We start from the raw sequence: 144,179 nt of genomic DNA on the forward strand, positions 1-144,179 counted from the left end.
CATTTTGCTAATGTCTGTTGAAATTTCTCTAAGATTGAATCTAGATAGAAGTTTGCTTCACAGTTAAGCGAAGAGGTATTCCCAGGTATTTAAGTGGGAGTTTATCTACCTTGCAACGTATTATCTGTGCAGTGTGTTCTACCTTGTGATCTTCACCTCTACTGATTACATTACTTTTTTCAAGATTGACCCTCAGCCCTGTGATTGCTTCATACACTTGAAGTATTAGAATTAGGCTTTCTGCCATTTCCTCCTTTGCATCTACAAAAATCAGTGTGTCATCAGCAAATTACAGATGAGTCACATTGATTTGATTGTGAATATTAAGTCCAGAAATCATATTAAGTTCTTCTCCTTTTCTTAGCAATTTTTGATGGGTATATTTCAGCTACAAGGATGAACAGAAATGGGGAGAGTGCATCTCCTTGTCTTAGCTCTTTTTGATGTTTGAACTTTGAAGTAGCACTTCCATTTATCAGAATAGATGATTGAGCATAGGAAAGGCACCGATAAATCCACCCTCAAAGCCAGCTCCCTTCAGAATAGAATCCAGAAAATGCCAATTTACATTGTCAAATGCCTTTTCAATGTCCAATTTGCACAAAATCCCTAGATTTTTAGACTTGAGTCTAGCATCTAATAACTCACTTGCTACTAAAATCCCATCATGTATTTGTTGGCCTTTTATGAATGCACCTTGATGCTCAGAAATCAACTTAGGAATCACTATCTTTAAAACCGGCCATTCTACCTTAAAGAACTCCATAGGGTATCCATCTGGCCCTGGAGATTTTTTTTTCCCACAACTTTTTATGTTGAACCAAACTTCTTCCTCATGTATATGTCTTTCCAGCCACTCCTTTTCCTCTTCTGAAATATTAGGGAAATCAGATGAGTCATGTATACGTTGAAGTTGTCCTTCCCATTGATCACCAGTTTATGTACTGTATTTCTTCTCTTTTTACCATTAGCAAGCTGGTGCAGGTACTTTGTGTTGTATTCCCTTCCTGTAGACATTTAATTTTAGCTCTGCTTTGTCATTTTCTGAATTCATCTAGTCTGATTTGTTTGAGCTCAGCCTTCCATTGAGCTCTATTTACAAATTCTTCAGATGGTAACTTGACTCCTTCCTCCTTTAGATTTAATGCATGAATCTTTTACCTCAATTCAACTTTCGTCCTTGCAATTTGTCCATATTGTTCCTTACTCCATCTTTTTAGAAAAAATTTAGATTTTGTAGCTTCTTTGGAAGTATGTAACTTGGAGAGCCTGTATATTGCATTATCCTCCACCAGATGGATAAATTGCTCAAGAAGGTCTGGTTAGTAAGCCAATAAAGTTATATCCTAAAGGGAGGATTAGAACTAGAAACATTACATGTTGTTAAGATTAGTGGTGAGTGGTTTGATGTTTCTCTAAACAATAATGTCTGAGCAATTGCAGGGAATTTGTGCTCCATAGCTGGTGAAATTAGGATTCTGTCTAATCTGCATAAAATTGGGTCCTTTTTCATATTGGTCCAAGTGTATAGACCTCCACTGGCTGGTAAGTCAATCAAATCAGATTGATCCATAAAATTATTGAAAAGAGTCCTACCAAGTTTTGAGCCTCCTCTTTTGTTCCTCTCCCGTCTTCTCCTCACCGCATTGAAGTCACCCGCTATACTTCATGCATCTGGTTCCCATCCAGTTGTATATTCTATCTCAACCCTAAAGTCCTTCCTGTTAGAGCATAGCTCGGTCAACCTCGCATGTGTTGCTATATCAAGCATGTTTGTCAATCTTAGTGATCAAAACTGTGAGTCTTGATTTCCAGCCTACATAGCTAAGTCTCGGACTAGGATAGAAAAGTGTCGTTGAGCTCAAATAATTCATGGCGATTCATCATACAATGAATAAGATTTATACAAGGAACTATGGAACTTCATCAACAAAAATGTATGTGGAGACTTGAACTTATCTATCACTCAAAAGTCTATCTATTCTATCTCCTACTTCTTATGAGACAAAAGTCGTATGCTATATAGACTAGATCATATACACTTGACATTTCGAGATGAGCATTAATTGCTTATCTTTTATCTCGAAATCGTGTGTTGGTAAAGCGTTTCGCTTTGATCAAGTTTATCTTCACCTAGTGACGAAAGTCAAGTTTCAATCACTTTGAGAATTGCTCTGACGTGAATCGGTCTGTGAATAACGGCTACATAGCGTCCTCTGAGAATGTCTCAATGATTCAAATGAGAGTTTAGATTACATAACCATGTATTCCTTGAACCGAAGTTTTCGAACTTTGTTGATCAAGAGAAATCGGGAGGATTATGGAATTGGCTTTCCAAGTCCGCGAACCCAGTCCGTAGACTCAGTCCGCGAACTTTCGGAAGTTCTCGACTGAGAATTTCTGCTGGATTTTCCAAAACTCATTTGCAAACTCAGTCCGCGAACTCAGTCCGCGAACCCAGTCCGCGAACTGGCGGAAGTTCTCTTTCTGAGAATTTCTGTTGAGTTTGGAAAACTCAACCGATTAACATAAGTCCGCGAACTTGATTGTGAACTTAAGAGGTTATGATCTAATTATGTGCTCTGAACAAGAAACATTAATTACTAAGGAATGCTTTATGCAAACCGTGGCTATATTGTTCATGAGCCGATTCAATCGAATCGAATCATCTTTGTTTCAATTGTGTCTTGTGTAGTTACATAAGATCTCATAGCAATTGAACAACTCTTTAACTAGTTCATTTGAGTCAATTGAACTAGTTATGGTGAAGAAGAACAAGGTTAATATGAAATGCTCATATGGTTAACCTTTTGGGTTACTATGTTGAACCAACATACACGTACACGTTTGGGCATGGTTTTCACGAACCCAGTAAACGTTTACTCAAGTGTGTGTGACAAGCTAAGTTTTCGATCTAACGGTTGAGAAATTTTAGCTTGAATCTAAATCAGGTTTTCATCTAACGGTGAATAAGGATTGCTTTGTAACTAAGGAAAAACCCTGATTTGAAGGCTATATAAAGGAGACATCTAGCATTGAGAAAAACTAATCCCCACACGTTTGTGTCTACTAGTGCGCTCGCTAGAGTCGATCTCCATTAACCTTTGATTTTCTTCTCTAAAATCAGGTTAACGACTTAAAGACTTCATTGGGATTGTGGAGCCAGGCTGATGAGTGCTAAAAAGTGCATATTTCTATATATTTTTCTTGGCATTTAACTCATCTTTTGTGCATTAATTCTACATTTTATCCCATATTCTGTATTTTCTTTGTTTTCAAGAATAAATACTTTTCTTAATTAATTTTGCATTTTTAGGTACTAAATAAAGCCTGGTTAACTCACGGAGTGAAAAGAGCAAAGAAACGACAAAGACTCCCGCAGAAAGGCAGCGAAGAACGATGTTTGCAAGATCCGGACCAACTAGAAGTGGGCTTGGAAGGAAGAATTTGTTCTTAAAGAAGAAGTGGGCTCAGAATTGTCTAAGCCCAAACTCTAACCTAAGTCCAAGACCAAGCCCAAAGCCTGCCTAAGCTCGTAGCCGTCAGATTGGATCCACAGATGCATCCTACGGTCGCTTCATCGTCGTGCATCGAAGTCTGAAGCTCCTGTCAAACACTACAGCACCTAACCCCATCTTGAGCCGTCAGTTTCGTTGTACTTCCGCATCCAACGGTCGCTCCTCGCTTCCTTATGTCTCGCCGTTAGATCGACCCATCATCTTCGCATCCAACTTCGCATCCTCGTTGTTCATCAACAATTTCTAAACCCACTCAACACCCGAGTACCAAATACCCTATACCCAAAACAAACGCACCCCAATCCATTTTCCATCGACTTCTTCTCTTTCTCCCTCACCCTCTGCAACACCACCATACCCTGCCGCACCACCATTCCCACCACCTTCTCATGCTGCCTCCACCAACTCGAGCAAAGCTCGAGTAAACAAACCCTCACACATCACCATCACTCTTCTATCCACCTATTATCAGCCTACATCTTCACCTTCTCCTCTCAGTGAAGAATTAGGTTAATATTAGTTGGAGTAGGGGTAAGGATTAGGGCACCAACTCGCACCAAAGAAGCATGGGAGGAAGCAGAAGAATGGGTCGAAGGCTATGAAGCAAATCAGAGAAGTATGGGTAAGATTCAACAAACCATAATTTCAACTGTATTCGAGTATTTTTGGGAATTGGGTGTATGAACCCTAATTATGTAAATTGGGTATAAATAGAAGGTGTTTGGTGTTGTTGTGGGTATGCCTGGATTAGCCAGAGCATCAGTAGAATAGTTTAGTTTTGTTATTTCCATGAACTGTTAGCTTTGAGGGTTATCAATCTTTTCAATTCCATGATTCTCAATTCAAATGCATTGTTAATTTTAGATGTTCAGAACTCCAACATGTATTGAATTTGATTGTGTGATTGTTACAATTTACATCAAGCTCATGTTCATGTTTATGTTATGTTTTGTTGTTATGATTTGTTCTTAGGATAGTCTCATTTTCCCTAGCCATGCTGTGTAATAATTTGACAAAAGACTTAGAATGTTAAACAAGTTTAGGAACACTTGAACTTAGTTTAAGCTGCAACTTCATGCTGAATTCACATACCTTTGACTAGTTGTACCTTAAAAAGACAACTAGTACTTTGGAAAGAACTATAGTTGTGCTTAACATTTCAATAAGAAAATGCATAGCATGAACTAGGGTGAAATCAAACCCCTTATTTCACTGATCTTCTTAATCCACAACTTCTTTCATCTTCATTTAGTTTGCTGTTTCATGTCCTGTTAGTGTCTTGTTTAATTCTGTTAGTTCAATTCACTGTTAGTTTTCATATCCTTGTTTAGTTAGTTCACAGCATAGAAAACAGTTTAGGAAATTTCAACTCACACACACCTTGTCTCTGTGGATTCGACCCGTATTTGCACAAGCTACAACCGACACCGTGCACTTGCGGTTATAACATGTAGGCTTCCTCTTTCTCTTATTTTCTGTCCCCTTTCAAAGACTATCAAGTTTTTGGCACCGTTGCCGGGGATTTGGCTGCTGTGTGGTTGAAGTTGTTACTGCCCTGTAACTTAGTTTTTCAGCATCTTAGTGTAACTTAACTGTTTTGCATTGCATCTTAGGTTAACTGCATCTTAGTGTAACTTGCATTAGCATCTTGCATATTAGTTTGCATCTTAGTTTGCATATCACTGCATTCCTGCAAATCATCACTGCATCTGTAGCATTGCCCTGTTGCTTTGCTCATTGTCTGTGATTTTCTCAGTTTGACATTGGCTTTGCTCATTGTCTGCATATTTGTTCACTGCATTTGTAGCTTTGCTTAGCCCTGTATCTGCAAACTACTAATGTGGCTTTGCTCATTGCTCTGTAGCCTTCCTCTGAAATATACCTACAAAGCATCACTACATCTGAAGCATTGGTGTGCATCTTAGCAATATCACCTGTACTTAAGCATTGAGTCTTATCATTGCAACTACCATTGAGTCTATGTTAGCTGCAGTTGTCTCCCTGTAGTCAGCTGCACCTTCCCTTTGTTAGTATATCCATCTTGATGTGCTATGCTTCGCTTCAAAGAGACTGATCTTCTCTTTTGAGCCAACAGGTGCTGCTACAGCCAGCCTCTGGTGTTGCTGCTGTTTTCTGTGTTGCTGCTGCTGCTGTCTTGCTGCCTCCTACTGCTGCTGCTTCTTCTTGTTACTGTTGCTGTGAACCAAGCCCAACTGGGCTGTGCAACTAAAACAGAATAGCTGGGCTGTGCTACAAGAGTAAGCCTAAACTGTGGGCTTGTGTAAAATTTTCTGGGTTTGTAAATTAGATTGAACTGAACTGTGGGCTTGACCCAAACAAAAGTTGACAACCATTTTCAAACCCAGTTGCACTTCTTTTTGGGCTGTGTAAATTCTAAAAGTGATTATGGGCTTGTGAATTGGACTGTGGACTTAGTTACATTTTGGGCCTCAAACTGAAATTTGTTTAAACTGTGGGCTCCAACCATTCGTGGGTTTAGACTCAACTGAACTTTAAACCCCTACATTGTGAGCTTAGACCCAGACCAAAAATTTGAAAAACGTTTTAAAGTTTTAAAACCCAACTGAGCTCCCCTAATCAAATCGTAAGCCTAAACTAAAATCCCAACTGGGCTGTGTAATTGTGTTTAATTTGTGGGCTTGCAATAATTTTCTGTTTCAGAACTCTGGGTTGTAACCCAAGCTAAAATTTTCAAAACATCTTCAACCCAAGTGGGATTAGTTTTTCAGCGAACTTTGGGCCTTACCAACTGGGCCAGAACGAATTCAAACCTTCAAACACAACTGGGCTCCTGAACCCAGTTTGTGGGCTTGATTAATTTGTTTTTGAGTTTGTTTAAAACTGTTTTGGGCTTGTTTGAATTTACTGTGGGCCTGTAATTGTAACTCTTAAAACCAAAATCTAGGCCAACTTTTTAAACTGAACTTTGGGCCTCAAACAAACTGCAAACCCGCCTTTTTTCCCTAAAAGGCTTATTTTGTTTCTGAGCTTCTGGGCCTGTTTCTACTGTGGGCTTGACCCAAAACAAAATTTGTAAAAGTTTTCAAAGCCCAACTGGGCCTCGAATTTTGGCTATTCTGTTAGCCCAAAACCCAACTGAAACAGAACTTCTGGGCCCCTGAACCCAAACTGTGGGCTTGCTCCCAATTTTAAAACCAAAATTTTTCTTTTTCCCGTAAAAACCAAATGTCTCCCGACAAAACCAAATTTTACTTTCACCAAAAAGTCCAATCCCATCAAAACCAAATGTACGGAAGAATTTTCTTGCATATAATCCAGTAGATAATTTCTTAGTTAAATCAATTGTTTCTTTTGTACATATTTTGCTAATCCAATATGATCTCGGCTGACATATGTTGGATTTTTGCCTTGAATAACGGAGTTCTAATATTGCTTTCGCCGAAATCGGGTATTCTCTATACTTTTTCTCTACTCAACATGATCCTTTTCATATGTTGGATTATAATTTTGTTCATATTTTGAAACATTGAGGACAATGTTTAGTTTAGGTTTGGGGGTATAGAGTAGATACCACGATAATATGCCATAATTGAAAACAAGAACTCCTTCTTTTTGAATCTTTTTGAAAAATTTAAAAATTCCAAAAAAAAAAATTAAAAAATGATAAAAAAAACATAAAAATGGAGCTCATTTACCTTGAAATGTTGACTCTTGTGCAAATATGTAATTTTTAGGAGTCTTAGTCTAGATATTTAGGCACCCTGATTATAGCACAATTCACATAGTGATAAGAAACTTGCACGCGCACGATCTACCAATACATGTATAGCCTCGATCTTCAAGGTGTTTGATAGGAAGTTAGATTGCCAATCACTTTAGAATACTGAACGAAACTTGACTAGCTTGTTCTTTGGTTGGTTGGGATAGAAGGTGGAGGTTACATTAAGAAAGTCAACCATCGAATTTAACTGGGTGCATCAAAAAGGGCTACCTCTTGCTAAGAGTCATGTAATTTTTTGTTTCCTTTTGAATATGTATCAAATGTGTTACCTTGTTAAAAAAAAAAAATGATGTATATTCAGAAAAAAAAAAAAAAAATCAAAAAAAAAAAAATCAAGTATTTATCAATTCCATCCTCTCTTGTTCCAAAAATAAAAGAGAGTAGTCAATGTAAATAAGAGTCATGTAAAGAGTCGTTTTGTTGTTTCATTGTAATAAGCAAGGAGGGTGTATGCCATTGATGTACAACGCGAGTAATTGTGAAATACCTCCAACTCATTCACAATTCTCGTAAAGTCCGGACAGCTAGCTAGATTTCGACCTTGGTTCTTAGCCTGAGAAACTATCTCTTGGTGATTAGTAGTCATAACATCCGATCTTTCTTTACACATGTGTAGATACACTTTACACTCTTATCACATGTCTTTATTTGTTATCAGTGCTAGGATTGTGCCTTTGATAGCTAGATTGACATCTCCATTTTGCTGTGAGCTTCTACTGTCTTGCACATGTCACATTTCATGAAATCTGAGCTTATATTTTGACCTAGAACTTTGTAGGTACGTTCTAAGCAAACCTTCACGAGACTTCACTCGTCCACTAGGGACACTTAGTGGTTTAAAAGGCTTAGTGCATACGCTAAATGCATTCGAGAGACCAGCGACAGTGGTATAGGTAGGATTTCCTTAGTTTTGTTTTACTTGAGGACAAGTAAAATTCAGGTTTGGGGGTATTTGATGAGTGCTAAAAAGTGCATATTTCTATATATTTTTCTTGGCATTTAACTCATCTTTTGTGCATTAATTCTACATTTTATCCCATATTCTGTATTTTCTTTGTTTTCAAGAATAAATACTTTTCTTAATTAATTTTGCATTTTTAGGTACTAAATAAAGCCTGGTTAACTCACGGAGTGAAAAGAGCAAAGAAACGACAAAGACTCCCGCAGAAAGGCAGCGAAGAACGATGTTTGCAAGAGCCGGACCAACTAGAAGTGGGCTTGGAAGGAAGAATTTGTTCTTAAAGAAGAAGTGGGCTCAGAATTGTCTAAGCCCAAACTCTAACCTAAGTCCAAGACCAAGCCCAAAGCCTGCCTAAGCTCGTAGCCGTCAGATTGGATCCACAGATGCATCCTACGGTCGCTTCATCGTCGTGCATCGAAGTCTGAAGCTCCTGTCAAACACTACAGCACCTAACTCCATCTTGAGCCGTCAGTTTCGTTGTACTTCCGCATCCAACGGTCGCTCCTCGCTTCCTTCTGTCTCGCCGTTAGATCGACCCATCATCTTCACATCCAACGTCGCATCCTCGCTGTTCATCAACAATTGCTAAACCCACTCAACACCCGAGTACCAAATACCCTATACCCAAAACAAACGCACCCCAATCCATTTTCCATCGACTTCTTCTCTTTCTCCCTCACCCTCTGCAACACCACCATACCCTGCCGCACCACCATTCCCACCACCTTCTCCTGCTGCCTCCACCAACTCGAGCAAAGCTCGAGTAAACAAACCCTCACACATCACCATCACTCCTCTATCCACCTATTATCAGCCTACATATTCACCTTCTCCTCTCAGTGAAGAATTAGGTTAATATTAGTTGGAGTAGGGGTAAGGATTAGGGCACCAACTCGCACCAAAGAAGCATGGGAGGAAGCAGAAGAATGGGTCGAAGGCTATGAAGCAAATCAGAGAAGTATGGGTAAGATTCAACAAACCCTAATTTCAACTGTATTCGGGTATTTTTGGGAATTGGGTGTATGAACCCTAATTATGTAAATTGGGTATAAATAGAAGGTGTTTGGTGTTGTTGTGGGTATGCCTGGATTAGCCAGAGCATCAGTAGAATAGTTTAGTTTTGTTATTTCCATGAACTGTTAGCTTTGAGGGTTATCACTCTTTTCAATTCCATGATTCTCAATTCAAATGCATTGTTAATTTTAGCTGTTCAGAACTCCAACATGTATTGAATTTGATTGTGTGATTGTTACAATTTACATCAAGCTCATGTTCATGTTTATGTTATGTTTTGTTGTTATGATTTGTTCTTAGGATAGTCTCATTTTCCCTAGCCCTGCTGTGTAATAATTTGACAAAAGCCTTAGAATGTTAAACAAGTTTAGGAACACTTGAACTTAGTTTAAGCTGCAACTTCATGCTGAATTCACATACCTTTGACTAGTTGTACCTTAAAAAGACAACTAGTACTTTGGAAAGAACTATAGTTGTGCTTAACATTTCAATAAGAAAATGCATAGCATGAACTAGGGTGAAATCAAACCCCTTATTTCACTGATCTTCTTAATCCACAACTTCTTTCATCTTCATTTAGTTTGCTGTTTCATGTCCTATTAGTGTCTTGTTTAATTCTGTTAGTTCAATTCACTGTTAGTTTTCATATCCTTGTTTAGTTAGTTCACAGCTTAGAAAACAGTTTAGGAAATTTCAACTCACACACACCTTGTCTCTGTGGATTCGACCCGTATTTGCACAAGCTACAACCGACACCGTGCACTTGCGGTTATAACATGTAGGCTTCCTCTTGCTCTTATTTTTTGTCCCCTTTCAAAGCCTACCAAGTTTTTGGCGCCGTTGCCGAGTCCCCGCGTGACAGGCAGCGGGGACTAACCGCAAGATAAGAGCAAAAACCGCAAGTAGATTAGGTTAGCATAACCAATTAAGGAATTGATCACTCCTCGGATATGTTACCCAAAGTTGGACCAACAGAGTGCAATCAAAACTCTTTCATAAGCCAAAGCATGATAAAGCATCATACAAAAAAGAAAATGGCAGTCGCCAGACAGCAATGTTAAATACCAATTAGCAGCAAAGTTAAAGCGCCTCCCACATACGAGGACTTAACACAAAAATAAGTTATGCCTCCCACAACGGAGGACTTTCCAACAAAAGAGGAAACTGTTTCCAAAAAGGACCAAGTAAACCAACCAATTTATGTCCAAACATAAGAACCCAAAAGGATGAAAGGAGAAAATTCAGGCATGTCCATCGCCTAGAGCCTCTTGCTCAACTTATGCCTCGCTCTCGATGATAACAGCATCCTGTACGGGCTCGGGCACGGGCTCGGCAACTGAAGGAGGGACAGCGATGTTCGTAGCAGCAACTCGTTGACGTTCTCGAAGGACAGCAACCTTGCATGCCTTCGTGATCGTAACCTTGTACTGCGCATGAAGATTGGCCAGGCTCTCATCTCTCTCGGCACGAACGGCAGCCAATTCTTCTTCATGGATATTCACCAATTCATCAAGCTCCTGATCAAAACTACACCTATCCGATCTCTCCTCCTCCAATTGCTTCTCCACCTCAGTCTTTTGTTTGCAAACCTCTGCAACACAAAAACAAAGACGATTATCCCACAACGCACATTTAGCATAACACAATGCACAACTTAACATGCAATTAACCTTCGTTTTCATGAAAAACGGTGGCTAAGTTCTGTTCTAAACGGGTCTTCTCGGTATCTAGAGCAATAAGCCTTGCTTCTGAAGGAGTCACAACCACCTCGCTTTGAGGACAAGACAACATATGACTATCGCGCTCCTTCTCCAAAGCGATATAATCTCACTTGAGACGTCTCAGTGTCTCCTTCTCTTCATCCTCCTGTAATATGGTAGGCATGTGATCGCATTGCCAGTTAATAAGCTCATCGTTCTGAGCTTGAAGTATCTTGTTCTCATCTGAACGCTTCACGGTTATCTTGTTTGCCTTGTCCAGCAAATGGCGTATCTCCACAATACGATTCCGATGAAAATCAACATCTTTTTGCAACAACACCTTTTCTTGCTCTAAGGAGTCAATCTTACACTGATGCGAACTCACATCAAGTCTAAGCTCACTACGCTCTCTACCATGCTTATGGAGAGCATCTTCTAACTGCTCCTCCAATCTCTTGACCATCACTTCCAATACAGGGACTCATTCCTAAGTCTAAACCCTACCATGGAGATGCAATACTAAGCAGAAAAGAGGTAGATAAATACCTTCCAAATCCTTCTTATCTTGGAGAAATTCCAATGCTTCATCCCTAGCCAGTTGCAGTCTAGTACGAAGCAATTGAGCCTCCTGTTCAGCAGCTTTGGCTCTCCTTCCAGCAGCACGAGCTTTGGTGAGAAGGCAATTCTAAGATTGTTGCTCTATACAGAACATCCAACACTACTAGTCAAGACTGGGGCAAAACGAAAAAATAATAAAAGTACGCCAAGGAGCAAAAGCTTTTAATCATATACCGATAATACAAGCTGCTTCTGTGAATCCCTATCCAAGGAATTCAGGATGCGATCCCGCTCCTCTTCGCTCAGTAGAGCATACTTCTCCGAACATATCATAGCCATGGACTTGGAGACGCCACTAAACAGACGCACAAAAGGAATGTTGGACGGACCCGCAAAGGTAGAAGGAAACCCACTAGCAAAGTTACTTGGTACGCTCGGAGCACCAAAACTGCTCGAAACCAAACTTTTACCACCCCCGGCTCTCTCTCCACCAACTACAGCACTCGCCTGGGGCAGACTCATCTCCGATCCAAAAGCAGCGTCAGGATCGATCGGATCAGCCAACCGATCTTGGTCAAGATCATCTAAGAACGCATCATTAACATCTAACACTTCATCCTCACCAAACAAGACATCAATATCCACTTCCATTGCATTCTCAAGTGCACTAGCATTTGATGTCCTGGCACCATCGGTCAACCTCCTCCTCTGCCAAAAACACAACAAACCTCGGCCGCTAAGGCAAAAAAACAGGGGCAAGGTATATACATATACGTCAAAATACAATACATATACGTCAAAATAAAAGACAAGTATTTTCTACCTTAGCATCCTCGCCAGCCCGAGCATACTGAGACAACCGCCTACGAGGGACGTTCCACTTGATCTCTCAGGGCATATAAGCAGGCAGATGAGCATGCATCTCAGGAATGCAAGGAAGAACGATACCAAGCTCATCCCAACCATAAATATAAGGACCCTTAACTCGGATAGGAGAAAGAGGCCACTTAGGGTCGTGGGTCTTACGAAGCGTGCGGTTGGTAGCAAACTTTGGATCCAAATCGGACAAGTACGTAAGATCTCGAGCGCTCTTCCGAGATCTAGAGATCCTAAACCCAAAACCATCATAGGTGTCGGACTGATGACACCAATAGTTCTCCACAAAGGTTTCAGGAGTGTATAAACACTTTTGGCTAGGATCGAACCTGTTCAACTCGTGCCGAGTAACTTTGCCTTGGCTTCGGCGATTACACTCTCGGGCGATCCTGTAGAAGTTACCATTGGGCTGATTGATGGCTCGTTGAGGATCAATAAGGCACAATACCTCGTACTGAAAAGTATTCAATGGACAGTATATGGGAAGACGAAGACCGGCGTCAAGTTGGCCCACTGAGACAATGATCTCATCGGGCCCACAGGAGTTCGCCGCCATAAGATCCTTTCAAAGAACCCAATGTTGTTTCTCTTTAGTGGCGTAGGAAATCTCGAATCGTTGAAGATGGTTTCTAACCATGGTCGATTCAAGAAACTCATCATCAGACTGGCCGGCGAAACGCTCACAACTAGGAGTTCTCATCGAAGCTTTTCCAGGACTAATGAAAACAAACAAAACCAGAAGGAAATAAGTTTAAATGGATAACAAAGAAAAGAAAAACCGAAACTAAAAGACGTATACCGGCAAGAACTGCCGGATAAAATGGCGGAAAAGCCTCACAGCCGGAGCAAAAGCAGGAGTTATCAATCAAAAATGACAAAATCGCATGATTATAGAAGAATCGATGACAACCATCGGAGAAAGCAAAAAGAGAAATAAAAGCGGAGGGACCATACCGTCTTGAATTTCGAGATGGAGAGTTCCTTCCAGAAATCGTGAGTCTCTTTATGGGATACAAGAAGTTAAGGAGAAACATCAACACACAAAGGAGAGAAAGAATGAAAAAATTCTGAACTCTGAAAAGAGATATTAAAGAAGACATTCTCTCCTCCCAATATATTTTATAAGAAACCAAAGGACCACCATCCGGCGCCTCAAGTCCAGTGGCTAAAAGCGCATTAAAGATGCAGACGTGGCGGAAAAGGCGCGACGATTACCAAGTTTTCTTCCCATCATGCCCTCAGCAAGTTGCAAAGAAAATGAGCAAAATGTGTAGGTAAAATACCCGATGGACACGTGTCAGCATCTTAAGGGATGAACACCTGATGAGGTGATAAGGTAGGAGCACCGAATTATCCTCCAAAAGATAGTTATGTCTCATTCGAGGCAACTGCATTAACGCCACATGAATGACGCGTGTAGATAAAGGTCTAATTTGCTCAGATGGTCAAGTCTAAAAAGAAAGACCGTATTTAATGAAGGATAAGAACAAGACGTGGGTAGTTCCGCATCGTGATGAGAGACTCGGAGATCCATACTACGACCAAGATCACCAGGTTCTCCACAGAAGGCCGGAACGATCCAGGGGAAGGCGAGACAACTCGGAGGGAGAACCCAGCGAGCCATCGTAAGAAGTAGTATGGATGTCAGCCCGAGAAATCCAGAGCGAGGGAAGACAGCCCATCGAGTTTGGACGACCACACCACCACGAGTTTAGTTAGCCTATAAATACCAGTCCATGTACCAGGAGATGGAAAACTTATGTAACATTTTAAATGGTCTTTCTACAGATAATTCCTGAGAGAGATCTAAACAGAGAGAAAGTGAAAAATCTAGAAGAGATCTGTAACACTTTCAAGGGTAACACCTTATAATCAATAAGAAAACATCTTCTTATCCGTGGACGTAGGTCTTCATGGACGAACCACGTTATATGCTTGTGTTCATCTTTACTTTTCATGCTATTTACATCTTGTTCATCTTTGATCTTGTATGTTTAAGTAGTTTTTAGTCTTTAATTTCACTTGGGTATAGTAGTCAGAAAATATGAAACTACATAATTAATTAATTAGTCTTTAATAACTAACATCTTCATCTTCATTATCTTCTTGATTCCTTCCCACATAAGTACCAGAGTTAACTGAAAATAAGATTTCAAAATAATCCCCTTCCCTCAATCTAATGATGTATATATAATGACGCAAGCTTAATTCTCTAGCACTTTTATGTTTGGGGTCATACAAAATTAGATTACCAGCAGTTCCAAGTAGAATCTTACCGTTTTTGAAGGACCATAGAGGCTTACAATAGGAATAGTTGTACGGCATAATAAGAGAAGGGGTAATAATATAAAGTCTAGTACAAGTTTCTGGATCACCATAATCCTGCATCACCCAAATTTCACATTGGAGTTTACCAACTTTGACATGTACACAAAGAAATCCATCCCAAGTCCCCACAGTCATCGACGTGCTCCGATTCTCTACATGTTCTTTTGGTGGTTCAAACGCTTTGAATTTCTCGTTGCTGATATCTGAAGAGATGATTAACTTGGAGTCTTTGCCACGCCTTCTTCCCCACCAGTGCAAGAATCCATTTACAGGCAGGCCAATTTCTCGCGTTAATGGAGCCATATCAAGCTTAATGCGACTGTTTTTCCATGAATTTCTTCCTAGAGTATAAACATCGACGAAATATTCGTCCTTAGTTCCATCTAACCTCACAACATTTATGAACTTGTAATCATCAATTTTGCAATCATAACCAAAACCACATATGTCGATAGACATATTGCTCTACTTAACTGGTGATTCAGGTATTTTCTTGTACTCTTTGGTGGCTGGATTTAAAAGACAAAAGCGTCTCGCACTCCTGCTCTTACTCAAAACTTATACCAAACCATTACAAATACCAAACAATTCAATTTCAGATTTGAATGGGTAGTCTATTCTAACAGCATCATTATCATGATATTCATGATTTAAATTTAATGGCGAATCTATTGAACCATAGCCAATGGTATAAATTTCGTGACAACGCCTTGCCTCGAACCATTTAATAAACATGAGACTAAGGTTGTTTCATCGTTTATCATAATTAAGATGCAGCTTAACAAAACTAGGGTTAGAAATTAATTGTAACCACAACTTGCAAACACACTTATATTTAAGTAATGATTTCACCGGTAGCCTTGTGTAGGTGTAGATAATCCACAGGTCCAGGTGGAAGAATCCTAAGCTATGATACGCCAAAGAGCAAAGAACGGCGAAGCACGGGATAGAACCAAACGGCGCAAAGAGCGAGGCATCACGTGGGTCGGACGTGATGGCCCAACAGTTTTCGGGTGTGACGTGACCCTTGTCTTCTGACAGATCGAACGAACAATCAGAAAGCACTCGGTCAGACGAAGGAAGATGGTCAAACAAAGGAACGAGAAGAAAGAAGGGCGACATCGTGCTAAGCCAGACCATTCAGACTCGGCCTCGGGTGAAGAATTATCGGTCAAACCAGAAAGTAGGGCGAGCAGTGAAGGTCCGATAGGGAACAACTAAATTGATGTAATGTGACCAACATTGTAATTATGTTGTATGTCGACCTTGACCTATAAATATAAGGTCTGGTCGAGAGAGAGAGGCGAGTTGAGAGAGGAGAAAAACAAGGCATCGTACTCGAGTTTAGAGAGCTTCACCATTTGAGAAAGAGGGAACAACTTGTAACCAAAGAAGAGAAATAATAACATTCATCATTTCACCCCGTGGACGTCGGTAATCATACCGAACCACGTAAATCCTTGTGTCTATATTTGTTTGTGTAGCCTCACTTTGTGTTAAATCATCTTATACCTCGTTGGATGTAGTGTGTGGTTTTATACCACTACATTCTGGCGCCGACTAAGGGGACGTCTAAGTTCTCCGGATACCTTGACTGCATGTACCGACAGAGACGATCCAGAAGCTTCTAAAAATACTTTGCGTGTTAGTTGATGTTGTGGGATGAACTCTGCTCGGTGAAAGTCTGTAGGTGATTGTTTGGTTTAAAGTATGTTGATATAATTAAGTTTTCATTGTTAAAATCGAGTCATTAGCAAACATTTTCAGTTGGGTCGATTCCGAACAGTCGACTAGTCTTGCTTATAGGCGAGTCTGTTTTCGTGTCTTAATCTTCGTTTTCATGGTATATTTCGCACTTTTCTTCGTATTTTGATCTTAGTTTTTGTCTTGCAAGTTCAACAGCGGAATACCCATAAACTCCCAAATAACATCTTTGATGTGTGGTTGAATTTGCTTGAGGTTCCATGTTGGCTTGGGGAATTTCCAAAGCAACAGCACAGCAAGATCATCGGTCGCCGGTGAAAGAATCCAAGGAATCAAGGGAAGACATCCCTTTGTAGTTCCAAGGGAGTGCTTAAGTCTTATCCCAGTTCTTTTCATGGCATGCTGACCTCATAAAAGTACGAATTTGGACCTTTTACCCACAAAAGAACTAGGTGTTAATGATTTGGAGTCTATGGAATGTAGGACAAATTGTAGTTAATGCAGATTCGTGCTACTGAAAGCGGCGTCGTGCAACCTTGAAAGCGACGTAGAATGATTCCCGTCTAAAAGAGACACTTAGAGTCTGAACATGGCAAACTGGCGAGTTCAGCATGGCAGAACAGAGGGAATCGTACTTTTAAAACTCAGTTTTAGTGTCAGACACCTTTTTCTTCTAAAAACCGTACGTACTATAAAAACTTTTCAAAAACAGGTCAAAGTAAGGTTTTGTCTGTTTTCGCTGACGTAGGTAGGACGACTCTCGGACTAACAACACGGTGTCCGATGGCTAGAACGTCAGGGATGGGGAGAACTCTGAGGAACCGCACGATCTCCGGTAGTAGCATGCAAGGAGGAATAACTAGGACGAGGCGAGGGAGTGACGAACATCCACCACCAGAAGAATCACGAGCTGCTTCAAGGGGTATGCCAACTGTGGATGAGGAGATCGATCTGGGACGAGACGATGGCCTATCGCCTCTGGAGAGAATCGTCTCGCCCACAAGGAGGAATGACCAAATAGATAGACTTACCGCGTCAGACACAGAAGACAATGAAGAAGCAATAATCCTGCATGCTCAGAGACGAAACATCAGATGACAAGATGAGTATCAAGAAGCCCTCGGGCGAGAAAAGAACGGTTAAGGTGGGTACAACTAGGACGAGAAGCGACTATCGGGGTCGATCCGGCGGCATCGACTCAGATACCCCCCACTATACCACCGCCACCACCTGTGATGACGGCACCACCCCATGCCCATTTAGACCATCCAAATGGTCACTCTATCCATGAGAGTACAGATCCAACACTACTCGCAATTCTAGAAAGCCAAAGAAGGCAAGAGGCGGCTTTGAGGGATCTTCAGCAGAGGAACCTGGCTCTAGAGTTCGAGAACTATCAACTGCGTAACTTAAGGTCGAGGTCGAGACGATCTTCTAGCTGAGGGACATCGGGTCACCAAGGCCGAATCGGTCAAGTACCACCTGCAGTGGGACCAAGCAATTCTGGTCGATCAGTACCACCCCCGACACCACCTATCAGAGGATACGGTCCACCCAAAGATTCATCGACATACGACGAAATGCACGAGAGGAATAATCAACAGAGAAACACAAGGTCTGATAATGCGACTGAAGCCAAGCTAAGAGAGTTAGAGGAAAAGATAAGGAAGTTGTCAGGAACCGGTGAAGAAGATAAGCTCTCCGAGGTCATAAGTGAGGCCGAGAGGACCCCTTTCACCCAAGAGCTAGAACTAAGGGCCTTCCCACCTAAGTGCACGCTCCCCACCTTCCCATCCAGGTTCGACGGCACGGGAGACGCAGTTGAGCACTTGAATATGTACACAATGTCCCTAATCCAATGGAAAAACCATGAGGTGGTAATGTGCAAGTTCTTCCCGGAAAGCTTGGAAGGCGAGGCAAGGAAATGGTTCTACAACCTCGCACTAGAAATAGTTGACAGTTATGAGACTCTAGTTGAAGCCTTCCTAGAAACATACATGCACAACAGCAGACCTCGGCCCAGGGTCAACATGTTATTCACCTTGGCCCGACGGTTCAGAGAACCTCTCAGATCATTGAACGATAGATGGAGAAATTTGTGTACGGAAATTGGGAAGGTACCAGTCGACCAACAGATATTCGGGTTCGAAAACGCACTTGGGAGGTCGGATCCCATCTGGATAGCCATGTTCACTGAGAAACCACAAACATTGAAAGAAATGAGGAACATTTCATCGCCTTAGAAGAAATTTAGGAAGAGTCAAGGGATAGGGGAGTGCAAGAGGCTAGTGCGGCGCCCGAGTCGATATCGGACGATGTTCAAAGGAGGCCCGAGAAGAGACCGAGTCCACCTACGCGAGGAAATGGGAAGAAGGAATGGATAGATAAAGGAAAGAGGCCTAGGCACGAGGCGAGAACGTACACCCCTCTAAATGCTCCGCTAGAAGAAATCTTCAAAGAGGTCGAGGAGACTAAGGATACAGTTCGAGGAGTCCAAGGATCACCCGGAATATTGCCATTATCATCAGTATCGAGGACACTCTACAAACAACTGTGGAGAAGTAAAAGACATCGTGCAACACCTTATTATAGATTGTCATCTGAGACAGTTCGTCTGACACCCAGCCCAGACGACCGCAGCGGCCGATGCACCCGTCTATGAGGTCCGGATCGACAGATCCACGCAGTTTGTCAACACAATTTCGCATTCCGCCACTCAAGCGTACAATCTGAATCCTGGAATAATGTCTAGATTCACAAGAGAGATCATAATGGGAAGGAAATTTTCAGCGTAGAAAAAGCCTTTCCTATGGAACCCTGGATGATGCGACCTATCTTTTTTTCGGCCCAGGATGTCCCGATGAACGGCCAAGCTCACAGTGATCCCTTGGTTATCACCCTGCTGATTGAGTAATGGGGAGTAAGAAGGATACTAGTAGATAGTGGGATCTCAGTCGAAGTACTCTTCTACGATACGTTCAAAAGGATGGAGTTGTCAGATGATATACTCGTCCCATCGATATATCGTATATACGGTTTTAATGGGACCATAACCATCCCGAAGGGCGAAGTAACTCTAAGGGTATCATATGGAGGTGGTTACCTAGATACTTTAACCACATTCTGTGTGGTTGATGTCGCCTCGACCTATGAATCTATTATCGAGAGACCATGGATCGCAGGAATCAAAGGAGTGGCATCGGCCTATCATCAAAGGCTACGATTCCCAACGTATAAGGGGATAGCTGAGGTCGTAGGGGATCCACAGGCATCCCGACATTGCATGCAGGACGATGCCCAGATAAACGAGGAGCAGCGAGCACGACAAAGAGGAGAGAAGAAAAGGGCTAAAGAAGATTTGGAAAGAGTTATTTCGCAGGCAGTCATGACTTACGAAGCGCAAGGAAACGATCCTTCATAGCAATTAAAGGAGACGGCTCCGGTGAAGGAATCAAAACCAAACTTCTCGGCCGTGGAACTTACTCGGGAGATTAATTTGGGAACTATAGAAGAACCAAGGGTGGTAAGGATCGGGTCCTTACTATCGGACGAACAAGTAAACCTGCTTGTGGCGGTGCTCAATGAAAACATGGATGCATTTGCTTGGAACATGCACGATATGGAGGTATAGATCCGGAGGTATGCTGTCACAATCTAAGGATCGACCCAGGCTTCAAACCAGTCCGACAAAAGATGAGGCGAATCGCACCAGAATTGCACACGGCCGTCGAGAAGGAATTAAAGAAGTTACAAGAATCGGGGATAATCAGGAAATCTCACTACCCATAGTGGATATCCAACATGGTCGTGGTACCAAAGAAAAACGGAGGTGTCAGAATCTACATTGACTTCAGCGACCTGAACAAAGCCTATACGAAGGACAGCTTCCCTCTCCCAAGCATCAATCAACTGGTGGAATCTATAGTGGGGCACGAGGCACTAACATTGATGAATGGATACATGGGGTATAATCAGATTCCATTGACCCCGAGGATCAAGAACACACCTCCTTCTTCACGCCGAGGGGCCTATACTGCTACACCAAGATGTCGTTTGGTCTGAAGAATGCGGGCGCCACATATCAAAGGTTGATGGGCTACATGTTCGAAGAACAAATCGACAGCACCATCGAGGTCTATGTAGACGATATGCTAGTAAAAAGTCTCCTAGCCAAGAATCATATTCAGGACCTGCAAGAAATTTTCCGGACGATGAGAGAATATAAAATGAAAGTTAACCCGACCAAGTGCGGTTTTTGGGTCACATCGGGCAAATTTTTGGGATATATCATCACTCCAAAAGAGATAGAGGCAGATCCCGAGAAATTCAGAGCTATACTAGATATGTCGTCACCTGCTACAATACAAGATTTCCAAAAGCTGAACGGAAGTATAGCAGCATTGGGGAGATTTGTGTCTCGATCATCGGACAAATGCAAGAACTTCTTTAGAACTCTCAGAAAGGGAGAGAAATTCAAATGGACGGACGCTTGTGAGGAGGCGTTCCAGAATATTAAGCTACATCTCGCAAGCCTACCAGTATTACAAAGACCCGAGCCATCAGAGGTCCTCACACTATATCTCGGTGCAACATCATATGCTATCAGTGCGGTCTTAGTCCAAAATGAAGGGAGCGAGGAAAATCTTGTTTACTTCCAACAAAACATTAAGTCCCCCAAGAAAAATTACACAAGGATGGAACAGATGATTTTAGCACTAGCTCTCGCCACTCTGAAGTTAAGAACGTACTTACAAGACCATTGGATCCGCGTGCTCACAAAATCACCTATTGAGGCGGTACTAGACAATGCCGACCGATCAGGGAGGATTTCTAAATTGGGGGAACAGCAATGAAGGCACAAGTAGTGGCAGATTTCTTGGCAGATTTTCCACTAAGTGACGAAGATGAAGTCGAGGACATACTCGAAATGGAAGAATATCGATAAGATCCGGCCGACTTACTCGAAGCAAGTAGCCCATCATGTTGGGAAGTATTCATCGACAGAGCGTCAAAAAAAGATGGATCGGCACTTGGGATAGTCTTTACCATGCCTAAGGGACGAAAAATGGTCTATTCGTTTATATTAGAATTTAAGGCGACAAACAACGTCACCGAGTACGAAGCTGCGATTCACGCCCTGAGATTAATCGTCGATATGGGCCTAAAGGATGTGAGACTAACTAGTGACTCACAGTTGGTGATCCGACAAATCACAGGCAAATATGCCATCCACGACCCAATTTTGCATAAATACTGGGAGCTTTCCCAATTCTATATCGACCAGATCCCCAGCATCAAATTCCGCCACATATGCAGAAAAGACAATCGACACTCGGACGCACTGGCATACATTGCTTTCCATATCGTAGACCCAAGTGTGGAGGGTATTCGTGTCATGAGACTCCTCGCCCCTTCCATACCAGAGACGCCCGAGATACCCGTCGACGTTGCTATCAATACAGCCGATAGATATCGAGACGGAGATTGGAGAAAGCCGATTCATTCGTACTTGGAGACATGCGAGTTACCCAAGGGGAGACCCGAGATCAACAAAATAAAAATAAAATCGGCCGCTTATGAACTGAGGGATGGAATACTATATAGAAAATCGTACTTGGGACCCCTCTTAAGATGCTTAAGCAAGGAAGAAGGCCAGACAATCTTGAATGAACTACACTATGGATCAGTCGGGAATCACATCTCAGGACGAAGTCTGTCGGCAAGAGCGAAAACGATGGGATACTTCTGGCCGTACATGAATGATTATGCAAAACAAATGGCACAAGCTTGCGAAGAATGCCAGTGGTTTGGTAAGAAGATACATGCGCCATCAGTAACTCTAAACTTGGTGGTAATCCCTTGGCCTTTTGCCAAGTGGGGGATCGATATCGTGGGACCATTACATGTGGGATCGGGGAAGATAAAATACCTGATAGTAGAGACGGACTACTTCACTAAATGGGTGGAGGCGGCACCACTGAGGCACATCTGTGACAAGGACGTATTCAGGTTCATTTGGGAGCACATCATATGTCGTTTCGGAGTACCAGCATCCATCGTCTCGGACAATGGAAAACACCTCTAGGGAGAAAACATCGACCTACTGTTTAACACCTATAACATCAGAAAGAGCAAGGCTACCCTCATATACCCTCAAAGTAATGGGAAAGCCGAGATCAAAAACAAAACTATCGCTGACTATATGAAGAAAAAATTAGATGGAGAATATGGTGATTGGTGCGAAGAACTCTACAATGTTTTATGGGCCTATCGAACCACTCGAAGGGAAGCTACAGGGCTATCACCTATCATGCTAACTTATGGAACCGAAGCAATACTACCAACTGAAGCGATGATACCCACCACAAGAACTGAAGCTTGGAGGCGAAACATATCGGAAGATCTAATATTAGCCAAGCTCGATGACTTGGAGGAACAAGGGAAATGGCGTTGCAGAAAATGGAGAATTACCAAAGCAGACTACAACGAGAATACAACAAACGGGTTCGACCAAGAGAGTTTTAACCGGCGCAGTTAGTGTTGAAATACCTAGCCGATTGGGAACGTGACAAAAAGGGCGGTAAACTAGCGGCAAGGTGGGGAGGACCATACACAATTGTGTCTAAGGCTGGCGAGGGAGCTTATCGATTACTCAAACCAGACAGTAATGTCAAAACCGTGGAACGCTCAACATCTAAAACTCTATTACCCATGAAGGATTCGAGGGAAACAGGTAAACATACTTGTCATTCATTTCTTTAAAACCACGAGGGGTAGGAAATATGACATGAGCGACCAATGGTCATTCGTACTCGGGTCAAAGCCAGTGAGGAAGTGCCGAGGTGACTTACACTCGAATGGTCATTCGTACTCGGGGCAAAGCCAGTGAGGAAGTGCCGAGGTAACTTACACTCGAATGGTCATTCATACTCGGGACAAAGCCAGTGTGGAAGTGCCGAGGTGACTTACAGTCGACTGGTTATTCGATACTCGGGGCAGTGGCAGTGTGCAAGTGCCGAGGTAGCCTAAGGGTACTGGTGGTTGGCAGCCAGATACCAAAGGTTGTTAAGATACAATTTCTTCTCAGCTAGGTAACCTACTTACATATGAAAGGTTACCCCCATCGCAGGTGGCCGTGACCACTTTCCCGAGTTGGTTAATCGATAACCACTCGGGATTATCGGGCCTAGACCTAGGGCGACTATAACCTTTCCACTGAATCTAAAATATAGTGATGAGATACCTCGGCTGGGACATGGCATCGGGCCCGATGACCCTCCTTGTTGAGTGTGTTCGACAGAAAAGGCACTAATAACCACTACATGTGACATCAAATGCAGGTGCGTAACATAAACAACAAGATAAGGCTAAAATTGTCAAGGGAATTGTCAACACGATGGAAAAGGCGGAAATTTTCAAGGAAAATAGAAAAAGAAAAACAAGCTTGGCGACGTAACACCCCATTTAAAGAAATTGTTCAAAGAAGTATGGGACAAGTGTTCAAACGAATTACAACCCGCAGCAAAGGGAAAATTAGTGGCGCAGCACTACAAAAGGCGAGATCAACTCCTAGGTAGAACAGCAGCGGCGCCTCCCTTCCTCTGAGCAACCTCGCGGCGCTTTTGCGCGATGTACTCTTTCACACCGTCCTTGATCGCCTCAGCAAGCTCGCTCTGATGAGCGTTTCTCTCGCCCACAATCTGCTGAGAAAGTTTCTCGGACCTCGACTCGGCGGCTTGGAGCTTAACCTTCGTCTCTCCTTCAGCCTTCTTCCACTGCTCCACCTCTTGCTCGAGGTTGTGCACATCTCGCTCCAGATCCTTAGCACGACCTTGCTCGGCTGCAAGAAAACATTATAAGCATGTTAAACACGGAATATAGCAGAGCACGGAGTAAAAACAAAAAATTAACTCGGACTTAAGGCCACCCCAGCATGCACTCCAGAGACCTGATAGGGTTGACAACACAGATTCTAGCGACTCCACGGACTTGGCCAACTCATCCTCGGCCTTAGAAAGATTCAAAGTTAACTCATTATAGTATTGTTCATTGAACTCATTCGAAAGGCAATATTTCTTGTGATTTCTCCACTCGGCCCTCTGGCGATTATAGGACAATTGTAGCATCGATAACTGGGGTTGGGTCCACTCTAGGTCACTGGACAGCTTATCGAAACCCTTGGTCCTTTCAAGAAGATCTCGGTTGGACTGCTCGGCCACATCTTTTTCCCTCAAAATTCTTCGTCGATCTTCATGAAGATCTCGATTTTGAATCCTAAGGGAACCATTTTGACTCTCCAAATTATCGGCTAGTAATGTTTTATCACCAGCAAGCCTCTGAAACATGCCCAAGCGAGCCCGTAAGTTATCTATCTCTTCGGGGACATACTCAAACAGGCGATATCTATCAAATTCCTCTTGAAGTTGCTGGATCTCGGCCTCATGTCGGTCTATCTTCCCATCCTTAATGGAAATTCGTTGCCGAAGATTCTCCACAAGATCTTTCTTGACATCCCATTTTCTCTTCATAAGCCTATACTCCGAAGAAGCGTCTAGATCTATACTAGATATTTCGGCTGGAAGAACAATAATTGACTCAGGACATTGGTACGAAGAACTCAATCAACACAAATATTGTAAACAATATACCTTGCGCATCGGCGAGTTTGATCTCCAGATCACGAGATCGTTCCTTCTCCTGCTGTAGAGCAGCCTCCATCCTCCTAATCTCTTGCCGGCGGAGAGCAGCCTCCAACCTCGACCGATTCAACGCCTACAAATTATCAAAGACCGGCGCGATATCATGTTACAGGGGCACGGCGGAAATCATCTCCTCATCAGTATAGGAGTCGAACTCCTCAGAGTGTAGCGCGCCAAGAGAATCATACATAGGGCCCGATATGGTAAAGGATGTCTGAACACCCGAAGGGGACCCAATATCCTTTTGGGGCAGTTTTTAGAGCGATGTTTGAGTCGGCCTCTGAGCTCCAGGATGCACGATATGAGTCACAACTGCAGTTTCCACATGAACCTCCCCTTCCTTCTGGCTACCAACATCCTCATCAAACAGTTGTTCGTCCCCAAATATATCGTCCTCATCATCTTGATCGGGGATATCGATCACAACGTCCAAGCTTTTCAGCATCACTCCTCTCGCCGCTACCTTCCTTCGAGGAGGATTACGTCTTGGAACCAAACCTTCACCACCAACAGTATCGGACCATCCAACATCCTCATTATCGCGCCTAGGGAATTTATGCACAAGGTTCAGCGTCGGAACACGTGAAGGCAAAAAACAGGGGTAAGTACATGTACTTAGAATAAAAGATATATGTTTGTTACCTTCTCTGATCCTCCTCGACCCTTGTGCCAGCAATTCTCTTCTTGGAAATAGAGGCCGATTTAGTAGACTCGCTCCGAGGCTTAACCTACGAAAAGAAAGTAATCAATACCCTAAGCCGATACAGCAGGAATCAAAGAAAATGGAAAGAAAACAACATACCTTGTCATCATTAATCACCCAGAATGAATAAGGCTCCGCATGAAACTGAGGAGGAGGGAAGCTACCATGCAAAATTTGGTCGTGAACAAGTAGTGGAACTCGGTCGCAGTATGGGTCATTGGTGCGGCGAGCACGCTTGTTGGAACCTCTCCCAAGGGGATCAGCATCCAGCATTAATCGTTCAACACCCTCAGCCATAGACTTCAGACAATGAGGGCTGGCAGCAAAACCAGCAAGGTCGACATTGGTAGATGTCCCACTCCGATAGTTCACAAGGAAGTTGGCAGAAGTATAATTGGGAGCATCTTCAGGCCGATAGGTCGACCAATCGGCCATACATCCATTACCCTCGCCTCGGTCTCCCCACTCATTCATCAAGAGAAAAGTGTTGACATTCCACTGGGCCAAGGCCCGAGGCGGACGAAGCTGCGACAAAACCTCATAGTAGAAAGGGCTAGCAGGGTTGTACAAAGGAAAGCGGAGACCGAGTTCTAATTTACCACGAGTAACGATAACCGCCTCGGATGACTGCTCATACCTGTCGACATCGGACTTCCTCAACACACCCGTTTGGCCCGATACTAGGGTCACTTCGTAGTTTTGAAGGCCAAATTCTTCCTTCAACTGTTCAATGAACTCGTCATCAGACAAGTATTTAGAGACCCTCTTATCAGACCTACATGAAAAAGAAGGAGATTCATCAGGGAAAAGGGAATTTATAGCACGATAATCGTGATGGGAAGGACTCCCAAGCCAAAAAAAGGAATCAAGAGAAACATCATCGCCCTCGGAGAAGGTATCACTCACGCACCTTTTTTCAGTCATTGACGGAGAAGAAGTAGCCATGGAAAAAAGTGAACAGAGAGATACAAACTTTGGTGAAGAGAGAAGCAAAAGGAAGAACTAACCACGATTGTCACAAACCTCACCGACTGAAGCAGCAAAGACGAAGATGGAGAAGATAAGAGGGTCACCGGAATTAATGGCGTCGGCAAAGAAAGGAGGAAAAGAAAAAAGGAAGAACAACACTTAGTTTCTCTGAAAAATGGCGAGCAAAGGAATGAGAACATAAAGGAAGATATTTATAGGGTGCAGTGCCTCAACCGACAGCAACGGTTACAAGTTATAAAGAAGAATTAGTGGAAGACTACATGGCAGAATTCGCGGCATGATCGAGGACGTGGGAAGGTGGAACGATTTTCTTTCCCTCGTGCCAAGCACACGAGCGAAAAAAGGGGCATAAATGTAGGTGTGGATGATCCACAGGGCCAGGTGGGAGAATCCTAAGATATGATACACCAAAGAGCAAAGAACGGCGAAGCACAAGATAGAACCAAACGGCGCAAAGAGTGAGGCATCACGTGGGTCGGACGTGATGTCCCAACAGTTGTCGGATGTGACATGACCCTTATCTTCTGACAGATCGGACGAACAATCAGAAAGAACTCGGTCAGTCGAAGGAAGATGGTCAAACAAAGGAACGAGAAGAAAGAAGGGCGACATCGTGCTAATCCAGACGATTCAGACTCGGCCTCGGGTGAAGAATTACCGGTCAAACCAGAAAGTCGGGCGAGCAGTGAAGGTCCGATAGGGAACATCTAAATTGATGTAATGTGACCAACATTGTAATTTTGTTGTATGTCGACCTTGACCTATAAATATAAGGGCTGGTCGAGAGAGAGAGGCAAGTTGAGAGAGGAGAAAAACAAGGCATCATACTCGAGTTGAGAGAGCTTCACCATTTGAGAAAGAGAGAACAACTTGTAACCAAAGAAGAGAAATAATAACATTCATCCTTTCACCCCATGGACGTAGGTAATCATACCGAACCACATAAATCCTTGTGTCTATATTTATTTATGTAGCTTCCCTTTGTGTTAAATCATCTTATACCTCATTGGATGTAGTGTGTGGTTTTATACCACCACACCTTGCAAGGATTTCAGGATAGAGATCTTCTGGAATGCTAGACATTGATGCTTCTTTTTCTTCTTTCCTCTTCTTCTTTTTGGTTTAACAGGAAAAACTTAACTAGGGTTTTATTGTTTAGAAGCAAGAGATATATATCCACTTATTGGACGTATTATTCTGATTTTTGGAAAGAGTACTTGTTACAGGGTTTTTTATTCGGGTTTATGACTCTATCCGGTAAAATTGACTGACCCTTGCGAGGATCGCAGGATAGATATCTTATGGGAAGCAGCTTGACATTCAGAGCAAACCGGAAAGGTTAGAAATATCACTTTGATTTTAAACTGAGGGAGTTTTATTATAAACTGTAATAACCCTTGATTATGGTTGGGATCCAATTAATTTTATCTAGTAAGTCCACAAGCATAGCAACAAAAGTTGATTGGATGAATTAATTAAGTCAAAAAAAAATTGTTTTGAAATTTCAACTAATCGTTATAGGGATTAGGATTTTTTCCATCGACGCAAATAAAAGATACCGGAGTACATCGGTTTCGTGAATCAACATACGAAGAAATAAAGATACTTATAATACATAACTATGTATATTTTATAGATTAACGAATTGACATACTGCGCACCTTGATTCAAAATCGAATACAAGGTCTATGCAAATCACTGGCTGAATACAGGAAGATGTCATCTCATCGCACGAACAATCACACTAAGAATTAAACTGAATCATCTTTCTGGTTTTCTTGATTTCCACCCACATAAGTACCAGAATTAACTGAAACTAAGCTTTCAGAATAATTCACCACACTCGTGAGGTCAGTATGAGCCATGCTTATTTCTCTAGCACTTTTATATTTTGGGTCATACAAAACTAATTTATCACCACCAATACTCATGAATAGAATCTCCCCGTTCTTGAAGGACCAAATAAGCTTCGAAGTCGCATAATATTTGTATTTCATTACTTTCTCATGTGTAATGGTATAAGGTTTAGTCCATAATTCTTGAATTCCATAATCCTGCATCACCCAAACTCCAAGTTGACCCTGATGATCTCCATCAAGAACACAAAGCAACCCTTCTAAGACCCCCAGCTTCATCCACAAACTCTTGTTCTCTGGAACTTCTTTAGGTGGTTCTAATTCTTTCCATTTATCGTCACGGATATCCAAAGAGAAGATGAACTTGGACCTGCTACGCTTTATGGCCGGCCAGTGCAACGCTCCACTAGCTAGCACCCCACTTGCTCTACCACCCAGAACTATATCAATCTCAGCGTGACTACTTTTGCATAAATTCAAATTCGTTCCTAGAGTGTAGACCTCGAATAAACATCTGTCCTTATTGGTTTCACGTAATCTCCAAACAATTATCAACTTGTACTCACCAATCTTGCAATCATAACCAAGACCGCAAACTAGGATATCGTACTTATTTTCACGTGGATTGGGTATTATTTTGTACTCTTTGGTGGCCGGGTTCCAAAGGAAAAATAATCTCCTATGATCACTCCAAAAGTAAACAAGACCATCACAATGACCCAAAAACTCAACAAACTTACCTAAAGTTTCGAATGGGAACTCGTTTTTCACAAAAACATCACCACTAAATTCACCTAATTGTACGGACGAATATAAAGAATCATAACCTATGGTGTTGATTTCCCGACGCTTACTTTTCCTGTTTATGGTATGAAACATGAGACAAAGATTGTTCTTTTCGATAGTAAGATTTGCAAACACACTTATATCTAAGTAATGATTTCACGGGTAGCCTCGCAAGGATCTCAGAATAGAGATCTTCCGGAATGCTTGACATTGATGCTTCTTCTTCTAACCGGAGAAACTTACTAGGGTTGTCTTGTTTAGAAGCCAGATATATATATCCACTACTTATATGATGGACGTATTATCCTGATTTTTGGAAAGAGTTTCTATTTGGAAGTTTTAAATGGGCCTTAGAAAGCTCACTGAGTTTTTTATTCGGGTTTATGAGTCCATCTGGTAAAATTGACCGACCCCTGCGAGGATCTCACGATAGATACCTTTACGTTATAAACTGGAATAACCCTTGAACAAGTCAAAGCAGGTGGTGAACACCCTTTTTATTTTGGTACACTTGTCAGCTGCGGTGAAATCACTGAAAGGAATCATATAAGACCTGAAACAAAACTCCACTAATTTACCCTTGGTTTCTGTTTCATCTCTTCCTGGTAATGATTGAAGTATCACTGTTGTAGTTTACAGCAAAGTCCGGTAGATTCTATGATTTAATATATTTTCATTCTTAAGAATAAGTATCAGGGATTTTCGTTACAAATATGCTTTTTTATTTTTTTGGGAAAGATAAAATTCATTCATCAGAGAACTGCTGAGTTAGCACTTAAAAGAAACACAAACAACTATCCAAACATGACAAGACATAACAAGTAACATTTCCCCCAGTTTAAAGGGAAGATTCATTGGTGTTTCATATGTAATATTCTCCAATAAATACTACGAAAATATGCCTACGGATATGCATAGAGAAGACGTATATCAGTATCACGCTCTAGCAGTCAAGGCAGTTCCCTGCAACAGAGAAAAAAAATGAATGGTCTTTTTTAAGTTTTGATATTGTGTGAATATTATGAGGTTCGGAGGAAGATTCATGGTAAGTTTTGAGGTTAGGGGGGGTTAAGCGCTTGACAACAAGTTAATTACAAATTTGTTATAATCATCACAGCAGATATATTATGCCCAAGTGAGAATGAGATATGTACATGGCAAACAAACTTCACGAAAACAGATGAAAAAGGTCACGTCATGGAATCCCTTAGAAGACGAAAATCTATCGACAAACTAGCTTGTGCATTTCACGAGCTTAAAGGGATAATTTTGGCAGCATTGAGATTGTAAAATGGTTATTTCTTACGCGATTTCATTATGAAATAACCCATATATAAATTTTAAAAAAATCAAAAATTGAGATGGTGATTACCTGTTCTTATCGAATGCTATAAGCACAGCTGCTCGTTTGGCTAATCATTCAAATTTTCGCTTCTTAAGTTTGAGTGGCTCCATTTTTTGTGTACCATCTTCTCCTAACTCTTTTAACGAAATTAACCTGTTCTTGTGAGGGAGCACTTGATAAAAACTTTCCTCAAAATCAAACACCCTATTCCAGGTAGAAGCTTTTGGGCAATAGATATGAAGACATCTTGATGGGTAACTTAAGACATCACCACTTTTGGTAAATGCTAACGGGCAGTTAGTTGTAGAAGTAAATTATTTAGTCCAACCCAATGACTGGTGTTCTTCCTCCTCTTTCGTAGCATATTTATCAATCTTCTTTTGGTATAGCCATATACCATTATATTACAACTCTTTAGTGACTGAACAGATAATACTGCTGTACAAAATAACAACCAACCCAAAACTCCTAGTTTTAAGTGACCACTTGGTAAAGGAGGTGGTAAAAGACGTTCGCGAAACTTTTCATCAACCAAATCAAAGATTATAATCTTTGTTGTGGTGTCTATCTATTATGGTACTGGAAGTGACGCAAAATGATTACGCGTTACAGAGTTGCAGGCCAAGTCAGAGTTCCGCTGTAATGGTGCAATGTGAAGTCATAATAGCGCAACGAAGCCATAACAGCGGTATTCCGTATAGACCGTCAAGCACTAAGATAGTGGCACCCTGCAGGGCCAGTGAAGCGCAAGAGTGGCGCTACACTATAAAGCACATTGGTTAAGTAAAGAAGCTTATTGGCCGACATAATAAAGCTTCATTGAGGGAAAGGCAAGTTGAGGCCAAAGTGACAGATACAACATGCGATGTTGGCATCGATGCATATCCATGGAATTGAGTTGGCCCAAGCTAAAGGATGATGCAAGAGTGAAGTATAGATCAAGAGTTGGTCTATGGAATTAGGTCAAGGCTGGCCAAAGCTTGAACAATGCAAACAAGTTGGTAATGCAAGAGTTGCATTGATGTTGTCAAGCTAATTGGCGAAGTGAAACATAGACGCATGAGTAACTAGAGTGAGCTTAAAAAGATGGCCTCGATGTTTGAAGCATAAGGATTGTCCGTGCATGAGTTTGGAATGATAAACATGCAGGGCCAAGAGAGCTGAACGTTGGTGCAAGAAAGAATACAGTATGGCACAGCAAGTGTGCAATACAGCTCAAGTGAAGGTTAGGAGTTGGTTATTGGATTTGCAAGCATGCCAAATGTATGAGACAAGAGAAGTCAGTTATAGAAGGAGTTTATAACCATTCATAACCACCAAGAACAAGTGTGGCACCAGTTGAGTGACAACACAAAAGGTGGAAGTTAGTTGGCGGTTATGGAAACCACTTTTGGGACAGATGGATGTTCCATGCAGGTGCAAGCGGTTGCACAGAGTTTTGGCCAGATCTTAGCATGTATAAATATCTTAGGAATCAATAATGTTAGTGTTGTTCAATTCGAGAAGAAACACTGATCTTGTAGAGAGAGCTAGGCATTCACCAAGAGGGTGAATGGCCTGTTTTGGTCCATGAGATGGACTGTTTTGTATAATCTTCCTTAATGCAGTAAAATGGGTTTATTGTGTAAGTTATTTGTGTTGATTACGAACATCACCAGATAACCACCAACATCACCAAACTGAAACTGTAACTCTAGAATTCAATTACAATCACAATTATATTTTCATATCTTCTTCACTCAATAACTCTATTAACTTCAACTTCGATTGAACATCCTAATATTCATTAATCATCCACAACTTCAAAACCAAAAACTGAAATGAATAACTAAACTAAATTTAGTGATAAGAACAATTACCTCTATTCAGTTCATCCATCACCAAAATGTTCCATCATCACCATCAGTTCTTGAACAAACCCTAATTCAATTCCCAAATCAAGACTTATCTAATTCGAGTCCAAAACATCATCCTAAGTCTTTATATCAACGAACCCATCTCAAAACCCCTTCCTAAGATATCAATTTCATCTTCTAATCTTCTCAGAATTCGTTCTCATGAAACCCTAACTCTGGTTCATCATTGATTCAACTTCAGACTTCAATTATACAACCAACCCCATTTGTTACTCATCACTAACCACTCAAATCCTTTTTTATTAATAAATTCCTTCATAGCTTCATCTCTCAGAAACCCTAATTTCTTCAACCGATCACCAGGAATCAATACTATTCCCATCTCTTCATCAATCATCAACATCATCTTCTAATTCATCTGCTCATCATCGCCAACTGACTCTCAATCAAACTCTCACTCGTACCACTCAAATCGAAGCAGAGGAAAACTGAAGAGAAAGTAGAAGAAGAAGAATGAATATGAAGAAAGAAAATAAAAGAAGAAGATATTTTCTTGATACGTGTAAAGACAAGGCCGACCCCAATTCTTGTGAGTCACCCACTCGCTGAGACACGTGAAGGTTAAAAATCAAAATTACTATAAATTATCTTCATCTGGTGTCCGAATGACGCGTGCGAGCAGTCCATTTCGTATAACTTTTCGATATCTAACTGATGGTACTAGTTTCTTATCTAGATCGTTGTTAGATTAGTTCCTATTGATTAACGTTCGTGTTAAACTAATCGAGTTGTTATCGGCTAATACGTCTCTTGACTAGTCTAATAGCGTTGACGAGCTTGAGGGTCCTTACAGCTGAGTGATTGTGGGTGAAGATGATTCACTGAACCACAATCATTGCCGATCATGTCCCATGAAAATTTTAGGCGATTAAATGGGCATGTGACAACAGGTATCAGAGCTGTGTTAGAGGACACAGTTTGCTGATTTTTCTCTCTTTTTACTCAAGTTAATGTCATTTGTTTGTCAAATTCAGTGAAGAATTTTTGGGTTTCACTAGTAGGGAGACTAGAAGAAGTTGGTCTTGTGTGGATTGATCAATTGGAATGAACTTGAAGCTTGAAGTAGCAGCAGGCCGTGAAAGTTTATGACAAAGGTGTCAAAATTCTAGCCCAAAGTGTTAGACGAACGTGCAAGAATCATTGAAAACTGGCTTTTCAAGTGATGGCATGACAAAACTAAGGAGTATGCTGACTTCTATGGTGCAATTCAGGTGTTTAAGTCCATGTTTCTCACAAGTATGCAAAGATTACGCATTTGGAATGCATATCTTTGTGGTGTTATCAGTAGCGAGTACATTACAAGTAGTAATGGGAATTTTGCGAAAATTCTGGAATACAAAGAAGTTGATGGCCTTTGCAGCGGCAAAGAGGATGAAGGGCATATCTATGTGATAGATTGAAGGTGTTTTAAACGTAGCCAGTTGACGGAAAATTAAAGTTATCTCTCTCGAATACATGTACCTTGGTGGTAATGCACAGTCTGGTTGCGAACCAGCATTTTTGTGGCAATGTGATGCCATAAAAGAATAATTGGTTGTCCAATTCTTATCTAGAATAAAGCTTATGATAACGCTGAATAAAGAAGCGCTAGTTAGGGGAAAACTGATACACCACAGTCTTGCGTTTTCAAAGAGTTCTTCGTTGATTCTAGATGCGCACAAGGAGTGTGTTTGCACCTGGTTTATGAGTGGGATCAATATGCTTGGACAATAGTGTCCAAAGACCTGCATTTTGATCATATAACCACAAACGGATGTTCTTGTCGACTGCAAATCAACAATTGTTGCTATTAAAGTTGATTTTGGAGAAGGGGAAAGACAAGAGTTTCCAGATGTGCATGGGCAGTAAAAATGAGTTCCAAGTTTGAAGAAGATTGTGGCGTTCTTGCTTCATGGAACGTAGGAAATGACGCCTCATTTGCAAGGATGATGGCCTTGTTTACAACTGTCCAAAGTGTTTATCCGCGGAAGTCATTGAGTGATATATGACTTTGCTGAGATCTATGGTGATGGTCAGAATCACCAAGTTAAGTCAGTTCCATTTGTGCGAAGGTGCACAAGTTTGTGTCAAGATTTGAGTTCTAATTTGCATAGCATGTATGCAAAAGTAGCATGCGCCAAATGAGATTTGGGCATGGTCAGAATGCAAGATGCGTTTGGAGATGAAAGTTAGGCTAAATTGTGGATGCGGGAAAGATAAGGACATAGTAGTCGAGATGTATAAAGATGGCATGTGGCCATATTGAATAAATCTTCATGAAAGCTAATGCAACGTGATAGCATCAATTTGAAGGAGTATTCAACTAAGTGTCAATTATATTGTGCTTCGTCATGGGAGTTGCATAAGAACGTTGATAGTTAGGAGAGTGCATGTGGAAAAGTGAATTGCTACATTGGGGACAGTAGGTGTTGTCTCGCTTTCTTTGTTTCTTAGAAGCGAAGATGAAGTCAGTATTGCAAGGCTTGTTAGGTCTTACAAGTTGCAATCAGTTGGCGCGAGTATTTGCTCAAGTTTGAGTGTACTTTCAGTTTAGTTCGAGTAGGCCTTGGTGTTGGGAATTGTCTCTCTATGTAAGGTAGTAGTGAATGAGGGTATTTGAGATGAAATCCTTGCCTCTTTCTTCCAAAGTAAATCTAGTTCGCGTGGAAGATGCTTCATAGCATATTAAGACAAAATATGCAATAGAAGACGCTGAAAGTGAAATGAAGCAAATATAGGAGTTGGTGGCATAGTCGAGTTTGTTGTTGGGAGTTATGTGGAAGTGCAAAGGCATTTGGCATCAACACCATGGAGTAACGCAGCAAGAATGAAGATGTAATTCCATCAAGTATATGAGTTAAGAGTAACTCATTGTTAGGAAGAATATGATGTTGTTTTTCCACCACATTAAAGCGTATCAGTTTGAAAGAGCAACTGATACTTAAAGTGCTGGTTTCAAAGGCACGTGAAGAGGATGCCTGGTCTAAAAAGACGGTCTGATGTCAGGGGTATCGTAAGTCATGACTATACCAGAGTCATACATTTCAATCATGATGTTGCGAAAATGCAAGCAAAGAACAGCAAGGTGCAAGTTCTTTGGCATACAAATGATGCAAGTCCAAGAAGGTGAAGATTGCAACATGATTTGGAGGCCAAATCTAGTGAAAGTCCTGAAGTTTGCAAATTGCACCAAAAGTTATAGATTTTGGTGCATACCAAGATTGGTACGGAATCATAGGGTGCATACCTTAAGGCATGGCATAATTTGGCGTAGGCGCATATGATTGAAGAATGAGGCCAAGTTTTCTATGAGTCCTGTTATGTTGCGTGGTGCAACGAAAGTCGGAAAATGAAGGCATAAGACAATGACAATGATCAGTGTGATCAGTTGGAAAGAATCATTGCTTGCGTATACTTAGGTGCAAATGATTCAAGTGAAATTCAAGTCTAATTCAGGGAGTTCGCAAGAAGAATTTCCAAGTTGCATTTGGGTATTGATGCATGATTTGTGTAGCCTCGTAAGCGTAATGCATGACGCTGAGAAGTGGCTCAAGTATATGAGATCAGTGGCAAACCAGTGAAGCTAAGTGATGGCATAGAGTACTAGGCAGAGAAGTTTTGGCAAGGTTAAAGGCCAAACAAAGTTTGCTGATTTCTGAGAAGGGCTCAGAAGAGTACAAGGCCATAGAACAAGTATAACTAGTATACTTTGTTGCGTTCAACAAGGGCGTTGAACAGATTATGTGGGGGAGGTCTATTACGGTACTTCAAGTGACGCACAATGATTACACGTTACAGAGTTGCAGGCCAAGTCAGAGTTCCGCCGTAATGGTGCAATGTGAAGCCATAATAGCGCAACGAAGCCATAATAGCGGTATTCTGTATAGACCGTCAGGCACTAAGATAGTGGCACCCTGCAGGGCCGGTGAAGCGCAAGGGTGGCGCTACACTATAAATCAAATTGGCTAAGTAATGAATCTTCTTGGCCGACACAATTAAGCTTCATTGAGGGAAAGGCAAGTTGAGTCCTAAGTGACAGATGCAACATGCGATGTTGGCATCGATGCATATCCATGGAATTGAGTTGTACCAAGCTCAAGGATGATGCAAGAGTGAAGTATCGATCAAGAGTTGTTCTATGGAATTAGTTCAAGGTTGGACAAAGCTTGAACAATGCAAACAAGTTGGTAATGCAAGAGTTGCATTTCTGTTGTCAAGCTAATTAACGAAGTGAAGCATATATGACGCATGAGTAACTAGAGTGAGCTTAAGGAGATGGCCTCGATGTTTGAAGCATAAGGATTGTCTTTGCATGAGTTTGGAATGATAAACATGCAGGGACAAGAGAGCTGAACGTTGGTGCAAGACAGAATCCAGTATGGCACATCAAGTGTGCAATACGGCTCAAGTGAAGGTTAGGAGTTGGTTATTGGCTTTGCAAGCATGCAAAATGTGTGAGACAAGAGAAGTCGGTTATAGAAAGAGTTTATAACCATTCGTAACCACCAAGAAAAAGTGTGGCACCAGTTGGAGTAACAACATAAAAGGTGGCAGTTAGTTGGTGGTTATGGAAACCACTTTTGGGACACATGGCTGTTCCATGAAGGTGAAAGATGTTGCACAGAGTTTTGGCCTGATCCTAGCATGTATAAATATCTTAGGAATCAATAATGTTAGTATTGTTCAATTGGAGAAGAACTACTGATTTTGTAGACAGACTTAGGCATTCACCAAGAGGGTGAATGGCATGTTTTGGTCCATGAGATGGATTGTTTTGTATAATCTTCCTTAATGCAGTAAAATGGGTTTATTGTATTAGTTATTTGTGTTCATTATGTTGCTGATCTTGTGAATTTGTCAATTAGATTGATGCATGGAAAACCTCTTATGCTTATGGGGGCATGAAGAGTTAGAGAGAAAGAAGAAAAGACTTTCGTTGTGCAAATCCTTTGGAGTGAAGGCAGATGCATACTTTGGTGCAAGTGTGCAAGGCTGAGTGATTGTTGGTGAAGATGATTCACTGAACCACAATCATTTCCGATCATGTCCCATGAAAATTTTAGGCGATTAAATGGGCATGTGACAGCAGGTATCAGAGTTGTGTTAGAGGACATAGATTACTGATTTTTCTCTCTTTTTACTCAAGTTAATGTCATTTGTTTGTCAAATTCAGTGAAGAATTGTTTGGGTTTCACTAGTATGGAGACTAGAAGAAGTTGGTCTTGTGTGGATAGATCAATTGGAATGAACTTGAAGATTGAACTAGGAGCAGGCCATGAAAGTTTATGATAAAGGTGTCAAAATTCCATCCCAAAGTGTTAGACGAACGTGCAAGAATCATTGAAAACTGGGTTTTCAAGTGATGACATGACAAAACTAAGGAGTATGCTGACTTCCATGGTGCAAGTAAGGTGTTTAAGTCCATGTTTATCACAAGTATGCAAAGATTATGCATCTGGAATGCATATCTTTGTGGTGTTATCAGTAGCGAGTACATTACAAGTAGTAATGGGAATTTTGCGAAAATTCTGGAATACAAAGAAGTTGATGGCCTTTGCTGCGGCAAAGAAGATGAAGGGCATATCTATGCGATAGATTGAAGGTGTTTTCAACGTAGCCATTTGACGGAAAATTAAAGTTATCTCTCTCGAATGCATGTACCTTGGTGGTAATGCAAAGTCTAGTTGCGAACCAGCATTTTTTGTGGCAATGTGATGCCATAAAATAATAATTGGTTGTCCAATTCTTATCTAGCATAAAGCTTATGATAACGCTGAATAAAGAAGCGCTAGTTAGGGAAAAACCGATACACCACAGTCTTGCATTTTCAAAGATTTCTTCGTTGATGCTAGATGCGCACAAGGAGTGTGTTTGCACCTGGTTTATGAGTGGGATCAATATGCTTGGACAATGGTGTCCAAAGACCTGCATTTTGATCATATAACCACAAGAGGATGTTCTTGTCGACTGCAAATCAACAATTGTTGCTATTAAAGTTGATTTTGGAGAAGGGGAAAGACAAGAGTTTCCAGATGTGCATGGGCAGTAAAAATGAGTTCCAAGTTTGAAGAAGATTGTGGCGTTCTTGCTTCATGGAACGTAGGCAATGACGCCTCATTTGCAAGGATGATGGCCTTGTTTACAACTGTCCAAAGTGTTTATCCGCGGAATTCATTGAGTGATATGACTTTGCTGAGATCTATGGTGATGGTCAGAATCACCAAGTTAAGTCCGTTCCATTTGTGCGAAGGTGCACAAGTTTGTGTCAAGATTTGAGTGCTAATTTGCATAGCATGTATGCAAAAGTAGCATGCGCCAAATGAGATTTAGGCATGGGAAGAATGCAAGATGCGTTTGGAGATGAAAGTTAGGCTAAATTATGGATGCGGGAAAGATAAGGACAAAGTAGTCGAGATGCATAAAGATGGCATGTGGCCATATTAAAGAAATCTTCATGAAAGCTAAAGCAACGTGATAGCATCAGTTTGAAGGAGTATTCAACTAAGTGTCAATTATATTGTGCTTCGCCATGGGAGTTGCATAAGAACGTTGATAGTTAGGAGAGTGCAGGTGGAAAAGTGAATTGCTACATTGGGGACAGTAGGTGTTGTCTCGCTTTCTTTGTTTCTTAAAAGCGAAGATGAAGTCAGTATTGCAAGGCTTGTTAGGTCTTACAAGTTGCAATCAGTTGGCGCGAGTATTTGTTCAAGTTTGAGTGTACTTTCAGTTTGGTTCGAGTAGGCCTTGGTGTTGGGAATTGTCTCTCTATGTAAGGTACTAGTGAATGAGGGTATTTGAGATGAAATCCTTGCCTATTTCGTCCAAAGTAAAGCTAGTTCGCGTGGAAGATGCTACATAGCATATTAAGCCAAAATATGCAATAGAAGACGCTGTAAGTGAAATGAAGCAAATATAGGAGTTGGTGGCATAGTCGAGTTTGTTGTTGGGAGTTATGTGGAAGTGCAAAGGCATTTGGCATCAACACCATGGAGTAACGCAGCAAGAATGAAGATGTAATTCCATCAAGTATATGAGTTAAGAGTAACTCATTGTTAGGAAGAATATGATGTTGTTTTTCCGCCACATTAAAGCGTATCAGTTTGAAAGAGCAAGTGATACTTAAAGTGCTGGTTTCAAAGGCACGTGAAGAGGATGCCTGGTCTAAAAAGACGGTCTGATGTCAGGGGTATCCTAAGTCATGACTATACCAAAGTCATACATTTCAATCATGATGTTGCGACAATGCAAGCAAAGAACAGCAAGGTGCAAGTTCTTTGGCATACAAATTATGCAAGTCCAACAAGGTGAAGATTGCAACATGATTTGGAGGCCAAATCTAGTGAAAGTCCTGAAGTTTGCAAATTGCATCAAAAGTTATAGATTTTGGTGCATACCAAGAGTGGTACGGAATCATAGGGTGCATACCTTAAGGCATGGCATAATTTGGCGTAGGCGCATATGATTGAAGAATGAGGCCAAGTTTTCTATGAGTCCTGTTATGTTGCGTGGTGCAACGAAAGTCGGAAAATGAAGGCATAAGACAATGGCAATGATCAGTGTGATCAGTTGGAAAGAATCATTGCTTGCGTATACTTAGGCGCAAATGATTCAAGTGAAATTCAAGTCTAATTCAGGGAGTTCGCAAGAAGAATTTCCAAGTTGCATTTGGGTATTGATGCATGATTTGTGTAGCCTCGTAAGCGTAATGCATGACGCTGAGAAGTGGCTCAAGTATATGAGATCAGTGGCAAACCAGTGAAGCTAAGTGATGGCATAGAGTACTAGGAAGAGAAGTTTTGGCAAGGTTAAAGGCCAAACAAAGTTTGCTGATTTCTGAGAAGGGCTCAGAAGAGTACAAGGCCATAGAACAAGTATAACTAGTATACTTTGTTGCGTTCAACAAGGGCGTTGAACAGATTATGTGGGGGAGGTCTATTACGGTACTTCAAGTGACGCACAATGATTACGCGTTACAGAGTTGCAGGCCAAGTCAGAGTTCCTCCGTAATGGTGCAATGTGAAGCCATAATAGCGCAACGAAGCCATAATAGCGGTATTCTGTATAGACCGTCAAGCACTAAGATAGTGGCACCCTGCAGGGCCGGTTAAGCGCAAGGGTGGAGCTACACTATAAATCAAATTGGCTAAGTAATGAATCTTCTTGGCCGACACAATGAAGCTTCATTGAGGGAAAGGCAAGTTGAGTCCAAAGTGACAGATGCAACATGCGATGTTGGCATCGATGCATATCCATGGAATTGAGTTGGACCAAGCTCAAGGATGATGCAAGAGTGAATTATCGATCAGGAGTTGGTCTATGGAATTAGTTCAAGGTTGGCCAAAGCTTGAAAAATGCAAACAAGTTGTTAATGCAAGAGTTGCATTGTTGTTGTCAAGCTAATTAGCGAAGTGAAGCATATATGACGCATGAGTAACTAGAGTGAGCTTAAGGAGCTGGCCTCGATGTTTGAAGCATAAGGTTTGTCTGTGCATGAGTTTAGAATGATAAACATGCAGGGCCAAGAGAGCTGAACGTTGGTGAAAGACAGAATCCAGTATGGCACAGCAAGTGTGCAATACGGCTCAAGTGAAGGTTAGGAGTTGGTTATTGGCTTTGCAAGCATGCCAAATGTGTGAGACAAGAGAACTAGGTTATAGAATGAGTTTATAACCATTCGTAACCACCAAGAAAAAGTGTGGCACCAGTTGGAGTGACAACATAAAAGGTGGCAGTTAGTTGGTGGTTATGGAAACCACTTTTGGGACACATGGCTGTTCCATGAAGGTGAAAGAGGTTGCACAGAGTTTTGGCCTGATTCTAGCATGTATAAATATCTTAGGAATCAATAATGTTAGTTTTGTTGAATTGGAGAAGAACCACTGACTTTGTAGAGAGAGTTAGGCATTCACCAAGAGGGTGAATGGCCTGTTTTGGTCCATGAGATGGACTGTTTTGTATAATCTTCCTTAATGCAATAAAATGGGTTTAGTGTGTTAGTTATTTGTGTTCATTATATTGCTCATCTTGTGAAGTTTTCAATTGGATTGATGCATGGAAAACCTCTTATGCTTATGGGGGCATGAAGATTTAGAGAGAAAGAAGAAAAGACTTTCGTTCTGCAAAGCCTTTGGAGTGAAGGCAGATGCATGCTTTGGTGCAAGTGTGCAACGCTGAGTGATTGTGGGTGAAGATGATTCACTGAACCACAATCATTGCCGGTCATGTCCCATGAAAATTTTAGGCGATTAAATGGGCATGTGACACCATCCAATGGAGAGCTGCATTCGCAAATATACGATGTCGATGGCGGGATGCATTATATTCAATTTTCTGATTGAATTTTCCGATGTTTCTCCATCTATTGCGACTGCCAAGAGTGTACACCATGACCTCTAGGAAATTGAGTTCTTTCATTACCTTATCTATTACAACAACTTTGTATTCCTTGGTAGAGGGAAGGTAGCCAAATCTGATTGATGTGAAGGTTTTCCGGCCAAAATTAATCTTAGAATTAGGTTTAGGAAGAATACCATACTGTTTGGTCATGGGGTTACAAACACAAAATCTATCATTAAGAATATCACCAAGACATATCAAACCGTTAAACGAACCAAGAATAGCATAACAGTGAAACTGAGGTTTTATGTTGATCCTTTTAATTTTACCAATAGGTGACTCTTGATTCTTAATATATTTTCCGTATATTCAAAATAGTGAAGTTGATATATATCGATGGTTAGGGCAATAAAACCCAAATTATCAAAATCATCATGATGATTATTGTGACGATATGAGTGCATCACGAAGGCTGCTGAATAAGATTTCTACATGTTTTGGATACAGACTTGCAATCTAGAACGGATGCAGCGGGTAAACAAGTTAGAATCTCTGATATGATCTCTGCCGGGAGAATGTTGAAAGTATCCACCGAAACCTGCTTAACTTATCGCTTGCATATGTAGAGAGCTGAATGCCGAATCTTTTAGGGTTGAGGAAAAAACCAATTTCCAAAGGTTAATATATATAAGAGAAAACACAAACAATATTACCTAATCTTGAAGGTTGTTCTTCGAGTGAGCCTGTTTTTATTGGATTTTGAACACCTCATCCGTATCTAGTTCATTAAAATGGCAGATTATAGAAATACATCTGCATGAGTTCGTCCAGTCCGCCGAGAGTCGGATTGAGAATCCATCCACCGTAATGCGAATTGGGTTGGGTGAAATTCACGGGTTCAGGTTAGGGCTGCACATACTCCGGTACGGTCCGGTTCTCTTATGGAACCGGTCCCTGTACTTGGTGTTGACCGGTACCTCATTTTGAGGACCGGTCCCTGTACTTGTACCTGGAGTTGTACCGGTCCTCCGGTACCGGTTCGGTATAAGACCGGTACCGGGTTTTTTACCTGAAAAATATTACAAAATATAATACAACATTTCCATAAGTTCAATGTTCAACAATCCAAAATAAGTTCAGGTTGCATACATATTTAAGTTCAACATTTTGCATAACTTCAAAACAACAATCCGAAATAAGTTCATAAGTTCAGTTTGCTAAAAAGTAAAAACAACATTTCCACTACCATATAAGTCTGTCTACGACAAGTTGACAGGAAATGAAATGCGATCATTGCAAACGAAAATGGATGGCTGCACAGCCTGCACTTGCAAGTTGTAATCCTAGGCCACAAATCTGCACTTTCCCCTCCAATAAGGCCATTGATTGGATAAGACAACCTCAACCTGTGTGTATTACAAGTTTACAACCAGTTCAAAACAAATAGCAAGCAAATACATAAGAAGTTCATAACTACAGTTGAATTTGTGCAGATTGAATATTTTCAGTCCATTTATTTCCATTCATTTCCATACATTACATATTCTCATACACACCCCAATACTTATTGTACTTGGCAAACATGCAGTATACAGACATACTGACATACAAACTCAATATTATCAACAAATTCAAGTTAGGAAATACCTCCAGTGAGACATACACATAGTGATACTGTCATACATACTCATACAAGAAAGACACAACTAATTGCAAAACCATTCATAGAATCACAGTTAATCAGTTATCACTTATCATACAGTAGTACAGAGTACAATCAATCTATGTATTCATTATAACATATTAACATGTATTGCTCAATCAATCTGAATTCTCAAACCCTAAATTGATCTCAAACTCTCAATCAATGTCAAACCGTAAATCATTTACATCAACAAGGTTAATCTCATAAGATAGATTGCTCAATCAGAAGAACAAGAATAAGTAAAGACTGTAAAGTACCTTGGAAACAAAAAGGTTTAGATTGAATCTGATAGACGAAGAAAAAATTGGTATCCTTGGCAGTCACCACTTAACCTGCGTGAGTATAAACACTAGGGTTAGTTGATTAGTCAAGCGATAGCTACTTAAAATCGTTTACAATTCCTAGGGTTTCCTTTTGTTGAAAAAGAAAGGTAATCGAAAAGATTACCTGATTGATTGATAGCTACTAACTAGTAAGACTTGAATCACTTGATGATGATCGTGAATTGGTGATTTCCTGATTGATTGGTGAGGGTAGCCGTAGTTACTCAGAGATGAAGAGGCTGCTCTTCATAGCTTCACTGTTTCAGAGAGAAAAAAAACGAAGAAGAAAGAAAACTGAGAGTGAGAGAGTTACCAGAGTTGGCGATTAGTATTAGGGTTATCTATATTGGACGGATATGATTAAAACTAGTTAGGATCTTAACGGCTGAAATTAAACGGTACATATGGGCCGGTTCCTACCGGTACTCCCTCTAAAACCGGTGTCTGTACCGGTCTAGACCGGTTCTCAACTTCCAGTACCGGTGTCTGTACCGGCTAGACCGGTTCCGGTCCGGTACCGGTTCGGTATTTCCGGTTCCACTCCGTTCCAGGTCCTCCCAACCGGTTCTTGTGCATCCCTAGTTCAGGTGTTTTTCTCGGCCCTAAAAAAATGCACATGCATCCAATCCATCTATGCACAGATGGGGTGAGTTTTTATCCTCCGAGATCTTTTTGAAAACATCGCGAATTCACGAGAAACGAGAACCCATCATTCTAGGCAGCTAACTAATAGCTGCTATCTTTCTTTATAATAAGACCCATAAATCGTCACATGTCGACTCTACAATCATTCTGCAATGTAGTTAAGCCATGTCAACGTTACTATACATGTCATTGCCATGTCATTGCACACTTCTTCACCCTATTAGGAAACAATGAACAGGTGCATAATCTTTATAGACTATAGATATCACACCGTTTGGATAAACAAAAAGGAATGAAGCTCTTCCTCTGTTAATCAACGTATAAAAATCAATTAACACCTATTATCACTTTTTACAATTTCGGAGATCAATCCCTCCGGGTCAACTATGGTGATGATGCCAACAAGTAACTCCTTTCCGCTTATAAAAATGAAGAGATTGATTTCGTGTATAAAGAGACACATTTTTAAGTTAGGATGAACATGAAAAGATACAAGTTTAAACTATATGGAAACACTATTCACCAACAGGTAGCAACGTTTTGGTCATGTTTCCTGGAAATATAAAGGAGAATATCTGGTGCTGACGTGTCGCCTCCTCAACCAGTTCAAAGTTTTCGCTTCATTTAGCCATCACTAAACAAACGGATGCATCTTTTACCAAACATCACAAGAAGATACACCTTCTATTCGGATTAGTTTTGTTTTGTTAGCATGTGACGTGTCTCTTCGTAACTGTTAATCTTCATACCCTTTGTCGATTCACTGAAACGTTTTAAACATAGGGATGGGATGGTCTTTATTTAGAAACTTTATATTGCAACACCATTCGTATTGGGACGTTTGGCCCAAGGCCAGGAGATACAATATACAACGTAAAAGAAAACCTTTATATTGAGCAACTGTTCACCAAGAGATACTAATGAAAGAACAGATTGAATTCTAAATGCAACGATTCAAACACTATAAATTAGTTAAGCACCGAAAGTAACAGTTGGTATTTTGGTGAGTCAAATTTTTGATATCTCACACAATCTTCTTCGAACTGCTCTTGGCGTGTTGTTTTTGTCGTTCTCATAATGTTTCCGATCCGTCCATTTAATTTTCTTCAAATATTCATCTGGATGACAGGGTGGGACGTAACGTATGCTGCTCGCTATAATATTCATCTTGAACATAAATGTTTGATGACATTCCCCAATGATAGGATAATTATTTTTTTCGATTCCATAGTTTCTGCTGCTCGCCAAAACCGAGTGCCTGCCTATTTCTTCCAGTTGCAGTAGCTTAGGTCTTCAAGAAGAATTCATCTGAAATGTTGCAAGTGATTGTTGTTTTTGGATCAATAAGTATTCTTTGAGTATATGTTTTTTTTTCCAATTCTGGATACATAAACAAGATAGTTCATGTACTTTTAATCGCAAACGAAACACTGACGCATCACCTCAGGTTTGAGAATTTCTCTTTTTGGTCGCACAACGTTTCGTACATTTGTTAAACGTCATTGATCTTCTGAATGAATATGGGGGAATAAAAAAGGATGTTAATTACATTTCACATATGATGAATCGCTAGAAAAGGTTCGTTAATGAATATGCTTGATTAACGATTTTAATTACATTTGTTTAAATTTGACCAGATGTCAGGTCACAATTATGTTTAGGTTTCAGTTTGGTATTGTTATGGTTTCTGCAAAAGCGGGATGCTCCAAAACAAGAACAAAAGAAGATTATATCTAACTTGGATCCAACCGGAACTTGAGTCAGATTTGAGTTACTTTATGTACAGCAATAGGCTTTATTGTCCGGCTATCCCATCCAGCGGCACTGCACCATCCAGCAGATCATGGGCGAAGGTGCCTTAACAAGTTAGCATTTTCAGTTTAATTGCGGCATTGCACCATCCAGCAGATCATAGACGAAAGCACCTTAACAGGTTTATTTTTAATGAGATATTTACGCAAAATTCATTTTACGATAGTACATTGAGGTTTATTATTGCATTTTAAAGGCCGATGCTTTAGAAATTCTCCGTGCGTATGCACCGGGTAAGATGCTTGTATTGATAATTAGCTTAGAAAAGAAAAGCTTGCATGATTGATTTTGATAGACATTCATTTGTCTCATCATCCCTTGCAAAAAGTATAATCAACCTAGTCCTTGAATATTTTACCAGCCTTGTTGTCCATCCCCCAATTTTAGTTGACCCCAAGAAAAACAATATACATTGTTGGAACAGTATGGCAAAACCGCTTGAAGCAAGAATCTGCTGTTGCTTTTGAAGTGGAGAAATATCTCTCTCATGATACGCTATTAGTTACCAAAAAGATAATCCATAGATTAATACATAAGATCACAAAGGAGATCGGAGTGTATCAAAGAACTTAGAGAATACAACAAATATAACTATTAGTCTTACTGAAAAGATGTACCTGCAAGACCATGCTGCAATAGATTATGAGCAGGATTATCCCTAGCTTGCATTGAACTTGTTGACCTAATGAAACCATTTTGAACAATTATTTCATCATCGAATATCTCGAATCGCAGTTCCAAATCCATTTCTTCATTTCTCATTTCACAAATATTATGCAAAACACTACATGCTCCAAGAACAGCAGGTATATCTTTTAGCTTGACCTCGGTTCGTTTTTGCAAACAAGTCCGTCCCCTTTTAATCTTGTAAATGCTTCTTGGGAAGCTAGTTTTGAACCATGTTGAATTGCATACCAAATGTTGGATAAAAGTACTTGTTGAAAAGAGAAATGAAGAAATGGATTTAAATCTTCATAAATTTGTCAACAGAAATATAAATCCAGGTTTATCTGATTTTGTTTGTGCATAGATGGATACAAGAAACAATTGATGGCTTCTTCTATCTGTTCAACTTTTTGTTTGTATCTTGTGCAATAAACCTCATAATTCAATTGCAGCTAACACGCTCTTATTAGGTGAATCACTCAAAGGAAATCAAGCAATTGTATCAAGTGGTGAAAACTTTGAATTGGGTTTCTTCAAACCAGGTGAGTCTAATAATTACTATGTAGGTAATTGGTATAAAAACGTCTCGGTGCAAACAGTTGTTTGGTCAAGCATGGAGTAATACTTCAAAATGAAAGACCATGGAGCAATAGTTATGAGCAATCATATGATTAGTAAACTACTTGTAGCGACAGTTTTGAAATTTCGAAAAGTTGTTAATTGCTTTCGATGAAAAATAATCCAGAGCCTGTCTGTGCACATATAGATGTAAATAACAAGATTATAAAAAGAGTAGCGAATAGGTCCAATTCAGAATAAATATGCAAATATTTCAATATATTAAGGAATCAACATACTGCACACCCTTTATAAACATCGAACAGAAGATCTTTTAAAATCATTCACTGAATTTCAATCCAGGACCAGGAGGATGTATCACCAAATCCATCTCATCTCATGGAACATTCACATTAATGATGAATCTGAATCAATTTTGAACCTGCGCCGCGAGTTCAAATTTTTTTCCAAACAATAGTTAGGTAACTAATTGGTTTCCCTTCAGACTTCCAGTTTTGTCAGATTCTGATGCAGGTGTCTTGGTCTTGTATTCATTTCTTTGCTATTATGAGGACAATCGAATAAAAGCTATTCATTGTATTGGACTTCTGATTTCCGGTGTTGCTATCAAAAAAAAGAAAAAAAAAAGCTATGTAAAAATCGTTGACTGAATTTTCATATTAGACTTTTTATCACCAAATCTGAATCTGAATCTGAATCGTCACTGTCTTCTTGATTCTCACCCACATATCTACCAGAGTTAACTGAAACTAAGCTTTCAAAATAATTAACTGAATTCCAGATCCAGCCTCCTAGATCCGGCTCCATGCTTATTTTTCTAGCATATTCATGTTTTGGGTCATACAGAACTAGTGTGTCACCATCAGAGAATAAAATTATTTTACCTTTGTCTAAGGAACACAAATGAAATACATTAGAAGGATATTTCATAAATTTCTCATGGGTAACAACAAAACGTTTTGTCCAAGATTCTTGAACCCCATAATCCTGCATCACCCAAACTCTAAACTGAACATTAACAACTTCAACAAGTACACAAAGCAACCCTTCCAAAGTTCCCACAGTCGTCAAAAGTTCCTTATTTTCAGAAACTTCTTTAGGTGGTTGCATTTCTTTGAATTTTTCATCACTGATATCGAAAGAGATAATTAGCTCGGTGTCTTTGCCACGCTTCATGCACAACCAGTTCAAAGCTCCATTCACAAGCACCCCATTTGTAGAGCAAAGCTGATTATTAAAATCAAGCTCGGTGTAACTGCTCTTCCATGAATTCGATCCTAGAGTATAGATGTCTGCTACATATCTGTCCTCATCTGGGTTAATTTTCCAATATGTATTACCTTGTAATCATCGATCTTGCAATCATAACCAAAACCACACAAGTCAACCCCGTATCTCATATATTTTGTTGGTGATTTGGGTATGATTTTGTACTCTTTGGTGGCAGGGTTCCAAACACAAAAGCGCATCATATTCCTCCTACCAGAACCCCGAAAGTAAATCAGACCATTACAATGACCCCTAAATAATTGGACGTGATCAGTTTCAAATGGGTGTTCTTTGTTAACAGCATCATCAAATTCATGTAATTCTTTCGAAGAAGATAATGAATCATAACCTATGACGGAGATTCCCCAACCGTGCATTCTCTCGATATATTGAACAAACAAGAGACTAAGGCTGTTCTTTTGTTTAGCATGGTTAAGGTGTATCTTAACAAAACTAGGGCAAGAAATTATATGAAACCAAGACTTGCAAACACACTTGCATACATATATTGATTTCATTGGTAGCCTTACGAGGATCTCAAGATACACATCTTCAGGAAAGCTTGACATTCAAACTTCTTCTTCTTTAATTTCGAGAGGAAGAACTTTAAATAGGGTTGTCTTGTTCAGAATCCAGAGATATAACAAATCTACTTATATATGCGAACGAAGTATTGTGCTGTTTTTTGGAAAGAGATCTAATAGGGAAATGTTACACGGGCCATAAGAAGCCCATTTAGTGTGTTATCTAGGTTTATAAGCCCATTTAGTGTTTTATCCAGGTTTTTGGTAAGAATGATTTTTTAGGGACCATGGTTTTTTTGAGGGGACCATAGTTTTATTAGGCCACCTTCCCTATAGTGATAAGGGGTGTCCTAAAACGTTGAAATGACCAACCTACCCTTAACCTAATTTAATTTAAAACCAACCTAATAACCATATATATATATATATATATATATATATATATATATATATATATATATATATATAACCACCACCTCCTCCGCCCACTACCCGCCGCCGATTATCACCACCACCAACCACCAATTACCACCACCACCGCCCACCACCGCCGATTACCACCACCACCACCTCCGATTATCACCACCACCAACCACCGATTACCACCACCACCGCCTCCCACCACCACCACCACCGCCTATTTAAGAAATGTAACAACATCAATGCAATCACAATTAAGTTCTGTTACATGATAATTTTATCGAGTATAAAAGACGCCAGCCGCAGCCTGATTCCGCCATGGGACCACTCCGGGGGTATTTTCCAACAAACCCTTCACTTTAATTTGATTTTGATTGCTTCAATCGAACAGAAATCATCAAAATAGGGTTTTAATATGAGTTACAGAGCCATGTTCGGTTAGGCCGATTTTCCAAAAAACCCTAGTTTACTAACCGAACTTCTTGAAAATGAAGAACACGAAGAACAGTTCGGTTCTATTGGATTTAAAACTAAGTCACCGAACTCTCTGTTCGGTTGTTTCGCAAAAAAATTTAAAACTACAAAGTAACCGAACTCCACCCTTAGAACCGAAAAAAAACAAATCCAGTCTAACCGAATTGTGTTGTTGTGGCCACTATCTTGAGTTCCAAAATAACCGAACTTAGCCAATAGAGTTCGGTTTTTTCGCAAAATTTTTTAAAACTACAAAGTAACCGAACTTAGCCAATAGAGTTTGGTTGATTCGCAAAAAATACTTTTAACCGAACTCCTTGTATTAGAACAACAGAATTCCATAAGTTCGGTTCCTTCGCAAAATAAGGATATCATCGAACTTTAGTTTACAAAAATAATGAGAAGTCCACAAGTTCGGTTCGTTCGCAAAAATATTAAGTTTTCTTTGTAACCGAACTCTACCTTTGAAACTTCGTAACCGAACTCTACCTAATTCGCCAAGAAATAAATTTCGTAGTAACCGAACGTTTGCCTAATTGCATATATGCATATATAAGCCCAGTTCGGTTGATTCGCAAAATATGTTGAAGTTTGCGAACCAACCGAAATTCTAACACTAGGTTACTTTTAACTTGCAGTTCGGTTGGGAACTTGGTTGCGTTGAAGTTTGCGAACTAACTGAACACACAAGATGTACCCAAATAAATTGTTAAGTTCAAAGTTCGGTTACCTACCATTTTATCCTAGGTAACCGAACATAACATTGTACGACCAAAACCTCCATTAACGAGCGAGTTCGGTAACCTGCGTGTTTGGAAAACGTAACCGAACTACACTTTCAGGTGTGTTCGGTTACATGTTCTTGACATATGGTAACCGAACTGATCCAAATCTACATAAAAATTTTCATTTTTTTTTTGAAAGTTTGGAGCAATTCAACCAACATTATCTAAGTTTGAAGCACACCTGGGTACCCAAATACCCTTCCTCCGGTTGTGGTTGGTAAAATCCATCATTTTTCATATTTTCCTTCTTCATCTTCTCTAACTTTACTCTCTCAATAATTCTACTTCTTTAAAACAAAAAAACCATCTGATTTTTTAATCTCACTAATTATCTTTAACTTAATCATCTCACTAATCATTACACTAACTAATCATCACCGAAAATTAATCAGGAGGGTAATTTAGGTATTAATATAAATATCCAGATAAGGGGTGACCAAGATTTACTTCTAATGTCTTTACCCAAAATAAAACCATGGTCCCCAAAAAAACCATGGTCCCCAAAAAATCGTTCTTTGGTAAAATTGATTGACCCAAAGAACGTCAATGATTTTCATACACGCAGCATTCTTTACCCCCGGTTTCAATTTTATCGTCACTGATCTCAATAAATTAAATAACTGCGCTGAAGTAATAGTTAGGTGTTTAATATCATTCTAGTCAATCTGCTTTTTTTTGTTTTGTTTTCCTTTCTTTTCTTAATGTTTAATATCATTCTAGTTAGTTGTAACTTCATAAACGCTTGTTGAAGGTTTTTTGAAGCTTTTGTAGATTGTTATTCTCTCTATAGGATTATCTTTATTCTTTTAAATCTCTCTATAGGATTTTTTTTTAAATCATTTTTTCTAATATTATATCGTCTTAATCTGTTTTGCAGATTTCCATAGTTGATTCCGTGTGGCTCCCAGTGGTGGTGATCAGTAGTGATTATAATTGGTTCAGTTTTCTTTTGTTTGTCACAGTAGTGTTTGCCTTCAAAGTAATAGTGGTATTATTGTGATATCATCGCCCACTGTGTGTTCTCAAAAAGTCGTTTTGAGACTGGTATTCCAATCCTCAGCCTATCATCACCAAAGATCTCTTCATCAGCCTCCAATCTTCCACCATGTTTGCACTCAAGTTCATCAAATCCAATCTTCTTCTCAAACCAGTTAACTCGTTTGACTCAGCAAACCTCTCTTGCCGTGATTGTAGCTCTCTCAGAGGGAAAGTTTCTACCAATTTCAAATTCAAATTTCTAGTCAATAGTATTTCTCTGGATATTATGTTCTACGCCCAACAAATATGGAAACAGAATTATACCCATCAATACAAATATTTCCATAATCCGATTAGGTTCCCTACTTATAATCAAAACCCTAAAACCCTAAGAATAATTGTAAACTCTCTTTCCTTCAGCAATAACTTCTGTGAAACCATGTATTCTCAGATCAACAACCAACTCATGAATCTTAACACCAATAGGCAACTGAATAGCTCTGGCTCTATTCCCCTTAGACCTATAAGAAGAATAGTCGCAACTGCTGAAGCTCTTGCTGAAAATACTGATGGATTTACCTTCAACCTTCTTGGTAAAATAATTTTCAACAAACCACTAGACCATGAAGACATTAAAAAGGAGATCAATGATCGTTGGAGAAGTTATCGAAGATATGAAATTATCACAAAAGGAACAAACCTGTTTCTGTTCAGGTTTCATAGAGAAGATGCTTTCAACGGAGTCAGAATGAAAACATGGGACGTCATGGGATACTTGTTATCTTTAATACAGTTTGATCCTAACATTGATATCTCTGAGCGCAAGTTTGAGCATTATACCTGGTCTATTAAACTGAGAAATCTTGGTAACATCATCCTAAATGATAGATTGACTTCAGAGATTTGTAAATATATAGCGAATAGAGTTTCTTCTGAGGGGAGAGGCAGACAGCCAAGAGGAAGTGTTACAGGTACAGTCTATGTAGAAGTCAAGATCAAGGAACCTCTCAGAAGAAGAGGTTGGTATATTTCTCCCAATGGCCAAAAACGGTGGGTAATTTACCATATTGAAATGCAACCGTACAAGATTTGCAAAGAGTGTTGGGTTGTCGATCATATGGACGCACACTGCAAGAGACTCGCACAAGAACATAAAGTTGAGGCGATGACAGAAAACGAGTATGCTGCATGGAGTCTGACTGAAGAGGGAAAACAATTTTTGATTGCCTATATAACTAGTGAGGATGCTAATATAATAGAAGCTGGGGTGGAATCATCCAGGGGTGAAAATAATGCCTCTTCTTCGTCTAATACGATTCTCATTTCTCCAAATACTGATATTTTAGATCTTGAAATTGAGGATGCAGAGAAGAGAAACAATAAGCATACCAGAGATGATGGTTCTATGAATAACACCCTCCATATCAATCCCGCAACTCATAATCTTAATCATTCAATCACCCATAATAATCCTATTTATCAGAGTGCTAGTGACGGAGCTGATGAAATGATAGATTATAGTGACCTACTTGCTGAAAACAGGATGGAATACCAACAACATTCCATGGATGATACTTTCTCTATGGCATTTGATAGCGCGGGAACTGAACATAATGGGATTGCTTCACGGAATCACTATGGAAACATTGCGTCCTTCAATCAGGTTCCATTTCAAAACCCTAGTTTTTCCCTTAAATTTTATTTTTTTTAGAAATTACTGCTGCAATTCTTCAAATAGTACTTTAGGCTTTATAATTAGAAACTCTTTGCATCATATCTGTATTTCCATCCTCAATTTCTCTCAAAACTCTTGCTACTTTGATCTGCTCTCTTATTATTGTTCTTACTTGTTTTGCTTTACCAACTTTTGTCTGATTGCCTATCAATTGTTCAATGTTTCTAGTTTAGTGTATTTCCATTTCTATGAGATTTATCTATTGGTCTTGTTTGTGGTATCTTCACTAGGTCCTTTATTTTCCCTGGTCTGTGCCCTACTCTCTCTCAAATGAGAATTTTGTCATGGAATTGTCAGGGCTTCGGAAACCCTGATACTAGGACTAGTTTATGGAATCAAATTAGAAGTCAAAACCCTGATGTTATTTTTCTATGTGAAACCAAAAATGACTCCACTAAAATGAGGCAATTTTTGAAGAAATTCAACTATCCTAATAATTGGATATGTCCTTCTGTGGGTCTCTCAGGTGGCATAGCGCTCATGTGGAAGAGTGGTTTTTCCTTAAATATAATTCAATCTACTGATAAGATGATTAATGCAATCATATCATCTGACCCCAGTAAACCAGAGTTCCTTGCTACCTTTCTCTATGGTTCTACATACCATGATGAGAGAATAGCTCAATGAAACCATATTAATAGTATTGGCACTTCTACTAATCTTCCATGGGTATTAATTGGTGATTTAAATATAACCATGTTTGCCCATGAAAGATCATCCAATACTAGAACAACTATTTCTGAGTTTCCTATTATACAACAAGTCATTGATAGTTCTGATCTAAGTGACTTAGGTTATATAGGTTCTCAATTTACCTGGTCCAATAAACAGTCTGGGATTAATAATATTAAAGCTAGATTGGATAGAGATACGGTGAATGGCCATTGGTTGCATCATTATAACAACTCTAAATTATTTCATATTGATGCAATAGGCTCTGACCATCTGCCAATTCTCTTGGTTACCAACAGTAATGTTCACCAAGGAAAAAATCCATATAGATATTTTAAGTGCTGGTTTAAAGATCCAACTTGTCAGCAAATTATTAAGGATGCTTATAAAACTAATCTTAGAGGTTCTCATGCTTTCAAAACGGTCAACTGTCTTAGAAATGTAAAATATGAGCTAAGGAAGTGGAACACAAACCATTATGGTAATATTGATCAAAAAGTTCATTCTTTAACTGACCAGCTCAGTATTCTGAATAACAATCCTTACTCTATTCAGAATAATGAGGCCATAATGGAGGTAGAACAAAATCTTGAGTTGGCTCAAAAAGCTCAAGAATCCTTTTATGCTCAACAATCCAGAGTTGATTTCATCAAAAGTTATGATAGAAATACCTCCTACTACCATACTAATGTTAACAGAAGGAGACATTTCAATCATATTAGCTCTCTAAAATTATCTAATGGGCTTTGGTTTGAGGATAAAGATATTCTAGAGGACCTTCTTGTTACTCATTTCAAAAATATTTCTACTACCACTAATCCTATCTTAAATGATAATTTCTTGAATTGCATCGATAGTTGTATTACTAATGAGGACAATGACAAGCTTTTGAGTCGCATTACTCTTGATGAGATTAGGAATACCATTAAGCAAATGGCCCCATGGACTGTGATAGACGCATTTATGTGTCTATTTTGTTCTCAATGTTCTGTATTGTTAGACTCGATTAAACACTTATTTCTACTACCACTAATCCTATCTTAAATGATAATTTCTTGAATTGCATCGATAGTTGTATTACTAATGAGGACAATGACAAGCTTTTGAGTCGCATTACTCTTGATGAGATTAGGAATACCATTAAGCAAATGGCCCCATGGACTGTGATAGACGCATTTATGTGTCTATTTTGTTCTCAATGTTCTGTATTGTTAGACTCGATTAAACACTTATTGTGCTATTTTATGTTTTTGTAGATGTTTTTGGAAAAATAACCTCTTGCGGCGAAATTGGCTCGAAAAGTGGTGTTTTACATCCCAGGATAGAGACTAAAAACACCCCAGAAATGCGCCGGACGAACCCATAAAAAATGCTGGAAACACCCCAGAAAAATTACTTAAGGCACCCCAAAGGACATGTGTTATTCGTACTCCAGCAACGACTAAGGGGCGACCACTGGATAAAGGGTGACCTTCTTCACAAATTCAAAAAAATATTTTGGCGGGAAAATATTTCTTTTCACAGGAAGATTTTTCGATCGGATTTTGGAGGAGTTTTTGTGCGATTCAATCGCTGAAACTTCATGGGTAGATTTCATATGTCATAGAAAAGCTGGTATGGGTGTTTGTTTCGATCAAATTTGGCTGGATAACTTGGTTTAATCCAAACAGTGAGTTGGAGGATAAACACAAACTTACACGAGTTTAAACGTGTACTGCTCGTGATTGGAAGACTTAATCAATATTCTGGAGCGTGAATAAGGTATAAAAGGAAAGAAACATAGCTGAGAACGCGTGAAAATCATAAAACAGGGAAGAAAATCTTCCCGAAAATATTTTTTATCACCCGAGTAAAGAGAGGATTATCTCGAGTTATGGAGGAGATTCTTGTGTTGTAGGTGCATAAAAAGGGTCTTGAGGTATCATAGAATGGGTGTGAAGAGTACGGGGAAGTTTTGGAGGCTACAGAATGAAGAAATCACGAGTTGCAGAGCTGCCATTTTTCTGTTGCTGCTGCTGATGAAGAACACCAAGAACTCGAAGAACAGACTCGCCAGGACAGTCGTTTTCCAACAGTGAGAACGACACACAGGCGTGGGTCGTAGAGATACTGCGTCTGTGACCATTACTATTTATCGCGCTTTTTGTGGGTCGTACTTTCGCTATTTTACACTTTTTCATCATTTTAATCAACTTTTGAGCAACAAACATGTATTTTGATCAAGTGATTAATATGAGAAGTCAAACCCCACGCTGGGACGACAAAGGAAACCAAAATTCATCATGCGGTAAATTCATTTAATTCTTTATTTGACTACTTGCATTAAATTAAAATTAAAAAAAAAATTCTTAATTAATTGTCATTTCGTTTGATGGTTTATGCTTAGGATTAATTCTTTTGATATGCCATGCTTAATATTTACAATTAATATTTTAAGAATCTATATTAGGCAAAGAAATAAAGTCAAAATACTTGTTGAATGAGCTATAATGGTTTAAAATAAATAGGTGAATCACATGAATTTGAATAATTGGTGGAATCCTAGTCCCAGTACCTCTCACCATTGTTAACATTATTTGTATATTTATTTTTATTAAATTTAAAAATCAAACCTTCACAAGTCTTAGACGAACTACTACTACAACAAATTTTGAAACACATCAGACTGCCCCTGGTCCTGATGGGTTTCCTCCAGGATTTTATAAACAAAATCTGGCTTTGCTTGAGAATGATGTTTGGGAAACCGTCAAAAAAAATTTTTAGCACCAAACATCTTCTTAAAGAAATGAACCATACGTTTATTTCTTTAACTCCTAAGGTAAATAAGCCTAACAGTCCTTCTGACTTCAGGCCTATCTCTCTTTGCAATTCAAATTACAAAATAATTTCTAAGATCATAGTTAATATAATGAAACCCTTGCTCAGCAAACTAATATCACCTTAGCAGGCTGCTTACGTCCCTGGTCGTGATAATCAAAATAATGTGGTGATTGCTCATGAGATGGTTCATACTATGAAAAAAAAGAAAGATATATGTGGTATCATGGGTCTTAAACTTGATATGTCTAAGGCCTTTGATAGAGTAGAATGGTCCTTCCTTATTGCTGTTCTTAAAAGATTTGTCTTTTCTGACCATTGGTGCAAACTTATTTTCCAATGCATAAGCACTACTAGCATATCTATACTTTTGAATGGCTCCCCTTGTAATTCCTTTTCTCCTACTAGAGGATTAAGGCAGGGAGATCCCTTATCTCCCTACCTGTTTATTCTGTGTATGGAAGCTTTTTCTAGGTACCTCATTCATGCTGAAAATTCAAACCTTATCCATGGTTTGAAAGTCACCAATGATGCTCCTAGTATCTCCCATCTCCTTTTTGCAGACGATTGTTTGCTTTTCACTAAAGCAACACACAGTGAGTCAAACAATCTTATGTCTTTGATCAAAGATTTTAGTAGTATATCTGGTCAAATGATAAATTTTGAGAAATATGCATGTTTTTTCAGTAAAAATGTGCTTCCTGATCATTGTGTGTCGCTTATTAGATCTATGAATGTTAGGAAAATTGAATTATATGAAAAATACCTTGGCATTCCACTCTTTCTTACCAGAAATAGAACTGAGTCTATGTCCCATTTAAACACTCATCATGACTCTAGAGTGTCTAATTGGAAAGGTAAACATTTAGCACAATCAGGTAGATCTATTCTTGTGCAGCACACTCTTAAAACTTCCTCTAACTATCACATGAACTCTTTTCTTCTTCCTGACACTATTATTAATAAAATGGAAAAGTCCCAAAGAGACTTCTGGTGGGGGAAAAATGGTCATGGGGGATACTATTTTAAGAAATGGGAAAAAAATTGTATGCATAAATTACAGGGTGGTCTAGGCTTTAGAAACTTGAAAAAAATGAATCTAGCCCTTTTGACTAAAACAACTTGGCTTCTTATTCACTGTCCTAATGAGTTGTGGGTTCAAATTTAGAAGTGTAAGTATTTCAAAAACTGCCATCCTCTTCGTTACAATAAACCTTAGAGTTGTTCTTGGGTGTGGTCTAGTATTTTCCATGGCTTAGATATTCTGAAACAACATGCTCACTGGGATATTAGAGATGGCAATTATGTCAATGCTTTTTCTGATAACTGGATTTTAAATCCAACTTATCCTCTCTGCATAAGCCAACCTAATCCTAATTACAAAGTTTCTGAATTCATTAGGCATGATTCTAGAACTTGGAATACTCCCTTAGTTCAGGCTTTCTTTACTAGGAAAAATAGTCAGAAAATCTGTAACATGCGCATACCAATTTCTGGTAAGGATGTTCTAGTTTGGCCTTATGCCAAGAATGGTATACTGAAAGTCAAATCTGTTTACAAATTACTTGCTTTAGAACTACCACATAACTTCGTTCAGAACCATGATATTGATACTTATAAGGCACTTTGGAAATCCTCATTGTTTCCCAGAACTCAGTTGTTCCTTTGGAAGTGTATTGAAAGGATCCTCCCTACTGGCAGCAAACTTGCCAGATACAATAACACTCACAATGATAGGTGTAGTTTGTGTAACTTGAATGCTAGTGAAACTCCTGAACATATGTTACTACACTGTTCTTATGCTAAAAATGTTTGGTCTCATATCCATGTTACTAGTCAATTTGTTTCGCAGGACTTTGACACTAATATAAGTGTTAAAGATTGGATAACCAAATGGTTTACTTCAAGTCAGCTGCAACCTCATTCAGATGTAGTCTTGACAACAGCGTGCAACATAAGGAAAGATAGATGTGCTAAAGTCTTTGAAAATGATTCTCTAAATCCAATGGCTACAGCTAAAACTGCTATTAAAATAGCTTCTGAAACTGCTGGCTTATTAGTTTCTTCTTCCATGCCTAACACTGTCAATTCTGATGCACCTGATAATGATTCTAATTTTCTGCAAAATACTCTCCACAACAGTATAGTCATATTCTGTGATGCCTCTTTTGACAAGTATACTAATAAATCTGGTATTGGGATTGTTGCATTCAATTCAACAGGTACTTTCAGAGGATGCAAACTAGTTTCGGGGTATGCTGCGAGTCCAGAGGGAGCTGAAAGTGCTGCACTACTTGAAACTGCAAAATGGATCAGAGAGAACGTTGATGATGTTTATTTAGTTAGTGATGCCAAAACTGTAATGGCCTATCTTAATAATTGCAGGGGTCAAACTAGTTGGTCCTCTTGCAGCTTTTTAAAGGATTGTTTATTTTTATTAAAAGATGTTAATATTATTCAGTTTAAACATCTAAAAAGAGATTGAAATAGAGCAGCAGACACTGCTGCCAAATATAGTAGAGTTGGGAATGTAACAAGGGAGTGGGATGAGCTCAACTGTCCCTTCTTTCTTCAAACCTATGTAAACTCTCGGTAATCAATAAAGTTTTATTTTCCTAGAAAGAAAAAAAAGTAGCTGCGTTAAATTCAAGTGATTAGGTGGGCAAATCCATCCGAAAGTCATTGACCGTAGAAGGCCGCACTTCGGCAACTCAAATAAGATCTAATACATCAATTCAGCTGGATGGAAGAAATTTTGCGTGCACACATGGTATATTGAGTCAATATTTGGCACTCTAAAAGTGTGGTGGCTGCCACCTATTATTAATTGCAAGGATTTCGACCACAATTATAGTATTATGTACATTACTCTTTGTAAGGTGTCAAAATAACAATCATGTTAAAGGGACGGCAGATTCCATTAGAGGGGCGGCGAGTAATAGGACAAAAACGGTCATTACATGGTAATTTGAAGTGCCTCTTATCCAAAAAATACTGAAAATGACTAATTAATCCTTACATAGTTTAGTATTGATAATCTAATTTAGTATTAATGATTAATTTTCACTTATATTAATTCTAAATCAAAACAAAATAAGATTTTAGAGTTTAAAAAAGATTCCATTTTTTTACATTTTCAGAGCTAATTACGGTTGGAATTTTGCTCGTAACCAACCGTAAATCTTAGTTACGGTTCGTAAAATATGAACTACCAACCGTAACTGGTTAAATTTGGGGAAAACTCAATCGTAAAACTTGTTACGGTTGGTAACTAAATGCTCGAGACAAACCGTAACTTAGTTACAGTTCGTAAACTAAAATGGTTACCAACCATAACAATACTTACGGTTCATCTCGAATTTTAGTTACGAACCGTAATTGGTGACCTTTCTGAACTCTGGGTTCCAGGGTTATTTAAGGTTCGTAATTCTGGTATTGACATCAACCGTAATTTCACTTACGGTTGGAAAAAACGTAACTGAATAAAATTCTCAGATATAAGAACATACAGTTGGTAATAGTTCAATTACCAACCGTAACAACATCAAAATCTCCAGTTACGGTTCATAATTGAGTTAAAATCAACCGTAACTCACATAAAACAAGAAATTTGAATTTGAATTTTCATTTAAAACCCCAATTTTTGATAGAAATTAAACTTAAATCGAGCAAAATAAACCAAACCCTAACTGGGTTTCTCAAAACATACCACATATAAGTCATTACACTTGATTAATTTTCGAATCGTGATTAATCGAAGACGATGAAATTTTGAGTTTAAATGGAGGTTACTGTTCATGGGAGGAGGAGAAGAGAAGAAGAAAGAAAACAAATTTTCAATTTAGCTTTGATTTAGGTTAAAAAATGGAGAGGGTAATCTAGTCAATTTACACCCCCTATAGGACACCCTCTAACCAACTAGAGGGACATTATTATCACACTACCGCCCCTCTAATGGAATCCGCCGCCCCTTTAACATGATTGCAAAATAAAACCAATATATTGGTCTCCCAGAAGAATACTACAACAATAATCTTACATGAGACATTACTTTATGAATGTATCTCATGTACAGCCACGAATGGGTAGGCAGGAAAAATGAATATTGCAACAAAAATAATATCATCTCCATATTTAGTTGTTTACTGGTAAAGGATTTAAAAAAAGGGTGATATACCGGGACGTACTTTTCCGGCTCTACAATTCCAAAAGCGACATTTTGGAATTTTTTGTAATGATATCATTGCTTTTTACCCTCCATAATTGACTTTTCACAACTATTTTTGGTCAAACGAGAATTTATTGAGTCTAGTAGACGTACTATTGACTGTGTAACATTGAGTCCCACCCAAATACGAGGGTGTACTCCTATTCGACACTCGAAAAACCCATTGTTGACCGTTGACTGTGTAGTGTTGACAGTTGTTGACTAGTGAACATGAGACCAGTTGACTGGTCAATATTTCGAACGCATTATTAGTGCACTCCAAAAATGCATTGATCATGCAGTCGTGTACTTCATCAATTTTACGGAGATGGACGGTAATGTTTTGGTCATACATTGTCCTTTTGATCATGTTTGCTGGTTTTAGGAATTTAGGAGTACGATTTCCATATATGCCGAACTGGGCACTTTTCTAAATCATTTTTCGGCAAAAATCAACTCTGGCAGCATTTATGACCTTGCAAAGTTGTAATCATCAATCTTGCAATCATAACCAAAACCTCATATGTCGATAGACATATTGCTATACTTAACTGGTGATTTGGGTATTTTTTTTTGTACTCTTTGGTGGCTGGATTTAAAAGACAAAAGCGTCTCCTACTCCTGCTCTTACTCCAAAAGTATATCAGACCATTACAAATACCAAACAATTCAATTTCAGATTTGAATGGGTAGTCTATTCTAACAGCATCATTATCATTATATTCATGATTTAAATTTAATGATGAATGTATTGAACCATAGCCAATAAATAAACATGAGACTAAGGTTGTTTCTTCGTTTAGCATAATCAAGATGCGTCTTAATAAAACTAGGGTTAGCAATTAATTGTAACCAAAACTTGCAAACACACTTATATTTATGTAATGATTTCACTGGTAGCCTTGCATTGATGCTTATTCTTCTGGATACACTTATACAAATCTTCCGGAATGCCTTGACATTGATGCTTATTCTTCGTAATTTTTGTTCTTCTATTAGTTTTAAGAGGAGAAACTTAACTAGCACTATGTTTGTTTACTCCTGACTCATCTGAGTCGTCTGGATCTGAATCATCTGGATCTGACTCAATATGTTTGTTTTGAGTCAGATCTGACTCATCTGACTCAAAAAACTGAGTCAGTGGTTTGGTCCCGTGAGTCAGGGATATTTTGTTATCTGACTCAAATGGGTCCGAGTCAGAGGTTATGTCTGAGTCATAGGTCGAGTCAGATCTGACTCAAAATGCAAAACAAACGGTTTGACTGCTGACTCGGCCCGAGTCAGAAATTGATTCAGATCCAGACGCCGAGTCAGCTGCAAACAAACAAGATGTAGGTTTTTCTTGTTTAGAAGCCAGAATATGTATCCGGACGTAGTATTTTGATTTTCTGAAGGAGTTCTTATATGGACATTTTAAATGGGCCACAAAAACCCATTTAGTTTTTTTTTCGGGTTTATGAGTTGACTGACCCTTGCGAGGATCTCAGGATAGGATATCTTCTGGAAAGCAGCTTGACATTGAGAGGAAACCGGAAAGCTTCACTATGGTTTCTTGTTCGGAGGTAGAAATATCACTTGTAGATTTTAAACTGAGGGAGTTTTATTATAAACTGGAATAATAACCCTTGAACAAGTCAAAGGGAGTTTTACTAGAAGATGGCAACGAAGATTACATGAAAGTGCACAAGAGAACTGGTATTAGTAGCAACACCAGTAGGACTGAAGTTACTATCAAATTACCTTCTCATAGGGGTGGTGAATCTCTTTTTAGTCATATCCGTTTTAAGACAATTGCAGGGAGAACAGATGAGATACTATTACATGTTCATAAAAACGGGGGCAAATTATTTTATTTTTATAGCTTGAAAAAGAAGACTTTCTCAGAAAGCCTTTTCCCTATTAAAGTAGCAGCACCACTGCACCCTTCGAGCCTTCAATTGTTTGTGTTAGTAAACATCTATGTTGTATTAGGCGCGCCTAGGCGCCCAAGGAAAAATTAGAAAATACAAATTTTGGTGACAGTTTGGCGCCTTGGATTCTTAATTGTCTAGGCGTCTCTTGGGCGCCTAGGACGGCTTTAACTATAAGGCCTGCCCTGGGTAAACATGATATTATCATTGTTGGATAGTAAGGTTACGTTGCATCTTAATAAAACTAGGATTAGAAATTGTATGATACCAGGACCTGCATACACACTTACATGTAAATAATGATTTCACAGGTACCGCTGCAAAGATATCGAGATAGACATCTTCTGGAATGCTTGACATTCGATGCTTCTTCTTTCTCAGATAGGAACTTAACTTAACTAGGGTTTTCATAAACCACCTAATTTGATACGAAGAGTAATAAAAGGAAGACTTATGGCGTGGAGCAGCAGGTAGCAGGGCAACGAAACAAGATTTTCAATGTTGAAGAAACAATGAATGCAAGGACAAACTGGGAAATACACCTCCCTGCATTAGAATCTAACCAAAAGGGATGGCATCCACTTCCCTTGTCAAAAAAATACCAATAATGGAGCAAGAAATAGAATTTACAGAAAACAAGAAGCATAAAGCTAAACTGTTTTATATCCTGACAGAATTACAGACTCAGAACAGATATAGCTACAGAAAACTTTCCCTACTATGAAAAGATGTATCTGCAAGACCATGGTGCAATAAATTATGAGCAATATCATCCCGAGCTTGCATTGAACTCGTCAATCTCATTAAACTACTTTGAACAATTATTTAATCATCATATAGCTCGAATCTCAGTTCGGGAATCCATTTCTTCGTTTCTCATTTCAAAACATTATACAAAACACAACATGTTTAAAGAACAGCAGGTAAATCTTGTTGCTTAATTGACCTCGGTTCGTTTGCGTAAACAAGTGCATCTCCCTTTTAATATTGTAAATGCTTCTTTGGAAACTGGTTTTGAACCATGTTGAATGTAAAGATAGTACCTTCAGTACCAAATGTTAGCCTTCATATCTGCTTATTGGTTTTTCCCGGTTGTGGCTGATGTCTAAACTTAATTACCTAACGACATATCAGAAGGGGTAAACACATACAGTTTAAAGATGAGATTTAATTCAAGATGGGGTCAACATCATTGGTGCTTCATATGTAATATTAGCTTCTCCAAATAAATCTTTCAGAAAATATTCCTAGGGATATGTTTAGAGAAGAAGTATATCAGTAACGGTCAAGGCAGTTCCCTGCAACAGCGAAAACATGGATGGCCCTTTTTAAATGTTCAGGAACTTTAAGTTTGATATTGTGTGAATTTTTTGAGGTTTAGTGGAAGCTTCGTGGTAAGCTGTGAAATGGTTCTTTCTTACGCAATTTCAATATGTAATAATCCATATATAAATTAAAAAAATTCAAAAATTGAGATGGTGATTACCTGTTCTTATCAGATTCTATAAACACAGCTGTTCTCGTTTGGCTAATCATGCATATTTTCGCTTCTTAAGTTTGAGTGGCCCCATTTTTTGTGTACCATCTTCTCCTAACTCTTTTAATGAAACTAACGTGTTCTTGTGAGGGAGTACTTGATGAAAATTCTCCTCAAACTCAACTACCCTATCCCAAGTAGAAGTTTTTGGGTGATAGATATGGAGACATCTTGATGGGTAACTTAAGACATCACCACTTTTCGTAAATAATAACGGGCAGTTAGTTGTAGCAGTAAATTCTTTAGTCCAACCCAATGACTGGTGTTCTTCCTCCTCTTTCTTAACATAATTATCAATCTTCTTTTGATATAGCCATATACAATTATAATACAACTCTTTAGTGACTGAACACATACATACTACTGTACAAAAAACCCTCCCAAAACTCCTAGTTTTATGTGACCGCTTGGCAAAGGAGGTGGTGAAAGATGTTCACCAAACTTTTCATCAGCCAAATCAAAGATTATAATCTTTCTTGTGGTGTCCATCCAATGAAGAGCTGCATTCGAAAATATACCTTGTCGCCATCCGCATACAATATATTCAATTTTCTGATTGAATTTTTCGATGTTTCTCCATCCATTATGACTACCAGGAGTGTACTCCAAGACCTCTACGAAATTGGGTTCTTTCTCTACCTTATCTACTACAACAACTTTGTACTCATTGGTTGAGGGAAGGTAGCCAAATCCGATTGCTGTAAAGAAATCCCGACCAGAATTAATCTTATAATTAGGTTTAGGAAGAGTAACATACTCTTTGGTCGTGGGGTTACAAATACAAAATCTATCTTTAAGATCATCAAGACATATCAAACCTTTAAACGAACCAACAATAGCATAATACTGACACGGAGGTTTTATGTTGAACCGTCTAACTTTACTAATGGGTGACTCGTGATTCTCAGTATATTCAAAATAGTAAAGTTGAAATATACCTGTGGTAAAGACAATAAAACCTAAATTACCAGAATCATCATGATGATTAGTGTGACGATTTGAGTGCATCTTAGAGAATGAAGGATGATGAATAAGATTTCTACATGTTTTGGATACTGACTTGCAATTTAGAACTGATTCGGCGGGTAAACGAATTAGAATCTCTATATGATCTCCGCTGGGAGATTGTTGAAATTATCCATCAAAACCCCTTAACTTGCCGCTTGCATATGTAGACAGCCGAATCTTTTTAGGGCGGAGGGAAAAACCAATTTCCAAAGATTAATATATATAAGAGAAAACTCATACAGTATTACCTAATCTTGATGGTTATTCTTGGAGTGAGCGTGTGTCCAACGGATTTTGAACACCTCATCCGTATCCAGTCCATTAAACTGGCGGATTATAGAAATACATCTGCATGAGTGCGTCCAGTCCGCCGTGAGTCGGATTGAGAATCATCCGCCAGAACGCAAATTGGGTCGGGTGAAATCTATGGTTCAGGTGTTTTTCTCAGCCCTAATGAAGGCACCCGCATGGGTGAGTTTTTGGCTGATGAGATCTTTTTAAAAACACAAAATTGGTTAAAAAAACCAAAATCAACAATTCTTGGGTGAAATGGACAGTTAGATTTTGATACTGTTTAAATGGACAAAAATGTAAAAATAGGCAGGATGTAACCAGTCTCATCGTGCCCATTTTCAAATATTTTTTCTTATTTTTAATTTACACAGGATGTATCCAGTTTCATCTTTGCTATTTTTTAAATTTAAGCTATGATGAAACCAGTTTCATCCTTACTAATTTTTTTTGGCCATTTCATCCAAATTATTTTTTACTCGTCCATTTGAACCGTGATTTAAAAATATTTGGACAAATGACCCATTTTCCGTTTTAAAAAACATTGCAAGAACCCATCATTCTTGGATTGCTTTGGGATTTTTCTTTGATATACTAACAGCAAACAATTAGCTGCTTTATTAATAATTTGCTGAAAGAAGAACAACTTGGATGATTGATTTTGATAGACCTTCGTTTGGCTCATCATCCCTTTCAGAAAGTATAATTAATCAACCTAGTCCTTAGATATTTTACCAGCCTTGTTGTAGATCTCGCAATTTTATTAGTTGAGGCCAAGAAAAACAATGTACTGCGTGAGTATATTGTTGGAACAGAATGGCTAAACCGCTTGAAGCAAGAATCTGCTGTTGCTTTTGAAGTGGAGAAATATCTCTCTCATGATATGGTATTAGTTTGAGCAATCATTTCGTCATCAAAAAGCTCGAATATCAGTTCCAAATCCATTTCTTCGTTTCTAATTTCACAAATATTATGCAAAACGCAACATGCTCCAAGAACAGCAGGTAAATCTTGTATCTTTACCCCGGTTCGTTCGCTTAAACAAGTCCATCTCCCTTTTAATCTGGTAAATGCTACCTTGGAAATTAGTTCTCAACCAGGTCGAATGTGATAGTTTGCTTTAGTTTTGGTATAGCTTCAATTTTTTGCTCTGTTAGATATGCCAATTTTTCTCCCATTCTTGATACATTTTGCAGTAATGCATGCAATTTATGTTTCAGATCTGGATGTCTTAATTTGCTTCTGGGAAACTGTACTGAAATTTATTTGTATTTTTGGTTAGGTGTAAAATTGGTATCCAGGTGGTTGATTTGGTCCAAGTTTCGCATGTGAAAGATCCATACATGGGAATGATTTCACTGCTCGAAGGTTCATATGAATCAGCAGAGTAGTCCCAGGGAGAAGAAGAAGTGGAAACAAATGGTGGAAGGGGTAGATGAAACAAAATGAGTTAGGCATGTCTATTTCTTTGTCCCACCAAAGACTTGTCTTCAACAATTTCTTCCATTTAGAAGACAAGTCTAGAGATCCAGTCAACTTTTCTACTTGTAAGACCAATACACTAAAGCACAGCCACAAAATATTCGACGACTTACAATTAAGTGAGTCAACCAAAAAAAAAAAATCACTTCAATTGGTCTTGTTTTGAATCTTCATAAAGTTGTTAACAGAGATTAATATCCAGGTTTATCTGATATTGTTTATGCATAGATGGATACACGAAACAATTCATGGAATCTTGTTTCCTACTTTTTGTTTTTGTCTTGAGCAATAAACCTCATAATTCAATTGCAGCTAATACGATCATTTTGGGTAAACCACTCATTGGAAATCAAACAATTATATCAAGTGGTGGAATCTTTGAATTGGGTTTCTTCACACCAGGTGAGTCTCATAATTACTATGTAGGTATTTGGTATAAAAAAGTCTCAGTGCAAACAATTGTTTGGGTAGCGAATAGAAATAAACCTCTCGGGGATATATCATTTTCAGAATTCAAACTCGTAGAAAATGGTAATCTAGTTCTCTATCACTACGACTCCTTCCAGTCGAAAACCTCAATCTGGTCCACTAATTTAGCTTCAGATACTTCAAATACAACTGAAGCAGTTCTTGGTGATGATGGAAATCTAGTTTTAAGAGATGGGTCTAATCCATCTATGGTGTATTGGCAGAGTTTTGATTATCCAACAGATACTTGGTTACCTGGTGGGAAACTTGGATTGAATAAAAAAACCAAGAAAAATCAGGTACTTACTTCATGGCGAAATCAAGAAGATCCAGCTGCAGGGATTTTCAGCCTAGAATTAGATGGAACAAGTCAGTATTTGATAAGATGGAATAAATCCATACAAGTTTGGACAAGTGGGGTATGGAATGAACCGACAAAAAACATTTACTTTAGTTCCTGACATGACATTAAATTACATTTTCAATTATAGTTACGTTTCAAATGAAAATGAGAGTTACTTTACTTATGATATGTATGATAGCTCAATTATTTCGAGATTCGTAATGGATATTTCTGGGCAAATCAAGCAATTTACATGGTCAAATACAACGGAAAGGTGGAATTTGTTTTGGTCTCAACCAAAAGAACTCTGTGATGTTTATGGTATTTGTGGAACTTTTGGCAACTGCAACCAGGATACTTTGACGTGTGAGTGTTTGCCGGGTTTTGTTAGACGATCTCCTACAGATCAAAATTTCCAAGTTCCTACTGGTGGGTGTGGTAAGAATATAACTAATTTGGAGTGTGTTCCGATTAATCGGCTCAAAGATTCAACTGATGGGTGTACTAGGAACAAGTCTTTGCAGTGCAGGAGCAAAGATTTCTTTCTGCCAATAGCAGCATCGAATTTCCCTGATAATTCCCAGTCTCAGAACTTCAATAGCATGGAAGATTGCAAATCGGCTTGCGAGAGTACGTGTTCATGCAATGGTTATGCTTACACAGACTCTGGATGTATGTTGTGGGATGGAAATTTGTTGAACGTCAAACAAAAATTAAATGTCAGTGCAGGAAATCTCTATCTTAAGCAACAATCTGAAATTAGCAGTTCTGCACCCACCAGCAGTCCCATACCAATAACTGAAGGTAAGTGAGATTTTCATACTTATAAGAAGACGGTAGCAACAATATAGACCAATTTCCCACTTTCAGGGTGTTACTAGTACAACTGACATCTTCATCGAGCTCCTTTTATATTATTGTGTTTTTTTTCCCTAGCTTAGTATGACTTTGTGTGTGTTAATTTTTCTAAATTTGCAGTTAGAAAGAGGAGGGCGATAATTTGGAAAATCATCATACCAGTATTCACTTTGGTGGCCATAATCATGGGCGCCTTCGGATATATTTATCTGTTCAAGAGGGATAAGGCTAATAAAAAAGGTAAATATGCTTACCTTCTCCTTTTATTTGTCTAGAGTATTGATCACATCAGAACAACACTATCAATATTATTATGAACTAAACAAAGGAGAAGATTTATTGCTACTGTCACCAATATATTCAACCTAGTTCTATCTGGGATTAACATTGTCTAGTATCTTCCCCTGTTCATGTATACTCAGGAAAATTAAAAGAACTCCAATCGGTGTTGGCAGATTTGCTGAAATCCAAGGCTACCTACAACAATACTTCAAATACGAACATGCTTGATGATGTTAAGTCTGAAGAAGAAACACAGGAATTGCAAATATTCAACCTTACTTGTTTAGCTACTGCAACAAATAACTTCTGCTTGAAAAATAAATTGGGAGAAGGGGGTTTTGGGCCAGTTTATAAGGTATGTTTACATATGCTTGATTGTTTTTTTTTTTAAACTATATGCTTGATTATCCTGGCTAAATTGGGGCCTAGTGCACTTGAGGCTATTGAAATGCATCAAACAATCCGATCTAATCCACGTAAATAGATCCAACGGACTGGTGGCGGGCAGAAGGTTCAGCTGAATCTGGTTGTGGACTTTTAACAAACAACAGATGTGCGAGAAACCTGGATATGCATGGAGCACTCTGTTTGCTGTTTGTTTGTGTCTTTTTATATCTGCAACTCAAATTGGGTAAGAACCAACCATTTTAATACTACCAGGAGTCTAAAACCTCATTAATTTATAGTCATTCATCACCAGTAGTCAACGACATTAGCACCGGTGCTTATCTGTTTTTATGGTATAAACTATGTCCCAAACTAAAATGAATGGTATCCTTCTCCTTATTGGCTTTGAAGTTCTCTTCAAAACTTACGATAACACCACTGAAACTAAGAGCACGCTGTATTTCAACGGTTTGTCGGCAGCAACATTAAACCAAAACCACAAAAAGCTCTTACACATCATTCTGCACCACCACCAGAACAATCCCAAGAAATACCTTACTTTTCTGATTGCTCATCACTCAACACTAACCCAAAACAGATAATCTATTAACTTTCAATCTTTTAGGTTTTTTTGTTTTTATTCTTCCATATGCAAACACACCCAAATCACACCAGAACCTTAGAGAACAAAACCCATTTACCCAATAATGTGGATTGAAACCAGTTGAATCCTTGCAAATTCAAGGGTAAAATCAAAAGTTATGCTAAATAATAATCATAAATTATTAAAAAGTCAAAAGTTTAAGAGTCATAGTATTTGGTTTTTTAGGCATTACGGTTGACTGAGAGAGGTAGTTCGTGAAATTTCAGCCGTTAATTTAGGTAATGTTTAACCATACACGTGTTTTGACGGAAAGTCAAATGGTTGGGTTAGTAAATAAATTGAAAACTTAGTTTTAGTCGATCATTTCCTAATTTAACCAATTTTTTTAACCGTCTGCTTAGTCAACTACAGTTCGGTGACCCAAACTCTAGTATTGAATTTTCTAGGACCTAAATGTAATATTGGTCGCAAAATCGAGATCTAAAGTCAAAATATCCCAAATTATAATTAAAACCTTAAGAGCATTAAGTTCAAACCACGATCATCCAAAATATATGGAAATTTTAATAAACTGCCACACTTTCAATTTCATGTTTAAGAAAGTGCCACCGTTTTTCATTATTTATAAAATGTCGCACCTTTTACCTTTTCTATCCCGTTTTTTTGAAAAACTGGTTAACTTCCGTTAGTGCCTAAGTGGCAACAAATCAGCCCTAGCAAAAGACATCTAAGCACCCAAATTATCTAACTAAGATCGATTTAGATCGACTTAGCAGTACGAGTCACTGTTGAGTTTGGTTACGAGTAAGATTACTACTCACTGTAATTTTATTTGGACACCTCCGTTAACATCAAAACCCCATTCTCCGTCAATTTTAGCCACAACATAAACCCATTTTCAAACCTTAATTATTTCCCAAACTCATGCGATTCTTCACCATCGTCAAATTAGCAACAAACCCTTCTTCCTCTAGATCTGGTTTCTTCAAAATTCATCACAAATCTAACAAGAATATCTCGAACCCTAATATTTATACAAACCCATTCACTTAATTCATCCATAGAACTTCAGTTTCTCCATTGTTCTTCTTTCTCTCGGAAATCTTCATTATCCTCTCTTAATTGGAAGCAACTACAGATTCATCTTCATCGTTCTCAATCTTCAATTCAAACAACGACAACGCGAATTCCTCCATGCTCTCTGTCTCAAACTCCCAATCTCTCTTGCCAAGATGAACAAAAACACAAATCTTTCATGGAAATCAAAACCCAATTCCAAACTCACAAAAAACTAAAAGCAAACCCATAATAGGATACTACAAAATAGACATAACCGAGTTATTAAGAAATAAAAATGGTGTCTGAATCAGAATTTGGTTCAAAATAAACCCCTAATTTCACTAATTTCTAAAATTCCCAATCATCTCTTCAATTTTTCCTTAAACAACTTCAGAATATCAATCGAATGATGAATCTTACCCATCTCTTCAATTCGGTGCTCTTCTGCTCGACGGAAAGATGACTCTCGGGAAGAAGAAGGAGGCATGAATCATATCGAGTTTTTTCGTTTTTGTACGGGTGCAAGTCGGTAAAGATAGAGAAGGATAGTTAAGTAATAATGACATATTTTCTTGACTGATTCAATGACTATAGACCGATTTTGTGGGCCCTGACGAAATACATAGCAGTTGTGGCATTTTATATATAAAGTTTGAAAAAAACAGTGGCACTTTCTTAAACCGGAAATTGGAAGTGTGGCACTTTATTAAAATCCCCAGATATAAACCATGACCATCCGAAAAGAGTGTTAAAAACGTAAAACAACCACAAGTCTTATAAATATAAACTTAAATACTTAATTAAAGAGCAGGAGCACTAGCATCAGCAGCACCACCACCGGGAGCATTCGCAGCAGTAGCATCAGGAGCAGCAACACCACCACCAGCACCAGCATTAAAAGCAACAGCTTCTGCTTCAGCCATGGCTTAATATTGAGTAATTTCTTCCCACGTATCTTCCAAAAATCCATGACGATCCCTCTCAGATGAAATCATGTCTATCCTTCTCCTAGTGTACCTCATGACCTCATAAAGCACTTCCAGTGCAAGCTTGTCTATCAATGCGAGGTCTTGTTCAAGATTGGCCTCACGCCCAAAAGAAAACTTGTAGAGGCTTCTATCTGGCACTGGTTGTGGTGCCCTGAGAATATCCTCCAGTGCTAGGTGTCCGAAGTCCATATCCACATAAAAAAAAATACATATATATATAAATAAAATCTAGTGAACAATCGGTATAACTAAACATATGTATTCTGATTCTAACCACAAAAACATACAAGAATGTCAAACATAGACAATTGGTTTATGTGATACATATATAAAAACCGATTATGAAAAGGAACTAATCTGAAGAGACAATTCCAAAATCGGTAAATTAACAAGCACATAAAACCCGACGGTGGAATTGCAGGGTTAAAAAAAATATTTGTATCCAAAATCGGTCTATGTTCATGCACTTATAAACCGATTCTGGTGTTGTCTTTTCATACCGGTTTCCAACCTAGCATCGGTCGATGCTAATCATCTTATAAACCGATTACCGTGGATGCTCTTCCTGGCCGAAGAACAAAACCCAGAATCGGTTTATTCGATATGTCAACAAAACCGATTCTGGGTAAGATCAGATATTTTGGTTTTTAAAAATCGAAGATTTAAAAATGTAATCAATAAAGAAATGTAAACAGTAGAATGGGTTGATGGATATTTACCTGTTTCTTGGTTGGATCGAAGATCATTGGAGAAGATGCTAAAATAAAAAATTGATTAGGGTTTTGAGAATTTGGAAAGATTAGGATAAAAATAGATTTTTTTATTTTTAGATTTAGGTTTTTTATGTTTTTTTGGTTTTACTGAAAATGGAAAGATTAATATTTATATGAGAGGATCATTTCGAGATCTTCGAACATATTCGAGGGTTCAATGTGACTATTGTCACTTCGGCCAACACATAAGATGAGATAGTTTTAGGAATTAATTTGGGAGTAGATTAATATTTTTGGGAAGTTTGGTAGCCCATAGCCATTTGGTGGAGTGGGAAAGGAAATTTGATAGGATCCAAATAATTGGCCTAGGTCCCAATTTAACCAGGTGATTATTATCTTATATTGTAAAATTTTAGAGCTGGCAATCGGGCGGGCTGGGACCGGCTTGTTGCAGGTTAACGGGTTACGGGTCAAAACGGGACCAAGAACCGTTTGGGACACAAATACGGGGGCATAATCGTCTAATGTTCCAAAAACCGACATTTTCTTTATTACAGTAAGATAGTGATGAGCATGTCTATTTACTAATAGCATTATATGTGCATTGGAGGGTGGTTTTAGGGAATATTACAGAACGCGCACGAAATAGCAGTGAAAAGACTGTCGAAAAACTCTGGCCAGGGTATCGAAGAATTCAAGAATGAGGTTGTATTGATCTCAAAACTTCAACACCGTAACCTTGTGAAGCTGCTGGGTTGCTGCGTGGAAGGAAAAGAAAATATGTTAGTCTATGAGTTCATGCCCAACAAAAGCCTGGATGCATTTCTATTTGGTTTGTTTTCTGATATGATATCAAACATCATCTTTTTCTTTTAATACAACACAAAATCCGCTCCGTCTACGATGTGATCGTATGTGGCCCATCTTTATTTCTTGACACCTGTATAATCTAAAAACCTGCCACCTCTAAATCCCCGTAAAGCATTCATTTTTTGAGAAAAAAAGTAGAAATTTAATTTCTTTTTTAGTTAAACAGTTGTGTAATAAAACAATTTTTAAACTCTTTTTTACTTTACAATATGTGTCAAAATATAAAGAGGGGCCACATCGTAGCCGCTCCGTAAGAAAATCTTCCATATACTTTACATTCATCCCAAATCTCCACCACAACTAATCCAAGCATGTCCGCACTGATGGTAGATCCTAGGAGAAAAGCGCAGCTAAATTGGGAGAAACGCTTCAATATTATTGGGGGGATTGCTCGGGGCCTTCTTTACCTTCATCGTGATTCTCGGTTAAGAGTTATTCATAGGGATCTCAAAGTCGGTAACATTCTATTGGATGAAGACATGACCCCAAAAATTTCAGACTTTGGAATGGCACGGAGATTTTCTGGGAATCAAACTATAGCTAACACTAGCCGGGTCGTCGGTACATTGTAAGCACCACGTTTCCTTCGTTTTTATCTTAAATTTCAGTAATTCTTCTTCTCATCTACTACATAACATGTCTTTGCCATCAAGTGCAGTGGTTATATGTCTCGAGAGTATATAATGGGAGGGACGTTTTCAGAGAAGTCCGATGTCTTCAGTTTTGGAGTATTAATACTAGAAATCGTAAGCGGTAAGAAAAATAACAGCTTCTACGATCCTGAACAACCTTTGAACCTTTTACTTCATGTAAGTATTTGTATTCAAACATTTTTCAATATAATAAATTGATATGCACTGTAAGGCTCACTCTCATCACTCTTTGCATATTTCTTGAAATTTTTATTTCAGACTTGGTGTAGATACCATAATCTGTATGGACACATGGAGGATGATTAGAAGCTGCAGCTGGACACAAGAATACAGCAGCACACACCATATCAACCCCAACACAGCTTCAATCCTAAGCTAAGGATAGAAGAGTAATTCTCCGGAAGATATTTTCCCTTTATAAACCAAAACGATTAGGTCTAAAAAGTGAGAGGGGTCGGAGAAGAAAGAGGAGGGTTCTGTTTCTATTTCTGTTGCTTTTCTCTTTTCGATTCTTGGGATGGATGCCTCACAGAGAGATGGACGAAGCTCCTTCAATGTAACCCAACAATCTTAATAAACACCTTAACTCTTTTTCACCCGTGGATGTAGACACTCCGTTGTCGAACCACGTATATGCTTGTGTTGATTTCTATTTCATTTCATAATCTTAATTTCGTTCATGATTTGAGTCTATATCTTGTTATAGACGGTACTTTATCATGTGTTTCAATTGGTTGTGCTACCAAATTAATGGTGTTCACAATTTGGCGCTAGAATCAGGTTATGAGTAAAGAATTTATTCTACCTTCTCAAAATGTATTTTCTTATACTTGTTTTTTGACCGACTTTGAGATTTGTCTCTGCCAGCTCTGTTGGGTTACAAACCAATGTCGTTTGTTTTCCTGAGATCCTTACGGCTGTCATATTTGGACGACCAAAGTTTCTCTTTGGGTTTTGAATTGTAGTCCATGTTCTAGTCCTTTACCTTACAACCAGTATGTTTCCCAAGGATTTTTTGATGTGCAGGGACTACACACCGAAGATGCAATTCATACCCAGGCAACGATGCTGCAAAGGATGGTGGTACAAAGTGTTGCCGATGCTCCAAATGAACCCGTAGTCTTAAATACAAAGACGATGACACCAACCGAAGTGCAAACCCACTGATCAGGTCCTCATGCCAATGACGATGAAGTACAAAGTTCATCCAAGTGAGCGATGAAGTACAAAGTTCACCCAGAGGACTAGTCAAATTCTGATGCCGACAATACAAAGCCATGCAGCGATGAGCAGAGTCCGATGCCAAAGCTCTGCTAAAGAAAACCTGCGACGATGATGTTTTTGGACCAATCAAAAGTGGCAATGCAGCCGCATAGCCACCTCAAATCGTAAAGACGGAGAACGATGGTGTACCTTCGTTTTCTCCGATCCAGCTTCGATCTCATTCTGATGATGCCAAGCTTCTGTAAACCCAGCTGCTTAATAATGGCACAGTCTTTCCACGCGGGGTAGCATTACTACATACCACCGTTGTTGCTGCCATGATGCGGTTAATCGCACTCATTAATACTTGGGTTCTTTAGTGATCTAAAGCCCGAAGATGATGAGACAAAGCCTTGCTACGATGCCAAAAGTCCGAAGAGTTCAAGCTGAAGATCAAAGCAACAGAGTTACACGAAAGTTCCAAGTATTAATACTTGGAACATTACCAATGAGATCTGATAATAGAAGCATATCTTCATGAATAAAGAGATCGAGATATGAAGATATCTCTTTCAGATTCATTAAGATATTCCTTACCAATGAGATGAAGACATCTCTTTCTCTCTCCGCTCACTCAGGGGCAGAATCCAAATACCGCTGATGCTTCGTTCTCTTTAGCATGGAGTACGTAAAGAGCAATATCAAATAACCAGTAAAAGTAGTTCTTCCGATGATGTCAAAGACAAAGCCCTAGATACTCCTTGTTACTGTCAACTGATCTTGTCGCTACGAACGTAAAGCTGCTGCTGGCTGATGGTATAGACTTCTTCCAGTATAGAGCATACATGGGGAAAATAGCTTATGAATATATCAGACGGGAATGCAAAGCCTTGCAACGACCATAATGAGCGGTTGTCTGACGTCGACGATGGCATGAAGATACCAAGTCTGATGTCGATAAAGCTAAAAGAGTTTAGCCAAGCTCAGTTAAAAGCCACGGTATAACTCAAGTCTGATTTCGACGATGGCATGAAGATGCCAAGTCTGATATCGATGACGATGAGTTAACCCACCTCTGATGTCGACGCGCGATAAAACCGGAAACTCATTACTCCCAATAGTATTGGCTCCGGAGTTCTTATATTATACTCCTATTATTCAGCGACCGTTGTCTCCAGTGCTATCAGTTGGCAAGCTTCGCGAAAATATATCAAAAACACGAAGAGTACATTGTTTCTGGTTTAATACGATGCATTAAAACCGATGCAGCACCAAAAACGAAGATCTAATGCCCGAAGGCTGGAGTGCGATGACAATGAAGAGCCGAAGTCTTGCTACGAAGAGTTTTTTTTTTCATGATGTTAATTAGTATTCTTCTTTATTCATAATATTAATTTCAACGTGCTGTGGAAGACTATCACCAAGGAAAAACACGGAAAGATTTTTCTTCTTGGTATTCTAAGGACAGTTTTTGTGATCCTTAATGTCCGTATTTGGGAGGACGGACGGGTGTTAAATGAACCACTTTGCCAACATTTTCCATCCTTGCGTGCTGTTGCACGCTCCAAAAATAAGCCGATAGATGATGCTTCCTCGCATACTTGCAACCGCTGCAAACAGAGAATTAAATTGGTTAAAAAGTGCTTACAACCGGTGCAGTTCAACCTGTTGTGTATATGCCGTAATAGGCTATCTTCCAAAATGACTTGTTAAGACAAAGGAACGAAGGCTCTCCACACAGCGATGACTTGTTTACACGAAGCATTCGTGTTTACACGAAGCTTTAACGATGACTTGTTAAGATAACTTGTTAACACGAAGCATAGTTTACTCGAAGATATGACTTCACTTCACACAACGATGATATAACTTCGGTCACACACTACAGCGACGCAGCTCCTATCTTCACCCCAAGATTGATGTAGAGCCATCTTCTTTATAACCGACGACGATGACGCGTAGCAAGATCGTGAGCTGTTAACCAATCGTATAACCAAATTTCAAACGGCGTTACACGAAGATCATATAACCAAATTTCAATCGTATAACCAAATTTCATCGAAGACCCAGGTGAGGAAGGTCCAAACAACAAAGGCTTTGCTCCAGCAACGAAGGCCCTGTTGACGAGGACTCCAACAACGAAGGCTCTGTTGACGAAAGTCCCAACAACAAAGGCTTTGCTCCAACAACGAAGGCCCTGTTGACGAGGGCTCCAACAACGAAGGCTCTGTTGACGAAGGCTCCAACAACGAAGGCTCTGTTGACGAAGGCTCCAACAACGAAGGCTCTGTTGACGAAGGCTCCAACAACGAAGCTTCTTCTATTCATCGAAGACTCAGGTGAGGAAGGTCCAAACAACAAAGGATTTGCTCCAGCAACGAAGGCCCTGTTGACGAGGACTCCAACAACGAAGGCTCTGTTGACGAAAGTCCCAACAACAAAGGATTTTCTCCAACAACGAAGGCCCTGTTGACGAGGGCTCCAACAACGAAGGCTCTGTTGACGAGGGCTCCAACAACGAAGGCCCTGTTGACGAGGGCTCCAACAACGAAGGCTCTGTTGACGAGGGCTCCAACAACGAAGGCTCTGTTAACAAAGGCTCCAACGAAGGTTCTGCTGTTCATAACTATGATCCAGAATATGATGGTCGAGCAGGACGGTCAATGTTTACGGAGCAATCTCCCTGAACTTCATATCTTCATGAATGAAGATATCCCTTAAAAAAGGGATATGATCTTCGTGAATGAAGATATCCCTTACCACAGAGATAGGAAGATATCTCTTTCGCATTCACAACGATGATCCAAAATCCGGTGGGGATGCTTCAAAGACATCAACGATGCATAACCCAATGGAGAGTGCAAAGCTTTGCAAGGACGATTCAAAGAGGAAGGCGTCTGTACAATAAATGAGAAGTAGCGCAGACATGATGCTTGCTGAAGACGACGATTATTGCTCCAGACACCGCACTAGTTAACTACTGAGAAGCATAAGAAGCTTGGCCAATATGGTGTCGGCTCCACTCCGAAAATATAGCCTCGGTGAAATTCCGATGATGCATGATGATGACAATACGATTCCCTACAAGCTCCTAAAGTGTCCTTGGGGTTTAATAATTTTAACCCAATCAATAAACAAAAGTCAATCTCGAGGTCTTTTTGGCGGTTTTCAAGTTGCTAATTGAAATTAAATAATTTCATAATGTTGGTATTACTAACGAGTATCTTGAAGCACAAGAAATAAAATAATTTATTGTCCTGGACCGATCCTAAAACGAGCGGGTAATACAATATGAGATTAAATATCTCACGTGGATACCAAGTAAACAAGCCTTCTACTGTAACCTCGAAACTTTTTTCACTCAAAGATGCCCGACGGCAATACACAAAGAAGCATGTGCTGGTTGTTACAGATCTCCAGCAAATCATGATTTTTGGCAACTGCAATAGAGAAAAAGTGACAGCAACGGAGAAGTTAATAAATTCTTCGTCGGGGCAATCATTTCAAAAGCACAGTTCAAGGGGCAGCTCAAATTCGACAGCCTAAGCATCCTACGTTAGAGCAGATACTTTTGCTTTCGCAAGCTTCAAGAACCACCTTCCGAAACCAAAAGGGGGCATACACACAACTAAAGAGTTTGCAAATATTCAGACTCCTTGCATCTTGTTTATATTAGCATACATTATTATACGCATTTGATATATTTCAATTCGGAATAATGCATACATTTCCATAAATTGGATACGTTTTTGAATACTAATGCATATAATGGAGAACCGGGGCAAGCACCACCGGTCTCATATCTTCATACTGGGTAAAGCGTTCACACGCAATCTCTCCGGACTCCCCCATAAGCGTCTATGAGTGTACGACCAGGGGGAAGGCTTCCATAAGAAAGAGATGCCCAACATGACATGCCTTTGGCAGCTCAGCGGAACGGGTGTTTGCAAAACATTCAGTTTTACACCACGTCTCCGGGAGATTTTCAACCCCCACCGTTCGGTAATCTCCTGGCCCGAGATTGTCCAACGGGGTGACAGGTTCAAACACTCATCTTACCTCAGCGACAATCGATTTACGATTCCCCACAATGCAGGGGCAAGATCAAACCATACAAATACTTAATAAATTTGTTACTGCTCATAAGATGAATTTACCTTATTTATTATAATACAAAAAAAACTGATACGAAATGTCGTCCACTTACATTTTTGTGCCAGATAAATTTGAGTAATCCTACGAGGTCCTGTGACCCCAAATAATACGGTGTTGTGAAGTAAAAGTTGTCGACGCTACGATGTATAGGTTGTTGCTGCTCAACCGGCCTTACAAAGCATGTTCAACTTGAAGCATGCAACGGACAAGCACCAAGCCGGGTATTGAAAATGTCAATGCCAAATACCAACAAAGAACAAGCCACGAAGAGTGCTTGTACCAGTACGATAAGAATGCAGAACCTTTCGACAAGGAGCGGCCGAAGGAAACAACAACCGAAGCATGAACGATTATGGTGAGAGGAATTTTTCTTAAGGATCGCTTATCATCGACCCTCAAGAAAAGGGGCAAATTGTAGATACCATAATCTGTATGGACACATGGAGGATGATTAGAAGCTGCAGCTGGACACAAGAATACAGCAGCACACACCATATCAACCCCAACACAGCTTCAATCCTAAGCTAAGGATAGAAGAGTAATTCTCCGGAAGATATTTTCCCTTTATAAACCAAAACGATTAGGTCTAAAAAGTGAGAGGGGTCGGAGAAGAAAGAGGAGGGTTCTATTTCTATTGCTTTTCTCTTTTCGATTCTTGGGATGGATGCCTCACAGAGAGATGGACGAAGCTCCTTCAATGTAACCCAACAATCTTAATAAACACCTTAACTCTTTTTCACCCGTGGATGTAGACACTCCGTTGTCGAACCACGTATATGCTTGTGTTGATTTCTATTTCATTTCATAATCTTAATTTCGTTCATGATTTGAGTCTATATCTTGTTATAGACGGTACTTTATCATGTGTTTCAATTGGTTGTGCTACCAAATTAATGGTGTTCACACTTGGAGACTCTGGAATGAAGGCAGATGGTCGGAGGTTGTCGATGAGGCATTGGGTAATTTTTATTCTTTATCAGAAGTCAAGAAATGCTTACATATTGGGCTGTTATGCGTTCAAAACGGAGCAGTAGATCGGCCAACCATGGCTGAAGTGGATTTCATGCTCATCAGTGAAACTGATCTTCCATCACCTAAAGAGCCTCCGTATAGTTTCCCAGCATTATCAAATAAGTCTGAATTTGCTGCAATTCGCTGCTCAAACAACAATGTCACTTTCACCGCTATTGCAGGTCGATAGGGTACCTCAAACACTAAGGCATCTACTGCGTCGAATGTTCACAGTCTGGAGTATATCGAGTGTACTGAATATAAGTGAGTCGAAGAGAAAAACATGGAAGCAGAAATACATATTCTAATTGCTCTTGTTTAGAAACTTCATAAAGCTATTCATTGCTTTGGAAATAAAATTAAAATCTGAGTCTGTAATCGATTCGTAAATTAATTCCCAGAGAAATAAACATCTGATAATTTATCATATTGCACACCCTTGATTAAAATCGAATAAAAGCTCTATGAAAATCAATGACTGAATTTCAATACAGGGGGATGTATTGCCAAATCCATCTTATCTCATCTCATCTCATGAAACATCCACTGTAAAGATTAATAGGAATCTTCTTCTTCGTCTTCTGGATTCTCGCCAGCATAAGATACCAGAGTTAACTGAAGCTAAGCTTACAAGGTATTTCAATACACATGAGAGGTCTATACAACGAAAGGTTAATTCTCTATCACTTCTATGTTTTGGGTCATACAAAACTAGTTTGGCCCCTTTCCAGAGTAAAATCTCACTGTTTTTGAAGAACCACATCCACATTAACCACCTACTGTATCTCGTTATTTTCTGATGGCTTGTGGGATAACGTTGTCTTTTCTTTTTTTGTGGAAACAAAAGGCAATACATTAACACAACCTAGAATTCACATAGTGAAAGGGGATTCTTCCAAAATAATTTCGGAAGGAACTTATCCCAGTTCTTCGCTGAAGCGAATGGGGCTGCCATTATGTCGCAAAGGTCAAGCTGACTCTATCTTCCATGTTAATTTTTGCAAATATTATGCCATCCGGGATTCAAACCTGGACCTTTTGGAGTGCATGAAACTTTGAGGATGGGTATGACCAGCTGAGCTAGGTCCCCGTTTTTTCATACTTAACTGTACACATATATATAATTGAAAATCGTTGACTGAATTTCATATCAGACTTTTTATCACCAAATTTGATCCTATGTACTAAACATTCACATTAAGGATTAATCTGAATCTAAATCTAAATCTAGATTGTCATTGTCTTCTTCTTCTTGATTTCCACCCACGTAGATTGTTAAGGCATATAAACCGTGTGACACATAGCACACGCTTTTCCTTTAGAGTTTGTGTTATGTTAGGAAAGTGTCTTTATTTAGAGTTTGATTTTATTAGGTTAGTACTTTGAGTGATCTTCAATTTTGTGAACAATATAAATAGGCTGTTAAGCCATGAGAATTCAAACACCCAATTATTATCAATGTAGTCTTTTATGCTTCCGCGTTTGTGCTCTCCTCTCTCTTGTTCGTTCTTTATCTTGGTATCAGAGCGGTTGATCCTCATGTCTTCCGCTGTCTCTACAACATCTGTTCTCTCAACTGTAATCAACTCGTCTCAATCAATGATGGCTTCCTCTGTTTTTTCACAACCTTACCATATCATCACTGTCAAACAATATATCCTGGTAATTCTTTTCTTCTAATTTTCTTTACCCTTTCGTTTCTTCTCTGCCTATTAAGATCTCCGTATCTTTTCTTCTAAACCCTATCAACCATCTTTCTATTTAAGTTTATTAAAAAAAAAAAAAAAAAAACACGTCGTCCACGGTACTACGTAATCCTTCACCATTTTTCCTTTCTCCCCGTCCACCACGGCAATACCTCTTCCTCTATTGTTCCCTTATTCTTTAATTTATTAATTAATTCCTTCAAGCACAAACTTTTTTCTCTTCTTTTTCATTCTTACCTTCCTTTTCGTCCAATCCACCACCAACTAAAAGAACGCTACCCATTAAGCAACGTGATCACATTGTCCTCTTCCACTTTCTCTTTTTCTGTCTCCCTACATACAATACCCAACTTTTCTATCTTTTTTCTTTTCGTCTCCCGTTACTTTTCCTAATTCTTAATCTTTTCTTTGCGATCTTTGTTTATTTTCTTTCATTCTGTCTGGTCCACGTATACTTCTTTCTTAATTTTATCCCGCTTTTTAATTCCAAACCCACCAAACTCTCTAAGCCCAACATCTAACCCATCTATTTTCTATCCACCTTCACGTTAGCTAGCTTGTCTCTTCTTATCCTTGTTAAGCTTACTAATTGTCCACCATTCCGTCAGCTCCACGTTTCCTCTTAGAATTACCATGTTTAGTTTTGATGACGTATTTCGAGATATTGCAAAATCTCAACCTCAAATCGTCAATCAAAAGCAGCAGCATCATTATCCCTGCCAGGCTCAACGATCAATAATGGCTTCGCCACGTCCCTCCTACCAGTAAACTCATTCTCTCTGCGGTCTTGTTCGTCTCTCACCATTGCTTAGCTTTGCGTTCTCTATTCTCATTCGACAACTCCATCACAGTCCTCCATCTCGGTCATAATCAACTTACCACATGATCGATCTTTAATTTGGACGTCATCCTTATCTCTCTGTTCCACTTTCCATAAACTCGTCCCTGTTCTTCCCATCTCGTCATCGAGCTTCTTCTCATCTTTGTTTCCTAAGCCCACTTATCTCTCTTCATCACCATTACTCTTAGCCCAACTCGTTCAGCTGCTTCCAGCTTCTCTCGTCCAGCTGCTTCCAATTTTTCACGTCCTCCTACTCGGTCCAGTCCATCTTTAGCCCAGCAATTTTCCTCCCTGTCAAGCCCAGCTCGTCCAGCTGCTTCCAGTCCTCTCTTCTCGGCCCAGCATTGTCTCAGCCTTACAACTTACGCACAGACGCGCTTCTTCTTATACTTCTCGGGCATTTATTGGCACCGCACTTCATCAACAACTTTCATGGCCAATCTCATGCGGTTTTTCCAATCCCCATGAGATTGAGGGAGGGTGTTAAGGCATATAAACCGTGTGACGCATAGCACACGGTTTCCCTTTAGAGTTTGTGTTATGTTAGGAAAGTGTCTTTATTTAGAGTTTGATTTTATTAGGTTAGTACTTTGAGTGATCTTCAAGTTTGTGAACAATATAAATAAGATGTTAAGCCATGAGAATTCAAACACCCAATTATTATCAATGTAGTCTTTTATGCTTCCGCGTTTGTGCTCTGCTCTCTCTTGTTCGTTCTTTATCTTAGATCCCAGAGTTAACTGAAACTAAGCTTTCAAAATAATTCACTGAATTCCAGATCCAGCCTCTTATATCTCGTTCCATGCTTAATTCTCTAGCATATTCATGTTTTGGGTCATACAAAACTATTGTGTCACTATTAGAGAAATTTTTTTTACCTTTGTCCAAGGAACACAAGAGAAACACATCAGAAGGATATTTCATAAATTTCTCATGGGTAATAACATAACGTTTGGTCCAAAATTTTTGAACCCCATATTCCTGCATCACCCAAACACTAAATTGAACTTGACCAAAATTAACAAGTACACAAAGCAACCCTTCCAAAGTTCCCACACTCATCAAAAATTCTTTAGGAACTTCTTTAGGTGGTTCAATTTCTTTAAATTTTTCATCGCTAATATTGAAAGTGGTGATTAGCTTGGAGTCTTTGCCACGTTTCGTGCACAACCAGTGCATTGCTCCATTCGAAAGCACCCCATTTGTAAACCGAAGCTCATTATTAATATCAAGCTCAGTGTAACTTCTATTCCATGAATTCGATCCTAGAATATAGATGTCTACTAAACATCTGTTCTCATGTTCGTTTGGTTTTCCAATATGTATTACCTTGTAATCATAACCAAAACCAGACATCTCAACCCCGTAGCTTATGTATTTTGCTGGTGATTTGGGTATGATTTTGTACTCTTTGGTGGCAGGGTTCCAAAGGCAAGAACGTCTCCTATCCCTCCAACTAGTACCCTGAAAGTAAATCAGACCATTTGAATGACCATCCAATAATGTGATGTGATCAGTTTCAAGTGGGTAGTCTTTCTTAACAGCATCATCAAATTCATGCAACTCTTTCGAAGAAGATACTGAATCATAACCTATGACGGAGATTCACCAACCTTGGATCTCGATTCTCGACATATTGAGTAAACATGAGAATAAGGTTGTTGTAAAAGGACAAATAGTCCTACATCCCTAGTTTCCGCATAATGAACTTAAAATATAATATGGAAGGGCCGCTCCACTCATAGACAATTGGTTTTGAGTTGAAATCTGTAGGTGTGTTCACTCTCAGCCTATGCGTCTTTACTGTGATAGTCAATCCGCACTTCATATTGCTGCTAATCCTGCTTTTCATGAATGTACAAAACACATTGAGATTGATTGTCATTATGTACGAGATCAAATTAAGTCTGGCGCTATTATTACTTCTCATGTTCGCAAAACCGCTCAGCTTGCAGACATTTTCACCAAAGCTCTGAGTCGTCCTCAGTTTGAGCTACTTCTTCGCAAGTTGGGCATTCGCGATCTCCATGCTCCAACTTGAGGGGGAGTATTAGGAGATTTTGTATATTTATGTATATATTGTTTATATGGTTAAGAAATATAATAGTTAGAAAAAATATTATTTTGAGTTAATGCTAGCAAATATTTTTTTAGTCATCTTCCTATTTATCCTAAGGGAACACAGATTTTGTAATCAAGTTTTTCATAATAAGAAAATCTTCTGATTTCTCTACCTTGTCGTTTCATGGCATCTGATCCAGGAAAGACATAATTTTCTATTTTTTTAATTTTAAAATCAGAAATTTGTGTTGAAGATTGATACCATGGCTGTTGTAGCTAATTTAGTGATCACAACCACTAACTCCGGTGGAGGATTTCTATCGTCACAAGATTGACTGGATCTTGCTGATATCCTTACTGATACCAACGGGAAACCATTGTGCAAATGGTGAAAACTTCGAATAATAATTCGAAGGAGAAGATTTCTGGTAAATGGATACTTGATACAGGGACTTCACGACATATGACAGGAAGTAAAGAGTTTTTGTTTAAGACTCATGAAATAGGTTTTTCTTCCGTGAAGCTTCCGAATGGCACATACTCTCATGCTCCATGTGAAGGCACCGTTGTGTTTGAAAACAATATGAAATTACTTCGTGTTTTATTCGTTCCTGATCTCCACTGCAATTTGATTTCTTTAGCATGTTTAATTAAAGATTTGAGATGTATTGTCACTTTGACTGATAAGTTATGTGTAATACAAGACCGTACTACGAGGACGGTGATTGGAGTGGGTGAGGAACGAGATGGGGTCTATATCTACCACAGTGGAACACCTATTATGGAAAATCGAGTATCTATTAGAGAAGATTATTGTTTGTGGCATAAACGTTTAGGTCATGCGTCTAATAAGGTTGTTTCTTTACTTCCGGGTATGAATAAAGCTGATTGTCAGAAATTTCTTAATGAACCGTGTGATATTTGTTTTAAGGCTAAACAAACTCGGATTACTTTTCTTGTTAGTGAGAATAAAGCTGATGACTTATTCGATTTAGTTCATTGTGCTCTGTGGGGACCTTATTGTACTCCATCTTCTTGTGGCACACATTATTTTCTTACCATTGTCGACGATTATTCTCGTTGTGTTTGGGTTTGTTTAGTGGCACATAAAACTGAGGTGGTGCTAAATTTTCAGAATTTTTGTGCTATAGCGAAGACACAGTTTGATAGACAAGTTAAGAAGGTGCGCAGTGATAATGGTACATAATTTATTCCATTAATTCCTTTCTTTGCTAAACATGGTATCAGAGCTAGGTCCTATACGCGGGGTGTAGGCTGAATTAGTAGCCGTCATGATCCGAGTGGGCACATGAACACCCGTGACCGAATGACTGATCAATCGTATGACCTGTACGTAGGGTGGACCGTGACCAATGTCACCTGCACACCCAAGACCCACACGTGCGTAGGTCCACGTGTTAGGCCGAGTGACTGGCCTTACACGTGAGGGAGGGTGTAAAAGGACAAATAGTCCCACATCCCTAGTTTCCGCATAATGAACTTAAAATATAATACGGAAGGGATGCTCCACTCATAACCAATTGGTTTTGAGTTGGATGCCCGCAAACTTTAACAGTTGTTTTTTTGTTTAGCATGGTTAAGATGTATCTTAATAAAACTAGGGCAAGAAATTGTATGAAACCAAGACTTGCAAACATATATTGATTTCACTGGTAGCCTTACGAGGATCTCAAGATACACATCTTCAGGAAAACTTGACATTGAAACTTTTTCTTCTTCTTTAATTTTGAGAAGAAAAACTTAACTAGGGTTATCTTGCTTGGATTCCAGAGATATAGATATCCACTTATATAAGTACAGATACGGACGAAGTATTATTCTGATTTTACCCAAAAGTTCTTGTTTGGGAAATTTTTAAACGGCCCCTAAAAAGCCCATTTAGTTTTTTATTCGGGTGAATGAGTCTATCTGGTCAAATTGACCAACCCAAACAACGTCAATTGTTATAGGGAGGTGCGGGTCTGCGGGAGGAGCATGCATCCTCTCAACTTCTGGTGGCATCGTCACATATGTGTCGAAGTCTGAAATTTTATGCGGCAAATGAGTTTTTTTAACATGCAGCATTCTTTGCCTTTCACAAGTACGCTTCTTACTTAACTAATCTCCTTTCATTTTTGCTGTCACCGATCTCATTAAGTTAAGTAACCTTAACTTCAAGTGATTAGAAATCCATCCAAAAGTCATTGACTGTAGAAGGCTGCAGTTCGGCAAGTCAATTAGGATCTAAAATATCAATTCAGCTGGAACAAATCTTGCGGAAGTGCACAAGGTATTCACTCAAAGTCTATGGTAGCTGCCACCTATTATTAGTTGAAATAGTTTCGACCAGCAATTATAGTAGCATATACAGTTCTCTTTGTAAAGTTTCAAAATAAAGGCAATATATTGGCCTTCCAGAAGAATCTTATAACACTAATTTTACAGAGGACATTGCTTTGTGAATGTATCTCAGGTACAACTAGCTAGGAATGGATCAGCAGGAAAATATGGTTATTGCAACAAAAATAATGTCATTTTCATAACTCAATAGTTGTTTGCATTATAATGGTGAAAACACTATTACGTGGCGTTTATGTAGGTTTAGATGGCCCCAGGAAGGCATAAAATATGTATCGACCAGACCATCAAACGATGGAGAGCAAAATTTACGTCTTAACCTTTGGATATCAAAAAAGGGGAATATACGCAGCTGAATCTTCTTAAAGGTCAAAGACTGCTTCACAAAACACTTCTCCCAAGTGGCTACTGCTCAAACCACAAACTCATCTTCTGAAATTATCAACCTCATCCCTCTATCCTTAACCCCTGAAGATAACACAATTCTCAACAGAAAACCTGAACCTGAAGAAATTAAAGTCATCTTATTTAGTATGGCTAATGACAAAGCTCCAGGACCAGATGGATTCCCACCAAATTTCTTCAAACTCAACTGAGATATCATTGATAATGATATTGTCTCTATGGTTCAACATTTTTTCTCTCTGGTCACCTGCTAAAGGAGATGAATGCCACCTTTATAGCTCTCATCCCCAAAGTGGCCCAACTTCCCCTAGCCACTTTAGACCAATCAGTCTTTGTAACACCACCTACAAAATCATTTCTAAACTCCTAGCTCAGAGAATGAAGCCCTTCCTAAACAAAATCATATCACCATATACCAATCTGCTTTCATACCTGGAAGGCAAATTTCTGACAACATTTCTATTGCTCATGAGATTATACATACCATGAGGTCTAAATTAAAGAGGAAAAAAAGGCAACTCTGGTACAATGGGAATAAAAATTGATATGCCAAAAGCTTTTGATAGAGTGGACTGGGGTTTCTTAATGACTATTATGAAGCAAATGGGTTTTGATGAAAAGTGGTGCAACATGATCTATCAATGCATCTCAACCTCCACCTCAGCTGTTCTCATCAATGGCTCACCTGAAAAATTCTTCAAACCCTCTAGATGTCTAAGGCAAGGTGATCCCTTATCACCTTATCTCTTCTTATTTTGCATGGAATCTCTATCAAGGAATCTTCTTCATGCTGAGGAGATGGGTATCATCAATGGAATAAAGATCTGCAAAGCAGCACCACCTATAAGCCACCTCCTATTTGCTGATGATTGTATGATATTCTGCAAAGAAAACACTATTGAAGCTCAAAATATAATGCGGTTCTTGCAGATATTTGGCAGTACATCTGGGCAACTAATCAACTTTCCTAAATCTGGAGTCTTCTTCAGCAAAAGTACTAATCCAGACCTCATTCCTCGAATCAATAATCTTATGGGAGTTCAAGTGATTCAGTTAGATGATAAATACCTAGGATCTCCTCTATTCACTCATAGAAGCAAAATCATTCTTTCAAGCCTGGGGTAGAAAAATTGAAGCTGAGACTTACTGGATGGAAACATACACCTTTAAACCCTGCTGGCAGAGAGGTAATCATCAAATCTGTGACATCCTCAGCTTGTTTTTACCAAATGAACTTCTTTAAGGTACCTAAGAAAACCTGCAAAGACATCAACAACCTGCAAAGAGATTTCTTCTAGGGAAAGAATATAGAAAACCTTTCTGGTTATTATCCTAAAGCCTGGACAGCAGTGTGCAAACCAAAAGAAAAGGGAGGTCTAGGATTTATGAATATGGAACTTTTCAACAGCTCAATGATAACAAAAATTGGATGGAGACTTGAGCAGGATAAGGATTCTCTATGGTACAAGCTCATGGATGCCAAATATCTCTTAAGCAGAAATGTTCTTAGTATGGATGCAAAATCAAACGATGGGGATTCTTGGATATGAAAAGGAATTCTGGAAGGCATAAGCAACATACAACAACACTGCTCTTGGAGGATTGATAATGGTAAAAAGATCAAGATCTGGGAAGATATATGGATCCCAAATTCCAACTCAAGACTTCAAAAACCCCAGAACTTCCCACAGTATACTGAAAAGCTAGAATCTCTGATTCTTCCAAATGGAAATTGGGATCAAGATCAAGTCTCTACACTTCAGCATGGGAGGAGGCTGTTGTGATTGATACACTGCAGACACACCCAAATGAAGAAGAAAGAATAATTTGGAGGGTTATTTTGTTTTTGGTACTCAGAATTTTGTCCAGTTTTTGAGTTTTGTCTAACATTTGTCCATCTTGGTGTTTGGTACTTGAAATTAACGTTGACATACATTGACTCGTGACTTCCGTTTAGCATTTGTTAAAGATTAATATAAAATATAATAAATGGCCAAAGTTACTACTATACCCTTCAGTTTAAACCAAAAGGAAGTAAAGTTTCGCAACAACAGAACAATTTGATATTTTCTTCTCCATGATTGTTCTTCACGGAATGTTTCCGCCACCTCTCGACATACCATCATCGCTACCGCCACCACCACCACCACCATTTCCTCTTCCAAACCATTGTGCCACCAACTCAAAAGCTGCACCTCCAAGTCTAACCAACAATTCAAGAAATCTTAAACAACAGCCACGATAACCCTTCAGTGTTGATTCTTGTAATTTCAATTTCAACCTCAAACCTATCTAAATTTCTATCTCATACTCACGGCTACAACAAATACCTATCAAAACCATTTATTATCTAGGCTTTGACTAACCCCAATATGTTACGGCAGCATCTCTCACCATTCTGCTTCACAAAGCTTCCAATTAAAGTAGTGTAGCTTCATCTTTCACTCTTGATTTCATCAGAAGAAGCTTTATTACGCCCAAAATTCCTCCAACATAGCCAATCTTCATTGAACTCGAACCCTAGCTTCACTGTTGCTATCAAAGATATGAAATCAATCTCAAATCAAGCTTGAACCCATAATACAGATTCAAAACCCCTCTTTTAAGATCATGAATTCCATCTTAATCAACAACCACCATTACATCTCATCAACAGCAGCAGCAGAAATCACCGTCTCTTCGTTATCCCATGAACATCTTACCTGTTCTGTTGATTTGAAACAAACCTTCCACGAAATCACCAATGATTATATCTTCATATCGAAGAAGATGAAGAATTCATTAAATCTAGGATTTCTAACAGTATAAGCGGAATAAGAAAAGAAAGGAGTTGAGGTTAGCCGGTTAGGGTTAATAGATGTTCCATCTATTAGATCACAACCGTAGAATAAATGGGCTTACCAAAGCCAGTGGATCTAAGGTAAATATTGGGAAAGTGAAGGATACGATAGTAATCCCTTCTAATAATTACATTTTTACCATTTTTTAAATTATTTATTAACTCCTTAACAGAAGTCAGCTGAGTCAACGAGGGTCAACGTTATTTTCAAGTACCAAACACCAAGCTAGACAAATGTTAGACCAAACTCAAAAGTTGTACAAAACCTGAGTACCAAAAACAAAACAACCTTAATTTGGAACCTCAATGACATAGGAGTGTTCTCAGTCAAGGAGCTGTACAAGGCAAAAATTGATCATCTTTATAGAAATGATATTTTAACTGGCAATTGGGAAGCCATTTGGAACATGGATGTGGCTCCAGTCATCAAAATTTTTATCTGAAAATGTGCACATGGAATTCTTCCCACAAATGCCAAAACAGCTAGCATTCTTCATTACATAAATCCATTATGCAATGTTTGCAACAGTGGGAAAGAAGAAACCATGTCTCATTTGTTCCTAAATTGCCCTACCGCTACTTTGGTTGGCAGGAAATTATTGGCACATCTCATACTCTCTTTGAAAACAATGCCATCTTTATTGACTGGTTAAATTCCTGGTTCCATGTTGGAAACACTAGCTCTGCCTGCAACATTTATGCCACCACTTGTTGGTATTTATAGAAAGCTAGATGTGATTTCACTTTCAAACAAATTCTGCCTAACGTGGAAGTTATTACTTTCAGGATTAAGCAGCATTTGTGCAATCATAATAGAATACATGCAATGCCAGATCATATCATGAATGACTTTCCTCTTTTACCTCTTACACTTGGAATGCAGAAACAGGATTTGGGAAGCATATCAATATATGCACTCTACAAGATCCCGAGAATTCTCTATATTACACTGCACTAACTATGACAGATTTTGCAGGAAACGTCATTGGCGCTAGAGGATATCCAGGACACTATGGAGAAGGGGGAGCCACAGGAGGGCCAGACCTAGCTTTCCAGTGGGCCAAAGAAATGCAGCATACAAACATTGTAATATCTGCTGAATCAATGGACATTCTAGATCGTTTTAACTTACTCTACCATGAAGCTGTTCAAGGAAGATTTCATCTTAATTACTATGAAAGAAGAAACAGTCAAGAACACAATAATAGAACAATGGTCATACCCCATATCTTTTGTTTTGCTGAATCTTAGCATCATCCATCGTAGTCAAAATATGAATGCTTTTAATTTAACTCTTTCTTGTAAGAACAATGCTGGCAGGCTGAGTGGTGCACCCACTGCCAATGCCAAAAAAACGCTTTTGTACTGCTATTAATGCTTGTCTAAAAATAAAAAAAAAAAATCTTCTTAAAGGAGAATTGAGCTCTAGATTTTTATTTAGAGTCTTGATACTTTAATGCAAACCTTCGATTGAAAATCGAAATGAAACTCTATGAGATGGTCCATACATGGGAATGCTTTCACTGCTTCAAGCAGGTTCACAAAGTGCATATGCAGCAACTGTTTCAAAAAGAGTCTAATAAGAAGTTGTTTAAGAATAATATATACTATTCTCTTCTGTGTAACCAATTATAGTCAACTACAGTGAAGAATTCTAGAAAGTCAATCAATCAAAAAAAAAAAAAAAGAACTCTGCTTGTGCATAGATGGATACAAAAACCATTTCATGGCTGTTTCTTTCTGTTCTACTTATTGTTTCCAGGGAGCTAATAAAAGCTCTAAGAAAATCATTGACATAATTTCAATACAGGAGGATGTATAGTATAACTAAATCGATGTCATTTCATGAAACATTCACATCTTAACCTTGATTGCCACCAACATAAGTACAGGAGTTCACTGAAACTTAGCTTTCAAAATAATTCATTGCATCCACGACGTTTTTCCAACAATAGGCTAATACTCTAGCACTGCTATGTTTTGGGTAATACAAAACTAGTTTACCATCAGTCCAGAATAGAATCTCACCGCTCTTGAAGGACCCCATAAGTTTCACAGTCAGATAACACATCCAAAAACTGAATTTTGTTAACATTTCATGCGTAATGGTATAACGTTTTGTCCAAGATTCTCGCACCCCATAATCCTGCATAACCCAAACTTCAAGTTGAACCATATCACCTCCATCAAGTACACATAGCGACCCTTCCAAAGCCCCCACAGTCATGCAAAAATCGCTATTCTCAAGATCTCCTTCAGGTAGTTCAACTTGTTTGAATTTCTCGTCGCTGATATCCAAAGAAATGATTAACTTGGAGCGTTTGTCACGCCATTTACCCGACCAGTGCAAAGCTCCATTACCAAGCACCCCAATATCTTGCCTCCAGGGGACCATATCAAGCTCAATTTTACTGCTTTTCCAGGAATTCTTTCCAAGAGTATAGACGTCGAGTAAACATCTATCCTCCTGATTGGATGAATATAAATTCCAAAGAATAACCACCTTGTAGTCATCAATCTTGCAATCATAACCAAAACCACCAAGGCCGATGAGGTACAGGTTTTTTTGTGGATTCGGTATTGTTTTGTAGTTCTTGGTGGCTGGGTTCCAAACACAAAAGTGTCTCCTATTATTAGTCGAAAAATAAACCAGACATTACAATAACCAGACAACTCAAACGGGAACTCGTTTTTGACAGTAATATCATCAATTCCTCTTAATTCTAAAGACGAATATAATGAATCATAGCCTATGGTGCAGATTTCCCAACACTTTTCTTGTTTTTGTTATAAAACATGAGACCATGGTTGTTCTTTTGGATAGTAATATCACGGTGCATTTTAACAAAACTAGGATTAGAAATTATTTGAAACCAAGATTTGCAAACGGACTTACATCTAAATAATGATTTCACTGGTAGCCTTACGAGGATATCGAGATAGACATCTTCTGGAATACTTGACATTGATGCTTCTTCTTTTCTTATTGTAAGATGAGAAACTTAACTAGGGTTTTCTGGTTAAAAGGCCATAGATGAGAAACGTAACTAGGGTTTTCTGGTTAAAAAGCAACGGACTAGGGTTTTCTAGTGAAAAAGTCATGGATTTATTTCTTGATTTTTGTTAGACGGAGAGCAAAAAAGGGATTTGAGGAGAGCAAAAATAATAGTCGACTCACTAACTAGGTCAAGTCTTATAAGTTTACATGAATCGGACAAAGTTACCCTTAGGGACTCACAAATTTTTCCCACGATTTGCATAAAATGAATCAACCTATTTTAACCTAATTCCCTATATCATCTTCATCCTATCACCTGCAACACCCACTTTTTCCCTGATACCAACCCTCGGAAATCTTGATTTGAACTTTGAGGTTCCCGGAAAGGAAAAAAAAAAAGTTTGATGAAAAAGGCTTTGTTTGCCGGTAAACAATGATCGGTAGTTTCTTGAGAAAATCAACTAAATCATCTTTCATCATTTGAGTACAAATGCAATTTACTAGATTGGTAACTAGATTGCCTAAGATTTTATAGCAAGAACAAAAGGGAGGGTGAATATAGAGTTTTATTCGCTTCCTTTTACTTGGCCACTTTCATGGGCTTACAAAAAGCCCATTTAGTTTCTTATTCAGGCTTGTGGGTATATGACTATATGTGACGTATATCTGGTAAATTGACTTGACCAATAGCCTCACTTGTTAGATATCTTACAAAGAATGATTTTTCAGGGACCATGGTTTTTTTGACGGGATCATGGTTTTATTAGGCCACCTTCCCTATAGTGATAAGGGGTGTCCTAAGAAGTTGAAATGACTAACCTACCCTTAACCTAATTTAATTTAAAATCAACCTAATAACCACCTATATATATATAACCACCACCTCCTCCCACCATCACCGGCCACCCCCGCCGATTACCACCACCACCACCTCCGATTATCACCACCACCAACCACCGATTACCACCACCACCGCCGATTACCACCACAACCACCTCCGATTATCACCACCACCAACCACCGATTACCACCACCACCTCCTCCCACCACCACCACCACCGCCTATTTAAGAAATGTAACAACATCAATGTAATCACAATTAAGTTCTGTTACATGATAATTTTATCGGGTATAAAAGACGCCAGCCGCAGCCTGATTCTGCCATGGGACCACTTCGGAGGTATTTTCCAACAAACCCTTCACTTAATTTGATTTTGATTGCTTCAATCGAATATAAATCATCAAAATAGGGTTTTAGTAGGAGTTACAGAGCCATGTTCGGTCAGGCCGATTTTCCAAAAAACCCTAGTTTACTAACCGAACTTCTTGAAAATGAAGAACACGAAGAACAATCGGTTCTATTGGATTTAAAACTAAGTCGCCGAACTCTCTGTTCGGTTGTTTCGCAAAAAAATTTAAAACTACAAAGTAACCGAACTCCACCCTTAGAACCGAAAAAAAACAAATCCAGTCTAACCGAACTGTGTTGTTGTGGTCACTATCTTGAGTTCCAAAATAACCGAACTTAGCCAATAGAGTTGGGTTTTTTCACAAAAATTTTTAAAACTACAAAGTAACCGAACTTAGCCAATAGATGCTGGAACTTCACATTTTTTTTGTTTGTTAAGTTCGGTAACTTCACAATTTTATCGCAGAACCGAACTCAAAGTTCGGTTGGTTAGCTGTTAGGTTCAAGTTTGCGAAAGAACCGAACTTTGTAAACTTATATACTCTTATATTACGTAAAGTTCGGTTAGATCAAAAGTGCATGCAGTTTGCGAACCAACCGAACTTTGTACACCAAAGTTCGGTTAGTTGAGAACCAACCGAACATAACGCTTCAACTCCTAGAAATTCTATTATTAGAGAGTGCGGTAACCTGCGTGTTTGGAACAAGTAACCGAACTACACTTTCAGATGAGTTCGGTTACTTGTTCATCTCACGGGGAAACCGAACTACAGCTTCAGATGAGTTCGGGTACTTGTTCTTCATATAAAGTAACTGAACTACAGCTTCAGATGACTTCGGTTACTTGTTCTTCATATAAAGTAACCAAACTGTTCAAAATCCAGTTCAAATCCGGATCGTTTTGAAGATTAACAAATATTCTAGGAAAGGATGGAGATGAAGAATCAGATGAGTTTTCATCATTTGAATACTCAAACTTAGTGAATTGGAAAAAAAATCTATTTTCCTTGTTTTTCTCCTTCATCTTCTCTAACTCTACTCTCTCAATAATTCTACTCAACTAATAATAAACCCATCTTTTAATTTAATCTCACTAGTTGTTTTTAACTAAATCATTCACTAATCATCACCCAAAATTAATCAGGAGGATAATTTAAGTATTAATATAAATATCTAGATAAGGGGTAACCTAGATTTACTTCTAATGTCTTTACACAAAATAAAATCATGGTCCCAAAAAAATCGTTCCTTACGAAATGCTTGACATTGATGCCTCTTCTTCTTTTTTTCCTTCTTGTTTAGTTTTTAAGAGGAGAAACTTTAACCGGGATTTTCTTGTTTAGATATATCGCTTCAATTGATACGGAGAGCATTAAAAGCTAGTCTTGTGGCGGTGGCCGGTGGGGCTGCAGGTAATAGTAGGGGTCAAAAAGCAAAGATTATCAATGCTGATACAATGAGAAAGTGGGAAATACGCATTTCTGCATCAGAATCTGATTAAAACTAAAGGGATGTCACTTCCCGTATCTAAGAAGAGCAAGAATAGAATCCATTGAAAAGATCACAATGGTGTGTATCAATTATATTGTTCTGAATCAAGAAAGAATTACAGACCAGGAACTTGGAGAATACTAAAAATATAAAGCCACTAAAAAACTGTCCCTATTGAAAAGATGTACCTGCAAGCCCATGGTGCAATAGATTATGAGCAATATTATCCCGAGCTTGCATTGAAATTGTTGATCTAATTAAACTACTTTGAGCGATCATTTCATCATCAAAAAGCTCGAATCTCAGTTCCGAATCCATTTCTTCGTTTCTCATTTCACAAATATTATGCAAAACACAACACGCTCCAAGAACAGCAGGCAAATCTTGCAGCTTCACCTCGGTTCTTTTGCGTAAACAAGTCCATCTCCCTTTTAATCTTGTAAATGCTTCTTTAGAAACTCATTGAGCTTGTTAATATGGAGTTCGGTAACCTGCGTGTTTGGACAGAGCAACCGAACTACATCTTCAAGCGAGTTCGGTTACTTATTCATCTCACATGGCAACCGAACTACACCTTCAGATGCGTTCGGTTACATGTTCTTCATATAATGTAACCGAACTGTTCAAAATCCAGTTCAAAAATTTACATTTTTGGGGAAGTTTTTACCAATTAAACATACATTATCTAAGTTTGGAGCATACCTGGACACCCAAATACCCTTCTTCCGGTTATGGTTGATAAAATCCATCATTTTCATCTTGAATTTCATTTTGGGGAAGAATAGAATCACCATCTAAGAAATAAGCCAAATCCGGATCATTTTGAAGGTTAACAAATATTCTAGGAGAGGATGGAGATGAAGAATCAGATGAGTTTTCATCACTTGAATACTCAAAGTTAGTGAATTGGAAAAAGAATTTATTTTCCATGTTTTTCTCCTTCATCTTCTCTAACTTTACTCTCTCGATAATTCTACTCATCTAATAAAAAACCCATCTTTTAATTTAATTTCACTAATTATTTTTAACAAAATCATTTCACTAATCAGAACCTAAAATTAAATATGGGGGTAGTTTAGGTATTAACTAATTATATAGATATGGGATGACTTAGGTTTACTTCTAATGCTTTTACCCAAAATAAAACCAAGGTGCCAAAAAATCGTTCTTCTCTTCCTTTTACCTTGGGCATCTGCATGGGCTATTAAAAGCCCATTTAGTTTCTTATCCTTTTACCTTGGGCATCTTCATGGGCTATTAAAAGCCCATTTAGTTTCTTATTCGGATTTATGGATATATCTGGTAAATTGACTGACCCATTGCTTCAATGATTCTTGACTCGTAAAAGCAAATCTTACCGTCTTACGAAATGCTTAAAGGTTATATGTTTAGAAGTTAGAGATATATAATATCACTTAACTTGATCGGAGACTATTAAAAACGTCTATGGCGGCGCCCGGTGGGGCAGCAGGTAGTAGCTACGGGCCAAGAAACAAGATTTTCAATGTCGAGAACAAACAACGAATACAAGAAAAAAGTGGGATATCCACCTCTCTGCATCAGAATCTAACAAAAAGAGATGTCACTTCCCGTATCTAAAAAATACGAACAAGAAATAGAATCCATACCAAAGATCACAACGGGGGTGCATCATTATATTGTTTTGTATCCGGAAAGAATTACAGACCAGGGAACTTGGAGAATACAAAAAATATAAAGCTACTAAAAAACTGTCCCTATTGAAAAGATGTACCTGCAAGACCATGGTGTAATAGATTATGAGCAATATTGTCTCTTGCTTGCATTGAACTTGTTGATCTAATTAAACTACTTTGAGCAATTATTTCATCATCAAAAAGCTCGAATCTCAGTTCCGAATCCATTTCTTCGTTTCTCATTTCACAAATATTATGCAAAACACAACAGGCTCCAAGAACAGCGGGTAAATCCTGTAGCTTCACCTCGGTTCTTTTGCGTAAACAAGTCCATCTCCCTTTTAATCTGGTAAATGCTTCTTTAGAAACTCGTTCAACTTCATGAATTTTCTCATTAAACGCATGTTGTGTCCACGTTAAATGTTGCTGGGTGTAGGGAACTAGAACCCAATCTGTTAATGGGTAACTGGTAGTCCCAGCAATCCAGACATCTTTCAGTAATCCTCCGTTAGCTCTTTGATACAATGCTGATTTTGCGAGAATTTGATCATCCGACATTGAACCAGGCCAACCAATGCAACAATCAGTAAAAACACCTTTATGATCCACAACACCTTGAACCGTAATTGAATATGATGTCTTCTGATTCCGCTCCGTATGTCGCCTATTGAAATATGCAGACACACTAATTTTCGGCGCGATAATTGGTATATGAGTAGTATACATAGAACCCACAACATTTGGTATACCAGAAATCTTTTCAAAATCTGCCTTAATATTTTCCAATGCTTCAACACTAGGCCATTGCAAATACTTTGGCATCAAAACAGTTTTAATAGCCGAACACACTTCAAGAACAAGTTTATGACAAGTAGAAATACCCAAACCAAATTTTTTAGAAACAAGTCTTAGTGGTTCACCTGTTGCTAATCTCCAAATGCAAACAGCAACACGTTGTTGAACTGGTATCGCCGCTCTTAGCATTGTATCTTCTTTCGCAACAACCGAACTCAACTCTTCGCAAATCATATCAAATGTCGATCTACTCATTCTAAACGCTTTCCGGAATTCCGCTTCTGGAAAATCAGGATGATTGCAACTATCCCACCATGCTTTAGACCTATCTTTCACCCATAATCTTCTATGACCACCAGTAGCACCTGACAAATTATTCGTCCCGGAAGATACAATGAGTTTTGGCGGAATCATCATTCGTTTACGTTTCCGATTACTTTCCGGCTCTTCTTTTACTTTCAACTCATCATGTTCCTGCGTATTAGAATGGATATCAAGCATGGTTTCTGATTTTTCTTGCTCTTGTTCTAAATTGTGTATGTTTCTCTTCCTTTTCCTTGTTGTTGATGAGATTTTCTTCTTGTTTTGCATGTCTCTCATTTGGGTAACAAATTTTTCTTGGAACATACTCTAATCCCTTCTTGGGTTTTGAAGAAATTTGATTTTAAGGTTCAGAATTGTGAACACAGATGGGTTATGGGGAAGAGAGGAAAAAGAAATATAAAGATGGAGTGGACATGAAGGGAGAAATGAGAAGACCAAATTGTGGAAACGTGGGTGATGTGTGAACACAGCTATGATTTTTCGTTTTTATATTAGGTAGATGTTATTTTAAATCCCAAGTCGGCTAAGGGATGTGTTTGCCTTTCTAAAAACAGTGTTATTTATCATTTTTAAGATTTCATTTGCGTAAAAGAAATACTCTCCAGCAGCTAGGTAAATGAAAAGGCTCACTTGTCTTCACATTATGCAGAAATGAAAATACAAATTTTCAGGCCTAAAAACTAGATTTAATTCCAAGAAATGGTCACAGATTTGCAATTCTAGCTAAACTGTGGCCAAAATACTGTATTACGGAAAGTTTAAAAATCATTGATCAACTATTTATATTCACTTGGTTTTATTGAGTTTTTGTAATATGCAATCAACCCTGAGTCTGTGCACACCTCTCAATTTAATCCTGCCTTGCCAATATGAATGGTGACATGTCAAAGGGTGAAACAAAGTCCAGATTAACCCCATAACAGATTGACCACTGTGAATATCATAGCCTGTTTTAATAGAGGAACTAGTTAGATGGGAAATCGGAAATAACGCGGTTGCTTTCTTATTGATGTGTTTAGACTTTTGTTTTCTTTTTTAATTGAAACTAAGCAAGTTGTCGTCGAAACTCACAGCCCACACAGGGAAAGAAGATGATGACTCAGTGAGATATCTTATTCAGTTATTCTTTTTGTTAGTGGTGGTGAGAACATGAAATTTGAAAAGCAAAAGAAAAGTCCAAGGTTTTTGATAAATTTCAATGGTTTCATACCAGTTGGAAAATGTTGTAAAGACAAAACACAACAAAGTCAATGAACAGGTTCAGGTTAGGTAATAGTAGTGCAAGTTTGGCACTATTGGCATCATTTTTAGTCAAACTGGATGCCCTTTCTCTTTTAAGTCTTTAGCCTGCTCCAGGGTCCATCCACCGAAAAAAAAAAAAAGAAAAAAAAAAGTTAAGTTAATGAACTAACTCTTCAAGAAAAAAAAGACTTAAGTTAATGAATGGATTTATCATAGTTGCCTACCTACAGTACTGCTACTGAGTTGAGGTAGTGCCGACTATGGAGTAAATTGGAAGTCACTCAAGCTACTGCCCCAAGTCGAGAATTTTGTCAAATCGGTATGTAATTTTCGAAAATGAGATGTGCTATGAAATTAGTAACCACTGCAGTGGTCGGTCTCGGTGCTTTGGAATGAAAGAAATGCAAAGCAAACTTTCAAGACTAACTCTGACTTAGGAAATGAAGCTAAGTCTTTAGTAATTTCTTAGTCTTCTGCTCTTGGTTTTCAAGCGCATCTGAACTTCTCTTATATTGTCCAAAACTGGTTGGGACAGTCTCTCAGAGCTGGAGCCAGAAAATCTACTACGAGGAGGCTAAGTTTGTTCAGGGTAGGAAAAAAGGCAGAAAAAGGCTTGGACTGAGAAAAAATAACCTTGGCATAGGCAAAAATGGGTTTGGAAGCCAGCCCAGCAGGGTAGGCAACTTGTTGCCTACCCTGGGCTTGCTCCTCCACAACAGTCAATTTTACATTTTCTTGTTTCGCTTTTGCTACCTCTGGTATAGCTTTCATGATACATTCTTTCATCTGATAATATCTCTCTTTTTATCAAAATAAAAGATGATCAAGAATGGAAACAAAGATTATTGAAATGAAAAGAAGAAAATTTTCTATTCCAGGTAAATAAATTGTCACAAAAGTATTCAGACACATTTATAGCAATCAAATAACACTGCCGGATACACAAAACTAACTGAACTAACTCTAGAATGACAATACTAAGGTCAATACACTTCGACTATTATACTTATTAGCCCCTTCATGCTGATCGGGGGCAGGGCAACCACTAATCAGTTTAACATATTTACAGTATTCTGATTTTTGGAAAGCGTTTATTGGGAAATTTTAAATTGGCTATTAAAAAGCCCAAAAAGCTTCAACTGATAACTGAGAACAAACAAGAACTGCAACTGCAAATCTGCAATGGTTATACATTCATTCCGTAGGTAAATTAAGTCCCTCACTGGGGACAAAACGATAAAAAAACAAAAACAAAACTGCAGTAGGAATGAAAATAATGTCAGTTTCACGGCAGGGGACAACAGTTATTGACAGGTCGGAATGCTGCAAGGCTGCAACTTCTGGTGTTATTGACGTGCATCCTCAGGTATGAACGGGAAGTTTAAAGTATTTCTAAGCTTGTGTTGCATTCATTCATAACAGGCCTATGGTGGGTGTCACGGGGGATTTGGTACCGCGTATTTCCCATTTGATCAGACAATGGTTTTTCTAAGCTTGTGTCGCATTTATTCATAACAGATGGTGTATGTCGGGGGATTTGGTACCACGGACTTCCATTCTAGTCCGGATGGCATACAACTGACCTATTTGATCAGACAATGGTTTTCCTAAGACAGTAGAAGACGGTATTTCAGACATTCAATCAAGAAATAATACAGTAATTCATATATTAAGGTGCTAAAAGAAATAAGCGCACACTAGGTACGAGTCAATTGTAACATTCGAAAAGTAAAATGTCACACATTATTAAATGACGCAGGAAACAAAGTAATGTGACTATAGTGGCTGACATTGGTTTTTAATTGAAATGTTTTCGACCAACAATAGCCTTTCCACTATTTGTAATGTTGCCGGGTGGTAAATCAACCATTATCCAAGTAAGATTAAAGACTAAAAACTACTTAAACATACAAGATTCATCATGAACCAGATATAAATAGCATGAAATGTAAAGATTAACACAAGCATATAACGTGGTTCGGCCATGAATACCTACGTCCACTGAGAAGAAGATGTTTTCTTATTGATTATAAGGTCTTACCCTTGAAAGTGTTACAGATCTCTTCTAGATTTCTCACTTTCTCTCTATCTAAGTCTCAGGAATTCTCTGTAGAAAAATCATCTAAGATTACATAAGTTGTCCACCTCCTGGTACATGGACTGGTATTTATAGACGGAATAAACTCGTAGTCGCTTGATCGTCCGAGATGGGTGAGATGTCATCCATCACCCTGGCTCCCTCGGACTCGTTCTATACTGTCCCTTGCGATGGCGTACTTGGTCCTCCCTCCGAGTTGTCTTGCTCTCCCTTGGATCGTGTCGCCCTTCTGTGGAGAACCTCGTGCTCCATCGCCTCTGGGTCGTAGTATAGATCGTTGGACTCTTCTGTCACGATGCCCAACTACCCAGGTCCTGTTCTTATCCTTCATTAAATGCGGTCTTGCTTTTTAGACTTGACCGTCTGAGCAGATTAGACCTTTACACACACGCGTCATTCATGTGGCGCTTGTGCAATTGACTCGACTGAGACAAATCCTTTTCTCATCGAGTGATTTGGTGCTTCAACCTCATCATCTCATCATATATTTATCCCTTGGGATGTCGACACGTGGCCGTCGGGTATTTTACCCACACATTATGCACCTTTTCTTTGCAACTTGCCTATGGCATGATGGGAAGAAAACTGTGTAACTGTCCCACTTTTTCGAAACGTGTACCTATCAGTCTGTTTTAAGATATCTATTGGTTCTCTCAGATTTTCTGGGAACAAGATGTCTTTTTTTTTGTACTTTTTCTCCGGAATTCTTATCGTATAGCTTGTCGCGCCTTTGACCTTCTTGGGTTTGGGAAATCTAGTTGGTTTTCCAAATATTTTCTCTTATATTAAAGAAGAGCCTTTTTGTGATGAGGGTATGGTCTTCTTCAATCTTTTCTCCGATGTATGCTAAATTTTTTCCTCCTCGTCCTCCGTGGGAACAAGGTAGTTATTCATGTATATTTTACCATGATGCTATGTCCTCTCATTCATGTATTGCTTCATTTTTTCTTGATCCTGTTCTAGATCATCACCATTGTCTTCTCAGAGACACCTATATTTTTGCATGACATCTTTAGCCTCGTCTGTTCGCCAAGTGACTGTACCTCCTGTTATGGGATATCGTGTTTATCACTGATTTTCCTTCCACGGGCAAGCTTCGAAACACTTCCTGTGTTGTGTTTCTTCTTACGATTGGCCTTGGGAACACTGTATGTTGTGCAGAGGTGCAGGGTATAAAATACTATTTCTGTTTTCAAACGTATATATATATATATATACCGTTCCCCTGTTTTATGCCGTAGCACCGGAGGCTTGCCATATGTTTAAAGCGGTGGGAAATCGATTGGTGGTTTGCTCCGGTCCAGGGTGTGTGTGAAGAGAAGGGTTGGTTGTGCTCCTGCTCATGGATGCTTTCTCGGGCGAGGAACAAGTAGGTGAGGAACCTCTTGCTCCAAGCACGGCGCGAGCGTGATGTTCTTGTCCGAAGGCGTCGTGTAATTTGTAGCTCTGCACTATTCAGAGTTTGTTTATTTGATCACTTTGTGCGAGTTGTGTGGCTCGGAGGAATGGCCATATGTAATTTTGATCCGGTCATGGATGCCAAAGACAAGGAGTGATCAGTTCATGTGTTTGGATAAGGCACCGATTATAGTATTGGAAGCTTATACATAGGATCTTTTCCTTCGCGCTTTCTCAATTTTTTTTTTTTTTTTGGTTCCCTATTTTGGACTAGATTTCCCCCCTATGGATTGGAGGGTGATACCTCGGTCGAATGATACTTGGCCCGGCTAGGGGCATGCATCTCAATTCTGGGTATCTCCTTCTATAGAGGACATCATCCGATTTCGTGATCGTGATGGCATTTCCTTAGGTCTGTGTCAGTGTCGGGTATCTTAGGTAATGTAACTGCATCATTCTGTGTAGAATGGAAGGTGCGGCTAGCACCGTGCCATAGTGGTGTATGGTCTTTTGTGGTATGCAAGTATGGGATGAAGTAATTAAAAAAACAAAAACAAAAAACAAAACAAAAAGAATATAAGTAAATCAAACAAACAGAGCAAAAAAACTAAATTAACACAAAAGGAGCAGTTTTATTATTTGTCAAAAGATAGATTGGTAAGCTCTGAGTACATTCTAGCAAGGTTCTATGACCTGTGTACAAGTAGGGATCGTGCCCCATTCTAGGACCGTTGGTCGGTTTTCCTAAGCGTTGTAAGCTTTTAGGTATTGATGTTCCATGGGAGTTCAAGTTCTTCGCCGTTGGATTTGAGCAATCTGTGTGCTCCATCCCCGCCTTAGCGAGAACTGTTAGTGGGCCTTCCCATACGGGTGCAAATTTGCCTGAATCGCGTTGGTAGGGCGGAATCTCACGCCATACTTGATCGCCTGGGATGAATTGTCTCTGGTGAAAACGTTTGTTGTATTCCCGAGCCAATTTTCTGTGATAATTTTCTATTGTTTGGAGAGGAATTTCTCTGTTTTCTTCCAAATCGTCCAACTTGGTGAGTATCATTCCGAGGTCAGATTTTTCTCCCATGCCTCGGTCTTCGTTGTGGGGATCATGACTTCTGTTGGTATGATTGCCTATGTGCCATATGTGAGGGCAAAGGGAGACATTCATGTGGCTTCCCTTTTTGTGATTCGATAGGCCCATAGGACGTTGTGTAGTTGTTCACACCAACTAGCTCCATATCTGTCAAGTTTCTTCTTGAGGATGAAGGCGATAGTTTTGTTTGTGGCCTCTGCCTGGCCATTTATCTCAGGATAGATTGGCGTAGATTTGTTTATTCTGATCTTGAAACAATTAAAGAGAAGATCGATGTTTTTCCCTCAGAGTTGAGCCCCATTTGTTTCGAGTCCTCGTTCATGCGAGGCCAAAAATACCCCTGTAACGCCGCTTTGTGAGCGAGGGGTCGTCCTCCACTATGGTTTCTTGCGTAACCATAGTGTATTTCTTTTAATATGGTTTGTCTTCCGTAAATGAGAGACATCTGAGGAGAGGCCCAAGGTAGAATTGTTTGTATAACACGCCATCCTGGAGTTGGCAGTTCCCAGACCTTGATATTATCTTGTGTGCGATTAATTGATCGTTGGGGAGGTATCCGTTAGCTAGATACTTGATGATGGGCGTCCTCCAGTCATCCTATGGAAGACTTTCCTCCTGGGCTACTGAGTCGAGAGCGCGGATGTCCATGTTTCCTTCCAATGAGATGGAAGGGAGTAGAACCTTTTCGATTCTGACATCGGTACCTTCGGGGCTAACTGTCATGGAAGCTATGAATGCTAAGGCATCAGCATATCTGTTGTTGAGTCGGTTTAAGTGGCGGGATGTGATGTTAGGTATCTGCTCGATATAGTTCTTAGTGAGTTGAAGGTATCGCTGAATACATGGATCCGAGGCTTGGTACGTTCTATCTATATGCCGGATAATGAGTTGTGAATCGCTTGTGAGACGCACATTATGGATGCCCAATGCGATGATGACTCGGAGGGCATGTATTACTGCCTCGTATTCGATTATATTGTTAGTGGCAGGGAATTCGAGCCTTAAGATATAATGTCGGCCGGTGGGGGTTGTAAAAACCATTCTGATACCTGATCCTTCCGAGTTACACGACCCATCAACGAAGACCTCCTATCGGTTGGGGTCTTCGGAGCAAATTAGTTCGGGAGGATCCTATAACTCGTCTTCCATCCCCGGGATTGCTTCAATCTTATCAGTATCGTCCATCGGGAAGTCCGCTAAGAAATATGCGACCACCTGGGTCTTGATTGTTGTCTGGGCTTGGTATTTCACACCGAATTGTTTGATTTGGGACCCCCATTTGGAGATTCTACCTGCTCTGTCAGCATGGTCTAACACGTAATCTATGGGGGCCTTAGTGATGACTACTACAGTGTGTACATGAAAATAAGTACGCAGTTTCTGTGTTGCGTAGACCGGAGATAGGACTATCTTCTCGATCTTTGAATAGTTTTTCTCAGCTGACGTCAAAGTTTTGCTCATGAAATATATTGGTTGTTCAGCATCGTGAGTACTGCACTGATCGAAGTATTAGTTGCTGATAGGTAGATGTAGAGGTTTTCACCTAGGTTAGGCTTTTGGAGGATCAGCAAGGTTGCCAGATGTTCCTTGATTTTTTGAAAGGCTTCCTCACAAGCACTAGTCCAAGAAAACTTTTCACCCTTCTTTAAGGTATTGAAGAAGTCTCTGCATTTGTCAGAAGATCGGGCGATGAATCCTCCCAAGGCTTCCAGCCGGCCATTCAGTCTTTGCACATCCTTGACCGTGGCTGGGTAAGGCATTTCCAATATGGCCCGTACCTTCTCCGGATCAACCTCGATTACTCGTTTAGTGACCAGATAGCCCAAGAATTTGCCTGAGGTTACTCCGAATGAACATTTTGCGGGATTGATCTTCATGTTAAATTTTCTCATTTGTGCGAAGATTTTCCTGAGATCATGTGCATGATCTTGTGGGAGTTTGCTCTTAACAAGCATGTCGTCTACGTATACCTCTAGGGTTTTGTGTATCCAACCGTCAAATATCTTTTCCACCATTCTTTGGTAGGTGGCCCCTGCATTTTTTTACCCAAATGGCATCTTGGTGTAGCAGTATAGGCCAAGAGGGGTGAAGAAAGCGGTATGTTCTTGATCTTCCTCGACGAAGGGGATCTGGTTATAACCAGAGTATCCGTCCATCAGAGATAGCAATCTGTATCCTGAGGTTGCTTTTACAAGCTGGTTTATGTTAGGGAGTGGGAAGCTGTCCTTGGGGCAAGCTTTATTAAGGTCGCTGAAGTCGATACAGATCCTTACTCCTCCGTTTTTCTTTGGCATGATCACCATGTTATATATCCATGTTGGGTAATGGACTTCTCTTATCACCCCTGAAGCTTCCATTCTCTTTAGCTCTTTTTGTATGGCTTCATGGTATTCTGGTGCCACTTTTCTCATTTTTTGCCGCATGGGCGTGTGCTTTGGTCAATTTTCAGATGATGACAGCACACTTCGGGGTCTATTCCTGGCATATCTTCCATACGCCACGCGAAGACGTCGTAATATTCCCTTAGAACCTGTATTAGCTTCTCTTCCTCTTCTTTGCTGAGGAGTGTCCCTATTTTTACCATACCCGGGTTTTCGGATGTTCTGATGTTGACTTCCTTGGTTGGCTCCGAGGCCGAGAAATTTGATTTTAATTCTCCTATATCTGAGAAGTTTTGTATGGGTCCCATGGGTGAGTCTGATGGGACGCTATTGTCCATTGCGAGTTCGTTGCCCGATCGTCTCGCCTCATTAGTTCTTGTTATGTAAGCATCGATTTCGGCCTGATTCTTGGCATTCTTAGCTCGTTCCTTTTTTTTCTTTGGCAGAGTTTATTTTGTTCTCTCCGTATTGAACTTCTGTCTTGTATCAGCATTTTTCTTCAGCAATATCTCCAATGATTTCTGCCACTCCGTCAGGCGTAGGAAACCTTAGCCTTTGATGGTAAGTTGAGGCCACCCCTTTGATCCCGTGGACCCAGGATCGACCCATAATGGTTGTGTAAGGTGATAGTACATCTACCACGCAGAAGGTGGTTAGGGTGAGGATCTTTCCCACCCGAACTTCCAGCGTTATTTCACCTTTTGGGCGGGTTGATGACCCGTTGAAGCCAAATATGTTGTAATTGGAAGGGACGAGACATTCGTCTGTGAGACCCATTTGTTTAAATGTTTCATAGAATAAGATGTCCACCGAACTGCCATCATCGATCAAAATTCTGGGCATCGCCCATGAGAGTGCCTTGGTTTTTGTATCCTCGCCCCCGGGTTCAGAGAGGGCGATGGCCATCGTAACTACTAGTGGGTCGCTATGGTTTTGTCCTCCTTCTGGTGCTTCTGAGGCTGCAAAGATAATGAGAAGTTTCATCTATTCCTCCAGTTTGGGTTCTCTGGATGCACTGAAGACTTCGTCACCGTTGAAATTTCGTTTGTGAATTCGTCCTGTGATAATTTCTTCTCGGATGGGGGTGGCCATCGCCGAGTGTGAGATGATGGCGTTACAGTCTAAGTACCGTGTCTCGGGACAGGTATCCATATGATATATGGGTGCCCTAGAGGTCAGCGTCATACGATAAGTTCTAAGGTGCTCGATTGCATATCTTGTTCCTGTGAACGAGGGCGTGCACACCGGTGCGGAGTATTTTCTTGGGAGGGGTAATCTTAATAGATTTTCGGATAAGGGGAATTGTCCTGCTTCTTGCATGACTACTGCCAATTTCGTAATCTCCTGCTTCCCTGTATCTTCACTATACATTGTCTCGAGTCGGTTGACTCGGACTTGGAGTTCGTCCCCATCTTGCCTGGTTTCGGCCTTCTTTCTCCTTCCCATAGCTCTCTCTGGCAATAAAGATGGTTCATGGGGGGCAATGCCTTGATCGCCCGGAGTCCTCGTTCAAGTGTTCAACGTATGACACAACCTTAGAGAGAGTTGACCTCGAGTTCTCCCCTCTCTTTGGGTTTATGGCTGCGAGATTCTCGGTCTCATAGTCAATATTTACTTCGTCGATTCGATTCTTGTTTCGTTTATGTTTGGGATCAACATCTGATGACCCTTCGGGTAGGCTACCCTTGTGGTCGGACACACCTCTACTTCCCATAGGAAATCGATCCGTTGTTTCCTCGTTCGAGGTGTCAGGGATGTTAATTCGTTCGTCGTCTTGCAGATGATCAAAAGGGTTTTCCTCATTCGGGATTTCTTCAATGATGGTGAGTGGTACTTTCTTTGTTACTTTGCGTTTTAACCTGCGGTTTCTCCGTTCTAGCTTTCTATTGCGCCTTTCTGAGTTCATCATTCTCTTATCCTGAACCTCTTGGGTTCTCAGGATGGTTGCAATTGCGGCATTAGCATCGGCGAGGTCTGAAGGGTTTTCCTTCTTGACCTTATTATTTGCTGTTTGTTTCGGCAAGAAGTTCAACCCTCCTGGACGAGTAAGACGAATATCGTCACGCTTCTCGAAGGGGTTTCCCTCTCCTTCGGAGCTAGAATTATCAGTTAGTCCTTCCCGATATTGTTCATCGGGTTGTCCCTCCCCTGGGATCAAGGGCTCGGCTTGCTCCATATCGTCGAGTCCTTCTGTTCGGGCTCCACCATTTTCTCCTTGGCTAGCACGAGTAGATCGTCGCGTCACCATTACCCTCCCTGCAACATATGCAATAATACTTAATTTGTCTTTTCTTTTAGAAAAGTGAGACCCTATATTTGCAGGTCACATGCAATTACTAAGTCATAGTTCAGACCGGACAGTTTAGTACAGGAAGACTTTGCAGTAGATTTTGGAGACATGTGAAAATGTCAAAACATCCCTGTTTGCATGAGGTGTTGATGATGGAGAAAAGGTGTTTTTCCAGTCCTCTTTTTTCGAGAAAATATCTCCCTCAACACGCCACACCCCCATAGGGAAAGAATCTAATTATGACGATTGAGTACGTTTTCCCATTCTAGGAAATATATCTCTTCATATTTTAACTTATGACATCAAATCAAATTTTGAGTTTGACGACTGATTATATACTCATTAATTCTTGCCCTTGACTTAAATTCAAATCCTTAAGAAGGAGATTCCGAGATTATGACGAGTTTGATGATGAACATCAAGAAAAGTTTGCCTTTTTTAAAGTTCTTATAAGGTGATTGCTTCCTTATGTAGTCTACTGACTAGCATTTCTTCCCATCTCTTTCATGGAGGAGATCGTTTGAGCACTGAAGCATTTGGAGCTCCATGTTTACTCCGATTTACAACTCTCCTGAGCTACTTGATGAAAACTTTGAAAATCTTGAAAAAATCTTACATAAAATTAGTGAAAAAACGTAGATATGTTGATCTTGATGTTCTCCTAGATTTCTTAGATCGTGAAGATCATTTTTGAGTCCGAGCTCTACTCATTCATCTCAACAGAAATCTACTTTGTAGTGTGACAAGACTTCTCTTACAGAAATTATGAAAACAATATAGAGCTGTTGTTAGGGAGATAGATTAGATATTCATACCTCCATGTTTGTAGCGCCAAAATGTAGCTGCATGTTTTCTGACTACTACACCCAAGTAAGATTAAAGACTAAAAACTACTTAAACATACAAGATTCATCATGAACAAGATGTAAATAGCATGAAATGTAAAGATTAACACAAGCATATAACGTGGTTCGTCCATGAAGACCTACGTCCACGGAGAAGAAGATGTTTTCTTATTGATTATAAGGTCTTACCCTTGAAAGTGTTACAGATCTCTTCTAGGTTTCTCACTTTCTCTCTATCTAAGTTTCTCTCAGGAATTCTCTGTAGAAAAACCATCTAAGATTACATAAGTTGTCCACCTCCTGGTACATGGACTGGTATTTATAGACGGAATAAACTCGTAGTCACTTGATCGTCTGAGCTGGGTGAGCTGTCATCCATCGCCTTGGCTCCCTCGGACTCGTTCTATACTGTCCCTTGCGATGGCGTACTTGGTACTCCCTCCGAGTTGTCTTGCTATCCCTTGGATCGTTTCGCCCATCTACGGAGAACCTTGTTCTCCATCGCCTCTGGGTCGTAGTATAGATCATCCGAGTCTTCTGTCACGATGCCCAAATACCCAGGTCCTGTTCTTATCCTTCATTAAATGCGGTTTTGCTTTTTAGACTTGACCGTCTAAGCAGATTAGACCTTTACATACACGCGTCATTCATGTGGCGCTTGTGCAGTTGCCTCGACTGAGACAAATCCTATTCTCATCGAGTGATTTGGTGCTTCAACCTCATCATCTCATCATATATTTATCCCTTGGGATGTCGACACGTGGCCATCGGGTATTTTACACACACAAAATACTTTTATTAAACTTAAGACGAGTTTGTTTTGCCCTTGGACAAACATCACAAAAGTGATTACATTGATAATGAATGTAAGTAAATTTACTAGCTAAAAATTTAAAACAATCCATGTTTGGATGGCCGAGACGGCGATGCCATGTATCAACAGGCTTATTTGTACTAACAGATAAAGCAAATGGTTGAGAACTGAAGTGATAGAGGCCTGCAATGCATCTACTCCATCCAATCTCCGTGTTCGTTTGACGGTCCTGGAAGATGCAAGATCCGTTTGAGAATGATACACAACAATTAATTGTGCGAGTCAATTGACTGACAGAAAGCAAGTAATTTGAAACTTGGAATATAGAAAACATTCAATAGGTTGATAGTGGGTGATAAATCAACACACCCAATATGAGTCACAGATATATGTGATCGATCTGGTAATTGAACATGGATTGGTTTAGAAACCAAGTTACGAGAAGTGAACCATCACAAAGAGGAACATATGTGGTGAGTAGCACCACTATATACAATCCAAGAATTGATAGTACAAGAAAGAGAAATACCTGCGAAGTTGGTGAAAGGGATATTATCACCAACAACAACAGTTGGTTCCAGCAACGACAATAGGTGCTGATATTGAGCTACACTGATATTTGGTGCAGCAAGTGGGACCGGTGCAGCAACTAGAGGAGCATCAGGGCCACTGGATTTTGGTAAATAATCCTTAGGGTAGTCGTTCAATTCCCAGCAGGTTGTTCTAGTGTGACCAATTTTGGTACAATAATCACAGAACGGCCTGGGGCGTTTATTATTGCCTGGAATAGTGATTCCTCGAGTACCTGGTTGGGCAAAGTTCCTCGAATTTCTATGGACACCACGAGAGACATTCAAAGTATCTGATTCAATAGATGGAACATAAGAAGAGTTTATACCTTGTTGCTCCTCCTCCTGCATGACATGATTGTAGATCTTTGCAGACGAAGGCATAGGCTCCATGAGAAGGATTTGACTTCGCAGAGAAGAAATCGATCATGTAGCCCTTGTAAGAACTCCATGGCTCTATCCTGATTGTGATTGTCGACGTAGTTTTTGCCGGCTCCACTTATACATGGTTCAGCAGGACGAAAAACATCCAACTGATCCCAGAGAGACTTGAGTCGTATGTAGTACATCGCCACGATGAGATTGTCTTGTTTTAGGTTGGAGATAGATTGCTTTAATGCATACAACTTGAATGCATTATGATGGGAGAATCTCTATTTGATTTTCAGCCACTGTTCTCTAGCAGAGGGAAAGTTTATTGTACTGGATCTGATTTCAGGATCAACTGAGTTGGAAATCCAACTTCCAACAAGATCATCAGCACGCGTCCAATGTGGGAGATCGACTGGATTTTTGGGTTTCTTCACCGTGCCATCAATGTAGCCGGTTTTACCTTTCGCGCTGAGTGCCTTTGTCATTCCTCTATCCCAGGTGCAGTAATTATCGCTGGTTAGGAGAGGAGTGAATATCACAGATGTGGGATTGTCCGCTGGGTGGACATAATAAGGACTGCTGGGAGATAATGCAGTATCCTTATGGGAGCTGTTGATATTGTGAGTTTCCATTACAGGATCAGATTGATCACCATCAATGGACATGAAGATTGAGTTGCAGGAAAAAAAATTAACGTAGCTCTGATACCATAAACGAATATTGGTTTGAAGTTTGAAGTTTGTCACACAACTTGTGTGATTGATTTCATTGAGTAGTATTTATACTGATTACATGAAAACAAAGATGAGAATACATAACAAAAGTAACGAAAGAATAGGTACAGCTGAATAAGCGAAGGACCAAACCTAAGTAGCTACAGAACAGGACTTCATAACATAAAAATAGGAAAACTGGAGAAAATTACAACGTGCTGTACATAGGAGAGTAACGGCGTGAGTATTAATACATGATCTCATTATTTTCTCATGGGTAATGGTATAACGTTTAGTCCAAGATTCTCTAATCCCATAATCCTGCATCACCCAAACTTCAAGTTGAACCGTATGAACTTCATTAAGTACACAAAGCAACCCTTCCAAAGCCCCCGTAGTCGTTGAAGAATAAGTCTTATTGTCTACAGCTTCTTTAGGTGGTTCTAATTCATTGAGTTCCTTGTTGCTGATATCCAAACAGAAGATTAAATTGGAGTCATTGCAAAGCTTCTTAGCCATTAGCCAACCTGTGAAAATCCCCATTAACCAGCACCCCAACTCCACTGCTACGTGGATACATATCAATCTCAGTTTGGCTACTTCTCCACAAATTGGTTCCTAGAGTATAGACGTCTACTAAACACCTGTTGTCCTTATAGGTTTCATATAATTTCCAAAAGATTATCAACTTGTAATCATCAATTTTGCAATCATAACCAAAACCACCAACTAGGATACAACACATATTTTTTCGAGGATTTGGTATTATCTTATATTCATTGGTGGTTGGGTTCCAAAGACAAAACAGCCTCCTATTATCAAACCAAAAGTAAAGCAGACCATTACATGACCAAAAAGTTCAAAATGATTACTGTATAAAGTTTCTAATGGAAACTTGTTTTTACCAACAACATCATCAAATTCTAGCGAGGAATCTAGTGAATCATAACCTATGGTTTTGAGTTCCCAACACTTACTTTCCGATTCTTTGTTAGAAAACATGATACTGGGGTTGTTCTTTTGGATACGATTACGGTGCATCTTAACAAAACTAGGGTTAGATATTATTTGGAACCAAGATTTACAAACACACTTACATTTAAGTAATTGTTTCACTGATAGCCTTGAGACGATATCAAGATAGACATCTCCTGGAATGCTCGACATTGATGTTTCCTCTTCTTTCGCATAAGAGGAGAAACTTAACTAGGGTAATCTGCTTAACAAAATAACAAGCCAAGCCAGAGATATCATGGAGACAGTACTATTCTTCTCCCTTTAGTCTGGACAATTTCATGAGCTATGAGAAGCCCATTTAGATTCTTATTCGGGTTTATGAGTATACCTGGTGAAAACGAGCCCAATACATCTAAATGGTACCTACCGATCCCAATCCATCCAAATGACGCTTTGAGATTTTCACCCAAGTTCAATTTATTACTTTTTGGATGCGATCATTCACGGGTGAGCGGATGAGCGAATTGAATGAAGATGGATTTGCGGATCTAAAAAATTTATAAATGATAACGGATAAATGCCGAACATGAATGGTATTACTTAGTTTTAAAATTTATATTACTAAAATATAAGTAACTGTAGTTGTAAGAAGTTATACATCCTACATGTAACATTCAAGATCGAGAGACAGGAAGATAAACAAGTAAAGAGACTCATAATAACACAATATATACGTGGATCGACATGATTACCTACGTCCACAGGTTTGAAAGGATTATCTTATTTCTTCTTTCAAGTTACAATAATTATGATAGCTCTCAACAATACGTAGTCTCTCTCCTTTCTCTCTTACAAATCACTTTCCTTTTTCTCAACACAAGGGTTTATATTTATTGGCTAAGATGCTCATACAACGGGATTATATTGTTAGTTACATTCTATCTATCTCGATGGTCCCATTGGGTGATAGCTAACATGTCATTCTGATACTCCTCCCTTAGCCCTGTGCTCCTTTGAAGAATAGGTCTCCCTATCGATTCCATCTCGGCTCAAGTTTACTTTTGCCTAATGATAATGGTCCCGACATCCATTAATCTGATGTTATTACTCTGCCCGATTCGAATCTGCGTTCCTCTGCATCCGATCCTGTCATGATGTGACCCTTCTGTTCCTACGTATGTTCTGTCAGTGCATTTAATGCCTTATCCCTCGATCCAAACCCGACCGTTTGAAAATGACTTTTACTTTACACGTGTTTACTTCTCCTCCAAATGTAGTAGATACTCTCTCTTTTACTGTACCGGGTCAGATAGAGTGAGTCCATGCTTCTCCTTGATTTCTTTCTTGATGAATCATAGTTTAGGATTGCGCCACCTTTACTTGTCAACTAATTGCTACTACGGTAACTAACATAATAAAAGTAACACAATGTCTTCCCAACAACCAAAATATAATATTCATCAATATGAAGGCTTCCGATCAATCCAAAATTTATATCTTTGGAATATCTTTGAGAATCTTCAATGCTTCTCAAAAGAAAACTATATATATTATATACCAATTTTCTATAAAAATCATCATATGTATATATATACTAATATTATTCTAAGGGTCGCGTGGACAACAGACGGGTGATGTTCCACCGGTGTCCTTTAAAAATTCATGCGCTTCCAATCCGTCGAGAAATGGATTTGGTATCCACCCGCCATAATATGGATTGGTTTGGGAAAAATCTTCGGACATGGGCATTTTTTCTCACCCCTAATTTTCAGGGAACAAACGATGAATATAAGGATAGGTGTAAGACGGCCCAACACAACGCAGCCAAGCCAAGCCCATTAAGAGGTGAGCTCAGCGTGCTACGTGTCGTGTTGTGTCGTGAAAGAGATTAATGGGTATCGTGTTGTACCTTGCTCGAGGACGTGTTGTTATATGTTGTGCCAGAAAAATAATAGTGTTACGCCGTGTTATCCTTTGCCTACCACATTTATTATATATCTTTCAAAGCAAATATTTTCCATATACTTAGATGTTGTATGAGCAGTTATAAAAATAACTCAAGAGGACGAAGATAAAATCTAAAAAATTCTTTAGAATAATCACTCTTTTGTGAAATTATACAAAATGTGTTGTATTGATTTGCATTGTGTGGTATTTTATGAATTCTATGATGTGCTTTTTTAGCGTGTTATGACGTGCTCTACCACGTTCTTATCCGTACCATGTGTTGTGTTGTTCCATTGGGCCGATTAATTTGTCACATCACATCACATGAAGCTAACATGTTGTTCCGTGCTTGACTAATTCACATACTCTCCTGGGATGGGTTTAATATATAATGTGCTGGGCTGGATTGTGCTCGTGCTGGAACGATGCAATTTACACCTCTAAATTTGAGGAAGGTTACGCGAATAAAATACTCCCTTTGTTTCTGGGGAAATTAAAAGTGATAGTAACTTATTTCTAGAAACAGAGGGAGTTTGTAAAGAAGTTTGTGGAAATCGATTAAATACCCCTTATTTTCATTGTTCTTCACAAATACCTTTAACATATGTTTTAAATTTTTTAGGGTCTAATTTTTGGCACATATAAATTGACTTAAATTTTTTAAGTCAATTCATTTGTAAAAGGTATTGAAGATTTGTTTCCCAGAGATTGGTTTCGTTTTGAATACTTGTTGTGTGGATACAAGTAAATTGAGGTATGATAATCGTCTGATGAAACGTGGTATTATTATTTATTTATTTATTTGATTTCTTACGCGGAAATATCAGTTGCGGTGGAGCTATGGTTTCTTATTCTCCAATGAGACATTTTTTGTTGTCAGCACTAGTTTTCTCATATGCATATTAGGCATATGATTGAGGAAGGCTTATTTTGTTGTGTTAGATCTGAGGAGTTGCTCGGTAAAACTAGTAGTTCTATAATTCTGTGAACGTTATATCTTTGAAAGGAGTGTACCTTCGAAGAGCGATGTGGGTGCAGGTTCGGATACATATGACATCCTTTTGGATGTTTAGGATATCTCTTTTACCGTATTTGAGTGAAAAATGAAGTAGATTGTAGCCTTTGTTTCGATTGCTTGAGGATATCTTTAAGAAATCACGAAATGGTTTGAAGTGCAAGACTTCTTTTAGGAAACGGGTTGATCTTTTAGCATGGATGCATTCCGAATTTTGAGGTAAAGACCCATTTGCGAGGAAAATGGATCGTTTGGGCACTTTATAATCTTATGTGATCTATTATATGGAGTGCATATTACTTGGTGAAAAATAGTGCATGTTGTTCAAATTTTTGCACAACTTAGGGGCCAAAGTTTCAGTGTGGTATCTCGTGAACCTTTTACCATCACTAATTATTTGATAAATTAAGTACTTATGGATAATGATCAAATTTTGGTTTCAAAGTTTATTTCTTTTGCGAGAAAGTAGTTTTAGTGTTAGTGTTTAAGAAGATGTTCTTTCTTTGGTTATTTAGAAGATGTATTTGTGATTATTTATCAAGTTTAAATTTTCGGTGAAGAGAGCTACATTACAAGAGTGATAGTGTTATAATAGGTTTTGTTTTGGTTGGAGCATTGTGCTCCTTCGCTCATCTACTAAAAATATTATGATTGTGGTTCCAATAGTAACAAATGCAATATAAAAGATGAGATTAGAGATTTATATTGAGTAGTCTATGCAGGAACAATTTAGTTCTATTATCCTTTGCTTATCAACTTACTGTGAGAAAATATCCCTATTGTCGTGGATAGTTTCTTAGAAACTTATTACAGTTTCCTAAGAGTAAGACGAGAATGAGTGAGCATAATAGGATTTTGGATATACGCTTAAAAGATGGTGGGGCTGCCTAAGGTTAAAAAGATGGCTGAGTGTGTTTTCGGTCTTTATATTTTGGAGGATGATTGTTGCTTTTTGTTTAGAATAGTTATGCACTGATACACATTTAGGGTATAAGGCTGAATAAACGATATGCATAAGACACACTGTGATTGTCATGAAGATTTTTCCTATGTGGTCGACCACATGCATGTCTACCCGAGTTCTGTTATAATTTTGTGTTGGTGGTTTGACTAAATGCACAAAAACTGCGTTGTTGCATTGAAATTTGGTAGAGGACATTAATTAGTTAAAAACCCGTTTTGGTTTGAGGTTATTGGTTTAGTTGAAAGTTTGGTACGTCAGACTTTGGAGTCTATGTTTTGTTTATGAACTAGGTCGGTGAATTTTGAAGCTCGACATGTTTGGTAACTTCTTCCCCTATCACTCATTTCCGGTTCGATTTCCCAATATAATATAGTTTGTATTCAAGAATGAACACCATTTTATAAATTTTTTGATTTAATCAATAATGGTTTATAGATAAATATTAATTTTAGTTCAATAAACTTACTAATTTCGAACTTCAAGAAATGGAACGTGTGTTGTAGGCCACCGCCTTGCTACAAATATTTAAAGCCAATGTTGTTGTGTTTTCTGTGATATACTGAACATAACCGACACGATGAATATCTTTTTACTCTTCCTCGGACTGTACAGGGTGGAGCAAGATAAACATCATTTAATTCTTTTATCCTCCTCTCATTGTATGATATCCAGACCAATCTTGATGCCATGTTATATGACCTCGAATTAATTTTCGACACGAAATTACAAGTAAACCCAACTACACTATTTCGAGTGAAATCAACATGAATTTTTAGCATGTGTAATTCCTCTTTTCATCTTTTCTTGTCTCCTTAAAGTGTTTATGATGAAGATCATTTTTGTAAACTACCTTATTCTACAAATCGTAAAGAATAGGCATAAGATATTGCTTAGAAAGAAAAATTAGGAATAAAATAAATAAATGGTGTGAGTGAAAATTGCTGAGAATGGAAATGTTTATAGAGGATGAAAATTAGACGCGTGGGAAATAGAGTCATTGGCAAGTTAGCCGTTGGAGACTCTTGTTTAACCGTCATTGGTCTACCATCACCACCAATATCTTTACGCCAACAGCCACCCGCTCAACCAACGACCTGCGTCCTAGACTCAACGACCAACGTGAAAATCACTTTTTCCCATCCACGAGGCAGACCAATATTTAGAAAACCTATTCTCGCATAAATTCCCCTAAGGTGCAAATTTTGGATGATAATGATTTGTGAAGCATGAGCGAACTATATATGAGGTCATGGTCGATTCGGATGCCAAAAAAAAATAAATTGTAAATGTCGGTGTAAGTTTGTGTCACTAAATATATATTTGGTTTTGATGACATATTCATGATTACTGTGGAGATTTTGGGTTATTTATTGCGTGTTTGGATACAAATCTGCTTTTGATTTTTCCCTTTCTAGATATAGAAGTCAGAAGCAAAACTATTTTGCTTCACAAAAGATTGACTTTCCTGCTTCTAGAAATCGTTCATAAATGCCAAACTGAATCCTAACTTTTTGACTTTCAAAAGTCAAAAAAAAACTTCTCAGTGTACATCCAAACACCGTAATAATAAATTCAGTATGTGGGGTAATTTTTGGATCGTTAAGACTGGGTCTTATGGGCATGCCCAAGGGCTTCCCAACCCAAAAAACTGTGGTCTAAAGGGGTCCTTCCCGCAAGAGTTCCCTAGTGTGCGGGAATCCCAGCGGGAAGACTCCGGGAACGACAAATGGTTAGTCGTTCTAAAAAAAAAAGAAAACGATTATCCATTAACCGTTCTTGTGTAAAGTAACGGTGAACCATTGACCATTCTTGTGGAACGGCTAACCATTGGCCGTTTTCTCTTTCCTGGAACGGTTAATGGCTAGCCGTTCCTTGACCTTTTTTCGTTTACACTCCGTGTACACTCATTTGCAGTTTACGTTTTCTTTTACGATTAATGGTTACACTGTATTTTTTTTGAGATTTATTGGAGTAATATTTATTTTCTGTTGTGTTGGATGTACATGTGCAAAGGTATACTCAGACGTAATGTTAGCCTCGGATTCTTATCATCATCAACGCATTGTTAGCATCAGATTCTTATCTCTAATTGATATCTTATTCAGATCGATATAACTTTATCTTTATCAACAACGGGGATTTCTCTTATAAATCCCAATCAAAATTTTTACAAACACAATTCATTAACAATTCAAAGAAACACCTACCTTGAAGCCTAATATAATTTTCGAAATTTACCGTGTCACGAATGAATTCTAGCAGGAAAGGAAAACATATAGTGTGTGTCGAGGAAAACATACAGTGCCCTTGGATGCATTCGAATTTCCCACAGAGAGGTTAGGCATCAAAATGAAACGGAACCAGGACAGAGTAGGTACCTGCGTTGCCAATCTGATAATTGTCTTGAAAAACCACAGTGCTTGGAAGATGCAATCAAGGCAAAAGATGATATAAAGGTAGATGGACTCTGCAAAAACATCACAGAAATAGGGATAATTAAAGTTGAACATGAAAATGTTGCCTCGTTCCCAATCCCTGATTGTAATTTTGTTATGACACTTCATCGTTCTAATGCTAAGAACACCTATGGTGAACATTTTTGGAAATGTCCCGGTTGTCAGTTGGTGGAATGGGCTGAGTAAGTTTTAATTATGTTGTTCGATAATTTCTTTGGGTAGCTATTATGTGTTTATGATGTAGTGTTTAATTATGTGTTTTAGTTTGTTCAATTTTAGTTATTATGTAATGTTTATGTTTTATTTCTATGTTCTATTTACAATGTCTATGTACTTTTCATAATTCAATGTCTTGATGTCATCCAAATAGTAGATTCTCTTAAACAATTGCTGGCTTTCGTAAAAAAGTAAGGACGTCTATTAATTTTTTAGATTCGAAATCATATTTTCAAAAATTTGCAGGCTTTTTTTTAAAATTTGTCATTGCCTTGTCGCAGATCAACCAAAAAAACAAAGTTTGTGACCGACAGTAGCCTTATTTTTCTTATCTTGATCAGAACTACTTTGTAATGTGTGGATAGGTTTGATTTTTAGAATGTATATAAACCCAAGTTGTGAAATCCAAAATCGTACACAACATAACTCAAACACCCACCCACTTCACTTTAAGTATTAGTTTCCTGTGTTGGTAATCTAAATTTATCATTTCTTTGGCTAAACTGCTGTTACAAAATAGGGATATTTACACGAGAAGAGGATGCGACTCTTATTGGTGCTAACTGTTTGGTTAGCAGCGAACCGAGAGGAATAATTTACAAAAGTAATGAATTTTGTTCCCTTGTTAAAACTGAATACCGAACCAGATCGGGTTGGGGGAGGGAGACTGATAGATTTGTTACGGCTTTACAACGTAGAGTCTCCTACTTAAAACATCAAGTTTTGAGATATGTTGGCTGCATTAAACCATACTTTATAAACATGTCGGCCGAATGGAACCATGAAGATGCAGTGAGTATATGATAATACTAAGTTGTGAAATTTTTTGAATTTTATTTTTATTTTTTGTTCTTTACTTTATTTATGAAATTGTCTGCAGTATCGCGAAGGTCATCTTAAGTACGAAGACAAAGAAAATGTTGGAAAAACTCCATTGAACTTTGTTGGGTGACCTCCGAGTAACTATCTAACACATTTGCAAGCTCGTCTTCATCAAAACCTTCCCAGGGGTCGGCGTCGGCCATTTGTGAATGATTAATATGTTTGGTAAGAAAAAACCTATTTGGTTTGGCTATTGGTGGTCTGAAGCAATTCTTAATCTCATTGTCGACCAGTTTTGGTTTTTATAAGCAAATAAAGGTGAGGTGTACAACCATACACTTGCGTATGGTAATTTATTACCATCCACTTGTGTTAGACAATGACATATGAGACAAGGTCCTTTAAAGCACCCTGTTTCGAAAACTCAAAATGGGTCAGTGGGGTCTGCATGAACAGTGTTCATCATAAATGATTTTTTTTTTGATTCCCATAACAATGTAGTACACTTATTACAAATTGGTAGTAAACAAAAACTTAAACCTAACTCACTGTCGCAGGCAACGCGACTGCACTTAGCACGTGCAGCAAGCCTTTTAAACCGTTTAGTGGACGAACGAGTTTTAATCTCGTGAGGGTTTTTCAGATAGGTGTGCCCACAAAACCCATTAATTTTCTTAATTAGTCTTCAACGGCGTCACCGACATCTTGGTTCTAAAGTGCTAACAACTGTGGGTTCATATGAGTAAATTGTTGTCTCAAACTAAGGTAGCAATTATAGAACTTAAATTTCGTTCGCTTTTGATGCATATATAACTCCCTCGCATGACCCTCCTGCAATAATACACACATATAAACATATATTATTTTAACTGAAGTACCTCTTTAAAATACGATATATAGTTTTACAACGGTAAAACTTACAATTCTCGCTGCATTCCATTCAGCAGGAACATTACTATACAATGGTATTTGCAGTGCTACGAATATCTTAACCTCTTTTTTTATTATGGGGACACGACAAACAATAGTTTTATTAGACTGCTCATTAATATTTACTATTATGTCGGTAAACTCTTGGAGCACCAGCTCCCAAAACAACCCAGCATGCTGGTTTCTTTGTTGAATTTGACGATTTGATGCAGAACAATAATCCCTAGTAAGAGCCTCATCTTCCTCTGCAGAGAACCTAACCATGTTTGGACAAAAAATAAAAGGTATGAAAGATAAAAAAAAATTAGAGAAGAAGAGGATTGGTTGTAGAAGTGTTCTAATTTAATGGCTATTTATAGCCAAGCATCAAAAATTTAAAATGAACTAAAAACTAAGTTTTCATTCTCACTCCACGTGACTAAAGCAAAAGCATCTACAGACTAATGAGCAAGTGATTTGAAGTATCACTGCTATTGGTCGACAACTCACTGTGACAGTATTGAAAACTCAATGTCATCGGTCATTCATATTTGTGGAAAAGTGCGTATGTCAGAGACATATAACTACACTATGTACCTAATCAATTCGTTGTCGACTGTGTTATGTTTATGTGGTGAGGTTTTGCCGATAACTAACAACCACGCATAAATAAAATAATTTTATTTGAATATCTTTACGACATAGTCCGGTACATCATAAATACAAGAAACAAAGCCTAACTCACTGTCGCATGCACCGCGATTTCACTTAGCACATGCAACAAGCCTTTAAACCGGTCGGTGTCCCTAACGGCCGAGTTTAGTCTCGGGAGGGTTTGCCAGAGATGTACCCACAAAACCTATGAAATACTTGTTGAACGACTAATCTTCATCACCATTTTGAGGAGGGTTATTTGGTGTTTGTACCACGTACAATTCCGGAAATGCATTTTTCAATATGACGTAGCATTCGTAATACTTAAACTCTCTCCTGGTATTTGTAGCGTACATAGCAGTCGCCATAGTTTCCTATATACACATAATAATTTAGCTAAGTAAAGTAACAAAAATGGATATGAAGTGGATAGATATCCAAGATACACTTAGAAGTCTTTCAACGGTCGATAAAGGAGATCTATTATGTTGTTCATATATATCTTTTTGGATGCATCTATATTAGCTCACTCGTTTTTTTATTACACCAACCCTACTCTTTATATATGCTTCTGTTCTTCAATGAACGTTTATAAGAACATCTCTATAGTTATCGAAAACCTGTCTCCAAACTCTAGCTGCCGGAACCAAATGACGACGAACCTCCGAGAGATTAACAACATCTATCCAAGAATTTATGATGGCTATATCTTCTTCTAGAAGTGGATAGATATACAAGATACACTTACAAGTCTTTCAACGGTCAATAAAGGAGATCTATTATGCTGTTCATAAATATCTTTTTGGATGCATATGTATTGGCTCACTCCTTTTTTTATTACACCAACCCTACTTTTCATATATGCTTTTGTTCTTCGATGAACGTTTATAAAAACATCTCTATAGTTATCGAAAACCCGTCTCCAAACTCTAATTGCCGGAACCAAATGACGACGAACCTCCGAGAGATTAACAACATCTATCCAAGCATTTATGATGGCTGTATCTTCTTTTATGGTATACAAAGGCATTATGGATGATTTTGTTGAGGAGATGAAAAATGTAGGAGACGAAAATGTTTTCTTTGGTGTATGTTGATTGCCTTAAGGACAACTGAATTTATAGTGTTTACATATACTGTTAAATGATCGTCATGTCTTTCAAATAACTGAATGACCTAGCAGAGATAAAGTGACTCGTAAGTTACTGAAAAAAAATATTTTAAAAGTAAATAAAATAATCCGTGGAATGGTCTTGTCTATGCCTAAATGAACCGGACTGATGGAATGACAATACAATAAGTGTAGCACAAATAATATAACACAATATAATATACAGTTTTATTAAACCGTGGATCAATTTCTCAGTCATCGTGGTTACAATTATAGCATAGGTACTAATGCTTTAAACCTTTAGGTGACCCTAAAGTATGAGTGCTATCCCATGAGGGTTTAAAGAGAGGTGTGCCCACAAAACCTATCGTAACCAGGGTTTACATATGAGTTCATGAATCACCGGAACTTTTAAGCTCTGTTAGGAAATCAGGGAACTTGGTCTTTAGAAATATAAAAAATTCTCGGTGGGTAAACTCAACGCCTTTAACTTGTCGGTATTTCAAATCAGCAAGTCTTTCCTGTAAGAAAAAAACCAAACCTTTAATATCAATGTTTATGTATTAAAAAAAAATTCTACAAAAATGTTTATATTTACCATAATTTGAGTTGTCATGGATTGGGGATCGCGGCAACTCACGAAAGCTTCGGCCTAGTAGGCATAATATAATTGCATTTCCTCCTGAATTACTCCATATCTGTCCTTTAAGTTATCCATGGTTCTCTATCGGGAATTTCCAAACTCTAACTTATAATTCTGCCACGCCATCTCCCAAAAAGTTTATGTTGGTAAGAAACCAAGTAATACCTCACGGCGGGAGCTAATTTTCACCTAACATTTCATGATGACCAAATGTTCAGATGAATCAAACGCAACCATTTTCAATTTTTTTTTAAGGGGAGTGATATGTTGAAGGACGACGGAACAAAGAATTCTTTATTTGGTGTGAATTATTAAGAGGTTACACAGTCTTTTAAAGGATTCTACGAGATGAAAAGGTTTCTATGGATAAGTATGAACCAACCAGTTATTAAAGCAAAAGAAAATAAATTTTAATGCAACCGACAAACATTTTCAGAAGTTATTTTTCATGGATACTGCAGATATGAAAACAAATGTCACTGCACATCAACGGAAAAATAATGTCAGAAGGCCAATTTTTAATGGATACTATAAATTTGAAAAGAAATGTCACTGCACATCAACAGACAAACAATTTCAGAAGTTATTATTCATGGATACTATAAAATTTAAAACAAATGTCACTTCTCATGAAATTTTAAAATCTATTGTAACAAATAAAAACATAAAGTTTCAGATATATTTAAACCCAGTTTCATACATATTAAAAGAGTTTAATACATATTAAAACAACAACAAAGTCATACAACTATGTTGCTAGGAATAAATCAAACAACCTTTTTTGTGTGTTCTCAACCTGGGTGTCAACAACAAACTCCATATTTGTATTTAAATCCACATTACTGTTCAAGTAAGGATTTTATTCTTGACTCAATCTTGGGATTGAGTAGGTAGGATTAATACCGGCGTCCCTGACAACTGGGTGATACCCTGTTCCATGATCATCCAAACTCGAAGTAGCTTGACGCTTACGGCTGCACTCACCAGAACCACCTAAGACCAACATACGAAATGTCCCGTGCAAAGAAGCTTTTACTTGGGATTTTTCAGTGCGCCAGCATCAGAAGGACCATACGTAAAACAGTCATACAATATTTGCTCGAGTGCATCAGTCTTTTCAAAACTTTGTTGTGCCAAGCATTTCCAATGATCCTGTTACATTATTGATTTGTAAATAAAAACTACAAGAAAAATTTATATTTATACTAATAAATTTACAAAAATAAGGTGTATTAATAACTAACCTCGGTGCCATGGATGTTACTCTAATCACGACGATGGGTGATAATTGGAAGATGATGTATTTCACGTATTCTCTCCGAGTTGACATACGGAAATGACCACTCTACTGTAGGAAATGTACATAGCGACTCCGGTTCGGTATAGACAAATGTTTCTGCAAACTGACTTGGAGCAGGTACATTAGGAAAAAAATGAGAGATTCCAATGTTACCAATACCAACCTCTTCGTGGTTTTGAACACGACTCAAATTTGTCAACAAAGGACCCATGCTGACAGTTTTTCACCAACATACATATTCAGTTTCATCTGCTAGAAATTAATGAACCCCTTCTATTATATCCTTACTTCTAGTGATTGAAAAATCTGGAGGCGGACAAGGAATTGAAATTATACCTAACACCTTCCTCAAACATCTCTCCCCAAGATAAAGGACCTTATCTTTCGTATCCACTACTCCCATGAAATATATTCTCTTTCGACTAATCTCTCTTGCTAAAACTACTTATTCATCTTCTAGTGGGCATTCAATACCCATGGTTTCCAAACAACTGCTCCAGGTGACAGTCTCAGATCCATCTGTCTTTTAGCATTGTTCACAGAATGTTTCCTGGAGTTTAACTGTTTCACACCCTATGTATGGGTTGATGAAACACATCAATCGCAGGGTAAATTTGTTCCGGGTCGAATGATCCAAATTTTAGTAATGGTTGACAATTACGAAAGTAAATATAGTACCAATACTCTAATATCATCCACATTGTTGCCATGTTATTATCAACACCACTAAAAACCTTGTCCATGTTGTTTAATAGTCTACCTTAAATAAATGAACCCCAACCAAACCTACCAAGATTTTGCAAGCTTTCTGAATCTCCCAAAACAACCAACCATGCTTTTGAAGCGTTAGAGGAAGTCATTTCGGTGAATACTTGACCAAGAACCCAAAGAAGAAAAATCCTAGTCAATTCCTCCCAGACCTCGGAGTTGTCAATGCCTTTCTTACTGTTTATATAAGATGAAAGGTGAGAGAGACATACAACTGAGGATTTATTATCCCATGGTTTTTTAGAATTCCTGGCTTTTCCAGGAGGGGGGTGGGGGGGTGAGCATCATCTTCCATATTTGCAAATGGACTATTTAGGTTGGCGATCACACCACTAAAGTATAAATCATCTAAACTTTCATTATATTCTTTGGTTAACCTGTTAGAGTTATTTATATGCTCACCCTTACCTATAGGAATTCCAGTTAACATTACAAAGTCTAAAGGTGTCAATCCTATTTCAAAGCCCGGGAAATGGAAAGTCTTGGTTGTATGCCACCATCTCGCTACTAGAGCATTTGTGAGTTGCACATCTAAATTCTTAAAATTAAACGAAAAATATCTTGGAAAAGCCACAATTATCTAATACCTGAAGTGCGCGTGGATTATTGAAGACAACGATATCATAATAATCCTTAATTCTTCCCCAAGTAGTCCTCATTTTCATCTTCGGTGAATCTAAACCGGATGTATGGCCATCTCTACCTTTTACTGACAACTTTTGGTCCGTCGGGTACCAAACAAACAAATATTAACGTATGAAAATCACCAAACAAATGTAAACATCTTAGAGGAAGAACTTAATTTCATACTCAAAACTATATCTTACTAATTAGGATACATATTAGGAATTGTGTATTATCAATAATTCATACTCAAAACTTAATTTGATACTCAAAAACCATATCTTAATTTCATACTCAAAACTTAATTTCATACTCAAAAACATTTCCATGAATTGTGTATTATCAAAATTACAAGACATGCGGAATAATTAGGTTTATCTAAAATCAAATGTCACTACAACTCAACCATGTTCATCAATAACTAACCAATCAACCATGTTCATCAATAAGTATCAAAAATTTGTCATGTTAAATAAATTTTAAACAAACACAAAGCAGTAACTACTAGTTGTGGCATTCAATTAGTGTCAATAGCCTATCAATTTTGCACAATTAATCTTAATTGAAAAGGAAATTGAAAACTAGGGTTTTGGTTTAAAATAGTTTACCTTTAAGGATTGAGTGGTTAAAACGCCTTCAAATCAGTTCCAACTTAGAATTCACCCTTTGTTCCACAAACCCAAACAAAAGAATGGAAGAAAACGAATTTTTATGATTTTTAAGGAGGGGGAAGAAGAAGAACTGTGTCTGGAAAAAAAAAAAAGGACCAAAGAACTCTGTCGAGTTCTCTGGATGTTTTAGGGTAAATAGTGGAACAGTTAATGGTTAGCTGGTTCAATTGATTTTGATCGGTCAAGATAAGGAAAATGTTTAACCATTAACCGTTTTCTTCAAAACGATCGATTAGTGACCGTTATTTGTGGAACAACTGATTAATGCCCGATTTTTAGGATTAGAACGGCTAATGATTAGCCGTTAGCCGTTTCAGGAAGTCTTTGGAAAAAACCGCAAGACCCAAATTCTTCCTAGGAGGATGCGTAAAGGGGTTTGGGAAATAGCTGGGAAGCACCACTGGACCCGGTCTAAGTAATAGCATTTGCACATTTTTTAGGTCAATGATGGCTTGGAAATTTTGGATGGGTCAGCAAACATTGGGAACACAGACTGTAAAACTGGGTCATGGTACACATTTTGGATTGCAGAACAGTGGAATAAACTTTTCTAGATCTCTCAGACATTTTACCAATGAGACACATGTCAAGCTAACAGCCGTCAGAAATGTACAAAGCAGAAGATAAAGGAGATCCGGTAGTTAAGTTAGTTACATCAAAATTCATTGTGTTCCCACTTTGACCGCTTTAACAAAAACTAAACTAGGAGAGAAGTGATCGTTTTTTTTTTTCTTTAGGAAAAATCAATCTATCTCTCCTTTTTCCTGTAATTTTTGATTTAGAGAACATTCATTAGCTTAAACACATAACAGCCGCAGAAGCTATCTAGTTTATTAATCGATTAATAACAATGCCGCCCCAAATGTCAGATGACGATCGAGGCGTAGCGAATCATCTATGTACAGCAGTTGCAATTGATAAAGATAAAAACAGTCAGTTTGCTGTGAAATGGGCAATTGATACTCTGTTCAATAATAATCCTAATTTGATCCTTATTCACGTTAGACCACCTAAATATACAAATCGTAGGTACCCCTTTCTCAATCTTTTTTTTATCTGCATTTTTTTTCAAGTGTTAAATTTGTTAGTTAGAGACTTGATTTCCTTTTAATGACATTGTTAATGAATGTATGATTGAAGAATCTGGTAGTGTTAGTGGTGGCGCTGGTGGCGGAGGAGGAGGAGGAGGAGGAGGAGGAGGACCCAGAGAACTCGATCGAGAACAATTTGATCCTGATATTCATAGCCTTTTCTTGCCTTACCGTGGATTTTGTGCTCGAAAAGGGGTACATTATGTTACTCCTAATCGTTTTATGATTATATATGTATGATTATTCGATTTAAGATCTTAAATCTTGCGGCCATCATGGTTTTTGCTAGGTGCAAGGGAAAGAAGTGGTAATCGAAGATAACGATGTTTGTAAAGCAATTATTGATTACATTAGTGTCAACTGCATCAACAACATTGTGGTTGGTGCATCGACTAGGAGTGCCCTTGCAAGGTATCATCATCCGTAACGCTTGCTTTCATTTGTTCATTAATCGCGTTTTCTTTTAACGTGTACTAATACGCATGAATGCATGCATGTTGCAGGAAGTTTAGGAACAATGTGGAAATACCATCAGCGATAGTAAAGTCAGCACCAGAGTTCTGCAATGCGTACGTAATATCGAAAGGGAAGGTGATAACATCCAGAGCTGCTAGTCGTCCTGCATCTAATACTGCTGCTCCACCGAAACAACCATCTATACCTCCTCATTTTCCTCCTAGCGCTCAAACTCCTCATCACGATCATTCTTCTGCTTCTTCAAATGACCTTGAAGATTCACCTATCAGGTATCTCAAAATCTCTGTCCAGCAATATATGTCTCCACGCAAATTTCTTCCTGCTGACAGATTATACATAACTATTGTGCAGGACGCCATTTAACAGAAGAAGTTTGAGAGCTGGAACAGTAACACCGCCGGAGCGGAGGTCTACTGATCGTAATGATTTCATGAGATCACCAGCAAGAGACAGACCCATGTCATCGGGTGGAAAAACACCAAATGATGCACTACTGATGGACAACTTTGATCTTTCGATGAGACCACAAAGGGCAACACATAGCCGTGATTCCTTCTCCGATGACATCGATTTTACCGGTGGATTAACGTTTCGATCTTGTGATATGTCTAATGAAAACTTAGAATTTTCAGCTAACAGTACTGAAGACACTACCCCAAGAACCTCAGTTTCATCTCAATCTTCGGTAACGAATCTTACAATTATTTCCGTCATTTTGATTTCAAAAACGCCATTTTTTATTTTGATAATTTTTACTTTGCTTAAATTTGGGTTCAGAGAGAGTTAGAAGCAGAGATGAGAAGACTAAAGCTAGAGTTGAGGCAAACCATGGACATGTATAGCACAGCTTGTAAAGAAGCTATATCAGCTAAACAAAAGGTAATGTTCGAATTTTGTCCATGAGATGCTGCAGCCTCGCCTCACGAGAATTGGGTTTTAATATGTGTATGTCTGAATTTTAGGCTCAAGAGCTTCATCAATGGAAGATGGAAGAAGCTAGAAAATTTGAAGAAGCGAGATTAGCAGAAGAGGCAGCTTTGCAGATGGCGGAGATAGAGAAGGCGAAATGCAAGGCAGCAATGGAAGCAGCTGAGGCTGCACAAAGGTTAGCTGAAATGGAGTCACATAGGAGAAGGAATGCTGAACTTAAGGCGAAAAAAGAAGCTGCAGAGAAGAAAAGAGCATTGGATGCTTTGGCTCATAATGATGTTCGGTACAGAAAATATACATTAGACGAAATTGAAGCTGCAACGAATAACTTTGCAGATGATCAGAAAATTGGTGAAGGCGGTTATGGTCCTGTGTATAAAGCTTTACTTGATCATACTCGAGTCGCGATTAAGGTTTTAAGACCAGATGCTGCTCAAGGAAAGAAGCAGTTCCAACAAGAAGTATGTGTTATACTCCCTCCAATCCTTTTTAGACGACTGTTTAGTCTTTTTTTCCAAGTTTCATATTGCACGTCGGTTTCATATTTGTTCCCAAAAATTTCCTGATTTGTCCCCGCTCTTAATTAAATAATACACAAACTTAATATTCAATATAGGCTCAGCTTCTGAAATAAAATTCTTAATACTAGTTCACACTAAGGATAGATTTGGAAAAATTTTAATCTCTTTTAATCTGCATAAAAACACCCAAACCTTCGTCTAAACTGGGACTGAGAGAGTATTGTTTTTTGGTATCAGTAGGCATCAAAATCAGTTACACTATGATGTTTTTGGTTTCTTAACTATTTTTTGTGTCCATCATTTTGAATGAGAACTTTGGTGCAGATTGAAGTACTGAGTTGTATGAGGCATCCCAATATGGTTCTACTTCTAGGTGCTTGTCCTGAATATGGTTGTCTAGTCTACGAGTTCATGGACTATGGAAGTTTAGATGACAGGATTTTCAGGAGAGGAAACACACCTCCAATTCCATGGTGGATAAGATTCAAGATAGCAGCAGAAGTCGCGACCGCTTTACTATTTCTCCACCAAGCAAAACCAGAACCGCTCGTTCATCGTGATCTTAAACCTGCTAACATTCTTCTAGATCGTAATTACGTTAGCAAAATCAGTGATGTCGGGCTCTCACGTTTAGTACCACCGTCTGTAGCCGATACAGTTACGCAGTACCACATGACATCGACAGCAGGAACATTTTGTTATATAGACCCGGAATATCAACAGACAGGAATGTTGGGTGTTAAATCAGATATATACTCGCTTGGGATTTTATTGTTACAAGTCATTACAGCAAAGCCTCCAATGGGTCTTACGCATCATGTTGAACGAGCAATCGAGAAAGGAACTTTTGCAGATATGCTTGACCAAACTGTCACAGATTGGCCCGTGGAGGAAACCTTGTCCTTTGCGAAACTGGCTTTGAAATGTGCAGAGTTACGAAGAAAAGATAGGCCAGATCTTGGGTCTGTTATCTTACCTGAGCTTAATAGATTGCGAAATCTTGGAGCCGGTGAAGCAGGTGGTACTATGAACTCTGGCAATATGCCACCACGTTTTCCCGATATTTCACGTCAGAAGTCACCAAATACAAGTCAGGTTTGTAATTCTGTAATCCATTTCCCCATTACTGTATGAAAAATATTAAAAGAGAGCTAGCATGATTTCCTCTATTAATTAATTTAAGGTTACGGCATAAACAGGATGCTGTGGTAAGGAGCCACGCTGTACCAGGGAACTCACGTAGAGCTTCGTTTGACGAACAGTTTGGCAGATCAAGTCCTGCTATACCTGAATCGTTTGTGCCGAAAAGGATATATGAAAGCAATGACGAACCTTTAAGGTAGTTGTATTTTTAAGAATAATAAGTAAAAACAATAACCAACACCGAACCGAAGCTGTTATAGATCTCTGTAAGTTTGTAAACACTGTAATTTTTCTTACGTTTCATTTCTCTCTTAATTAAGTCTTTCCAAATTCAATATTTTGTATGATGTTAATGGAACACAGTTTTAACAGAATTTTGTTGTTGTTTCTGCTCTTTGTTCATAAATATTACAAGCGATTACAAAAACACATTTCTTTCCTGTTTCCTTTCATTCTGTTGAAATAATAATATGATTCTCCTTTGAAGTCACATTCGAACCCAATTGACTAGGGGCTAGCTGTCGTACATGAAGTCACTAGTTCAAATCCCAGTATTTATACATTCCCAAAGAAATTATAACAATATATCCGAACAACCTGAACTTTTCATGTTATTGAGAATTTTCAACAAAAGTTTGTCTACCCAAAACGCAAAGAGAATTTTACTTCAATAAATATTATTTTTCTTTTCATTGGGAATTTTCCATAAAAATTTGTCTACTCAAAAGGCAAAGAAAATTTTACTTCAATGAAAATATGTTGTTTGCTTTGTTGAATGTAAAGTTTGCCCAATAATTGTTCTAAAAATGAAACACTTCGTTTAGGCCCTTATTACAATAATTAATTTCTGAAATACATCCAAGAGACCCTTGACTTTTCAAAAGAAGCCTATTATTGGGGCGTCACATTCTAATAGAGGGGTTTCATTTGGATTCCTAGCGACCAAAAAAATGGTTATGGGATATTCTTGATTCAATACCAAATTTCTAAAATACCCTTCAACTAAAATAAAAACCTAAAAGCTAAAATCAAAACCTAATTCTAATTGAAAAATTTCTTCTTCTTCACCTTCATCAACAGTAAATCTTTCCCTTTTTTTAATCAAAATCATTTGTCTTCGATCACTCGACGATTTGAAAAACTTATAATCGTCGATTGAATTCTCTATTAAAGATGGAAGAAGCATATTGATAGAAGTGATCGTAATCAACAAACCAATTACGTTTGGAATTGTTTGATTCATTGAAAAAAATAGAAAAAGTTAGATTTCAGAACCAATTACGGTTGGATTTTCCTACAAAAACAACCAGCCATAATTTTTTTTACAGTTGGGTTCGAGTCATATAAAACCTAAGCGTAAAAAATCATGAATTAATTTTTTTTTCTAAGCTATTTTTGGAGTTCCTTTATTTTTAACTAATTAAACCAAACGTAAAAAGATCTTGTGTAGATATTTTTAGTCTTGTTTAGAAAAATAGGAAAAGTAATTAATTTCACCGTATATTCACTAACAAAGAGGAATTACACTTCACTCTCCCATCAAAGAAGCCATGTAAGGTCACCTTAACGTATGAACGTCTGCCTAGAGTGTGTTTTTTCTGCGGCATGTTTGGACATATCATGAAGCAATGCCGAGTCCTTTCTAAAGAATGTGAGAAAATGGGATTTTTCTTGCCAGAAACTTTCATGGAGAAGATGCAAGACACAAAATTTGCAAGGTTCACAGAAGAGATCAATGCCAGTTACAAATCCAAACAACCCCTTAGAACCCAAATTCCCAGAAATAACTAGAAAATTACCAAAAAAAGGAAAAACACTTGCAGTTCAATTCTCCCTATCCCCCTCTTCTACACCAATTCAGTCAACCCCCACCCACAGCCATTCCCTACAATCACTCCATTACCACCCCGCAACAGCTGGAGAATATCAATCCTAATCCCAAAAATACAGTACCGTTACGTGTAACTCAAGAAACTTTCCCAGTAACGGCTATACCCCAACCAATGGAAAATATTCCTCTGCATGGGAAAATTTGAAATACCACTGAAGATAATCATGAAGGATATCTGCATTCAATACCTCTACCAAACCCACCTCAACCCCAATCCATTAAACCAAAAAAAAAAAAAAACCCATACCCATGCCGCCACACCCTCTGCCATATTCACCTCAATCCAAACAACCTGCTATACCACCCAACCACCAACCATGACCAACCAGCACCCATCTACTCAACTGGCAAAATCACCAAAACCGGATCCCCCAGGCATCTCAAGTGAAAGAAATGGTCCACCAGGAATAAGTAAAAACCACCCCATCAGTCTCTTCAAAACTGCAAACTTGGCCAAAACCCCACCAGCTTACTTGCCAAACTCCCACCCTGAAACAACCACTACATCACCAGAAAAACCCATTCCACCGCCCTACCATCCGAAAGGAATCTAAGACAGTGGAGAAGACAAGCAAGGAACATCAAAACTGCTGGCAAATTACCGACTAAAGATATCACAGGAGACAAAAGACTGGCAGAACCAATGGACTGCGATCCCCCATTAAAGCAACTGTGTTCCAAAACATGTGAGGCTAAGACATTTGAGGCTGTGGCGACTTGCCTAGAAAAGTCGCAAGGAGATGTTAGTACAATCATGGAACTGTCGTGGATTAGGGAATGAAACGACAGTTTTGATCTTAAAATCATTCCTGCGTAGCTGCAATCATTCGATACTTTTTCTCTCAGAGACAAGATTGAGTGAAAACAACTGTCGTATTGCTCGTAGCTGAAAAGATTGAATACTTTGTCTCTGTGAAAAGATTGAATACTTCCCTAAACTTCCCTAATCTTTTCATTCGATACTTTTTCTCGTAGCTGCAATCATTCCCTAATTTGTCTGTGTAGTGATCAAAACTGTCGTATCATTGGCTGTTGGAATTTTAGAACAAATTTAGGAGATATACGAGCATGGTTGTATTGCTCGTACAGAGCTCCTAGAAAGCAAGACTAACACTTAACCTCTCAAAGAACTCTTAACCTTATTACTAACTTCTTGCTTCGTTACAATAACAAATGAATGTATCATTTCCTATTTATAAGCACTACACCATATTTCCTAGAATACTCTAGAAAACACTAACACAATCACCTACTTAGAACATTCTTACTTGACCGACTTTGACTGTCTCTTGAACATTCTAGATACATTTGACTCTAGCTAACTCTAGAAGCTTCTAAGTGATTCTAATTAGCTAATTCCACAACTTTCACTGTGTAGAATTTACTACATTTTTCTAAACTAATCTAAACAACTCTAGATTACAAATTACTATTTCCAACATCCACTCCAAATTTGAAATCTCCATTGCATTTGAAGTTTCGATCTTCACCCAATTTTATCATTTATTCTTCACTTCTCATGCTCGTTGTGTAGTTTTTCCTTTTAATGCCCGCGACATTTCTTTCTCTGCGTCAACACGCTTCATTTTCTCCTAATGTCTCCATAACTCTTTTCTGTCATCCTCTTTTCTTCCAGCTAGCCCACCTTTTCCGCTAGCATCCCAGTGGGTGCGGTCCCACCGTCTCGGCCTTCACTCGGCCCGGCCTTTACGCGGCCTTCCTGTAGCCTTCACTCGGCTACTTCTGCCACGAGTAGAGGAGTAGAATCTCGTGACAACATGGATTTTCCCATGCCATGTACGAAAGTGCACTCTTTTCCACATGCACTACCTACAATTTCTCTTTTCTCTTTCTCACTTTCATTTCATGGAGACTCCTTTACATCTTCAACGACACTGAGAACTACTGTATCTCACGAGCAAACATCTTCTTTTTTCTCAACTTCTTGTCAATTCTCTTTTTAGGTAGACATGGGTGATAACATTCATATGGGGTCTAAAACAAACATCCAAAACTCAAAAACTCAAACTGCAAATAGTTGAGACTCATGTATGCCTTCACTTTCTTCGATTCACTTTCGCATTTGCTTTGAACTCCACAAAATTTTTAATTTGTACAACTTACACGCCCCATATGGATCGAACCTCCGCTCTGATACCATGTTGGAATTTGGATATGAAACTTCGGAGATATACGAGCATGGTTGTATAGCTCGTACAGAGCTCCTAGGAAGCAAGACTAACACTTAACCTCTCAAAGAACTCTTAATCTTATTACTAACTTCTTGCTTCGTTACAATTACAAATGAATGTATCATTTCCTATTTATAAGCACTACACCATATTGCCTAGAATACTCTAGAAAACACTAACACAATCACCTACTTAGAACATTCTTACTTGACCGACTTTGACTATCTCTTGAACATTCTAGGTACATTTGACTCTAGCTAACTCTAGAAGCTTCTAAACTATTCTAATTAGCTAATTCCACAACTTTCACTCTGTAGAATTTACTACATTTTTCTAAACTAATCTAGACAACTCTAGATTACAAATTACTATTTCTCATAGTTGTGCATTTGAGCATTAAGATCCCCAGTGATGCACCATGGTGTAGTGATTATAAAAGTTTTATCACTAACTCCTCTCCAGAATCTGTCTCTGTGTTGGTGAGCTGGAGGGCCATAAATACAAAGAAGATCCCATCCTGGTATGTTGAGATGAGGAGCAATAGAACAATGGATGAGGTGTTGGGATTTAAAGACCACTTGAATGTCCACATTGTCTTGCCAGAGAAGAGAAAGACATCCACTTCTGCCATTGGCATCCACAAAGGTAAAGTTTTTGAAGTTTAAGGAGCTGCAAATCCTGTTGCTGTTGTTTTCATTCAATCTTGTCTCTGAGAGAAAAAGTATCGAATGATTGCAGCTACGCAGGAATGATTTTAAGATCAAAACTGTCGTATCATTCCCTAATCCAGGTCACCAACACAGACAGATTCTGGAGAGGAGTTAGTGATAAAACTTTTATAATCACTACACCATGGTGCATCATTGGGGATCTTAATGCTCTAATGCACAACTATGAGAAACAAGGAGGATCATCCATCACCGACATCAGCTGTAATGAGTTTAGAAATATGATAAGAGATAGGGATATTATTGATCTGGGGTATGCAGGACCGGCCTTTACTTGGTCCAACAATGCAGTTCAGTCTCAAACAATTTTCGAGAGGCTTGACAGAGCTCTCTGCAACACGTATTGGAGACTCTTATTTCCTGATGCTGCTGTGTTGCAATTTCCAAGAATAGAGAGTGATCACTTTCCTATTTTGCTCAACAAAATGAGGAAAACGCCTAAAAGACAACCAAATTATAAATTTGAATTTTATTGGACTGAGCACCCTGAATTTAATGATATTTTAAAAACAAATTGGGAGAACTCAACTGGAGATATGCATATAAAACTGCAAGAAGTAGGAGAAGGACTCAAGAAGTTGAGCAAAAATACATTTGGTGACATAAGGAGGGAGATTGAAGAGGAAAAGCAAAAGCTGATGGACTGGCAGACTAAAGCTCACTTGTCAGATAAAAGGGAGGAAGAGGCAGCTATCAGCAACAGAATCATTACTCTGGAGAAGATGGACAGAATGTTCTGGCAGCAAAGAAACAAATCCAAATGGATTCCTTCTATTGACAAGAACACCCAGGGTTTCCACGTTTCTGTCATACACAGGAGAAGCAAAAATAAAATCTTTGCAATCAAAGCTCAAGATGGTAACTGGATTTCAGATCATAATCAAATAAAGGAAAATCTTATAGCTCACTTCCAAAATATCTTTACAAAGGACACTCAGGTGAATACTAACTCTTTCGTTTTGGAAAATGCTAATAAACTTTCTCAAGATGATTGCAGACACCTATGTTCTGTCCCAAGTGCTGAAGAAGTTTTTAATGTCATCAAAAAAATGGGCTCCCTGAAGTCTCCGGGACCATACCCTGCTTTGTTCTACAAGAAGTGCTGGGAGATTGTGGGATCAGAAGTAGTGCAATTAATACAAGATTGTTTTAGATACTCTTTCATTCCTCCAGGGTTAATCATACCTATCTAGTTCTCATTCCGAAGAAACAAGATGCCAGTACTGCTGCAGATTTCAAGTCGATTGCCCTTTGCATTGTGCTCCACAAAATAGTTACCAAAATCATTACCTACAGATTAAGTCCCTTTTTGGATGGACTTATAGAAAAAAAACCAGTCAGCTTTTGTACCTGGGAGGCATATTCTTGACAACATAGTCATAGCCAAAGAGCTTTTCCATTCCATGCACACCTTAAAAACAACTCAAGGATCATTTGCACTGAAGTTGGAAATGATCATCTACGTCTTTTTCTATCCTTCTCAATGGTCAACCTGAAGGTTTTTGCTACCCAGAAAGAGATGTTATTCTACCACCTGGGCAGCTTTGTTGGATAATAGGGAGAACATTTTAAAAGGCTGTAACTGGTTAGTTGGTACAAGCGAGAACATAAACATCTTCACAGACCCCTGGGTTGCTACAATTCCAAACTCCACTCCAGTCAGAATATCAAACAGCCATCCTGAAGTTTCCAAGGTCCATCAGTTGATTGACAACATTACTGGCACATGGAATATGCAACTTATTCAGCAAATAATGGATCCTTACACTGTTCAGCAAGTCCAGCAAACAACAATCAATTCCTTTGTTGAAGACAAACTAATTTTGAAACTCACATGCCACGGAGACTACACAAATCAATCTTTTCAGAAACTATTAATGGAGCAACAAGGAGAATCATCAACTGCAGCTGCAAACAACTTCCCATTGAAGAAATTCTGGGCGATGGACAGACTAGCCCCAAAGATCAAAATGTTCATTTGGAGAGCACTTCATAACGGAATTGGTGTAGCTCATAAAATTGGAAGGTTCGTGGAAGGGGTCTCTACCGAATGCAGTTTATGTCAACATGAAAATGAAACTGTAGATCATCTTCTCCTTCACTGTGAGGTGGCTCAAGCAACTTGGTTCGCCTCTCTTCTAGGACTGAGACTCCAAGGTAACTCTGAAATCACCTTAAACTCTCTAGTCCTCTCTTGGTTGAACAACGATGACAACAACTACACGTTCTCCCTTGGTGCTGCCCTCTGCTAGGCCATCTGGAAAGCAAGAAACGAAAAAGTATTTGAAAACAGGAATGTCAATGTACAAGGAATCCTCAAGATTGCTTTTTACTGGTTTAATCTCTATTTCAACTATTCTGAAAGCAGTGAAACGGGGATTGCTCTACAACATCAGCCTCAAACTACGAACTCGCCTGCATCTTGGATCCCTCCTCCTCCCTCCATTATCAAGATAAATGTCTATGCCTATTGGAAAAACGGCCTGTATGCCTGTGCAGCCATTGCAAGAGATCACTACAACAACTGTTCTGGAGCTGGAACTAGACTTGGCACCAGCGATTCTTCCGTTTTTGCTGAAGCAGATGGATTTCTTCTTGCAGCTGAGTTAGCAAACTTTCTGAGCTTACAACACGTCATCATCGAAGGAGATTGTCAGGTTGCGGTGAAAACGTTGAGAATTGCATCCTATCGTGCTCCATGGAAAATCTGGAGACTTAAAAATGGCACCAAGCATCTCCTAGCCAACCTGAGATCAAGCACAGTCCAACACATTCCTGAAGCGGCCAATTCTGTTGCCCATTCTCTGGCGGAGTATGCCTTCAATCACAAAGTCCAATCTATGTGGACTAGCTCTCAAGTTCCAACTGATATCGAAGCCTTGTAATCAGTTTTTTTCTTTTCTTTGGTTTTGATACTCGTTGGATTTGGGGGGAGAGTAAAATTCTCAAATACATAGATAAACATTTATGGTTAGTAAATATAACAACCGAATCTGACCGTAACCAAATTTACGGTTGGTTTTTTCTATTGCCAACCGTATCTGTTTGCTTGTTTTTTTTTTTTTTTTTTTTTTAATTTAATTTAGGTTTCCTTAGTGTCACGAGTTCATCCCCATCTAACCGTAAACCCAAAAAAAATATGGCCTTTTGACGTGTTTTAACAAACTTGGTTCTTCTTATAAGATTCACCTAGAACTCTTTTTTCTTTCTACTTGTCTTCCCTCAAATAATCCAAAACCCTAAATCTAATTTTCGATCTCTAAAAATATGTAATCTAATCTAATAAAATTAGCTAATTTGATTAAATATTTCAAACTATTTAGTGAGGATTGTTTAATCATTACAAAATTATTTTAGATAAGGGGTTTTTGAAATTACTTTGTTTTTGTCCTATTAGGTGATGCCCCTCTATTAAAATGTGACGCCCCAATAATAACCTTCTTTCAAAATATGAGCCTTAATACCATGCACCTTTTGGTGCATACCTGTGTGGACGTCCTGAACATTCTTGAGCACTGTGTGTCTGTGGGACCGAATACAGAATAACTAACAAAATGAAGAATCAAAAACACTGCATCACTGCTAGAGAAAAAGATACATGTTCCATGATCTTTCCATAAAATAAAAATCATAATGCATTAATGTCTGAATTAGAAGTCCTTGAAGGAAATTTTAACCTGAGCAGACAAAATGGACTACTTGTCCTCACAAAGGACCCCTATTTTGAGTGCATGAGACTAATGTTGCCCTAAGATCAAAACAAGAAGGTTCCTCTAAAGCTGCAGTGGAAAATGGAATTTGGATCCTTAAAGTCTGGTACCGGGAATAAAATAAAGGAAAGAAAGCACTGATACGATATGTACCCACAAAAAAGTGGATATGTTTAGGAGAAAAGATGGTGCACTGCATTGGGATTGCTTTCCCTTGGATTCCCTTGAGTGAAAATGGAACCATCCCACTATAAATATTTCCATCTCGGACACGTTAGTGAAGTCGGTGCTCATACTGATAGTGAGATTAGTTAAAGAGAAAAAAGATTAACTTTAGATCCAACAGAAGAAAGCACCACTTTCTAATTTAACAGATATAAAAACAAAGTGAGAAGAATCATTCGTTCATCCATCTCTGCTTTACAGCAAACATCACACTCTCATCTTTCAAATAAAGAAAAGAAGATTGCAAATGACTCAAGGCTAGTAGGTAGATTGAAGTAAGAGAGATTATAAAGACGGAAAACAAAATCATTGTAGCAGCTTTTGTGTCAATTGTTCGATTTTGTGAGATTGCAGTTCAGATGGGTCATAGCAAAGTTTTGGCTTCATCTCTAAGATGGGTTTGGAGTACTCAAGTTGTTGGAATCATGATGATGGTTTTGTTTACGGAAGTGAGGTCGTCAGACGATCAAAGCAACGGAGCACCTGCAACAGGTTTGTTATGTATTAGTGAGTGTTCAACTTGTCCACAAATTTGCGCACCACCTCCACCAATAGATTGCCCACCACCACCAAAGAGTTATAATGTTTATCAAGGACCACCAAAACCTAAACCATCTGTTGCGGTCTTGCCGCCTCCTCCACCTGGTGCACCTAAAGGTTTCTCTAACTATCCTTACTACTACTTCTATAACAAGGGATCTTCTCTTAACATCCCTTGTTCAATTTCCACCTTCCTGTTACATCTACTTTTTTCTCATGTTTATCTTTATTGATGAAAAATTACGTGTTTTCGAATCTCTTAAGGAAAAGATCAAATTGTAACTGTGCAGAGATAGGAAAATCTAAATGTCTATCTTTCTTTTCATTTTATTGGTAACTTTTAGTTAAATTTCTCGTTTTTTCTTCTGGTTCGTCATCTTTGTTCTTGTAACTTGTGAGCTATATCTATGTTTCTAAACATGAATTATATTGTCTCCGATCTGTCTAAGTTGGACTAGAATTCTAGTTTGTAGCCTAAAACTAGAAGTTGAACCCCAGATCACAATTTCAGGCTAATCCTTAATTTCAAAGTTCTCTAATATCGGATCTAAGACTAGAAGACTAGAAGTCTAGAATATGGAAAAACTGAAAAAGGGGTACCTTCCTTTATCTCAAATGTCAAACATGAAAAGTTATGTTGTAGCGTCTTCACTATGTTCTTCTTCCTAATTATGAAAAACAATCTTCAACAGGAAAAGTTTATATGTAGAGAAGTCATTCATAAACTTAAGATCAAATCATTCTTCAATTATTTTAAAGAAAACTCAAACAGATCAAATCATGCTTCAATTAGTCTGACTAAGTAACTTTATTGCCGCAGGTGCTATAAGACAAATTAGATATAAAACGCTACTGTAGAAAATTTCTGATATGCCGCATGTAAAAATGAGTCATTACTTTCTATACAAAATTTCCTAATAGATGTTACTTAGTCAGACAACATACATCACCATAAGTTCACAGATCACAGTATTCCACTTAGGTGCAATATTCCCGCTGGAACTGAACCTCAAGTCAAAGAATAGTACAAGTTACTCAACGAGTAATTCCCACAGAACAAAATATCTTCTTATTAAGATGAATAACAGATGTAGGAAGTGATGAACTCACCTTAGTAAATGAGGACTTTAATTTTTAGTCAAGGAATAACCATACTGTCATCTAGCTTCAGTCATGGACAAAGGAGGATCTTTACAGGGATCTTGTTTGCAGAATACAGCACGTATCCATCGCCTAACAATGAAGACCACAGTCAGAACAGCAACTAAATAAAGAATGGGCATATAGAAATAAATCTGTAATCAACGACAAACAAAAACAATATGCACAATGATGTGAATTTCGATGAACTTGAAACTGAAGAACTTAAACAGGTACTGGATTAAGTCAGTTCTGCTCTGCTGAAGTAAACAAAATAAGTTGAAGAGCGTGTTAAATTTATCAGCCAGAAATGGCCCCGTAAGTTATCAGCTAGAACATGTTACTCTTAACTAGCTAGGTTGATAAAATACAACTATAAATTTATTAAAGATCTTAATAAAAAAAGTCTGAAACACAGCAACAGCTTGCTTAAACAAAGGATTTTATACTTAGAAGTTTAAGATTTATCCATATATAGATTCATGAAACAAACGAGTGCAAAGAATCAAGAGACGCCAATAGAAAAAAAACTGGAAAGCTACCAATTATAGGTTAAACAGTTACAAAAAAAGATGAAAAGAGATTGTACCGATCCAT

The 144,179-nt window shown here is 38.7% G+C and overlaps 10 protein-coding genes and 1 pseudogene across 11 annotated transcripts in view; 4 read left to right on the forward strand and 7 right to left on the reverse strand.

Annotated features, from left to right (window-relative positions):
• Positions 1-28,565: 28,565 nt before the first annotated feature.
• LOC113316754 (F-box/kelch-repeat protein At3g06240-like) lies at positions 28,566-29,549 on the reverse strand. Its single transcript, XM_026564902.1, has one exon. It carries the CDS (start codon positions 29,547-29,549, stop codon positions 28,566-28,568), a length of 984 nt encoding a protein of 327 aa, XP_026420687.1.
• Positions 29,550-48,416: 18,867 nt separating this feature from the next.
• On the reverse strand, positions 48,417-49,408 carry LOC113316755 (F-box/kelch-repeat protein At3g06240-like). Its single transcript, XM_026564903.1, has 2 exons — positions 49,103-49,408; positions 48,417-48,989 (listed from the first exon to the last, which is right to left on the reverse strand). The coding sequence occupies exons 1-2, from the start codon at positions 49,406-49,408 to the stop codon at positions 48,417-48,419; spliced, it is 879 nt and encodes a 292-aa protein (XP_026420688.1).
• Positions 49,409-54,643: 5,235 nt separating this feature from the next.
• On the forward strand, positions 54,644-59,921 carry LOC113316756. The gene is made up of 4 exons (XM_026564905.1): positions 54,644-55,584; positions 55,692-55,782; positions 57,567-58,293; positions 58,696-59,921. Exons 1-4 carry the CDS (start codon positions 54,644-54,646, stop codon positions 59,919-59,921), a joined length of 2,985 nt encoding a protein of 994 aa, XP_026420690.1.
• A 5,529-nt stretch (positions 59,922-65,450) lies between these two features.
• LOC113316757 (F-box/kelch-repeat protein At3g06240-like) lies at positions 65,451-66,098 on the reverse strand. Its single transcript, XM_026564906.1, has one exon. It carries the CDS (start codon positions 66,096-66,098, stop codon positions 65,451-65,453), a length of 648 nt encoding a protein of 215 aa, XP_026420691.1.
• A 1,935-nt stretch (positions 66,099-68,033) lies between these two features.
• Positions 68,034-75,749, forward strand: LOC113317401 (annotated as a pseudogene).
• Positions 75,750-89,365: 13,616 nt separating this feature from the next.
• On the forward strand, positions 89,366-89,962 carry LOC113316758 (uncharacterized mitochondrial protein AtMg01250-like). The gene has a single exon (XM_026564907.1). The coding sequence runs from the start codon at positions 89,366-89,368 to the stop codon at positions 89,960-89,962; it is 597 nt and encodes a 198-aa protein (XP_026420692.1).
• Positions 89,963-93,582: 3,620 nt separating this feature from the next.
• On the reverse strand, positions 93,583-97,672 carry LOC113316759 (F-box protein CPR1-like). The gene is made up of 2 exons (XM_026564908.1): positions 97,543-97,672; positions 93,583-94,277 (listed from the first exon to the last, which is right to left on the reverse strand). Exons 1-2 carry the CDS (start codon positions 97,670-97,672, stop codon positions 93,583-93,585), a joined length of 825 nt encoding a protein of 274 aa, XP_026420693.1.
• A 1,289-nt stretch (positions 97,673-98,961) lies between these two features.
• LOC113319099 (protein ANTAGONIST OF LIKE HETEROCHROMATIN PROTEIN 1-like) lies at positions 98,962-100,582 on the reverse strand. The gene has a single exon (XM_026567383.1). The coding sequence runs from the start codon at positions 100,429-100,431 to the stop codon at positions 99,091-99,093; it is 1,341 nt and encodes a 446-aa protein (XP_026423168.1). The 5' UTR covers positions 100,432-100,582; the 3' UTR covers positions 98,962-99,090.
• Positions 100,583-108,820: 8,238 nt separating this feature from the next.
• Positions 108,821-109,318, reverse strand: LOC113316760. Its single transcript, XM_026564909.1, has one exon. The coding sequence runs from the start codon at positions 109,316-109,318 to the stop codon at positions 108,821-108,823; it is 498 nt and encodes a 165-aa protein (XP_026420694.1).
• Positions 109,319-129,707: 20,389 nt separating this feature from the next.
• Positions 129,708-133,543, forward strand: LOC113317993 (U-box domain-containing protein 35-like). 2 transcript variants are annotated; one of them, XM_026566122.1, is made up of 9 exons: positions 129,708-130,019; positions 130,135-130,280; positions 130,375-130,496; positions 130,589-130,831; positions 130,914-131,247; positions 131,340-131,441; positions 131,525-131,953; positions 132,338-133,108; positions 133,213-133,543. In XM_026566122.1, exons 1-9 carry the CDS (start codon positions 129,845-129,847, stop codon positions 133,354-133,356), a joined length of 2,466 nt encoding a protein of 821 aa, XP_026421907.1. In that variant the 5' UTR covers positions 129,708-129,844; the 3' UTR covers positions 133,357-133,543. The 2 variants fall into 2 exon arrangements, with proteins under 2 accessions (XP_026421907.1, XP_026421908.1); XM_026566123.1 differs by having other exon boundaries at positions 133,197-133,338.
• A 9,082-nt stretch (positions 133,544-142,625) lies between these two features.
• Positions 142,626-144,179, reverse strand: part of LOC113317994 (uncharacterized methyltransferase C3H7.11-like) — a 3,528-nt gene continuing 1,974 nt past the window's right edge. Inside the window, exons 8-9 of the mRNA XM_026566124.1 lie at positions 144,172-144,179; positions 142,626-143,675 (exon numbers count right to left, since the gene is read on the reverse strand). The exon at positions 144,172-144,179 is cut by the window's right edge and continues 117 nt beyond it. Coding sequence (XP_026421909.1) covers positions 143,600-143,675; positions 144,172-144,179 — 84 coding nt within the window. The 3' untranslated portion in view covers positions 142,626-143,599. The remainder of the gene's footprint in view (positions 143,676-144,171) is intronic.

Source organism: Papaver somniferum, chromosome 10 (genome assembly GCF_003573695.1).
Source record: "Papaver somniferum cultivar HN1 chromosome 10, ASM357369v1, whole genome shotgun sequence".
Classification (NCBI taxonomy): Eukaryota; Viridiplantae; Streptophyta; class Magnoliopsida; order Ranunculales; family Papaveraceae; genus Papaver; species Papaver somniferum.

Coding starts and splice junctions, on each gene's coding strand:
- LOC113316754 (XM_026564902.1), bottom strand. CDS start 29,549: ATGTTTCATACCATAAACAGGAAAAGTAAGCGTCGGGAAATCAACACC.
- LOC113316755 (XM_026564903.1), bottom strand. CDS start 49,408: ATGCACGGTTGGGGAATCTCCGTCATAGGTTATGATTCATTATCTTCT. Junction 48,990..49,102: donor GCAAGATCGATGATTACAAG/GTAATACATATT, acceptor TTTAATAATCAG/CTTTGCTCTACAAATGGGGT.
- LOC113316756 (XM_026564905.1), top strand. CDS start 54,644: ATGTTTGCCCATGAAAGATCATCCAATACTAGAACAACTATTTCTGAG. Junction 55,585..55,691: donor ACTGTGATAGACGCATTTAT/GTGTCTATTTTG, acceptor TTGCATCGATAG/TTGTATTACTAATGAGGACA. Junction 55,783..57,566: donor AGCAAATGGCCCCATGGACT/GTGATAGACGCA, acceptor TCACCTTAGCAG/GCTGCTTACGTCCCTGGTCG.
- LOC113316757 (XM_026564906.1), bottom strand. CDS start 66,098: ATGCACTCAAATCGTCACACTAATCATCATGATGATTCTGGTAATTTA.
- LOC113316758 (XM_026564907.1), top strand. CDS start 89,366: ATGGGAATAAAAATTGATATGCCAAAAGCTTTTGATAGAGTGGACTGG.
- LOC113316759 (XM_026564908.1), bottom strand. CDS start 97,672: ATGGATTCGGAACTGAGATTCGAGCTTTTTGATGATGAAATGATCGCT. Junction 94,278..97,542: donor ATTGCACCATGGGCTTGCAG/GTACATCTTTTC, acceptor TTTGGAACCCAG/CCACCAAGAACTACAAAACA.
- LOC113319099 (XM_026567383.1), bottom strand. CDS start 100,431: ATGTTCCAAGAAAAATTTGTTACCCAAATGAGAGACATGCAAAACAAG.
- LOC113316760 (XM_026564909.1), bottom strand. CDS start 109,318: ATGAAACTTCTCATTATCTTTGCAGCCTCAGAAGCACCAGAAGGAGGA.
- LOC113317993 (XM_026566122.1), top strand. CDS start 129,845: ATGCCGCCCCAAATGTCAGATGACGATCGAGGCGTAGCGAATCATCTA. Junction 130,832..130,913: donor CTTGAAGATTCACCTATCAG/GTATCTCAAAAT, acceptor ACTATTGTGCAG/GACGCCATTTAACAGAAGAA. Junction 131,442..131,524: donor CTATATCAGCTAAACAAAAG/GTAATGTTCGAA, acceptor TCTGAATTTTAG/GCTCAAGAGCTTCATCAATG.